At 50.1% G+C, this 135865-nt stretch overlaps 8 protein-coding genes and 22 non-coding genes across 30 annotated transcripts; 17 read left to right on the plus strand and 13 right to left on the minus strand.

The window, feature by feature from the left end:
- Nucleotides 1-14960: 14960 nt before the first annotated feature.
- On the minus strand, nt 14961-24300 carry POFUT2 (protein O-fucosyltransferase 2). Its single transcript, XM_033065260.2, has 9 exons — nt 24128-24300; nt 23285-23535; nt 22155-22299; nt 21762-21872; nt 19566-19632; nt 17437-17562; nt 16737-16917; nt 16375-16498; nt 14961-15642 (listed from the first exon to the last, which is right to left on the minus strand). Exons 1-9 carry the CDS (start codon nt 24298-24300, stop codon nt 15489-15491), a joined length of 1332 nt encoding a protein of 443 aa, XP_032921151.1. The 3' UTR covers nt 14961-15488.
- Nucleotides 24301-24353: 53 nt separating this feature from the next.
- On the minus strand, nt 24354-25051 carry YBEY (ybeY metalloendoribonuclease). Its single transcript, XM_033065261.2, has 3 exons — nt 24706-25051; nt 24555-24623; nt 24354-24440 (listed from the first exon to the last, which is right to left on the minus strand). The coding sequence occupies exons 1-3, from the start codon at nt 25042-25044 to the stop codon at nt 24354-24356; spliced, it is 495 nt and encodes a 164-aa protein (XP_032921152.1). The 5' UTR covers nt 25045-25051.
- A 267-nt stretch (nt 25052-25318) lies between these two features.
- Nucleotides 25319-45634, plus strand: LOC116998703 (minichromosome maintenance complex component 3 associated protein). Its single transcript, XM_033064716.2, has 28 exons — nt 25319-26174; nt 26256-26479; nt 27095-27173; nt 28332-28479; nt 29459-29655; nt 30600-30739; nt 31175-31372; nt 31585-31853; nt 32031-32193; nt 32726-32886; nt 33356-33600; nt 34399-34571; nt 35205-35305; nt 36118-36249; nt 36908-37021; nt 37168-37320; nt 37715-37912; nt 38208-38276; nt 38985-39119; nt 39514-39667; nt 40084-40342; nt 40674-40771; nt 42302-42692; nt 42811-43068; nt 43544-43673; nt 44310-44501; nt 45131-45281; nt 45397-45634. Exons 1-28 carry the CDS (start codon nt 25334-25336, stop codon nt 45553-45555), a joined length of 5532 nt encoding a protein of 1843 aa, XP_032920607.2. The 5' UTR covers nt 25319-25333; the 3' UTR covers nt 45556-45634.
- A 1403-nt stretch (nt 45635-47037) lies between these two features.
- TRNAS-GCU lies at nt 47038-47119 on the minus strand. The gene has a single exon. It is a non-coding gene; the product is annotated as a tRNA-Ser (tRNA).
- Nucleotides 47120-47321: 202 nt separating this feature from the next.
- On the minus strand, nt 47322-47394 carry TRNAM-CAU. The gene has a single exon. It is a non-coding gene; the product is annotated as a tRNA-Met (tRNA).
- Nucleotides 47395-47546: 152 nt separating this feature from the next.
- Nucleotides 47547-47628, plus strand: TRNAS-GCU. Its single transcript has one exon. It is a non-coding gene; the product is annotated as a tRNA-Ser (tRNA).
- A 1521-nt stretch (nt 47629-49149) lies between these two features.
- TRNAP-AGG lies at nt 49150-49221 on the minus strand. The gene has a single exon. It is a non-coding gene; the product is annotated as a tRNA-Pro (tRNA).
- A 239-nt stretch (nt 49222-49460) lies between these two features.
- Nucleotides 49461-49542, plus strand: TRNAS-CGA. Its single transcript has one exon. It is a non-coding gene; the product is annotated as a tRNA-Ser (tRNA).
- Nucleotides 49543-50919: 1377 nt separating this feature from the next.
- Nucleotides 50920-50991, plus strand: TRNAP-AGG. The gene has a single exon. It is a non-coding gene; the product is annotated as a tRNA-Pro (tRNA).
- A 295-nt stretch (nt 50992-51286) lies between these two features.
- TRNAA-UGC lies at nt 51287-51358 on the minus strand. The gene has a single exon. It is a non-coding gene; the product is annotated as a tRNA-Ala (tRNA).
- A 237-nt stretch (nt 51359-51595) lies between these two features.
- Nucleotides 51596-51667, minus strand: TRNAP-CGG. The gene has a single exon. It is a non-coding gene; the product is annotated as a tRNA-Pro (tRNA).
- Nucleotides 51668-52762: 1095 nt separating this feature from the next.
- Nucleotides 52763-52834, plus strand: TRNAA-CGC. The gene has a single exon. It is a non-coding gene; the product is annotated as a tRNA-Ala (tRNA).
- A 528-nt stretch (nt 52835-53362) lies between these two features.
- Nucleotides 53363-53444, minus strand: TRNAS-UGA. The gene has a single exon. It is a non-coding gene; the product is annotated as a tRNA-Ser (tRNA).
- An 814-nt stretch (nt 53445-54258) lies between these two features.
- TRNAA-UGC lies at nt 54259-54330 on the plus strand. The gene has a single exon. It is a non-coding gene; the product is annotated as a tRNA-Ala (tRNA).
- A 419-nt stretch (nt 54331-54749) lies between these two features.
- LOC116999047 (feather beta keratin-like) lies at nt 54750-62005 on the plus strand. Its single transcript, XM_033065365.1, has 2 exons — nt 54750-54759; nt 61716-62005. Exon 2 carries the CDS (start codon nt 61718-61720, stop codon nt 62003-62005), a length of 288 nt encoding a protein of 95 aa, XP_032921256.1. The 5' UTR covers nt 54750-54759; nt 61716-61717.
- TRNAS-CGA lies at nt 54954-55035 on the minus strand. Its single transcript has one exon. It is a non-coding gene; the product is annotated as a tRNA-Ser (tRNA).
- On the plus strand, nt 55275-55346 carry TRNAP-AGG. The gene has a single exon. It is a non-coding gene; the product is annotated as a tRNA-Pro (tRNA).
- TRNAA-UGC lies at nt 55570-55641 on the plus strand. The gene has a single exon. It is a non-coding gene; the product is annotated as a tRNA-Ala (tRNA).
- On the plus strand, nt 56239-56312 carry TRNAT-AGU. Its single transcript has one exon. It is a non-coding gene; the product is annotated as a tRNA-Thr (tRNA).
- On the plus strand, nt 56903-56984 carry TRNAS-GCU. The gene has a single exon. It is a non-coding gene; the product is annotated as a tRNA-Ser (tRNA).
- A 7493-nt stretch (nt 62006-69498) lies between the features above and the next one.
- Nucleotides 69499-69570, plus strand: TRNAA-UGC. Its single transcript has one exon. It is a non-coding gene; the product is annotated as a tRNA-Ala (tRNA).
- A 548-nt stretch (nt 69571-70118) lies between these two features.
- Nucleotides 70119-70190, plus strand: TRNAA-CGC. Its single transcript has one exon. It is a non-coding gene; the product is annotated as a tRNA-Ala (tRNA).
- Nucleotides 70191-70484: 294 nt separating this feature from the next.
- Nucleotides 70485-70556, minus strand: TRNAP-AGG. Its single transcript has one exon. It is a non-coding gene; the product is annotated as a tRNA-Pro (tRNA).
- Nucleotides 70557-72389: 1833 nt separating this feature from the next.
- TRNAP-AGG lies at nt 72390-72461 on the plus strand. Its single transcript has one exon. It is a non-coding gene; the product is annotated as a tRNA-Pro (tRNA).
- A 295-nt stretch (nt 72462-72756) lies between these two features.
- TRNAA-UGC lies at nt 72757-72828 on the minus strand. The gene has a single exon. It is a non-coding gene; the product is annotated as a tRNA-Ala (tRNA).
- Nucleotides 72829-73051: 223 nt separating this feature from the next.
- TRNAP-AGG lies at nt 73052-73123 on the minus strand. The gene has a single exon. It is a non-coding gene; the product is annotated as a tRNA-Pro (tRNA).
- Nucleotides 73124-73753: 630 nt separating this feature from the next.
- On the plus strand, nt 73754-79402 carry FTCD (formimidoyltransferase cyclodeaminase). Its single transcript, XM_033065231.1, has 14 exons — nt 73754-73807; nt 74517-74700; nt 75037-75165; nt 75278-75366; nt 75573-75752; nt 75841-75978; nt 76268-76399; nt 77046-77107; nt 77779-77908; nt 78019-78180; nt 78564-78607; nt 78688-78826; nt 79083-79178; nt 79316-79402. Exons 1-14 carry the CDS (start codon nt 73754-73756, stop codon nt 79400-79402), a joined length of 1626 nt encoding a protein of 541 aa, XP_032921122.1.
- Nucleotides 79403-80429: 1027 nt separating this feature from the next.
- Nucleotides 80430-82648, plus strand: LOC116998943 (histidine-rich glycoprotein-like). The gene is made up of 4 exons (XM_033065162.1): nt 80430-80506; nt 80928-80963; nt 81255-81493; nt 82353-82648. Exons 2-4 carry the CDS (start codon nt 80945-80947, stop codon nt 82398-82400), a joined length of 306 nt encoding a protein of 101 aa, XP_032921053.1. The 5' UTR covers nt 80430-80506; nt 80928-80944; the 3' UTR covers nt 82401-82648.
- Nucleotides 82649-89588: 6940 nt separating this feature from the next.
- LOC116998973 (uncharacterized histidine-rich protein DDB_G0274557-like) lies at nt 89589-91891 on the plus strand. The gene is made up of 4 exons (XM_033065232.1): nt 89589-89665; nt 90087-90122; nt 90414-90700; nt 91584-91891. Exons 2-4 carry the CDS (start codon nt 90104-90106, stop codon nt 91641-91643), a joined length of 366 nt encoding a protein of 121 aa, XP_032921123.1. The 5' UTR covers nt 89589-89665; nt 90087-90103; the 3' UTR covers nt 91644-91891.
- A 431-nt stretch (nt 91892-92322) lies between these two features.
- COL6A2 (collagen type VI alpha 2 chain) lies at nt 92323-117299 on the minus strand. The gene is made up of 28 exons (XM_033065262.2): nt 117088-117299; nt 112952-113089; nt 111652-112250; nt 111166-111186; nt 110473-110538; nt 110017-110070; nt 109891-109935; nt 109636-109662; nt 109307-109333; nt 109156-109200; nt 107802-107855; nt 107330-107392; nt 107008-107070; nt 106420-106509; nt 105965-106027; nt 105536-105598; nt 105351-105413; nt 104832-104894; nt 104338-104388; nt 103955-103990; nt 103517-103579; nt 103211-103273; nt 102986-103021; nt 102726-102771; nt 102449-102601; nt 101828-102280; nt 101511-101549; nt 92323-93696 (listed from the first exon to the last, which is right to left on the minus strand). Exons 2-28 carry the CDS (start codon nt 113058-113060, stop codon nt 93089-93091), a joined length of 3063 nt encoding a protein of 1020 aa, XP_032921153.1. The 5' UTR covers nt 113061-113089; nt 117088-117299; the 3' UTR covers nt 92323-93088.
- Between the last annotated feature and the right edge of the window lie 18566 nt (nt 117300-135865).

The raw sequence follows: 135865 nt of genomic DNA on the forward strand, positions 1-135865 counted from the left end.
AGCCAAGCTCAGCAGCACAGACACAGCACAAGGACTTTAATGACCTCCTCAGAGTTTGGGGCAGAGATCCTGAACATCAGTCCCTGAGAGGAAGTTGAAGGAACCTCTCAAGAATTCAAAGTCAAATTCAAAGTCCACAAAGTTTCTTACTTTCAGTGAGTCCTATTGATAAACATGAAGGAGAAGTTTCCCCAAGGGTTGAATTAGAGCAGAAAATTGATGATAATGATGTCAGGTTGGAAAAAATAGGGTAAAGGAGGAAAAGAAACCTCTCAAGAATTCAAAGTCAGATTCAAAGTCCAAAGTTTCCTGAAGTTTAAAGGGTCCCACTGAGGGACATGACTGAGAAGGTGTCCGCAGGTGTGGGTCTTTTGTTTTGAAGTTATGTATTAAAAGTGTGGGTTTATTGTTTTTATGACATATTTTTGAAGTGTAGGCTTACTGCTTTTATGTTACATTTTTTTCTTTTTCCAAATGAAGCATACGGACTTCTGAGTTGCTTTAGAAAGTGTGGTTTTGTTTTTTTATTTATTTTTTATACAGGCAGAGGGTCTAACAGAGGGTCTAACAGAGGGTCAAAGCATGGCTTAGAAGTCTCAAGACTTATGCTTAAAAGATCTTTTAAGGATTTCTTAACCAATAAAACACTGTAAACAGAGATATTTATTTATTTTTCTAATTCAATACTAAGATATTTCGTCCTATTAACTGCTCCTAGAGTGCTTAGCTGATTATATGACAATGAATAAACTTATATTGCTACACTAAAACTTCTTGTTACCTTTGTAACTATCTTTATTTTTTCTGTATCTTAAATTCTAAAGCTAAACCTATCTCTACTTAACTCTGTTTAATTCTAAGCATTGGCTTAAAGACCCAATGTTCTGAAAATTCCTTGCATTTTGATTCCAACACACAGTTTCCAGTTAGAGCAGAACACTGCAGGCACTGATGACAGGTGGGAACAAACAAGGGAAAGGTGTCTCTGATGCTCAGCAAACCTGGATGTGTTTCAGGAATGCAAAGGGCCAAGGCCTGAGCCCCAGACCCTGGCAAGGCACATCCTGTCCCTCCCTCATTGCTCAGGGCTCTTCCCGGGCCACTGGACTCTGGGGATGTGCAATGCCAAGGGCAGCACCATGGGGCGGCCCCGGCCAGGCTGCTGAGCAGGGACAAGGAGGCAATGAGGCCCCAGCACAGCAAGGCTCACTTGTCCTTTCCTGCTGGCCTCAGGCCCAGGGCCAGCAGCCATGGCCAAAGTGCTGCAGGAGTTGGTTCTGGCAGGGCCTTTCAGCTGCTGCCCATCCCTGTGCCCTGTGCAGCCCAGGCTGTCCTATGGTGTCCATGCACCTCTGTCTCTGCAGGCTGTCGTCATCCCCCGGCTGCCCCACCTTGCTGGCCGCTTCATTTTCTGACAGCTCTGCATCCTGCCTGCCTCTGCCTGGGCACACAAAGCTTTGGCCTTGATGCCAAAAGGATTCATTCAAGGTTTACAGTGCCTGTAATCTTTCAGCAGAGGAATAGGGCTATGAAAGTCTTCTTTCACAGTAGGGATGATTTGAAGATCAGAAGAACTCTGGCTCAAGAGTGCATTGATAGAAAAAGTGAGGATAGAATCTGGCAACTTGCAGTGGGTTTTATGTTAATGCATAAGTTGTAATTCACAGATAGCATATGAGAAACACGCTTTTAGAATCACATGACTATGTTAGGTTAGGTGTTATCCCCTGTTAGATCTCACGCCTGAATAAATGGTGCCCTATTTAACACCACACTCGTATTATGGAGTCTTTTTGCGATTATTTGGAGATTTGGTAACATTATGGCCTCATGGACCCAAGGAGTCAATGGTGACAGTGGTACCTCATAGAACAAAGGGTCCATTGTGAGACAGCAGAGCCACTGTCCAGCCCCTCTGTCACACCCCTGTAGCACTGCAGGGGTTGTTTTGGTAAAAGTGCAGTACGTGGCACTTGGACTGGTTAAACCTCACATTGATGGATTTAGTGTCTGGATCCAGCCTCTCCAGGTCCTTCTGCAGAGATCTCCTACAGTACTGCTGATCAACACTCCCAGACAGCTCTGTGTGTCCAAGATGTCATGAGGCCCTAGAGTGTCACAATGGTCTCCATGATTCCATGAGCCACCCAGTGTCACAATGTCCCTACAGTTCTATGGGATCCTTTGGTGTCACCAAGTCCCTTGGATCCTTGGGCCCTGCAGTGTCACAGTGGCACCTTGGTCCCCCAAGGCCCTGCAGTGTCACAATGGTCCCATCATTACACGAGGTCCTGCTCTGTCACAGTGCTCTGCATTGTCCGACAAGACCCCGCAGTGTCACAATGGCATCTTGGTTCCATTGGGCCCTGCAGTGTCACAATGGCCCCATCATTGCATGAGATCCTGCTCTGTCACAATGCTCTGCATGGTCCCACAAGGCCCTGCAGTGTCACAGTAGCCTCTGTGGTTCCACGAAGGCCCATGTGGGAACCCAGGACATTCCCCTGGCTTCCCTGGAATCTGGACAGGGGGCTCAGATGTCTTGGCAAGATGCCCAAAACTCCTTTGAGTTCGATGTAAGTCCCTGAGAAAAATTACCATCCTTATATGAAGAATTACAAAGTTGCAAAAAATAAAGTAGAGTATAAATTAGAGGGTCAAAAGGTAGAAAAGTGAAGTTTTAAAATTGTTTATATTAGGGGTCTGAACACAAGTTGGAGGAATTAGGGCATGGTATGTCTTCTTCTTCATGTCATCCATCTTTTGGATTAGGGTGTCAATTCTGGATTGGTTTAGGGGAAAACTGGACAAAGCAATGTAGGTGCCATATATTGGAGATTAATTGTAAACAATGTGTACGTAATTTATAGTATAAAAACAGAAGGGCAGGCAGAGCACCTCAACTGACCTGAAGGATGAACGGCTGCAAGTCAGAGAGAAAATTCCTTAGATAAGAAAGAATAAAAAATCTTGGAAACCTCAAAAAACAGCTTCTGACACTTTCTTCGGTGCTTGAGCTGGAAAATAAGAACTCTAAAACCACCACTACTGTGCAGTGAGTGATCTCAGACCATAAGAAGAGATTGCCGCCATTCACAGGCCCAGAGTGTCACAATGGACTCCTTGCTTCCATGCAGCCCCACAGTGTCACAATGGCCCCTTGGCTCTGTGGTGCCATGTCATACACAGTGTCACTATGGTCCTCTCAGCTCCACAAGGCCCTGCAGTGTCACAATGGCCCCTTGCTTCCCCAGGGCCCTGCAGTGTCACAATCATCACAGAATCACCCAGGCTGGAAAAGACCTTGGAGAGCTTTAAGTCCAATCTGTGACCCACCACCACCTTGTCACCCAGACCATGGCACTCAGTGCCACATCCAGTCTTTCCTGAAACACTTTCAGGGACAGTGACTCACTCACCTCCTTGGGCAGCCCATTCCAGCACCAAACTACTCTTTTTGTGAAGAGTATTTCCTAATGTCCTAATGACTAAAACTCCCCCTAGTTCAGCTTAAGGCTGCATCGTTTAGTCCTGACAATGTTCCCAGGCAGAACTACCTGACCCCCACCTGTCTGCACCCTCCTGTCAGGGAGATGTAGAGAATGATGAGGTCTCCCTAAGACACCTCTTCACGAGCACCAACAACCCTATCTCCCTCAGCCACTCCTCACTGGACTTGTGTTCCAGACCCCTCACCAGACTTGTTGCCCTTCTCTGGACACGCTCCAGCCCCTCCATGTCCTTCCTAAATTTGGGGGCCCAGAACTGGACACAGAACTCAAGGTGCTGCCCAAACAGTGCTGACCACAGGGGAAGAATCACTGCAGTGGTCCTGCTGGCCACACCATTCCTGATCCATAGCAGTCCCAGTGCTGGATGAGAGAAATGCTGGGTGGAGGTGGGGACAAAGTGCTATTGATTGTCAGCATTGAAGGGTCTTGATATTCATATCTATTCAGTCTGCATTAAAAAATGTTGTGGTTCAATATCAACTGGACATTGCTGATTTAAATCTATAAATAGGAACAAAAAACAAGAGATATCAGTTCTCTCTATGTTGTTTTCAATATAGTATATTCACTTTGAATACACTTCTGAAATAAATTTAATTAACCACAGAAGAATTGAAAACTTAAATCATTCTTAGGGGCTTTTCCTGTTTGGCTGTTTTGAAAAAAAATGTTTATGAAGCAATGTCATTGAATTCCTGCACTTAAAAAACTCAAGAAAGAAGAGGCCTCCGGAGAAGTAAAATTTATCAGCATTTTCCAAGTGGCTGAGGATCCATCCTCATCAGAACAGGAATGATCAGAATTGGGCACAGCTTTGTGGCTGCCCCAGCTCTGGGATGGGCCCTGGGCCTGGAGCAGGAGCAGCTCTGGAGGGCCCCAAGGTCGAGGCTGTTGTGCTGGCCTGGGCAGATGGGATGGCAGCAAGGGCTGCAGAGCTCTCAGGAGCTCAGGGACAGGGCAGCAGGGCACCCAGGGAGCCTCCTTTTGCCTTGGCCAAGCACCTTGCCCATGGCTGGGGCTGAGTCCTCTCTGAGCTGCAGCTGCTGCTGTGCCCTTGCCAGGGACTGAGGCCGTGGGGCCACTGCCCAGAGCCCCTGGGCTGAGCAGAGCTGTGGGGCCAGAGCTGGCTGGGCTGTGCTGGGGAGAGGCCCTTGGTGCTGCACAGAGCTCAGGGCAGCTGGCACAGCTTGCAACGAGCTGGGCTGTCCTGAGAGAGCCTGCCAGAGAAAGCAGCAGTGTCCATCTCAGCCTGGCTGAGTGTTCAGGGACAGGACTCAGCCCAGGCCTTGTGGGGCAGGGCCAGCGCCTGTGGAAGGCATTGGAAACAGGCAAGTGACCGAGAGAGGAGGCTGCTCTGTGCCCTTGGTGGCATGCACAGAGCAGGGAAGGGGCCCAAGACATTTGCCACTGCCAGCCTCTGTCCCCAGCCATGTCCAGCCCTGGCTGCTCAGCCCAGGTTTGCCCTTTAGTTTGTTTGCTTATACAGGTGACCTGCATCCATATGTAGAGGAGATGTTTTGTGTCAGATAACACTGCTAGAGTGATGAGAGAAATTTATTTAGTTGAAATTAATATTTCATGTGTACTAAACCAAGAGAAGAAAAAAGACACATATGATCAGGAGAGCTTCTGAGATTTTTAGAGGATAGATTCATTGATGTTCCAGTAGTCAAACCTGTTCAAATACTTTCTTCAAGGCTTCCTTGTGATGAGAGGTGACCACCAGAGGACAAGGCCAGACAGAGCTCTCTGTTTTGGCAGTCTGGGAGAACCCTTGCATACAGGAAATGTTTCTGGAGGAGAATCAGTTTTGGCCATGGGCACCTGGAAAGATGAATGGTACTATTCCATAGGAAGGAAAGCACAGGGCCCCAGTTCTTCAGGGGCTGATGAGAAGCCACCCTCAACATTCCATTATCAGCTGGGCCTGTCAGGTGGCTCCTGGGAAGCAAAACCATCCAAAGCCATTCCATGTCCCCTTGGTTTCATGAGACCCCACAGTGTCACAATGTTCTCCTTCCTTCTGCAGTGTCACAGTGGCCCCTTGCTTCCATGAGGCCCTGCAGGGTCACCATGGCCCTTTGCTTCTGTGGGGGCCCACAGTGTCACAATGGTCTCCATGATTCCATGTGGCCTTGCAATGCCACAATGGTCTCCATGGATTCACGGTACCCTGCAGGATCACAACAGCCCTTTGGCTGCACAAGGCCCTGGAATGCAGCAATGGCCTCTTGGTTCCACAAAGTCCTGATGCTTCATACTGGGCCCTTGGGACCATGGGGCCCAGCAGTGCCACAGTGATGTCCTTGGTTCCACAAGGTCCCCACAGTGTCACCATCGTCTCCACAGGAAGGAAACCATAGAGCACCAGTGTGTCAGGGGCAGCAAGTGGCAGCCACCACAGGCCAAGGCCAGACAGACCTGTTTGTCCTGGCAGGTTTGTCTTAGAGCAACTCTTGGATATTTGAAATTTTTGATGGGAATCCCAGTTTCACCTCTATTTCCCTGGCGGAGAGGCCAGTTCTTTTCCAAAAAAAGGAAAGCACACAGCCCCAGTGTTTGGAAGGCAGATAGGAGTCAGTCCTCAGGAAGACAAGGGCAGCCAGACTTGTTTGTAATAGCAGTTTTTTGTAATAGCAGCAATTCCTACATATCGGGAATTTTGGAGGGGGAATCCCATTTTGACCATGAAAGCCTGGAAGAAGATAGACAGTTCTTTTCCATTTGAAGCACAGTCCAGAGCCCCAGGGTTTCAGGGTTACATAAGAAGAGACCCTCGACATGCCAAGGGCAGTGGGACCAGTCATGCCAAGCCAACCAGACCTGTTACCTTTTCCCTTGTTTCCATGGGGCCCTGCAGTGTCACAATGGTAGTATCATACTGGATCCTTGGTTCCATGGGGCCCAGCTGTGTCACACTGGCTTCCTGTTTCCATGGGGCTCCACAGTGTCACACTGGTCCCTTGTTTCCATGATCCCTTGCAGTGCCACAGGGGTCTCTTGCCGCAGTATCACAATGGACCCTTTGTTCCGTGGGGACTCACAATGGCAGAAGGGTCTCCTTGGTTCCACAAGGTCCTGCAGAGCCCCTTGATTCAACGAGGCCTCTAAGTGTCAGCAAGGCCTCCAGCATTCAATGAGGCCCCACAAGGTCACAATGGACCTTTGGTTCCATGGGGTCCCACACCTTTACATGAATCCTACCAACCAGGATACACTCAGCTGGGGAAAGGGATGTCCAGGGAGAAGAGCAAGGGAGTGTTTCTGTGCCTGCAGGGAGGAATGCAGAGGAAGCTGCTGCTGCAGGCACCAGCTCTGGCCAGGTCCCTCTGTCCCCTGCCCAGGGCTGCTGTGCTGGCCTGGGGACAGAGAGGGGTTGGCACTGAGCGAGCAGAGGTAACCTGTGCTGGGCATCTCCTGGAGCCAGGACCAGCAGTTCTGCACTGTCACTAAGCTCCATTTCCCCTGCCATGCTGAGCTCCAGCCCTGGGGGTGATGTGGAGGCTGACCTCCCTCTCTGTCCCTCAGCAGCTGCTGAACCCTTGAAGGGAGCCAGGGTTGTGAGGTGAGTGCTCCAGTGCTGGAACACCCCAGAGTGGGCACTGCCATGGGGCACACCCAGAATGGGCTGCTGGGCTGGGGTGAGGGCAGGGGAGATGGGCAGAGCTGGGCAGGAGCTGGGCAGGAGGAGGAAGTGCCCAGGAAATGAAATCCACTCCTGTCAGCTGAGTTGTGTGACTCTTCAGGACTGAGCAGGGACAAGGAGGCAATGAGGTCCCAGCACAGCAAGGCTCACTTGTCCTTTCCTGCTGGCCTCAGGCCCAGGGCCAGCAGCCATGGCCAAAGTGCTGCAGGAGTTGGCTCTGGCAGGGCCTTTCAGCTGCTGCCCATCCCTGTGCCCTGTGCAGCCCAGGCTGTCCTACAGTGTCCCTGCCCTGTGCCTCTGTCCCTGCAGGCTGTCATCATCTCCCAGCTGCCCCACCTTGCTGGCCGCTTCGTTTTCTGACAGCTCTGCATCCTGCCTGCCTCTGCCTGGCCACACAAAGCCTTGGCCTTGATACCCAAAGGATTCATTAAAGTTTTATTGTGTCTGTGCACTTTTTTAGCACAGGAACGAGACATGCAGTGGCTGTTTTCCCAGCAAAGATGGTTTGAGGAGAAGAAGAACACATCTGGCTCAAGGGGGCAGTGACAGAAAAACAAGGACCGGACCTAGGATCTTGAGGTAGGTTTTATGAAAATGAGTGAAGTGTAAAACACAGTTAGTGACTGAATATAAGTGCATGTCCATGTAAGGTTAGAAGTTATCTCACACTGGACCTCAGGCCTGCATGAATGATGTCCTCTTTAACACCACATTAGTGTTAAGGAGTCCTATTCTGATATTTTGGAGATTTGTCAACAGTGGGGCCTCGCAGAACCAAGGAATCTACTATAATACCTTGGAACCTCATGGAACCCAAAGGCCAGTGTGATGCAGGGGAACCTCATGGAACCAGGGACACCACTGTGACACTGTGGAACCTCATGGAAACAAGGGGCTATTTTGATACTTCCTTGCCTCATGCCAACAAGAGCCATTGTGACACTGTGGGGCCACATGGAGCCAAGGGGGCTTTTGACACTGGATCCAAGGACACAACTCTGGCACTGAGGAACCCCATGGGACAAAGGGTCCATTGTTACGCTGGGGGCCTTGTGGAACCAAGGGGACCATTCTGATTCTGTGGTGCTCCATGAAACAAAGGGGCCATTCTGAAAGTGCTGGGACTATTGTGACACTGTGGGGCCTCATGGAACAATGGAGACTATTATGACACAGAATGACAGAATTAACAAGGTTGCAAAAGACCTTTGAGATCATCAAGTCCCATCTATGACATAACATCACCTCACCAACTTAACCATGGTTCTGAGTCCATGTCCAGTCTTTTTAGAATGCCTCCAGGGACTGTGACTCCACCACCTGCTTGGGCAGGAAACTTCAGTGCCCAATCACTCAGTGAAGAATTTTTTTCCTGGTGTCAAACCTATACTACCTCTGACTCATCTTAAGACTGTGTCCTCTTGTTCTGTCAGTGGTTGCCTGGGAGAAGAGCCCGATCCCCACCTGACTACAACCTCTGTTCAGGTAGTTGTAGAGAGTCTCACTGGAGACCATTGTAGTCATTGGGGCCATTGTAGCACAGCAGGGTCTCATGGAATCAAGGGGACCACAGTGACAGTATGGAGCTCCATGGGACAAAGGGGCCATTCTGACACTGTGGAACCAAGGAGACCTTTGGGACACTGCAAGGCAGCATAGAACCAAGGAGAGCATTGTGACACTGCAGGGCCTCATGGAATCAAGGGCACAAGAGTGATACTGTGAGGCTCCAAGGGACCAAGGGGGCATTCTCATACTGCAGAACCAAAGGTCCACTGTGACACAGCCGGGCCTCATGGAACCAAGGATCCAATATGATACAACCAATGTGATACTGCAGGGCCTCATGGATACAAGGGGTTACTATGACACTTCGGGGCTCTATGGACCCAAGGGAACAGGTAACAGGTCTGGTTGGCTTGAGCTGACTGATCCAATTGCTCTTGGCATGTCAAGAGTCTCTTCCCATGTGCTCTTGAAACACTGGGGCTCTGGGCTTTCCTTCATATGCAAAAGAACTGTCCTTCTTCTCTAGGTGCCCATGGCCAAAGTGGGATTCTGCCTCCCAAATTCCCTATATTCAGAGATTAATCCTAGAAAAAGGTTGCCATTACAAACAGGTCTGGTTGCCCTTGGCTTCCTTAGAGCCAGCTCTCACATGTCTTCAAACACTGGGGTCCTGGGCTGTCCTTGCTATGGAAAAGAACCGTCCTTCCTGCCCAGGCATCCATGGTCAAAACTGGTACTTCTCCTCCAAAATTCCCTATATGCAAGGGTTTCTCCCAGGTGGAAAAGGCTGCCAGGACACACAGGTCTGGCTGGTCTTGGTGTCTGGTGGCCACCTCTAATTTGCCCTGAACTACTGGGGTTCTGTGCTTTCCTTCCTATGGGAAAGAACTGGCTTTCTCATACAGGCACTCATGGCTGAAATTGGGATTCTGCCCCCAAAATTCTGTATATCCAAGGGTTTCTCCCAGATGAAAGCTTGCCAGGACAGATGGGTCTGGTTGGCCTTTGCCAGCAGTGGCTACTGCTCATCTGCCCCTGAAGCACTGGGGCTCCATGCCTGCCTTCCTATGGAAAAGAACCATCCTTCTCTCCACATGTCCATGGTCAAAATTAGGGTTCAACATTCCAAATTCCATATATCCAAGGATTGCTTCCAGAGAAACCTGTCAGGACAGAAAGGCCAGACTTGCCTTGGCCTCTCATGGCTGCCATTTATCAGCCCCTGAATCACAGAAGCACAGAATCACATAATGATTTGGTTGGAAGAGACCCCCAAGATCATCAAGTCCAACACATGCCTTAACACCTCAACCAGACCGTGGCACCATGACTCCACCACCTCCCCAGGGGCAAAGCATTCCAATACTTTATTACTTTTTCAGTGAGAAATTTCTTCCTAACCTATATCTCCCTTGTGTCCTCTGGTTCTATCAGTTGCTGCCTGGTGAAAGAGACCAATCCCACTTGACTACAACGACCTTTCAGTGAACTGTTGAGAGTGATAAGATCACCACTGAGTCTTCTCCAGGCTAAACAACTCCAGCTCCCTCAGCTGTTCCTCATAGGGCTTGTGTTCCAGACCCTTCACCAGCCTTGCTGCTCTCCTCTGGACATGCTCCAGAGTCACAATGTCCTCCCTGAACTGAGGGGCAAGAACTGACACAGGACTCAAGGTGTGGCCTCACCAGTGCCAAGCACAGAGGAAGAATGACCTCCCTGCTCCTGCTGGCCACACCATTCCTGATCCAGGCCATGTGCCATTGGCCTTCTTGGCCACCAGGACACACTGCTGGCTCATGTTCAGTCAGCTATTGACGAGTACCCCCAGGTCCCTTCCTGCCTGGGCTGTGTCCAGCCACACCATCCCCAGCCTCTAACATTGCAGGGGGTTATTGTGGCCAAAATGCAGGACTCAACACTTGGACTTATTAAACCTCATCCTACTGGACTCTTCCCATCCATCCAAACATTCCAGGTCCCTCTGCAGAGCCCTCCTACCTCCCAACAGATCGACACATGCTCTCAGCTTAGTGTCATCTGCAAATTTACTAATGAAGGACTCACTACCCTCATCCATGTTGTCAATAAAATATTGAACAGAACCAGCCCCAGCACAGACCCCTGAGGGACACCACTGAGGACTGATCCCCAGCTGGGTGCAGTACCATTCACCACTCCTCTCTGAGCCCAGCCATCCAGCCAGTTCTTAACCCAGCAAAGAGTGCTCCTGTCCAAGCCACTGGTTGCAGCTTTTCCAGGAGTTTGCTGTGGGAGACAGTGTCAAAGGCCTTGCTGAAGTCTAGGTACACAACATCCACAGCCTTTCCTGCATCCACCATGGTCATAAAAGGAGATCAGGTTGGTCAAACACGACCTATCCCTCCTAAACCCGTGCTGACTGGGTCTCATCCCCTGGCCAACCTCTAAGTGCTGCATGACGGCACTCAGTATAAACTGTTCCAATCCCTTACCTAGTACTGAGGTCAGGCTAACTGGCCTATAGTTACCAGGATCCTCCTTCCCACCCTTTTTATGAATGGGTGTCACATTGGCCACCTTCCAGTCATCTGGAACCTCACCAGTGTCCCAGGACTGCTGGTAAATGATGGAGAGAGGCTTTGCAAGCTCATCTGCCAGCATAGTACGCATGAGGTGCATTCTATCGAAGAGCTCTTTCCCATGTCTTTCCAGGTATCCACTAAAAATCCACCTGTTCATTCCCCAGCTGCTTCCTCCCTTTCTTCATTTATGCAACAGAATTTTAACAGGTGAATATTCCACTCTGGAACAGAACACCTTTCATTCCAAACCTAATAACAAATTAATAGTTTCCTTTGACCTTCGTTACTAGGATTCCACTGAGAGTTGTTAGATGGAAAATGTTCCTCTCCTGGCTCCTGCTGGATTCCTGGAGCAGGGATTCTTTCCCTCTTTCCCTTGTGGTGCCCATCCCCCCTGCCCCCCCCCCGCCCCACCCCATTTTGAGGTTCTGTTCCACAACTTTTACTTCCTATGCTTGGATCCTTTCCCTCACTCCCAGGAGCTCCCAGCAGTCCCACACATTATTTTCTCCCATTCTGAACATTTCTCCAAGAACAGCTGTGCATTTCCATTCCCCTTTCTTTTCTCTGACAATTCCCACCAATCCAGACCTGAAGCTGACACAAGGAACGCTTGGTGCCCACAAATCCACATCCACACCTGCCCATCCCTCAACCAGCAACTCTGAACACACAATCCTGGACAACTGGCTTTCATTCAAACCTGACATTTAGGACACATCAAATACTTCAAAATTCCCAAGAAACATCCTGTTGCCTTCAGCTCCCAAGGGTTTTTGCTCTGGACTCACACAGATTTGGGGCTCAAGGGATTTCCCTGAAAAAACTTTTCTGGTGCATGCTGGAATCCCCGATCCCATGAATTCAGAGAGTGTTAAAAGCTTAGGCAAATCTGGGCCACCAGAACTTTTTGTCAAATATCCCCTAAATCCCTGGGATAAAAGAACCCTCTGGTACTGCACTTTTAGTGTTGTAAAGCCAGGAATTGCTTTACGCCCAGTGCTGGGCTCTGGAGATGGCTGAGAAAATCCCAGCTTCCATACAGACCCTGATTCCAGACATTTTGATACGTTTTAGTAAAGCAAGAAATTAATGTTCCCTACTTCTTTTAGGGACATCATTGTCTTTCATTAGTTAACATTTTCTCTCTTACTGGGGGTGGATTTTTCCCTTCCCACGTTAATCCAGATGCCCAACTTGAACAAGACATCCTTTTTACCTAAAGACACTCATTGTGAACTCAGATCTTTTCAAGTTTTACCCTTCAAAATTCCCCTACTTTTTCAACACCAATTCCCTCAGTTTTACTTCCAAGCAATTCTTTAGTAACATGGAGTTTTTCTCAAGATTTGTCCCTCCACACTTTCCCTATGTGCCCGTAACTCATCACCTCATTTTTCCCCCAACGTTTTCATTCTCTACCCCAGAGATTTTGTGAAGTGTTGAATCCAAAGTTTTCCCTACTGGACCACTACCAAGTTCCTTTTTTCCTCCAAAACAGTCAGTCTGTTGCCCCCCAAATTACTTACCCCCAATGTTTTCCTTGCTGTACAGTATTGATTAAATCTTTCCTACCCCAAAAATGTGCATTCTGTCTCCCCTAAATATCACCTCAGGTTTTTCCTCAAAAATGCTACACTGATAAACTCAGATTTAATCCCCAAATTCCCATTTTCCTACACAAACCATTCTTGTGGCCCCTTTCAATCACCTCAGGCTTTCAGTTAAAAATGTTATCTCTATCCAAGCTATCCCAGGTTTTTCCAGCTAGGAGCTACAGGGAATTTGGGCAGGGGAATGACATCAGGGAACATCTGTAAATTCCAAAGCAGAAAGGGATAAATACATCAGAAAACATTTCTCCAGTCAATCAGATAACTAATTAATGAAGGAATGGCTCATGGCAGGGTGGAGATGAAGTTATCCCAAAAGGAATGATAGAATAAACATTACTGTAGAACTTTTCAGGATTTGCTGGGTTGAAGTGGGAAACTTCATTGTCGTTCTTCTTTCCAGTGACTTTTCCAACAAACCCCAAAGCTGACAAGCCCAAAAGCTCTGGAACCAAATGATCTTCCCAGGGATGCTGCATTCCAAGCATATTCCCAGCAAACATTCTCAACCCAGCACAGAGCCACCACTGGAGTTCTTGCTTGGGGCTGGGACAACTGCGGGAATAACCAGAATCCACTGGCATAGCCAAACACCACAACTCTGTCATCCCCAAGGAACTCTGGCATTCACCTCTTCACCTCCATCTTCTACCAGCAGACGCAGGTAGGACTGGGCTGTCAGAAATATCATTCTCTAGGCAGTTATCCCAGCAGAGCGTTCCCAGGAACATGATCACAACACTTCACCTCCAGCTGGCTCAGCCCAGACTCCATGAAGTACTCAGTGACAGTTGAAAGTGGAGAGCTAAAATTCTCCTTGGGAACCCCCTCCCCACCCCACCACCTCTCACATTTCCAGCAGGGAGCAGCAGCCTCCACCTGCTGGCTGCTCCCAGCTGCGGGCAGGGGGATGGCTTAGGTAGCTCCATCGACTGGTCTTTCTTCCTCGATGCATTTGCGTTTTCGTCCATTTCTTCAGGCTGGAGGGCAACTGGAGGAGGTAGCAGAGGGGTGAAGAGCCTGGACTGATTGGCTTCTTGTGTGCATGTCAGTGAGCCAGGGGTACGACAATGACTCATGCTGGAGCTGTTGCCCTTCGGAGCCATTTTAGAGGTGTGATCCTAGAACATTTTGGAGGCTATTTCCCAAATTCTGTTTGTAGCTGGAAATCCCAGTCCATCAGCCCAATACCCCACCTGAATTAACTCTTGATAGTGATGCTGAAGGGGCACTGCAAGACACCAGCCAGCAGCAAGCAGACACTTTAAACACTCGCCTGAAACTTTGCTGTGATTGGGAACCCTGGCATCAGGGGTTGCACATTACTCCCTGATGCGCTGAGCGGCACAGCTGACTTATGGGAAAAATCCTGGGTACTGTGTGAGTAACTCCATCAGTAGTACTTAGCTAAAAATAGAGGACAAAGATGCAAATGTAATTAAAGTTCCCATAAGAAGGGAAGGAGGAAAGAAAAAAACCACCTGCGGAACCCAAAAGCAGAAACACTGTATCAGTGTGCACCAACACCTTAATTTTTTACATTTATATTTTCTCTTTGCATTTGATTTCATCCCCATCAGTTATCTAAGAAATAAATTATTAAATGTTTGTTTCTATTGGTAGACTTGGTGAGAATTATTACTTTTGGTACAAATTGGTGACAATTTGTTATTGCTCTGTATGCGTGGCTTTAGCCAAAATAAAATAAGCACTTGGATTCCTCCAGACACATAATGGGCAATGTGTTTTCAGAAGCCCACTGTGGATATACTGCTGTTCTCCTGTAGATCTGCAGTGGTGCTGAGTTTTGCAGTGGTTGAAGGGTTTAACCACTTTCACTGTGGGGAAGGCTGATGGACTCATGAGTACAGGGCTGTGGTGATGGCACTGCCTTCAGAATGCCTTTGCTTTGTGGACATAAACCAGTGAAAAAGCAAGGCCCCAAAGCAGCCAGGACCCTTCTGAGGGGCTACCAGCACTGTCCCTCTTCCAGTAGCAGTGCTGAACATACCCACCCTCCTCTCCCAGCTCTAGCCAGTGCTGCAGCAGGCAGAGGAGGGACCAAGCTCCTTCTCTGCTAGGCAATGTACCTTCACATGAAAGATGAGTCCCCAATAAATGGACCTTGCAGGCTCTTCCCTTGGAGTGGGAGCAGGCCCCCTGCTTTTATTCTGATGGCAGCTTGGTTCCTCCCTGGGCAAAGACTGGTGCTCCCAGGGTGAGCACTCCTGTTGGCATGGTCAGCTCTGCAGTTAAAAAATGACCACAGACCCAAGAGAGAACCATGGACAGGTAAGAAATGCTCCAATAGGCAAGGTTGGTTTAAACACGCATATCCTGGGCATTGCTTTGCCACCTCCCATAACCCAGTTCTGCAGCCAGGAGGCCCCTGCAGTCTGTAGCAACCACTCAATGCACATGGGACCACTCAGGGAAGGCAACCACAGCAGAACATACTGGGGACCCACGAAGAAATGCTGTGAGGTCCAAAGACACTGAGTAGTACAGCCACTCCATGTCATACCCACACTGGAAGGGCAATGAGAGCTAAGTGTACAGGACTGGGTCATACTTTGTTCCAAGGCAGGTAATTCCCCATCATTTTTCCTTATTATTTTGAACTCTAATGGTATCAAAACTTCTGTGTTTAATATACAATCTTCCAGTGAGTGGGCTGCTCACAGTTTTTCTCTGTTTCACCACAAAATCGGTTGTAAGTTGTTTTTGGATCAAATCCCAAGATCTCCCTTTCCTCTAGGATTCGGAAGGAAAATGTTGAAACTGAGGTGCCTATAAAATACCTGTGAAAAGAAATCAAAAAGGGTTTGTGATGGAGGGGCGAGGTTTTTAAAACGCAAGTACAGTAATTTCACACGTATAAGGTGCACCCTTTTGACTAAAATTTTGGTCCCAACCCAGAAGTATGCCTTATACTCTGGAGCACCTTATATATCTGGACAAAGTTCAGAAATTTGCCAACCTGGAAGCGCGAGCCATGGGCCAAGCCGAGCTCGCAAATTGAACACCTGCCAGTAAAACCTGCCATCGTGCGATTGTTACAAATTGGTTACTCTGTTGTGCGGCAGGGGAAGTAGGGGCTCCTGCCGGCACCGCGGGGGAAAGCAGAGCTCATGAATTGAGCACCTGCCAGTAAAACCCACAATCGCTCAACTGTTACAAATTGTTTACTTTTTTGTGCAAGCATCCTCACTGCAAACGAAAGTGCGCCTTATATATGGACAAAGTTCGGAAATTTGCCGACACCCGGAAGTGTGCCTTATACCCCGGTGTGCCTTATACTCGTGAAATTACTGTAATTGGCTTTCAGTCCAATGAACTTCACTGTTCAGTGAAATGATATGATAATTAAATCATATATATACACACACAGTATAACCATTATACATCCACTATACATGTCTCAATTATATCATAATATCTTACACAATTTGTAAACAACCATGGGCCAAAAATCATATGCAGTTTTGTGACAGTGATATTAAGCTTTGGCTGAAATAAGTCAGGTTTGCTACCTTGCATGTGCGCAAATCCACTGGTCAATCACAGCCAAGCCCCCATCCTTATAGAGTGCCAGCTCTTCCAGAGAGGGTTCAAACCTCACCATCTCAGGCAGCAGTTTCTTGAGCAGTTCAATCTCTTAAAGGAAGGATACAAAGTTATCTCTACATTATGAAGAGTAACTTGCTGTTGTCACACAATGTGTTTGTTTAAGGGAACCCTGGATGAACAGTTACAGAGCAAGTGACACCAAAATCTACAAATTTTATAATACGTTTGCCAAATTCACAGCATTGCAGGCACGGAGGGGAGCCAGTGGTAATTGTTGCACTCATTGTCAAAAGTTACCAATCCTGAAATGCCTGTGATCTCCTACCTTCCTCAACAGCATCAGTGGCTACAAAAACTTTTTCAAGTTTAAGCGTCTCCAAGAGGCTGTGGATTTTCTTTACTGCTCCTTGCAGAGAAGGCACATCTTCTCTGTGACCCCAAATGAAGTCTCTCCTTCTGAGATGAACCCCAAGGTATGGGCCACCTAGAGCTGTGGCCATCTTAACCTACAAGAGAAAGATCGAAATTTTAAAACTTGAGAGCATCACCATTGACACAGAAGAGCCAGAATCACCACTGCATAAGGCACAGAATCGTTCTATTTTTAAGTATGGACTGGAACTAGCTTGGGACACCTATTGCAACATTTAGATCTTGGGTGGTCTCCATCATGCAAGAGAAACTGGAGTGCAAAGTTTTTGTAAACAAAAATTCCTCTCCTTGACCAAATAAAACCTCAACTGGCAGGCGGCAGCTGAACTTTACGCCCACATGTAGTGGTGAAACCAACAAGAAATTCAAGTTTCCTTTACTGAAATGAGGGCAACAAAGATCTGGCCTGATGCACCTCGACAGACTCTGTTAGCACATGTCACACAGCGAGAAGGTTCAAAAGGAACATGTATATCCACCATGATGTTAGCAGAAGAGTGTCCTCATGTAGTCTCCAACATGCCCTGCAGCACACAGCCAGGAGTACACAAATGAAACGTCTGTTATGGGGAACAGACTGTTAAGCATTTTACCTTCATCTGTGTCCAGTCTTCCTTGTACTGAGTCCTGTCTGCCTCATCAGTGGATTGAAGATATTTCTTCCTAAACTCATCTCCCACCACGCGGAGGTGTTTAGCAAACACCATGCTCCGACGGGTCTGTCAGAATAAGAGCAGACACTGAGTCAGAAAAAGCAGAGCTAAAAACGAGTAGGTGGAGACAGTTTCACACACACAGCACTTCCAAGATGCAGTTACAGTAATTTCACGATTATAAGCCGCACCATTTTGACTACAATTTTGGTCTGAACCCGGAAGTGTGGCTTGTACTCTGGAGCGGCTTATATATGAACAAAGTTCAGAAATTTCCTAACACGGAAGTGTGAGCCGCGAGTTGAGCCAAGCTTGCGAATTGAGCACCTGCCAGTAAAACCTGCAATTGCGCGATTGTTACAAATTGGTTACTCTGTTGTGCGGCAGAGGGAGGCGGGCTCCCGCCAGTAGCACGGCCCGGGGGAAAGGCATGCTTGGCTCCGTCCCGCTGGCACTCCAGCCCGGGGGAAAGGCGGGTTTGGCTCCGTCCTGCCGGCACCCCGTCCCGGGGGAAGGCGGGCTTGGCTACCACCGGCACCGCAGGGGGAGCAGCGGTCGCGAATTGAGCACCTGCCAGTAAAACCTGCAATCGTATGATTGTTACAAATTGGTTACTTTGTTGTGCGAAAGTGCGGCTTATACATTGCCAAAGAACGAAAAGTTGCTGACACCCGGTAGTGCAGCTTATAATCAGGTGCAGCCTATAATCGTGAAATTACTTCTGGTACATCTATGCAATATTCCAAGTTACGATTTCTAATCTTTTATCCAGACTTTCATACTTTATTCCTAATTATCACCACATTTATAACCAGCATACTCACCTGCCCCTGCAATACACAGGTATAAGGAGGACACAGCAGTGATTTACACAACAGAACACATAATATACCAAATTAAACACCCTATCAATATACCTCACTTTTGGAAACAAAAGCTGGGCAAACACTTCCATATGCAAAACGCCTGTAAGAATAAAACCTGCTTTAAAAATATTAGGCATCTAGTCACAGACACAGCTATGAAATTCAGTGGAAAAGTGATGAAAAAGGAGTTATTTTCTTAACCTGTGAATAATAATCTAAGATTCTGTGATGCAGTTACCACTGCACACAGCCACAAGTAGCCTTTTTATTAACAGGCAAAAGAATGAAGGATATCCCCCTTTCTCCCTTTTTGTCTGCAAAGAAACAGAGAAGACAGATGTTTCTCAGAGGAGCATGGGAAAAAAAAGAAGAGACTCTGGGCCCAACCTGTAGTGAATAAATTTCTGTTTGGACACCAGGTAAAACCATTGGGGCAATGTTTAAAGTGCCACTGCTAAGAAATGTTATGGAGCCATGTGGATTTCATATCCACTTTTACAGGTCAAGTCATACTCAAATATGGCACCTGGGTTGCATTTTTTTCTTTGAGAGGTCACTCTCAATGAAAAATTCATGGCTAGCAAACTACTGTTTGGTCCACTTCTGAAAACAGGCCATATCCCAAGTGAATAGTCAGATGCTTACAAGACTGAGTCCATGTAATTTGTTTTGTAGTATCATGAGAGTCAGTTTCTCTTAGGAATTTTAACTGTATCAAGCACTCCATATCATGTTCCATTTTCCTGTGTCTGAACCTTAATATTTTCTTACAACCTTTATGACAGGAATTATTTTACCATAGACCTTGCCATAGACCCATGGGAATTTTGCCTTTGAAGCCAATGGGAAGGGATTTGGGACACTTACAAGCACTTTACAGAATTCTTTTGAAAAAACTAATCTTGAGGGTGACTAGATAGGAAACTGCTCCCTTTTGATTGTAGATGTGCTGTATAAGGGAGTTTTTTTTAACCACCATGCCCTGCAGCACTGGGCCTTTAGGCACAAGACAGCAGGATGAATTCCTGTATCACATTAATCCACAGTAGCCTGAAAACCATGTTAGCACAAATTGCTGAAACAGAAGACACAAGTTACTGTCAAGACAAGAAATCCAAGGAAAAACTGAAGCGCACACTGGTTATTGAATTTTTTAGCAGAGCCAAGTAAAAAGTCTAGAGAAGCTATCTGTAAAATACTCACATTCCAATAATCTTTCCCTCCGTAGTGGTCATGAAGAAGGTTTTCAGCTCTGTCTAACATCACTGACCTATTGAAAATTATAAAACTGAGTGCAGTTCCCTTAGGAATAGAATTTACATTATGACGTTTCTTTACACATTTGCTAGAATAAAGCACAGACTATGATCTGTTTGCAAAGGGGGCATGGGGAATGAGGAACAGGCTGCTACGAGGCAAATTCTACTTCTCGTCAAGGTAAGTTGTGACCCACAGTCTGCTGGGAAGAGAAGGGAACCACACCACTCCCTGTACCTGCTCTCTTCCTTAATAAATGATACTCTGACTCTGAAAGTAAAACACTAACAAGCATTAACCACCCCTCCAGTTCTTGCAGTAGTTGCTACAAGAGAGACAAGATTTGTGACAGTAGGAGTGATCCAAAGGGGAGAAGTGACCTGTGTGATAATGCTCAGCCTCAGAGCACATGACAGCCTCTGGGATGAAGCAGAAGATCATGAAAACAGAGAAGGCGTTTTCCACATGTAGAATAAAATGTCCTACAGTAAAACAACACAGAATACAGAGACACTACCAAAATGTGAGGTGTAGACTGCAGCTTGTGCTTCTCATAAACACAGCTCAGGATTTCATACTGGAAATGTAACTGCACTATTCAAGTTCTAAGAAGCAGAAGAGATTTTGAAAGTTTCAAGTATCCCAGAGCACAAGAGATGTAGATTCAGTTTGTGAGCACACTGGTGATAAGCAAACACACAGAGAAATGCTTCTGCTAAAAGGGATCAAGGTCATTATCTGCATCTCCTACTAAAAACAGAGGAAGCAAATAACCAATCAACTTTGGATTATCACTGCTGATAATCTGGACACCTGCCCAGAAGGCTCTAAATCAACTGGAAAACAGACTAGACTGTGCTGGTGAGGAAGCAGCACTGCAGCTAACGGTTAAGATTGGAGGTGAATGAGGTTACTAATCCAAGCACATTGAGAAGTTTCCTTGTAGTGACCACACTTGAAGGGTAAAAACCCAGCCCTGGGACCACACAACAGAAGGGCAATATGGGAGATCAGAGCTCTGAACAGAGTAGAAGACACGGGCACACATGAAGATAAGGGACATCTCACTGACATCGCCTAACAAGATTTCCTGACAGCCTTCATTAAAGGCTTTTAAGAAAACTTGGTACAGAAAGGTTCTTGCCTGGATTTAAAAAAAAAAAAAAAGAAAAAGAAAAAAAGTTTAGAGACAGGGATTAATGTATGGTTCTCATGGTTCTCGGAGGGAGGTTGCAAGTGGAAGGTCTCTTCACCATATTCCTAAACAACTTACAGAAGGGCATGAAATCAGATGACACAGCTTAACAATTATTTTAAATTCCTCAGAGCAGCTAGGCCAACTATGAAGAATTAGAGAAGTCTGATCACTGGCCAATAAAGTGGCAGATGTAATCTAACATAGGATTGAGTGTAGTAAAAAAAACCAAAAAACCAAAAAGACAAACTAATAACTCAAGGTCTTGGTGGTCAGGAATGAGGACAGTTTGATGCAAACATCAAGGCAACACTCAGAGGTCAAAATAAGGAACCTGTGTGTGTCAAGAATTAGCAGAAAAAGAAGAGAGCATTCAACAGAGCAGGTCCTTTGTACTGCAATGTAACAGGTTTACCCATACTCAGTGTGCATGGTCCTGCTGAACTGCAAACTTTTGGAGATTGGCAGTGGTGACAACCAAAGGCATGGAACGGCTTTCACATGGAGAACAACTAATGGAGCCACGACTCTTCCCACTTCAGAGGAGACTACTGAGAGTGAAAATGCCACAGATGCAAAATTCACATGTGGTATGGAGGAGAATATGGAAGAGCTGATGGCTCAGCATCTCTTCCACTGCATGATCTAGGGAATATTTGATGCTACCTTGGAGGTAGAAGTCACAAAAGCTGCCTGAGAGGGAATATAGAGCAGCTCAAAGGTATTTGCTCTTAGGTTTTAACACTGCAATCTTTTAAGTTAACTTACAATTAAATGTCTCTTCCAGTGTAAATCCCTTTAGTAAAGATTTTAACAGAGTACAATAATTCAGTGACAAAATATCTCAACAGTGGGATACAGCCTTTAAATTCCCCCTGCCCTTCCCACCCAGCAATGGGGTTGTACAACATTAATACAACAATAAATAGTTAGACAAGGCAACTTACTGTGCTGAAGTGTTCTTCAGAAGGATGGGAGCCACAATAGAGGCAGATCCTTGGACAGACAAGCAAGAGGCGTTTAGGCCTCGTGTTTCCTCATAACCCCAGAACCAACCCCTAAAATGGAACACAAAGCATTGGTTCACAGACTTGTATTTTAAATTAATGCCATATATAGAACAAAATATCCTAAAAAACCCATGTAAACCAGCCACCTCCTTTATGCTGCTTTTATGTGGAGCAACAACTTATAGAATTAGATCTCCTCATACCAATACAATGTTTTATTATTGATGGGCTTTTAAAAAACAAAGTGAACTCCAAGCACCCAGATATTCACAGCAGGCAATTATCTCTCTGAATACAACTGAAAAGACCAGAAGGACTGCTCGATGTTACCTGTAGTAGCCATGTTTGTCTTTGGAGTACATCAGCTGATCAATGCACGGCCTTTCATCTATTTTTTCTTCCCACGTTCCTTCCTTCCATCCTTCTGCGTAGCCTTGCAGCACATAAATCTGTTCAATAAAGGGCCCACCTGACTCTGAGCAGAAAGCAAAGCAAAGGATTTGTAAGCACAAAAGCTCACACCATAAACATATGAGTGAGCATCAGTTGCAGTTAAAAATCTGCTAAAAATGTTAATATTACACTACTCTCTCTTCTCTGTTTTCCCTCTGAAACAAGGAAAGGAAGTTGAATGTGAGCCAGAAAAGCTCAAAGGGTCAGGCCATGTGACCACCTGCTATCCCACCCAGGTCTGTGTGATTTAGTGTGCCAAACACAACGGAATCACTGTCAACTGGGTAAAACACACCACAAAGCACACAGGTTCTACGTAAGCAGCTGCCACAGGGAGGACTGCCTCCAAGAAAAATGCCAAATACAAGCATTTTCCTGGAAGGCAGAGAATGGCTTTCCCTTCGGAGCTCTTTGCAGAGGTGTGATGTTTGGTGGCCTTTATTTCCTTTGCTGAACAAGCCTGTGACACCACTGCAGATTTGAACACTTGGTGATTAACATGGCATTAAATCCTAAAGGAACCAACTTCACTTTCCTATAGAAAGCTTTTCTCTTAGACACAAAAAGCAAGGGATATTTCAAGTAAGATGAAAAAGTAAGTTCAGGGAAGAACCCGCTTTACAACTTTTACTGTCCAACCACCACACCCAGAAAAAGATGGCTTGTCTGAATTTCAACAAGTTGCCTTACTCCTTATGGTCTTGTCAGTATAGTCAAAACCACACAGAAATACCACAGGTGAATTTAACCACAGGCATTCACTGCCTGTCTTTGGGGGACCCAGAAGTTGAGGGGACAGCAGTACTATATCAAACAAGCTGCCAAGTAATTGGGTTACTCCATCCTAGTAGTTGTGTAGCTCAGCAAAACTCCTTCCCATCCCTCCTCTTGCCACCTCTAAGATCTTTTTTCCACATAAAAGGATAAAAACCCCTATAAGGACAAACTTGTTAAGAAACCATACCAAATATTTAGTTAATCGTAGATTGCATGATCCTATACCCCACCTGCAAGGAACTGCTCATATTCGATGACAGGGATGTTCCTGTTGAGGCTTGGGATATCAAAAAACTCAGACCAAGGGATCCGGACCTGGAGGATGTCAGGGCTCTGCCAGTGATAAAGATGTCCCCAGGGAGGCAGAACCAACACCCAATTTTCACTTTTCCGCAGGGTCTTTAGAAGGGAAGCAATGCGAATGTAGACATCTCTGCGAAGGTTGAACCCTTCAGGGGGGTTCACATCATATAAAAGGTATCTGAGGAGAGCAAAGCAATACCATTATTTTGGGGAGCACATTAAGGCTATTACATGTTTTTCTTTTTTACCCTATAATCCTATGATGAAACTGTTGGGAAGAAAGCTGCTCCTCTTTCTGAGTTTGCAGTAATTGGAGGGGGAAGAAGTATGGGAAGTTAGAGCAGAGTCTCCTGCAAGAACCACTAGGGTCTCCTGGAAAGGTAGCACATGCCAGAATCCTATTGTGCAGCGGGTCAAGGAGTGAAGAGTCTCATGAAAATGGTGAAACCACTAGCATGTCACCCAGGCTAACTCTTGTAAGCTGGACACAAAGGCAGGAGGACACGCTCTGGAGAAGCAGGGGGAAAAAATGCAGCTGGGAGCTGGATGATCCCTGTGGGGTGCCTTCCAATTCAGGATATTCTACCGACGAAAGCCCTGGGACAGCTGCGATGACAACCTAAAAGGCACCAGCAGGTAAAGGAGGTCCTTTACCAGAGGTGGCCGAAACACGGCGGAGCGCCTGTGCAAGGGGACACCGTACGGCGGAGGGAGAGCCCGGCGGGCAAGATCAGCCCGGGACCGGACGAGACGGGGCCGCCACTGCTCACCTGGTGCGCGGGGCGGCGGCGGCGGCGGGCAGCGAGGAGGCGGCGTGGCCGGCTCGGAGGGCGGCAGGAGGCGGCTCGGAGGCGGCGGCGGGCAGCGGCGGGCGGGCGAGCACGGCCAAGCCGAGCAGCAGCAGCGCCGGGGGAAAGCGGCTGCCGGGCCCCTGCGCCGCCATCCCCACGCCACGTCCGGGGCGGCGCCGGCGGAGCCCCAGCCCCTCTCGGTTTCTCAGAAGAGGTTGGCGGTGAGGGGCCGCAGGCGGGAGCCTGTAAGGCGGTTCAGCTCTTCCAGGATTTGTGCTTCCTTCTGGTACATCTGCGGGAGCAGCGGCGGTCAGCACCGGGCAAGCCGCGGTTCCCGTCGCCGGGGCCTCCGGTCCACCCTATCCCGGACCTCGCACACCCTCCCCAGCCCCACCGCATCCCGCACCTGCTTCCACTCGGATTTCGTGTCGTGTCGGTACCCGAGCAAGTGGCACAATCCGTGGGCTACGGTCACCTGCGCGGGGTCGAGAACAAAACACACGTATTACCGACGGAGCCCCGTGACCGCCCCGCCGCCCACCAGGCCCGGGGCTCACCATCAGAACATCGTCAAAATCCTCCCCGGTTTCGCGGCACTGCTGGTGGATGTACTCCACCCCCAGGAAGATGTCCCCCAGGTTGTACTCGTCAAGGCAGCGCGGCCGCGGCAGCTCCCCCGCCGCCACCTGGTGCAATGGGAAAGAGAGGACGTCGGTGGGCTCCGGGCAGTGTCGGTAGTCACCGTTCAGACGCTGCATTAACGCGTTGCCAGCGCAGACCAGCCCCACGTCGAAGCGGGAGGCACCCAGGGCGGCGCGCAGGGCACAGACGGCGCGGCGGAGCGGAGCCCGGCGTACAGGCACGGCGCGCTGCGCGTTCCGCAGCGCCACACTCATGGCAGCGCCGCCGCCACCCGGCCGCTCACAAGGAGACTCCGTCCCGAAGCCCCGCCCACGACAGCGACAGCTAATCCAGGCCCCCACCCACCCGAGGAGACCACGCCCCTGAATTGGGACCCCCCGCCCACCCTTCTATCATCCGTTAATGTCCCCGCCCACCAGCTGAAACCACGCCCACACCTGTGCGCTCACAGACACGCCCACAACGCTGCTCCCATCCGTCTCCTCTCCCCTACTGTCCTGCTGCCGCCGTAGCTCCGCCCACTTCCCCGCAGGACTCCGCCCCATGGGCAGGGCTTCTCCCCACCGCGCATGCGGGTCTTGCTTCGCCCGGCGGTCTCAGGCAGGCGCCGCAGCGATGTCGGCGCGAGGCCCGTTCCGCGGCCCGCCCTCCTTCCCGCCGCCGCTGCGCTTCGGGCAGCCCGCCGTGTTCGGCCAGGGCGGCGGTCCCGCCAGCCTCCCCTTCGCGCCCGCCGCCACCTTTGCGCCGCCCTATACGCTGGGCCAGGCGCCGGCGCCGGCGGGGAACGCGGGATTCAGCTTCAGGCCGCCCACCAGCCTGGGTGGATTCCCGACTTCCAGCGAAGCGACGGGTGGCAGCGGTAGTGCCTTCGCGGCGCCCGAGTTCCGCTTCAAGGCGCCCGAGAGCGGCGCCGCCTTCAAGCCGGTGTCAGATGGTGAGGCGGACAAGGGCCCGGCTGCCCCCGCCGGCTTTGCTTTTTCATCCCCCTTCGGCTTCGCGTCTGAGACAGGCCCCGAGGCGGCGGTGGCGCGGGAGCCTTTCTCCTTCTCGCGTCCCGCCGCCGCTTTGGGGCGGCCGGAAGAGAGAGGCCCCAGGGCGCTGCCGGAGGATCCAGGGGAGCCGCCGTCCAAGGGGCTGAAAAGGAAGGAGGAGCGGGAGCGCTCGCCGCGGCGGGCGGCGGCGGGCGGGCGGGCAGCGGCGCCGCCGGAGAAGCGGGCGGTGATGCTGAGCCGACCCCGCGGCGGTATCCTGTTCGGCCGCACCTTGGAGGATATGCTGCGCAGCCAGGCCCGCGAGCAGCGGGAGCGCGGGGACGGCCCTGAGGCCGAGCGGGGACCCGCTGAGGAGCCGCCGGCGGCCGAAGCCCGGGAACCTGGTCGAGAAGGTGGGCGGGAGTCTGGTGGGGCAGCCCCGCCGCTCGGGTGTCTCCCCGCTGGCTGACTGCTCGTATTCCTTCTCGTCACAGATGCGGCCCCCGTCCCTCCTGCTCGCCGGAGCCGCGGGAGCGAGAGCTCGGAGGCACTGGGGGGCCTGCCAGCCGCCGAGCTGACGGCTGTCCAGTGCAAGAACATCCCTGACTACCTCAACGACAGGACTGTGCTGGAAAAACACTTTGGCCAGTTCGTAAAAGTTCGTCGCATCATGACCAGGCGTAATAAAAAAATGGCTGTTCTCCACTTTTTTGATCATGTGAGTATCAGAAGTGGCATAACTCTTGGGAGTGTTCAGCCTTGAGAAGTCTCCAGGGATACCTTAGAGCCCCTTCCAGTGTCTAAAGTGGACTTACAATAAAGAGGGAAAGCAACTTGTTACAGGGACAGACTGGGAGAGGGGAAAGAGTGTAAAGTAAAAGTGAAGTTAGATGTTAGGGAGAAATTATTTGAAGGTGATGAGGCACTGGCACAGGTTGCCCAGAGAAGCTGTGGCTGCCCCATCTCTCTGAGTGTTCGGGGCCAGGTTGATTGGGGGGCTTGGAGTAGCCTGGTCTAGTGGAAGGTGTCCCTGGCTCAAGGCAGGGGGATGTAGCTGGATGGTCTTTTAGGTCTCTTCCAACCCAATTCAGTCTCTCATTTTATGAAGAAAGACTTAAATCTGACTGCTTGGGGTGAGCCTAGCATTGATGAAAACTACACTCTTGTTTGTAGAAAAGCATAATTTTTCTGTTGACCAGTTCAGCTGATTGCATGTAGATCTTAGGTTAAAATACAGCAACCAGAACTTTTTGGGAATGGGTAAATGTTTCTGTGGCAAAAACTCTCTGTGCATGCCAGTATGTTTCCGTGCTCTGCTTCTGTTTTCTTTCAGGCCTCTGCAGTTCTTGCCAGGAAAAAAGCGAAAGAGTTGCACAAAGACATAGTTACATTTTGGCAAAAGAAGAAAACAAGTAAGTCTGCCTTTCCAGATTGCTGGATGATGTATAAATAGTGTACCAGTTGGTCTTTTTTCCCTGATGTGCTGAGTATGATACCTGGATTATCTCCTAGTAGGAGACATCAGGGTTGAATCCTTAATGCAGTCATACAGCAGCAATATGGTGATCAACACTGTGCTTCTGTCCAGAACCAGGATGGTCCTTTGTAAGAAAACCCAGTCTGAAATGCCTTGGTGCCTGCATCAGATCATGGACAGGGATGTGGACTTTAGCTTTCAGAAGAGGTTCTGAAAATCTCTGCAGTGTCTGCTGAGGTTGCTGTTCTGTGCATCAATAGTTAGACAGCGTTTGAACCAAAAAAGATCAACCTACAAAGTTTAGAAGTGGGAAACCTGGATTCCAGACCTTGCTTGGGACTAGGGCAAGAGAAAATTGTTCAGGGGAAGTACTTATAATGTCAAGTGCTTCCCTTTCTTTAGCTCCATGAATGCAGTGTGTGTGCCTGTGAGATCTTAGCCTGGGGGTGCACTTCAGCTGCCAGCAGATGGATGGTTCACCTCGACTTTGACCAACCACAGCTTTGCCTTCCAGAAAACAAACACCTGCCCAGTTGTCTCCCTGAGAATTAACATCTTGAAGCAGCAGCTCTAGCTACCTCTTCGCTAGCTGTCATTTTATCATGGTGTTATGTCTGTGGCAGCACATATGGCAGCATTCTGTAATAACTGTTCTAGAGGGGTTTAAGAAATCCTGGTAGAAAAATTGTCTCTGGAAGAAGAAATGCTCCCTTCCTGCAAGTGTTAACTCATGCCAACCTGAGTGTAAGCTTATATGAAATAAATACTTTCAGTAGGAGTACTTGGAATTGTGATTTATGCAGGTGAAATGGATTTATTATGACTTGTGGATTATATTGTGAGCCTGGGAGAACTGTGATTCAGTTGAGGATTAGATTTTGTTTACTGATAATTACAGTTATTGCTAAGTTATTCTTTATAGAGCAATGACCATGATAGCAGTTGGTGGAAACTTCATACACTCCTAGTGGAAGTTTTGCATGCATGTACAAACTGGGAATTTAGTTTTCATCACCATCTCTATGGGTCAAGAAAGAGCTGTTGCTTAAACTGCTTGGCAGGTACCTGGTTTCATATTTATGTTTCATTTCAGGTCCAGCAAAAAGAGAATTTTCATCCAAGGAGAAGAAAGCAGGTGAAGATGAAGGAAGGCAAAGCAGTGAAGAGCAAAGCTATCAGCATTCCCCTCTTAGAAAACCTTTAATAAGATCTTCTGCCAGCAGTGTCATGCCTGGGAGAAGGTATGTCCTCTCCTTTGGGAATCCACCTGGCAGGAAAGAGGGTGCTTGGAGAAAAATGGTAATCACTGGGTGCCAAATAGTCGTCTTCTCTTCAGGGAGGCTGCTTCCCTTTTCTGGTTTCTGAATTAGAAGCGCTCAGCTCTCACACTTTGTCTGAAGGATACTCTTAATGGTTTATTAGGGTCTTTTACTTTGGTCTCTGGATTTTGTTCATGAAAGCACCTGCAGTATGAGGCATGAGGGAAGTGAACGAACAGTGCAAAGCCCACCTAGGACCAAGCAGTCATGACACTGTGGTCATGATTCAATGAGCTTTTCAAGCAAGCAGTTTCCTTTGGAGGCAATTAGAGTTCTGTGGAATGAGAGTCTCGTTTTTGGAGTAGTTTGAATCGTCATCTCACTTCAAGTGAACAATCTTCCTGATTTGTGGCAGTCACAGAACCACAAGGTTGTCTTTGTCATACCTCAATAGTGTGTCTAGTCTTAAAAAAAACATTTGATATATGGAGTCATGTAAGTATAAAGTTAGTAATATGTTGTGAATGAATCAGTATCCCTTGATTTAAAAAGCATGTTTGTAGTTGGCCCTGTAAAATCTTTAAATAATCTCTGTTGCTATAGAAAGAACATTAGGTTTGTTTCCACACCAGCAAACCAGTTCCTAGCTTAAAATACAAACTGCTATGCCAGAGTGATGCAAAATGCTACAAGAGTCATCCATTTCTGTCCCCTTAATGACACTTTTAATAATATCTTTTCTGTTAGGACTTTCTCCACAATATCAGAACTCTTGGCAGTGTTGTCAGGGCAGTGCTGAGAGTTTAACCAGATAACTCCTGATGTTGGCATTTGCTCAGCACATCCATACACTGTTCACATTTTCCTGTGAACAAAATAATCTTCTAAATAGATGCTGGCATCCTAAAGAACAGTGTACTGATTAAGACCAGGGATTGATAAAAAAGTTTTCTCTTTTTAGTTCTCCAGCAAAGAAGCCTGGTCTTCGAAAGGCACTGCAGTTTGAAGCAGAGCTGTTTGATTTCAGTTCTGAAGGGCAAAGCTCAGAGGGCTTGGGAGCTTCGCTGTCGTCTCTCAGTAACCTGGTGGGATTGGTGGCTGAGACATCTGAAGAGAGATACAGGCTCTTGGATCAGAGGGACAAAATCATGCGACAAGGTAATTAACATAAGTTAATAAGTGTGACATCTGCTTCTCTGCTGGAAAGAAGTAAGTGTTCAGGTTTTGTGGCAAAGCTGTTGTGATGTTATAGAAATGCCTTAGAGAGTTTAATGTGGAACAGTCTATAAAATACTCTCCTAGTGTATTATTTTCTGTATTTTTTTCCTGTAAAACACACAAATCTGTTTTACTTATTGCACATGCAATGTCTCGTGTAAAGGGAGGGGCAGAATATCCATCTTCTGTGAAGGAGGGCACGTAGGGAGATCTGCATCTCTACAGACTCTCTTTAAAGAAAGCTACCCAAAGCCTTAACTGCATTTCGTAGAACCACAGAATTGTTTGAGTTGGAAGAGGCCCTAAAGGTCATCCAGTCCCACCCCTCTGCTATGGGCAGGGACACCTTCTGGTAATCCTAGGTTGCTCCAAGCCTCATCCTGTCTGCATTTGAACACTTCCAGGAGTGGGGCTACTACAGCTTCTCTGAGCAGCTTGTACGAGTGCCTCTAGTATTTCTCCAAATTCAAACTATTACACAGCTGAGAATTATTTCAATAAATGTCTTTTCATTTCACAGTGGTGGTTGTAAAACCTTCCATGCTGTTCTTGCAGTTTCAAAACTGATCCTATTTCTAATGTAAGATCTTGTTTTTAATATTGACAAACTTCTTGTCCACTCAATACAAAATTTTGAAACTGCTGTTCCTTGGGTGTCTTTTAAAAACTCACAATATGTGCAATACTTGGACAGGCCCCGGAGTGGGGAGAACCGCATCCTTATGGATTTCTGACTATATCGAGGTTTGGGTACAGCCTTGCCTGCTCAGGGTTGTTCTGGCACATAAGGATAGTAGCTTATTGTGAAGAAAAAAACCCAAAAGCCAAGAGATTCTTAGCGTTTGTTCAATTATTTCTGTTTGTTGGGGTTTTTTTTGTTTTAGCTCGAATAAAAAGGACTGATCTTGGCAAAGCAAAAACTGTTGTTGGCACTTGCCCAGATATGTGTCCTGAAAAGGAGCGTTACATGAGGGAGACAAGAAACCAGCTCAGCATCTTTGAATTGCTTCTAGGAACTGACAAGGTATGAGATTACCGGGATATCAGTATGCCTGATGCTCATTGGAGCTGTCAGTATTGTTTAGCTGATTACAGGGGTAATTCTGGTGCAAAAATTCTGTAGGCTGTTTAATTATTACCTTTCAATGCCCCATCAGAAAACAGGATTTGCTTTTTCATTCTGACATGTCTTTTGTTCAGTTATTTAGAATTATAGTTCTAAAGCTGTTGTCAGGGCAGTGCTGAGGGTTTAACCAGATAACTTGTGGTGTAATTACATATTATATATAATTATCTATAGCTATATATTGTCGTAAAGGTTATGAGTTTAAGACTAAGTCAACACTTTAACAGTCTACTCCTTTCTGAAGTTAAAGGCATGGGTGGGATTAAATCCTCTTTACTGCTGAGAAGTTGTACATACTTCTTGGGCTTTCATTCTTTTCCTCACCTCTTGCAGGTGGATCATGCAGCAGCAATCAAGGAATATAGCAGGTCTTCAGCAGATCAGGAGGAGCCTCTGCCCCATGAACTGAGACCCTCTGAGGTGCTGAGCATGACCATGGACTACTTAGTGACAAATATTATGGACCAAGGAGAAGGAAACTACCGAGAATGGTATGACTTTGTCTGGAACAGAACTCGTGGAATAAGAAAGGTAAGCACTGTGGAAGGAGATGTTTGGTGATAAAAAGCAAAAGATCCCATCATGCTGTAAAAAAAGGAAACCAAAAGTAATCGTTGTTGAAAGTGTTGAATTGCAGAGTGACTCCAAGCACAGTGAAATGTGTTTTCCAGAGGCAGTGCCAGCTGACTGTGCTGTTCAACTAGTTAAAAATACATATAATGCATTCTTTCTCATTCCGTTAGGATATAACCCAGCAACACCTCTGCAACCCGCTGATGGTGTCTCTGATTGAGAAGTGCACTCGCTTTCATATCCACTGTGCTCACCACTTGTGTGAAGAGCCCATGTCCTCCTTCGATGCCAAAATCAACAATGAGAACATGACTAAATGCCTGCAGAGCTTGAAGGAGATGTATCAGGACTTGGCTAACAAGGGGATTTACTGCAAGAGTGAAGCTGAGTTCCGGGGTTATAATGTTTTGCTGAATCTCAACAAGGGTGATATTCTCAGGTGAGAACAAGAATCACTTGTTTTCTCTTTTTACTTCTGGGAAGAATTGAGTTTAGGATTAAATCCAGACAAATTGTAATGCTTCTGATTTTAATTCTGTGCTGTTACAGGTTGCTGTTGAATTGTGATTTTTCAGTATTGAAGCAAAAATTTTATCTCTGTCTTTTGTCTCTACAGAGAAGTTCAGCAATTTCATCCAGAGGTTAGAAACTCACCTGAAGTTAGATTTGCAGTTCAAGCTTTTGCTGCATTAAACAGCAACAATTTTGTGAGGTTTTTCAAGCTTGTGCAAGCAGCTTCCTATCTGAATGCCTGCCTATTACACTGTTATTTCAACCAGGTGAGAAAAAAACAAATGGATATTTTTAAAAGTATTAATGAGTAAGACAGTGTGGGATTGGGGGGTGAAATCAGAAAACTTAGTAGATATTGAGCCTTAAAAATAATATTGTTACTGATTCTTCAGTAATGTTAAAAATTTATAAGGGCCTTTCTGCTGTGATATGAAAGGCAAATACTGGCATGCTTTTTTTTTCTTGCAATTGTTTACAAATATATTTCCCTGAAACATCATTGGGAAGCAGAGAAGCAAGTCTGAGAGTCTTGCTAAGCAAATACGAACTTGCACTTTCAGAAGAACTTGAAAGGTGTCTTTTCTGCAAGAATCACACAGGGATATGCTCAAAACAAATATCATGAAAGAGGAACAGAAACTAGAAAGCAAGTGCATAGAATTTAAAAACAAAATTGCAACTCTAAGTAATTGTTTGTATGGATGATGATAAAGTATTGGTGTGTTTAAACATGATTCTCATGTTTATTGTATTTTGGGTTCTTTCCTAATAGTTATGTGGCTTTTTCTTTTCCCCGAGATTCGTAAGGATGGTCTCAAATCCCTCAATATTGCCTACACTGTGAGCACCCAGAGAAGTACAGTGTTCCCCTTGGACCACCTGGTCCGCATGCTGCTGTTCAAAGACTGCGAGGAGGCAACTGATTTTATAAGTTACTATGGCCTGAGTGTAGCAGATGGGTAAGTGTGAGGAAAATTGTGCTTGGGCATGTTAGCCTGATGCCGAGCAAAGGGGTAATGTTGGGGAGCCGCTGCTGCAGGTTGGAACCAGAGAAAGAACGGGCCAAGAAAAGGGGATGGTTCGCCATAGGAAATAAGGAGACAGTTCTGCGTCATGGCTAACTGGCATCACAGTGATGCCTGTAGGGTGGGAGAAAGATGAGCAGTGCAAACCAGCTCTTAGAGGATGTTGGAGGACAGCAGTTCACAGATATGTGTCTGCCATGAAATCCGTGCCTTGTAAGGTGTGTTTATCCAAACTTGGAATTTTCAGAGACTAGAAAATGAAAAAAAAAACCCCTTGAGGATGCCAGTTAGCCATCTATTCCTGTCAGCGTTCTGTTTTGAAACAGTAAGTTTCAGAATTGAAAGCGTGTAGGTTATTGGAGCTTTGAGGATGTACTTGGTTATTACTTTTGTTTTTCCTGAGGGGTTACGTGGAGCTGAATCGCTCAGCTTTCCTGGAGCCAGACGGATTACCCAAACCACGGAAATCCCTGTTTGTCAGCCAGAAACTCACTGTCTCTGTCGGGGAGGTTGTGAATGGGGGGCCCTTGCCACGAGTGCCCCACCATGTGCCTGTGTCCAGCTTCAATGGGCAGAACAAGTATATTGGTGGAAGCACCTCCGTGGATCAGGCCAGCAGTAGCCAAAAACCCAGTGTGGAAGCAACAGGTGAGAGCAAACCTGCATTTTAGATACCACTCAGTACATAGTGTTGAGGCAGTTCTGAGGAGGTTTATTGTGCAAAGCAGAAACAGTTTGTGGTTCAGAGATTGAAACTGCATGGAAATTTAGAGGTAATGAAAGGATTACAATTTAAATCATAAGAGAATCACAGAGTGGTTTGAGTTGGAAGGAACTTTGAAGCTTAAAAAGTTCCAATGCCCTTGACATGGCAGAGGCACCGTCCACTAGACTAGGTTGCTGAAGTGTATTTATGTATCTATAAAAGCCAAGAACAATGTGAGTAATAAAATGTATTTCACAATTCAGAAAATTTTCTAATGAGCCAAATTTTGCCAACCTAAATGAAATAAGTGTTTGACTACTTCAGAAAACCAACTTCCCTTTGCAATTTGCATGTTTATCTGCAGCTGTTTGTTGCCACTGTGTGTATAAACATGTCAGTTTTTTCAGGTTAGCAGAATGTGTGCTTTTCTGTCCTTGCTGGAAGTACAGATAGTGTGTGTAGGTACCAGGTGTGTCTAACTTGAAACAATTGCTTTGTTGGAAATGCACTTGGTAGAGGGGGTAATGTGCAATTAAATGTTTAAATGTTTTGTGTAAAACATTCATAGATCTAAATTAGTTTCTGTGTTATATTTTTAACTTTAAGGCAACAAGCTGCTGTTACAGATTTATTTTACGACCTGCTGAGTTTTATGAGACAAGCCTGTTTTTTGAAGATAAAATTTGCTTCTTTTCATGACTGGTCTGGTTTCCTTAATTTTTCTCCTCTTCCCTTCCAAGAAGGAAGAGTGGAAAGCAGAGATTTAGAAGCCACAGCAGTGAGAGTCCATCTTGTGCCTTCACTGTTGCCTCGTCAGCTGGTGCCAGTCCTGCCCTCTGCACAGCCCATCTCCCAGCCTGCTGCACAGCCTGAGCCTCCCCCTTCAAAGCCTCAGCCTGGCTACTCAGACGCGGTAGGGAAATCTAAACCCATCAGGAGATATTTGGGGAAGGTCTGTGAAATATAAGGAAAGATAACCAAGTTCTTAGGGTATTTCATTTTTCTGGAACATGCATGTATGTCAAATGAGACATTACAGTTTCTTCCTGTGAGTACATGGCCATTAATGCTGGGTCTTGAATGTGTACCCCATCTACCTGTGCTGCTTTTCTGCCTCCCACAAAAGTTTTTGTGTGCTGATGCTGAACCAGTCGGAGTGTCTCATTGCTTTGTACAGTACAGTTGCCATATTCTACCTAGATAATGGCAAATTTCAGTGAAGGGTGGACCTGATAGTTTGGAATTCAATCAGCTAGAAAGGAAGTCTAAAGTAAGAAAATAGAAGTCTCTCCTCAGTTATTTGACTTGCCCATATTAAGTACAAAAATCTGCTTTTGTTTCTGGGCTGTTACAAACATTTTAGGTAGCCTAAATAGTCTGGAATTTGCATGCTGTTGTGTTTGATTAAGTTGGCTCAGTTTGTAAGCAGAAACACAGATACTGCTGTGAATTACAGTCAGTTAAGCAAGGCTGGAGAGCCTTACTCCCTGTCTACTCCTGAGGAAGACTGCACCTTGGTTCACCTGCTTCCTCTGTTGTGTTGCAGGACATTGCCGAAGTGGTGGATGGGCTGGTGCATGATGTCCTCAAAGGAGAGTGCAGAGAATTGGGCAGAGCAGGAACAGCTTACGTGGCTGCTGCCATCTGGTAAAGAGCATTTCTTGCAGGTTCTCCTCAAGTCTCTCACCCCAGCTGCCCCTTTGCCATAGCAGCACCGTGTGTTAAGACGGTAAAACTAAGCACTGCCATGTCTGTGATGGAGGCTGTGTTACTGGTGCAGTGGAAGGGAAAGCAGACCTTTCTTCAGATGTCTGTCTCATCCCAGCTCTAGCCTGAGGGAAGGCTGACCCAAGCCTCTGGAAGCTTTGCCTGTCAAGAAACCTCTGTCATGGAAGGGAAGGTGCACAAAGGGGCCAAGAGGAGCAAGTCCAGATCTGTCTGCTTCTGTTTCTGATAAATTTTGTCTCCAGGGCAGTCGGTAGAGTTGTAGATGTGGGATGTGACCCAAACAGTTGTTACTCCTCCACTCTTTGGTAATTGCTGAAGGGAGACAGCTGACCCAGACTGGTTAAAGTCCATTCCCTGTGATGTCATGGTCAGACATAAGACTGGGTTAGAGGAAGAAGTTGGAGATTTGTGGCTTTCAGGGTGGACATTGATAGGATATTGTCTAGGTATTGCTCTTCCCATGGGAAGTGATGACTGGCTGCATACTTGATGGGGGGTTTTGCCTTTCTGTACAGTGTATTTATTTCTATCCATGAGTTTTCCTTTTTTCTTCCTACTTTCTTCCCTGTCCCAATGTGAGGAGGGGAGTGACCCAATATCAGTGTGGGTGCTTGGCTAATGACTGGAGTCAGCTCACCTCAGAGAGAGCAAGGTGTGGCTGAGAAAAGCGTAGGCCTAGGGCTTTGAATGAAAACATTCTAGCTTTGAGAAGAGACTTGCTGTTTCTGCAGTGCCTCAGAGGCTACCATGGAGGAGCTTGTGATTGAGGTGATGGGGGAGATCCTCAGAGAAGTGGCTGGAAACATGCTCAGTGTGGAAAGGCAGCGTGTCCAGGAGGAACAGCGCAGAGTGGAGGAGGAGAGGTGAGGCACTGCTTTGGCTGTGGGGCAGGGTGGGCTGGGTACACCCTGAACAATGCAAGGGCAGCTGGAGCCAGCCCAAGTCCTTGTGTCTCTGTTTAAGCTACGTGTATTTCTGCCACAGTGGCACAACAGTCTCACCTTGAACTCCCCTGGAACTGTGCAGGCAGGGTTCCTCTTTGCATTCTCAGGTGACCTGCTGGTTAGCATTTTGGTTGCCTCAGAGCTGTGGTGAAAATGGTGGGTGAGAATATTAGGAACTTCTGTTTACCCAGAGCCTCCAGAAAGGGATATGCATCTGCTGTATGCAGTGACTTTTCCTTCTGAGTGAGCTACTTGTTTGTTGCTTATTGAGATAAGAAGAAATAGAATCCTAGAATGGTTTGGTTTGGAAAGAACCATAAGGATCATCTGGTTCCAAGCCCCAGCCATGGGCAGGGATGCCACTCACTAGATCAAGTAGCTTAGGGAGCTCCATTGTCATCTGTGTTCTTGAGGGAAACCTGGCTCCTTGCTAAGCTGTTTATTTAGAAACCAGATAGTGGGAAATAATTTTAGGCTAATTAGCTGTTTGGCACTGCATGTCATGCTTGTGTAACTAAGCAGCAGGTTTGTCAGTGTAAATTTTTAACTTGTGTAAATCTTTTCTCTGTCCTTCCAGGCAAAAGCAGGAAAGAGAAGAATTAATAAAGCAGTTGAGCCAGTTGCTGGGTATAGAATTAATGGAAGAAGTAATAAAGGAGGGTGTTAAAGAAGCTTCAGCCAATGAGTTAAGGTATGCACGATGTGCTGCATGCTGTAGTTTGCTTTCCCAAGGGTTTCCTAAGTGTCATGGCCTTCCCTGTTTGCATCTCAGCCCTGGATTAGCATTTGCTGGAGGTTTTCACCTCAGCAGTCTTGGTTTCTTTTATTTGAAACCAGGTGTGCCTTAGAAAGAGACCAGCATGCCCGGATTGCCCGGTGTTCAGAAGAAGTGTGTGGCCACTTCATGGAACTCTGTCTGGAGGATGAGATTTTCCAGGTTGCCAAGGAAACCCTTCAGGAGCTCCAGTGTTTCTGCAAATACTTACAGCGGTGAGTTTATCACCCTGGGACATGGCTGCTTCTCTTGGGAGCGTTGGCATGAATAGAGATGGAACTACTGCTGTCTGATTGTGTACTTTTTGAGACAGTTTTTTTCTTTCTTGTCTTCATGATAAGAGTAGACCTTACAGTCTTAGTACCAGCCTCCGCTAAATTACTGTACGTGGGAGGGGACTGCCACCTTGTAGTCAGATAATGAGCTTAGTAGGAGATTCCAGCTTCATTCCATCTAGAAACTTGTAATAGCTTATCCTTGTATTCTTTCTGCTGGTCTCTGGTTTTCCTGCACGTATGTTCAGTGTGTTGTGGTTGTTGTAGTGTTTGTTATACAAATACCTGATGATAGAGGTCTGAATGTGACCTATTTATATCTTCTCTGCCAAAGGTGGAGGGAAGCAGTGGCAGCTCGGACCAAGTTGAAACGTCAAATGAGGGCATTTCCAGCTGCTCCCTGTGGTTTGGATTCCAAACATCAGCTGAAAGCACTGTCCCCCAGTGCAGAGTGGCCTATAGCCATGGAGAACTTGTGCAAGAGATTTGTAAACCTGGGGAATGGAGGAAAGCTGGGAATCTCTTGCACGAGGTAAGAATACTTCCAGTGGCATCAGCTGGCAATCTGGTTGATTTTTGAAAGATAAGTTACCGAAAATTCTTCCATTGTGAATGTTAGTGGGTTTGCAGAACTGTTTATTCTTTAATAGATTCCAAAAGACTTTCTCCACAAAAGCCATGACCAATACTGAAAATCTAAATAAATTATTCTGTTAACAGCAACATTTTGAGGCCTCTATAATATTTCTCAGACCTCAGTGTTCTTAGATTTCTTTAAAGGACATGTTTTGTACCAAAAAATGCAACCAACAATATTTAATTTCCAGATTAAACTTGCTGAGAAACAAGACAGTGCATGAAATGAAAGTTCAGCACTTCTGCCAGCAGTTGGTAAGGTAGGCTGGGGTTTGGTTCTTGTTTTCTTTAGAAGCAAGCTGCAGCAGACATACCAGAGGTACCAGCAATGGCCAAAAGGTATGGCTAACCATGCCTGAATGTCCACTTGCAACCTTGCTTCTGGGAGTATTTTGGAATAAGGGGAACAGGAAGGTCACAAGACCATAGGACGGTTTGGGTTGGAAAGGACCTTAAAGATCATTTTGTCCATTCCATCACCCTGCCATGGGACAGGGACACCTTCCACTAAATTAATGAAGGTGTTGGGCCAGATAATCCTGGGTGTAATTTTAAGGATCTAATAGGTATTATGGGGTGTGGCTTTGTACCGGGACGGGATGGGGCCTGGGATAGGCTGTGTGGGGAGGGGAGTAAATGAGCTATTTGTGGTTGGAAAATATTGATTGACCTGTTTGAAGTGCAGCAGGAGGTCTGGCTTCCCATGGCTCCTCATGCTCTCCAGTGGCCTGAGTGTGTGTTGGATCAGTGTGGAAGGGAAGCAGTACGCATGTGCTCCTGCAATCCCCAGAGTAAGGCTCATGTGTCAGGTTTGGCAGCTACAGTTCCTGAAGGATGAGCAACAGATCCAAAGAATTAACTGGTCACTACTTACAGTACTGTAACTCGTTCAGTTTGAGACAGACATTCCTCAGCTGAGAAGGAGTCCTGGGGTGGATCTTTTCACCAGTTTTTTGTCTCTCTTTCAGTGATTTAGCTTGGACTCCCCTGGATATCGTCTCGTTAATCACAGAACATATTCCAGTTCAACAAGAACAGATTTTTTGGAAGATGCTCTTGGTTTTGCCCAGTGATGATGAACATTCCAAGGATGATCCCAATAGGTACGTTGAAGAGTTGGTTGCTGGATCCCTTTCTCAAACAGGGCAGACTTCTTTTATCTGGGTAGACGATTAAATCAAGGACTGTGTATTAATAATTTTGCCTGTACCACGTCAAATTTCCAGCTTGTTTTTTTTCCCTCCAGAGCACTCTAAACAATATAGCTTTAATTTATTACAGTGATCTTTATTTTTTAACATTATATAATTTCTTTTTCTCATACTGGAAACAAAACCTTGATAGATGACAATTTCATTAAAACTTAGGCCTATTTATCATAATCTAAATATATAGGATTATGATAGATTTTGGTGTCTTAGAGGTGCTGATACTAAAATCCTAAAATACCAGTTTCAACAACAAAACCCCCCAAAGCCCTCTGTTTCTGTTTGCTAGGATACTGATGGATTGGTTGAAAGCCAAGTTTATGGGACACAAAAGCTGTGAGAAAAGTGCTTCACATACAGAAGGCAAAATTCAAACGCTGACGTTATTTAGTTCTCCTGGCATGCAGGGGGGCAGAGGCATTGAAGTCAGTGTGTGTATAAAGGTAGGTGAGAACAATTTCTTGATATCTAAGAGGCCATAAAAGCAGGGTGGGCTCTTTTCCGGTGGATATTGTGTCCTGTCAAATGGAGGGAGATGATACTGGGACGGATAGGGTTGTTGAAAAGGTCTGAAAAAAGGTGAATCTTTTTCTTTGTTTTCAATCAGCTGAGAAATATCTGCAGTAGTAGAATCAGAATCATCAATTCCTGGTCCCAGAGCAAGTGCTGAAGGGCACTTCTGTGCTCAGCTTATCTATCAGACACATCCATGGCCTGACAACAGCTTGTTGTCTTAGGTTGTGTAGAGCTTCTGGAAAGGATGTCAAAGCTGAATGGCAGTGAGGATAAACTGCAGATTTCAGTGTGGAAGTAGCTTTATTTAGCTGCATTACTGTTGTCATCTTTGTTGCCTGTCTAGGTGGCACATGGTGCACTCTCTGACTCAGAGCTTGATATGGCTGAGACACAAAAGGACTTGCTTGGGACCAGTGGCCTCATTCTTCTCCTGCCCCCTAGAGTTAGGAGTGAAGATGTTGCAGAAGAAGATGTTTACTGGCTTTCAGCTTTGCTGCAGCTGAAACAGCTGCTTCAGGCCAAACCTTTCCACCCCATAGTTCCCTTGGTGGTTTTAGTCCCCGGTCAGGAAGAGGTGGCTGTGGAGAAAGAAGTAGAAGATGGTATGTAATTGTTTTTGTGTCTTGAAACAATGAATATTTAGGGCTGCCCCAAGCAGAAGTGTTGTGGCTAGTGCAGCCTCTCAGTTACAGCATCCAGTAAAGGGAGAGCCTGTGGTGTACAGCACATCCCAAAGCTTTCCTAAAAATCCTGAGGCCTTAAGAGCTCACCAGTTCTGGCTTCCAGTGTTCTTTCACACACAGTATTTGATCCTGAGAGTCTGTGGGCAGAGATGGAGGGGGGAGCAGCAATGCAGTGAATGTAATGCAGAGCATGTGGCCCAAGGACATGTGTTCTTTCTGTGCATGTGATGAGTTTTTTTTATATTTTGAGGTTTGATGCTCCAGGACTTGATTTCAGCCCATCTTATTTCTGACTACACTGTCGTGGAGCTCCCAAGCTCTGTCAATGACTTAGAAAGCACCAGAAGGGTAAGAACAGCAAGATGAAGGAATTACGTTCCATTATTTGTGACTGTTCTATTTTTACTGACCAGAGATCAGTGGCATTTGCTCAAAAAAAAAAAAAAAAAAAAGGTACAGTAATTTCACGACCATAAGGCGCACCCCCCGGGGAGTCGGCAAAATTCGCAACTTTGTAGATCAGATAAGGCGCACCGGACTATAAGGCGCACTTTTTTTGCAGCGAGGCTCCGCCCCCAGCTCCCTCCACGCGGTTGCTGGCCGAAGCCCCGCCTCAACCCGGCAGCCATTGGCCCCCGGGCCCGCCTGTACCCGGCAGGGGCGGTGCTGCAGGCACCCAGGCCCGCCTGTATCTGGCGGGGCTGGGGCATGCCCGCCGCCCATCCGTGCTGCCTCCATGGGGTCGGGGGGTGCCTGTGTACGGGCCGTGCCGCCTCCACAGGGCCAGGGCATGTCTCTGGAGGGGCGGCTCCACCTCCACGGGGCCAGGGCGTGCCTCTGGAGGGGCGGCTTCGCCTCCACGGGGCCAGGGCATGCCTCTGGAGGGGCGGCTTCGCCTCCACGGGCCGGGGGGTGCCTGTGTAGGGGCCGTGTTGCCTCCATAGGGCCGGGGCGTGCCTCTGGAGGGGCGGCTCTGCCTCCACGGGGCCGGGACATGTCCGCCGCTGCTCCGCCCCGCCTCCACATGGCAGCCATGGCCCTGCCGGCTTCCCCCGTGGTTCGCAGCTCTCACTTCCGGGTAGGCAAATTTTTTGAACTTTGTCCATCAGATAAGGCGCACCGGACTATAAGGCGCACTTCCAGGTTCCGGGGAAAATTTTAGTCAAAAGGGTGCGCCTTATAGTCGTGAAATTACTGTAATACTGAAAACTGCACTGAGACCAAAATTCAAGGATTGCCTAAACCTACTCTTGTCTGCCCTGCCTGTGTTGCTGCCCAACAGAGGAGTGCTGGTGGTGGGTAAACCTTTCTATCCTTAAGCTCTTAGTATTAAAAATGCTGAAGGCCCTTTGTAGCTGTTCTGGCTACTGTGAGGTGAGATCATCCAGAGTTATCCCATCTTGGTGGATGGAACTGAGATGCTTCTACCTCTCATATTCTGTACACAAATACGATCATACAGATCTCTCCTGACAAGCCCAGAGTGATGCTCCGCCTCACAACTTAGGTCTGCACTTGAAGGACTGCCATGATCAGACATGATATAGTCATTCTTGGCTAATTTCTGTGAATTTGTCCAATTTTTCCTGGATAAGTTTTCAACAACCCCAGCATCCTGCAGCAGAGAATTCCACTGCATACTTGTACCTCTTGTGAACAACCTCTTCTTTGTCTGTTCCTGAGTCTGCTCTGGGGAAATTCAGTTTGTGGTCACCTAGCTGGAGAATTATTGTTGCAAATATTAGTATGATGATACCTGATTTATTTGCCTTTTGCTGCATATTCTCTTGGAGAGTGTTATTCAGACTTAGGGTTGAATCCTTTGTGTCCCAGTCACTGCAGAGCGATTTTTAGCCCTCCCTCTTTTGTGTGTCATAGGTCTCTGAAGCTGTGTGCTGGCTGGTGTCCCGGTGTCCTGCCTCCCTTGAACTCTGCAGCCAGATCCTTCAAGAGTACATTGAGGATGGGATTGATGGAGAATTTGCCAAGCGTTTCTACCATGACTGGAAGGAGAGGCGTTTAGGTGGGCTGCCATCCCAGGAGCCTGGGGTCATCATAGAGCTCTACAACAGTGTACTGCAGTTCCTGTCAGATGTGGCATCGTCAGAGCACCTTTGTGACTTGTCTTGGCCTGTCACTGAGTTTTCAGAAGCAGGGGGTAACAAGGTGTTGCCCCACCTGCAGTGGAACACGCCAGATCACCTGGCCTGGCTAAAGAAGGCTGTGCTGTCCTTCCAGATCCCGTACCTAGATCTGCCTCCTTTAGGTGGTAGGTACTTCACACTCTTAATATTTTCTTGGCAGCATGTTGTACTTCAAGACATGCATGTGCAGTATTGATTCTATCACAAATTCTTGCAATTTACTTTGGGTTTTTTGTTCCACAGCTCCTTGGCGTCCTGTTTGCCACATGATTTTTCAGTATGTCTCTCAGATTGCAAGTTCTTCCCACACTCTACCACTGATTCAGTCTCAGGTGGAGAATCTGCTGAGCAAGACTTACCAAAACTGGAAAACCAGAACAACTGGGAACTCTGATGAAGATGGACCTTCTGTTGATGAAATCCCTTGGGATTGTATCTTGGCAGTCTGTATTGATCATAAACTGAGAGACTGGAAGCCATCCAAACTGCCTGTTACTCCAGGTATTGTATTCTCCTGCAGCACGGATAGTGCTTCTTTTGTGATGGTATTTAATACATTGCTAGTGGTACCTTTCCATATGGCACCAAGTGATGTGTAGCAGGAAGGCAGCTGTGGTCTTACTGTGTTCTGCATATGTCTTCCCCTTGGAGTGTATTTAGTCTTGGTTATGGCTTGACTTGATCCTGTGACTACAAATGTCACTCTGGTCCTTCAGCCCTGCCCTCCCAGTGGCAGAGGGCTTGCATTAAGCAAAGACCAAGAGTTACCCCTTAGAAGCCGTGTCAGCAGGAGGGCAGGCTGCCACAGTTAATTATCATTTCCATTGATTAATGAAGCTTGTCCCAGACTCTGTTTGAAACCTATTTGAAAGTGAACAATTGTTCTTGCCCCAAATTGCCTTTTTAATTCTGAGCTTTTTTTCTGAAGGAGAGAACCTGTGCAAATGATAAACATTAGGCTTGGGTTTATTCACAGAAGCTGTAAGTAAAGATGGTCAGATTCGTGTGTACTTCTTCAAGGAGCATTTAAAGAACTACACTGTGCCTTTCTCGTGGGATCAAGCCAGGCTGCGGACACAGGAGGAGATTCGGCAAGGCCACAACAGGTGAGGTGGCCTGCACAATGCTGAAAACCAGGATTTGGCATTCTCCCAGAATCTGCTTTTGTACATATCCCTAAAATGATGTACAATGCTGTGCTGAAACAGAGTAGAAAGTAGATTTTGTTTGTACAAGGTTACTCAGCTGTCAGAGAACTGGATTGGTTGAGGAGAGTTGAAAGTGTAGAAATTAATTTCTGCCAAAAAAACCCTGCTGCTGAGGCTTTGGAGTTGTGCAAAGCACAGACGGAAAACAACGAGGGAGAAAATGCTAGATAGGTTGAGGGGGAAGGATGCCTTAGAGCTGTATGGCATTAAAGTATTTGAGATGTCAAGTCTAGCTCACTTCCCTAGCCACATTGAGAGGGAAGCCACTGTCTTCTCTCTTGGAAGCTTAGCTGCAGCTCTGTTGTGTAGTGGGTGATGTTTGGGGTGAATCCTATGCTCCTGTCAGATTAGTTCCTCTCTAATACCATGGATAGGTGGTGCTGTGTTGGACCCTGGCACAACGGCATTGTTTCTCAAAACGATCACTTCTCACTCCCTTATATTTTCAAGCTTCAAGCTAATAGTGAAAAAATCAACACACTCATTCCAATACATATGGTTTTGTTTGTTGTTTTTTTCCTCCCCCACCTTCAGATCAAAGATAAAATCTCCCAAGTCCAAGAAACCCTACAGCATCTCCATGGTGCCGGGTCAGTATGGCTCTGGCATGAGCATGCCGCCAGGTCAGGAAGTGACCATTCCCAACACAGATGAATTCAGAGACACGTCCTTGGCCCAGGAGCGTCTGTTGGCACAGTTACAACTGGAAAAATTAGAAAACAAGAGGTAAATTCCCAGAGCAGCATCTTTTCCTTGCACTTCGGCCCAGGGTTGTAAACAATTTGTAACTTGTATAGAATAGGAAGTAAGACTGTGCTAGAAAAGAACACATGCTGTCTCAAGTTCCATCTGCTTTCATCAAGCACATCAGGGCAGTTCTCTACTATTTCCTTCTTGCATCATGAGAACAGTCCAGGATGGTGGAAATTATTGGAGTTCTTGGGCATGGTTGGAAACTGTGGTCGGTCACGCCAGCAGAACTGAAGCAGTACAGTGTGTACAGTGGTCTGTGTGTCCCCCAGTGTCACAAATGTCTGTAAAGTCCTCTGGGATGTCAGTTCATAGCAATGCAGATCACAAAGGTAAAGAACTAAAGCTTTTGAGTTGGTCTAAGAGGTTTTTGTCTCTTCTGCCTTCCCATAAGTTGAGTCTCTTCAGTTTGTGTGGCTCCTTTCTTTACCACAGTCCTCTGTGATTGGATTTTGATAGCTGCAGTGGGGCACATCAGACTGTTCTGAATATGGCTGTGGAGATCAGATGCTTCTGAATCCAGAAAAACCTCTTAGTGTAATGCACTGGTTACAGACACAAAGCCAGGCTGCCCTCTGACTGGTGCTCTTGCCCTTCCCATCCAGGTTTGAAGAGCAGCTGCACCGATATCTAGCTGAGAGCATGGACCCCCTTGGGGATCTCCTGGGTCTTCCCCTCTACCTCCCCCAGTCTCTGCTCTCCACCCCAGCCACCACCTGCCCTTTGGTGAATAGTCCCATGCCAGCTGCTCAGGAGGTAAGAGAAGGTGGTTCTGAGCTAAACAAAAGCTCTGAGGAGTACAGTAGCTGCAAAACCTGTAGTGGGAATTATTTGGGAGAAAGTCTGTCTCATCTCCTTTCCTTCTGCCCAGGCTGGAAGTCAGGAGGCACACAAGGTTCCAGAGCTGGAGCAAAGCTCTGCACTGTCGGACAGACTCAAACACCTGCAGCAGCTCCTCAGAGCCACCAAGGAGGCTGAGACTGTCTCCAAGCTCCACCTCTCTGCTCTGGTGGACATGGTGGACATTTGAGCTAAGGTGAGACGCGGAGACTCAAGAAGGAAATCCAGGTCTAGATGACTGGGCAGATGCACTCCTCGGGCACGTTCCAGAACAAGCAGGTGTTCTTCTGGGAGGAGAACATGCAGCAGCTGTGGGGCCTGGGCCCTTCTTACATGGCTGCATTGCACAGGGCCAGCGTGCATGGATGGTCTGGGATTCCCTCTTTTTCTGCCCCACAGGCACGGAGACAAGTCAAATGCTTTTTCTTGGAAGGCCTTAAATGACAGTGGTGTTTTTTTCTTTCTCCCAGCTCTCATTGTAGGTAAACACAGCTTCATCAGGTTCAGCTGTAGGGTAGCATGGGCCCCTGGGAACATTGGAGCAATTGCTCTCCATAGACACAGTCCCTGAAACCATTGTCTGTGTTTCCTTCATGCAGCAACTGCCTTGCAGCAGCACTGTGGTTTGAAGTTCCTGTTGTGTTTCCAGAAATGTCAAAACTGTCATTCTCAAGTTGGAACAGCACTTGGCCATGATTTTTGTACTTCTTGTTGCTCAGTGCAAATCCAGAAGGACTTTTGTTATTCTGGGCTCAAGTTCTATTTTATTCAATGTTTTCAGCATTAAAAATGGGTGAGGTGCTTATTCCACAGATTCCATGTCATGCTGGAAAACGGGATGCTTTTTTCAGTCTTCAGTAAACAGCTATGGAGGAACAATTTTCCTTTTTTTGGGGAAGAGCAGATAGCCTGCATTCTCCAGCATTTAAAAGCCTTTGGAAGGTGAAGGCCCTTGGTTTTAGTTTAATTCCCAGTAAATAATTTGAAGATGTACTTCATGTCTGCAGTACTCCTATACAGTTCATCTTTCTCTTTTTCTTACAAAACCAGCAACTTTTTCTCAAACAGAGCCTTCTGCTGATGGAATATAAATCACTGCACTAAACTGATTATCTTGCCTGCCCAACCTGAAACTGTCAATTGCCTTCCAAGGAAGTAATTTTACATTCTTTTAAATTTCAGCATTTCATTTGTATTATTTCTCTTAAACCCAGAATAGCAAGAGTAGCTTACTGCTAAGTTGGAATAAGTTTAAATTAGAAAGGGTGTGCTTTGAGGCTGTTCCTGCTCCATGTGCTTTTGTTGGGCTCAGTTTTGTTCAGTTTAACTGGTTCTGTGTGAAGGGAAGCCTGTGCCCTGCTTTTGATGTTTTCAGTTTACCTGGAATTGAGCTGTCAAAACCCAACAGAGCTTTGGGAGCATGGCTCATACTATTTGCTGTAAATTGTGGTTTTGTACCTAATAAAATTTTTAGTGGCTAGAAAAGTGCCTCATTCCTCTGTAAAAGCTCATGGTATGGGATGCTCTCGAGGGGGAAGAGGGGGTTGGTGGCCTGCTGTCTGTTACCCAGGAGGTTTCTGAGGTACCAGTGCGGGGTGGGGATTGGTCTCTCACCCGGCCTCCCCCATATGCTTTATCTGTGGACCGACGGCCTGTGGCAGCAGCAAAACCTCGACGAGGGTGGGATTCGAACCCACGCGTGCAGAGCACAATGGATTAGCAGTCCATCGCCTTAACCACTCGGCCACCTCGTCTCGCTTAGCTACTGCCCGCCCCTCCGACCGCGCGGCGCCCGTGGGCACGGCCCACCCCGCGCCCGTGGGCACGGCTCCGTGGAAACCGCCTGCCGCGGGGGCCGGGCGAAGGCCCCGGTAAGCGTCCGGCCGGGCGCGTTGCGGAGCCGCCTCGCGTGGCTGCGGGGAGGCGAAAAAAAAAAAAAAAAACCACCGAAAACGTTGCCCTCTCTGAGGCTCGAACTCAGGACCTTCAGATTATGAGACTGACGCGCTGCCTACTGCGCTAAGAGGGCGTTGTAATACATATTTCCTGTCGGGCACCCAGCGCGCGAGCAAGCGACGGGACTGGGACTGGGACCGGAACTGGGACGGGCTCCGGGGGAGGGCGGGAAGGGCCTGCGGCAGTTGCTGCAGGCCGGCAGGGGGCGATAATCTGCCGGAGGGCGACGAGGTGGCCGAGTGGTTAAGGCGATGGACTGCTAATCCATTGTGCTCTGCACGCGTGGGTTCGAATCCCACCCTCGTCGAGATTTTGCTGCCACGTAGAGGGGACTAGGGACCCTCGGGGTGAACTCCGATTCTTGCGGCACACGGGGACTCAGCGGGGGCGGGAGGGGAAATGACATCTCGCAGTGCGTGGTCTACCCTGGCATCTGCATCCACTCCAGGAGCAAAAGCCTCCCGTGCCCTGGAGATTTTTGTGAAGGGGATGGCAGGAGAAATTGCCGTAGTGTCTAAGGGGCCACATACGGTCCTTATGTGGAAGGGTCCCCCTTGGCACCAGGATGCTGGGTGTGGGTCTGGGTGACCTGGAAAGGGATCCAAACAGCTCCCTTCTCCCCACGGGAAGTTCTCCAGCTGGGATTAACCCTCTCCTGTGGGTCATTCTGGCCATTGGACAGGTTTGGGCACCCCGAGAAGGTACTGAGATACTGCCAGGTCCCTCCAGCCAGCCCTGCCTGGAGGAGCCTGGAAGGTGGGCTGTGGGCCGGGGCCGACGGAACAGATTCTGCTGCTGCCTGTGGGTTTTGCAGGCGCTACGGGGCAGGGACAGGAACAGGTCTTGGGTGGGAAGTGTAATGGAATGTACTTTGTTATCAAATCCTGCTCAGTAAGTGCTTACAGACGCTGAGTGCAAAGGGTTACTCGTTAGCACCTCTTCCTGTTGAGTAAGCAGAGGAGCCCCCACAAGGCTACAGAGACAGAACAATACCAGAGGACGTGCTGAGAAAGACCACACCAGACCCTTATCAATTCCCATCAGGAGGTGGAAGCGACCCCCGAGCAACTCCTCGCCCCGCTTGCTAAAATCGCAGAGCACACCCGCAAATCAGAACGAGCAACAGCAAGAACCGGAAAATAGACTGTATAAAAACGACCTAAAACTGCTCTTTGGTGTGAGCCGTTGGCGGAGCAGTGACTCCTTGGCCGCCCAGTGCTGTTTTGCTTAGTTGTCGCTTGCTAAATTCGCTTACTAATAAAATTTCTATGATTAATCTAAACTGGCTCCTCCGATTTGTCACGAGTATCTATAAAGGAAGTATGCCTTGGTCATTCATACGTCCAGCGGGGGACCCTGGGGACCCTGAAATAAGCTTTCAGTAAAAGCGTGCACCCAAACTGCTCTGAGTCGGCGTCATCATTGTGAGGGGCAAACCGGCGTAGTGGGGAAACCCCAGCACTGCCCCCAGCTGGGGCCAGGGAGGAAAAGCAAAGCAACCTCCCAGGCAGCACCACTGGAAGTCGAATCCAGGATTCCTGTTTACTACGCAGGTGCTTTGACGAGCTGAGCCACGGGTGTCCCATAGCTAGAGACACAACCCGTCCCAGCCCATCCCTATCTCGCTGCCCACTCAGAAGTAAGGTCACGCCGCAAGACCAGTGACTTGGGACTCCAGGGGCAGGGCACAGCTCCGTGTGACGCTCTGTGTGCCACGCTAAGCGCAAAGCCCCCGCACCTGCGGGCCCCTAAAGGCAAAAGCCGATAGCTGGGTCCCCTCGGGCTCTGCGGCAGCCAGGCGGGAGGAGGGTGATGGTGGTCAAAAGAAGGGCTCGTCCGGGATTTGAACCCGGGACCTCTCGCACCCTAAGCGAGAATCATACCCCTAGACCAACGAGCCGACCTACAGAGCCCCTCCCGCGCCCTGCCCTCCCCGGCCCCACCAAAGCGCAGCGCCCACAGCGCTGCCCGGGACCATCGCTCGGGGCCACTTCCTGCGCACCGCCGGCACACTGCGCCGTCAGCGCTGCGCATATGCCACCCCCGGACACCCACATCCCGCACTCCCGCGCACTGCCCCGCACCCCGCCTCGCTGCCGGCACCGTGAGCATGGCCATTCCCCCGACGCAGGGCTTGGGGCTGTGATGGCCGAGGGGTGAAGGCGTTGGACTCGAAATCCAATAGGGGTTCCCTGCGCAGGTTCGAATCCTGCTCACAGCGACAGGTTTTACCGAACGCCCTGATACCCCGGTGAGGGTCCCGGGAGGACCTCATGCAGGAGTGTCATGAACAGCCAGAGCATCCCCAGCCCTACCCTCTCTTCTCCCTCAGGAGCACCTCAATGCCCCAGGCAGGAACTTTAGTAGTCCCAAGATTTCCCAGAGGTGGAACATCCCCAGGACGCTGAGTGGATGCCCCCTCATCACCCTGTCCCACATCTCTGGGGGTGCAGTGTACTCTGCCTCATCAGACTGGGTGTGCGATTTTGTTTTAGAGTGCAAGCAGTCCTGGATTCAGCTCTTGGATGAATCTGCCTATTTGGCATCCTCCTCCTTCTGAGCTTCTCACCCCAGCACTGATGTTCACTCCAAGAGACACACTGAACCCCGTAGAGAAGTTAAAAAAAAGACCTCCTATGCCCTGGAGCCTCCAGGCCGGATAGGGAAAGAGCCATGATATTTCTACACAGCCTTGGGACGCCAGGACACAGCACCAGGCCTTTCCTGGGGAACTCTGTCAGCCCCACAACCAGGAGGGAGGGGGTAGAGAAGGCAAAAGGTCATGGAGGTGCAAGGGGTTACAAGAGCTACATCTCTCTCCTCCAGTCCCACAGGAATGTACCCAGCCAGTAAAAGTCACCTTCAGCACTGGACATGGTAGGTGGCCGAAAGTGAGGGCTTGCCTAAGACTTGAACCCAGGACATCTTGCACCCATAGCAAGAATCATACCCCTAGACCACAAGCCAGGGTGCAACCCCTGCGTTCCTCACTCTGCATCACCCTTTTGGGAGCTTGGGAGCAGGTGGGCTTCTGTGTGGACTCTCACACTCTGGGAGCAGGGAGGTGCCTCTTGCTGTGGCTGTGAGATGCCAGGTGCAGCACCTCTCACCCCCAGCAGCTCTTTTCTCCCCCAAAGCCCCTCGCAAGCCATTTGCAGCAGTTGGAATGGCCGGTGCTTTTTGTGCCACCTTTCTCCATGGAGCATCCTGCAAAGGAGATCCTCTGAGAGTGGTGTTTGTCCTCAGTAGCAGCAAATGGCTGTGTCTGTGTGCCAGGGGCTGTCCATGCATGGGGGCCCTTTGTTGTCTGTGCCTGGGGTGCCTTTGCTGTCCGTTTGTGGGGGGCTCTTTGCTGTCCGTGCTTGGGGTCGTGCAGTGGTGGGGCAGTAGGAGTAAGGGGCGAGTGCAGTGAGCAGTGTGGGAAGTGTGAGTTGGTGGGAGGGTTGTAGGGGTTTGTAGGGGTAGGTGTGCATTGTGTCCCTGTAGAGGCAGGGCGCCGTGTGGCAGCGTGTGCATAGAGTGGTGTTTTGGCAAGGAGTGGGGAAATGTGCGGGGTGTCCCCGAGCAGATGGGGAGAGCGGGAGAAGCTCTGTAGCGTGGCTCGTTGGTCTAGGGGTATGATTCTCGCTTAGGGTGCGAGAGGTCCCGGGTTCAAATCCCGGACGAGCCCTCTTTTGGGCACCAAAACCCCCCTGCCACCCGGCTGGTACCCCCAGCACCGGTGGTCACCGCAAGAGACACCAGGAGCCCCGTGGGGAAGGGACACTGTGTGCCTCGCCACTCCACAGTACCTGGGTAGGGAGGGAAATCTCCGTGGGCCTTTCCTTGCTGCCGGCCTTGGGCTACCCGGAGGCAATTCCAGGTCAGCTGTGCCCACAGACAGCCCCAGGGATATTTTGGGGGGATCTGGGGGTGTCTGTCTGCCCCGCGTGCATCAGGGGGGGGTGTGGAGAGGCAAAAGGACATGGAGATGCTGGGGGTTGATCCCAGGGCCTCTTGCATGCAAAGCAAGCACTCTCGCGCTGAGCTACATCCCCCTATGCAAGAACAAGTGGGGTTGGCCCAGCCCCTCATGCCACTCTGCCCCCACGGCTCCAAACCCTCATGTAACAGGCTATCTTCCCCACTGTTGCTTCTAAGGTGCTCCTCCTGCTTTAGGGAGCTGCCCACCCAAAACACTGTGCCCATCCCTGCCCTACTGACACTGATTCCTGCCCTCCACCCCCGCATCCCGGCCCTGCCACATCTCCAGGCACTTGGGTGCCCGAAAAGAAGGGCTCGTCCGGGAGTTGAACCCGGGACCTCTCGCACCCGAAGCGAGAATCATACCCCTAGACCAACGAGCCACATGATGCTCAGAAGTAGAAAACCCTGTTTTCACTTTGAGTACTCACAGAACTGCCTGGTTTGAGATGGGACATGTGGGACCCTCTCTTTGCCTCTGATGGATAAGAGGCCACCCTTTTCCATCCCCAGCTGTGGGAATGTCACTTGGGCATATGTAGCATGTTGCTCTGCCTGGAATGGAGGAAACAATTCAAACAATGCTCTATTTCCCAAATTATCAGTGTTAAATGAAGAAAAAGGTGTCACATTGCTTTTGGTATTGAATAAAGCTGAAACCAGCCTGACTCATCAATCCCAAATTTAAACATCCTGATAGTGAGATGAAGATACAGTAGAACTGGTAAAATACCTGGATAAAGAAACAAACAAGAATTTCTGATAACTTTGCTAAAGCTGTTGAGCAGGCACAGCTGGTCATATCTGGCTCACAATCCATCCTTTTATACTATGAAATTATAAAAGTCCCAAATTTGAATGGCAAGGTTTTCTGACAGATCCTTTCTTGAAGTGTATGTGTGAAGATTCCCCCATGGACCCCAAGGCCACTCCTTAAGGCTGAGCTGAAGAGATTTGCCCCTAGTCATTGGTTTGGGTGAGAAGCATCAACCTCTACTTAATAATTGGTTTTGGTAGCTTTAATACATTTTCTTTAATATAATTGTTTCAATATTCCTTCACAGTGAACTGTATTGTAACAGCTGTTATAGCGCCTATATTGTGTAGTAAATAATTCTGATTAAGATCTTTTTTGTCTAATCATCATAATCATCTATATTTGTATATCTGCTTTATTTTTAATCCTGTAGGATAAAGCTGTATAAAACTTTTACTACACCTATACAATATTTTAGAGATGAACCACTGACGAAATCTGCGGCTAAGGTTGGGTGCAGCCACACTCAGGCTCCTCTTAGAAAAGTTTAGAAAGCCAGGGATTCCTCTCTGCACCTCATGATTCAGTGGGAGTTTCTAAACTTCGTCTGAAGCTCCCACTCAGCCCCAGCATGGCTATGGGCTGCACCTACCTGGTTTTAAAATGGGACCATAAGGAGCAGGAGGGTCAGCAGAACCCCCAGGTGGGGGCAGTCCAGACAGGGGATGTAGCTCAGTGGGAGAGCGCTTGCTTCGCATGTAAGAGGCCCTGGGTTCAATCCCCAGCATCTCCAGCTTTTTTTTTTTTTCCCCTCTTCAAACCCACCTCCTCCACGGGCCAGTGATGATAAACTCGCATCTACCTCTGGAAGGGCTCCCCAAAGGTGGAGGATGCAGCTTCCCCCGAAGCTGCAGCATGGCCCCCACTCAGCCATCCCCCGCTGCCCTGGCAGCTCCTTCCCAACCCAAGAGTGGACGAGCACTGGGAGCTGTGCCTGTGCCCACGGGCATCTGACAACACTGTGCTCCTGTGATGGGACCACCTCAACCCAGAGGCTGCGCAGCTAGGGAGACTGCCTCTGCCCTCTGTGCCAGGCAGTGCTTCCCCATTCTTGCCCTGACATCGCAGAGGCCATGCCTGGCCACAGGTGCCCAAAAGCAGAAGTCATGCAGGAGCTGAGCCTGAAGTCGACAAGCCCACCGCTGCCTACTGCAAGAGCATTGCCCCTTCCCTGTCTACTGCTCTCCAGGGACCAAAATCCTAAGGGAAGGGCAGCAGGGAACACCCTGGCTCACCACCTATGGCTGTGAGTAAAACCTATCGCTGTGAGCAGGATTCGAACCTGCGCAGGGAATCCCTATTGGATTTCAAGTCCAACGCCTTCACCCCTCGGCCATCACAGCCAGTGGTGTCTGCCCTCCCGATGAGAACACCTGGGGAGACTCCACTTTGCCTCAGGGTATGCCATCTCTCAGACTGGTGTGGGGCTCTGCTCAGCCTCAGTATGCACATCTGGAGGGTTGGGATGAGGGAACATGCAGGGATATTTACTGATGGCTGGAAAAAATTCAGGTGCCCTGGCCATGAGACAGGCATCACAGGGAAGCATCCTCCAAGGATGCCCAGGAATACAGCAGCTCTTGGAGGGAAAAAGACATGGAGATGCTGGGCGTGGATCCCAGGGTCTCTTGCATGCAAAACAAGCATGCTCCCCTTGTGCAAGGCAGGGAGAGGCCCTGGCTGAGTCCCCTCATCCCTGGGACACACACTGCCAGCCTGGGAGTCCATCCTACCCACCCAGCTAGAAAGGGGTACGCAGTCCTCTGTGCCAGGGTCCTTGTTATGCCACAGTCCCATGTGCTAACCAAAGAAGGTAAATGCCCAAAAGGTGGGCTGATCCGGAGCTGAATCCAGGACCCCTCACATCTTAAGTAAGAATCATGCCCCAAATCTGTGCCCCAAAATTCTGAGAATTGAGGAGAGTGGCTGATGCTACCTTTTTCCCCTTGGCAGAGTCTGGAACAAGGAAATCCACCTTACAGTGCCCAGGAGTTGGGGCCAGCATTTGTAGGTGTCCACAATGCATAAATTCCCTAGATCCAGTGGCCACAGGGGCACGTGCATTATGAAGACAGCGGGGACTCTTTGGCACAACCCTGCCCTTGCACACAGCCATTGTCCCGGACCAAAGAGAACGCTACGCCCAATGCTGTGGCAGGGGATGTAGCTCAGCGGGAGAGCACTTGCTTTGCATGCAAGAGGCCCTGGGATCAACCCCCAGCATCTCCATGTCCTTTTGCCCCTCCGGACCCCTCCCTGTTGGAGGGGTCCCCCAGATACCCCCAAAATGTGCTGGTGCAACTTGAGGACATGGCAGGCCCAGGAGTGGGGGGGACAGCAGTGGTGCACAGTGGGTGCTCACACCCCAAGCCAGCCCCCTGAGCTGCCCCATTCATCTTGCCCAACTCCAAGCTGTAGTGACTGGAGGGGAACAAGGGGAAGACCCCAGAGGGCTCTATACATCCAGAGAAAAACAAGACAGGCTCTGACCAAAAAAAAGACTCCTCTGGGAGTGAAACCCATGTGTCCTCATACCTGAAGGTGGAAACACACCCCAAACCTGCATTATTGGGCACCTTGGCCTCACTGCCCTGGGCTTGTATGGGTTCCAGCTGGCCCGTGGATAAAAGGAGATAACCCCATCCCCAAGACACAGGGGTGTCCTGTCCCCAGCCTCTCCTGGTGCTCCGGGTCCTCTGAGTTGGAAGGGTTTCGCCAGGACCCAGAGTCAAGTGGACCACGGCTCCCCAGCCCTGCGATGCTGCATATTCTTTAGCACCAGGAGAGGAGGGATAAAACGCCCTGAATCTACATCATAGGAGTCAACTCCCATTCAGGTAGGTAAAACCTGTCGCTGTGAGCAGGATTCGAACCTGCGCAGGGAACCCCTATTGGATTTCGAGTCCAACGCCTTCACCCCTCGGCCATCACAGCCCCAAGCCCTGTGTCGGGGGAATGGCCATGCTCACGGTGCCGGCAGCGAGGCGGGGTGCGGGGCAGTGCGCGGGAGTGCGGGATGTGGGTGTCCGGGGGTGGCATATGCGCAGCGCTGACGGCGCAGTGTGCCGGCGGTGCGCAGGAAGTGGCCCCGAGCGATGGTCCCGGGCAGCGCTGTGGGCGCTGCGCTTTGGTGGGGCCGGGGAGGGCAGGGCGCGGGAGGGGCTCTGTAGGTCGGCTCGTTGGTCTAGGGGTATGATTCTCGCTTAGGGTGCGAGAGGTCCCGGGTTCAAATCCCGGACGAGCCCTTCTTTTGCTGCACCCACAGCTCGCCACACTCCAAACATGCCCTCACATTCCCGCTCGCCATCTCCTCCCCTTCCAACCCCCTCACCAGCCCACTCACACCTCAAGGTCCCCCAGTGCCTGCAAAGCCCTCAACCACCCTTCCTCTGCTTCGGCGCCAGGCCAAGGCAGCACACACAGCCATTGTCCCGGACCAAGGAGAACGCTACGCCCAAGGCTGTGGCAGGGGATGTAGCTCAGCGGGAGAGCGCTTGCTTTGCATGCAAGAGGCCCTGGGATCGACCCCCAGCATCTCCATGTCCTTTTGCCTCTCCACACCCCTCCCTGATGCACGCGGGGCAGACAGACATCCTCAGATCCCCCCCAAATATCTCTGGAGCTGTCTGTGGGCACAGCTGACCTGGAATTGCCTCCGGGTAGCCCAAGGCCGGCAGCAAGGAAAGGCCCACGGAGATTTCCCTCCCTACCCAGGTACTGTGGGGTGGGAAGGCACCCTTCTCCAGGGGGCTCACAGTGTCTCTTGGTGTGATGATTGTCTTTGGGTGACCATTAGTGCTGGGGGTGAAGCAGCCAGAGAGGGAGATGAGACTGAGGCTGTCACCACAGGTCAGTGTACGGTGGCAGCTGGCACAGCTCTGCCAGGGCAAGGGGAGGGGACAATATGCCCCTGTATGACCTGGGGACCCCCAAACCCAAATAGGATGCTTACAGGATGTGTTTTGGCTCCCTGTGCCAGGGCTTTGGGTCAGCACCAGGAATGTTCCAAGCAGCAAAAAGAGATGGGGTTTGCAGCTGGGGCATCCCAAATCTGGGACAACAAAGTGGGACATATGGGCAGAGAGGTGGGGAGAGGGTCAGGTATTTTAAGAAGCACCCGGGGAGGGAAAAGTTGTAGGCGCCATGGCTCAGCTGGTCAAAGCGCCTGTCTAGTAAACAGGAGATCCTGGGTTCGACTCCCAGTGGTGCCTCAGCCGGGAGGTCATTTTTCCTCCCTGTCCCGAACTGAGGGCACTGCTGGGGGTCTTTTTCCTGCTCTGAGTACTGTTAGTCCCCAGTGTTCTGTGACCTGTGACTCTACTCTGGGGGTAAAATTTTTCTGCTTCCTCTCCCTTCTCTCCTCACATTGGATAGATTGCCTAAACTGTTTCCAGAACCAGGGAATTTGGGAAAGAAGAGATTCATTAGATGCTGTCTGGACCCCCACCATCTTCCCAATTACTTTGCACAACTGGTGTCCAATCATGTAGGAAAAACCTCTGGACACAGGTTGGGTGTGGGTGAGTAGTGGAGATGCCTGGTGCATGCGTTTTCATGGCAACAGTAAATGTCACGTTAGCCTTTGCCATCCCATGAACACAGAGGGGAACAGGGAGAGGGGCAAATAAATCACAAATGCTTGCTTGTCTCCCTGTCCCGCTGTGACAGGGACTGCCAGGGCTCTGCCTGCCCAGCCTTGCTCACCAAATGACACCGTGAACCAACTCCAGTGTTGCTGTGTGCAAAAAAGGCAAAAAAAAATCTGCTAAAAATTCTGCTAAAAAAATGCTATTAGTAAGGGGACGAGGTGGCCGAGTGGTTAAGGCGATGGACTGCTAATCCATTGTGCTCTGCACGCGTGGGTTCGAATCCCACCCTCGTCGGGTCCCCTGGTCTTACTCCCTAAAATCAGACTTTTTGGTGCAGCCTGCCCAGTATCCCACTCTCCGTGTTTTGCTCTGCTGTGTCAAACACACATCACATCTGCCCCTGAACTGCTACTCCCACAGGCTGAACCTGCTCCTGGCGGCTCAGGGACTGTCGTGGTCCTTCTGTGCAATGCCCTGCGGTAGCAGGGTGCCTGAGTCCACCTGCCAGCGTGTGTCCTGCCATCTCATCGCCTCTTCTGCAGGGGCACCGAACTGCACGCAGGGAAGGTCAGCACTGGGCATCCCCAGGGATGCCGGTGGGAGCCAAAAGCCACCCTGGACGTCTCTGCCGTGTCACAGAGGTGCTTGTTCTGAGGATGGCAGAGCTGCTGTGAACTGAAGCTCCCTCCTGTGCCTGCAGCAGTGCTCACAGTGGAGATTCCTGGAGATAGGAGAGTGTGACCTATGGCAAAATGGAGAGGAAAGAAGCAAAACTGCCCCTGGAATCTCAGTGGTCTTGCAGAGAGGAAAGTCCTGCATTTGTCAGTGACTGTGCTTTGAGGCACCTGGAAAAAGGCATAGTGCCAGTCTTGCCAGTGCCTTCCCTTCTCCCCTCTACTCCTCTCCACTGATGAGGATGTGGCCAAGCAATGCCATGGCTTCAAGGCAAGGATAAGGATGCTCACGCTTAACTGCCCACACCTTTTTGACCTTCCCTGTGGCTACATTTTCATCCCATGGCTTGGGGAGATGTCCCTGGGGACCAGTGAGGAGCTGCTTCCCTCCATCAGTGGCCAGAGACATGACCAGGCTCCAGGGAAAACACTGGCCCCATCCCATTCCACTGCCATGAGATTCTGTAGTGCTTGGCCAGCTCTGCCCCCCCAGGAAAGGGGGATGTCCCTCCCTGTACAGCCAGGTGCCCTGCAAGGGATCTGTGGATTTCCTGGGAAAAATGCATGGGTCTGGGACCAGCCCTGAAGAGAGACCAGCTTGCAGCTAGAGATGGTGAAATGGGCTGGGGTGGAAGATGCAGGGGTATGGCAGCGCATGGCAGGGAGATTGCATGGGACCTGGGACTTGCAGGGCACAGGCAGCCAGGAGAGGATCCCCACTGATTCCCTTGGGACACCCTTCAACCCTGCTCTAGCACACACATCGCTCTCCTGGTGAGTGGTGACGAGTCCTCCTGAAGGGAATGCACGACTGTGGGTGATGCTGTGGGGCATCAGCTCACCCAGGGACCTGGCAATTACAGAGATCCTGTGGCAGCATGGAACTGGATCATCTGCAGCCTCGGGACAGCGCCTGGCAGCTGGAGGCAGGTTCTCTCCAGTGGCACCAGTTGGGCTCTGCTCCCTGGGCTGCACACAGTGGCCCTGGAGCATCCCGAGTCTGCCCTGGCAAGGACACAGGCAGCCAGGATACTTCGTGCCTGGATCTGGCTGCATCAGGATTCTGCCTTCTGGCATTGGGGTGTCCCACTCATCCATCAGCCATCTGGGAGTGGCCCCTGACTGTCCAGCTGCTGGGAAGCAAGCCCTGGATGAGCACCCTGCATGCAGACATTCCTTGGAGATGGGATGCTCTAGGTCTGTTGCTGCTCCTGGTCTGTTGCTACTCCAAGATGTGCCCTTGCCTTTGGCTTTCAGGAGAAATTTTAGGACAGGGGGAAGCTTCCGCCCTCCAGCCAATCTCGGACACATCCAGCCCTTGGGTTGTTGGAAATCAGAATGTAAAGTGGGGAAATTGGAGTTGCAAAGTGCTGCTTGGGCTGGTGACAGGAAGGGAAACACATGGATTATCCATCCTGGACCATGTTTTTCATTCCTTGCCTGCAGGAAGAGGGAGGACTGAGATGGCCACACATCCTGGATCCAGGCAGAAATTAAGAAAATGGATCTGACATGTTTGGTTTGGTGAAATTTTCTCAGGTTTGAGGTTCCTCCAGAGAAAGTCACATCTCAAGTGCTCATTCCTGAAATGAATAAGGATTGGAAAATTCAATCTTTGTTTATCTCCCAAATATCTGTCCTTTCCCCTATTGTTTCCTTTTTGAAAATTCAATCATTACACAAATCTGATTATTTTAACTTCCTAACATGTGCCTTTTGTTTCCCCTGCTGTCTTGTCTAGGAAAAGGACTTGTTTCAGTTCACAGATCTGCTCACATTCGACAGCATTCCCCCTCTGAGTGCCCCATTGCATTTATCCCAAGTATCACTACCTCCACAGATATTATGGGACATGATGGTCCAATGTTAGCAGAACCTCAAGTGTTAAACTGGATTTCAAAACTGAAACACACAGTGAAGCTTTCCACCCTATGCCTGGAAGCCTAGAAGGGAGTCATCCAGGAAGGGCCACACAGGCACAAAAAAAGCACAAAAACCAACCAACCAAACAAACGACCAACCAACCAACCAAACAAACAAGGGAAACTGATTAATGAAGGGAAAGAAAACCAGACTGGTAGAAGAAGGGTTTAATTCTCAGGCTGTGGGTCCAAGGTGCACTTGTGGTATCAATTCATTATTCAAGAGTGGTGCAAAAAGCAGCACAGTAAAGCTTAAACTAAAACCTCATCTTTTCCTGCTTTCCAAGTCATCATTTAGGAGATTATGATGATGAACCCACAGCGTCCTGCCTTACTCCAGGAGCTGCCAGGTTGGTTCTCCCTGAAGCCCATGTCCTCTGCTGAACCTTGGAAAACCTGATTTCGTTTTTCCCCTTCCAGAATGATGTTAAAAAAATAGTTGAGTTTTACCCCAGACCCTTGGGAAGGCTTTGTTGCCCTGACAGGCAGGGCAGAGAGGAGTCACTAGGGACCATTCTGTGCAATTAATCGTGGCCAAGTCATCTCAAGAACTCAAATGACCCCCTAAACCCCACGAGGCATGTCTTTTACAGGATGCTGACAGCTGCACACATGCATAGTACATGTGTCCTGGTTCTGTCAGGGTTTATTCCAGGGCAGGAGATGTTTGTGCCATCAACTGGGCTCTGCTGGTGTGAAATGAAAAGCCTTTTTCAAACTTTCCTTGCCCCTAGAGCTCGTGATGGCTCATCATGGTCCTGCTTGGGACCACATCAGCAATTCCCTCTCCCTACTGTGAGGGTGATTCATGTTTTAAGTGCAGGTTGGGATGTCTGGATGTTTAGTAGCTAACAGGCTTCCAGCAGAGCAATCCGGTGTCATACCACAGCCTGTAATTACTGTAATTAACCCTGTCTTGATGATGTCACTCAATCACGAGGAAGGACACCTGTGACCTTCTGGCTCACTGCTACTACCCTGTTCGAAGAGTGGGATAGAAGGGCTCTTGGAAGTCAACTCCCTGCACAAAATCAGCCAGTGTAGGTGTCACCTGTTGGGGTGGACTTCAGAGCCCATGATCACTTTCCTTTTAAAATCTGATGTGCCTTCCAAGCAGGGCACATATCCCAGGTGTGAGGAATAATAGCAAAAAACAAAAAACAACAAACAACAACAACAAAAAACCAAAAAAAACCACACCAAAAACAAACAAACAAAAAAAACCACAAAAAAAACCCCAAAGTCCTCTAAGTGCATCCAAACCCATAACAAATTGCTCATGCTGGGCAAGGTCAGGTCCCTGTGTCCATGAGACTCCTGGCACAGGATTTCAGTCCAAATGGATGTTCCTTACATTCAGTCTACATCCCTGGTCTCACCTCAGGTGCACCAGGCAGCTGAATTGATTGTGCTGAGAGGAAGGTGGGGATGTGTCTGCCCTAAATTCTGCTGAAACACTCTCCTGCCGATGGCATAAAGACCTAAAACGTCCCTTGGCCTTAGGAAGGAAGGTAATTAATGCCTGTATCCCAAATCATTTCAATCTTATTCAGTATTACATGGAAGCAAAACATGAGAGATGAAAGAGGGAACTGTTTAATCAGTCAGGTGAGCTTTCCAGGAGAAAACTGCTGGTTGTTGGGGACTTTCAGGCGGAAGGCACGCACCCACTCCCCTGGGGGGCTGGGCCACCCTATAAAACTGTGGAGACAGTGCTCGGCCTCACCATCTGCTCCAGCTGACGCCACTGCCACCTCCATCTGGGTAAGTCGAGATGGGCTCCATCCCCTTCCCCACCCCTCCCTCCTCCATTTCAGCTCCACAGGACATGGGAGAAGGGTGTATTTCTGCCCTAAAATGAAGAATGCAAGGGGGTTGCAGGATGCAGGGCTTACAGGGTCTGCAACCACATAATCAGTTGCATCCTGCAATGATTTTCCTTGCTGAAGGAGAAAAATAAATTAGAACAGGACATGCCTGGGTTGCAGGGAATGATGTGTCCCTGTTTATGGATGGGCATCAAAGGTCCCTTATATTTTGGGATGGGATGGCTCAGCTTATGTTGTGTTGATTGAAGTAGATTTTGCTTCATCCACATGCATCTTGTGAGGGCCTTGCTCCAAAAAACGCTCCCCGTCAGCTCAGAGCAGGAGTGAGTCTGCTCTCTGGTTCTAGCAACTGATGCCTCCAACTTTCCCAGATCAACCTGTAGCTCAAACCAAACTGCCATCATTCTCCTGAGCAGTTTATGGAGTGAGGTGGGGGAAAGCCTTCTCTTGGTGTTTCTAAACCATCCAAACCACCCTTTAGCTGGCTCTCCCATGCCTCGTATTATGGGAGGTATTGCATGAGGTCTCAGCAGGGACAGACCAGTCTCTGCCTTGCCTTTACACTCCGGCTCTGGCTTTCAGGTGTGCATCCTTGCTGAGCCATGTCCTGCTACGACCTGTGCCTGCCCTCCTCCTGTGGTCCTCGGCCTCTGGCCACCAGCTGCAACCAGCCCTGCTTCCGCCACTGCAGGGACTCCACTACCTTCATCCAGCCGCCCACGGTTGTGGTCACGCTGCCCGGGCCCATCCTCAGCTCCTTCCCACAGAACACCACGGTGGGCTCCACGGCGTCGGCAGCGGTTGGGAGCTACCTGCGCTGCTGTGGCATCCCCGTGGGCTCCCGGGGGCTGGGCAAGGCGGGGCTGCTGTGCCTGGGCACCGGGCTCTAGGGTGTCCCCGGCGGGCTCCTCCTGACTGTGCCAGCGGTGTGGTCAGGAAAGGCAAGCGAAGCACACGACCAAGATTGGTGAAGAGGACTAAGGAAATGCCCCTAGGTTTCCCAGCAGTTGCCCCAGGAGCATGGGAGCTGTGCAAGCTTGTCACTCCAGACATGCCTCTGTACACCTTTATCTCACTAAGTCTTTATATTTCCATGTTCTACACGGCATTTGCTGCTGGCTGGGCAACAAATGCTTCTAGCAGGCTGTAGATGGCAGATGATAGTCTTGGGGTGGTGGGGCAAGGGGGCACCTTCTAGGGATCAGCTTGTCCCAAAGTGGGGTTTGTCCATTTCTTTATTGAGCGCTGGAAATGCACTTGTACTTGAACTCGTTCACCCTCCTCCTCATTAAAGACTTGCTACATCGTAGCCTGAGTCTTCTGTTGTTCCTTGCTGCCGGGAAGGTTTGGTTTTTACATCTTCCCTGTGCTGACAGAAGTGTGTGGTTTGCCGGACCAGTCTCAAGGCAACTTTCTCACCCTGGAAACCTCTCCTCCTGCCCCACAGCAAGTACCTGCTCAGGGAGGAATTCCTGCAAGAGCAGACTTTATTGTCCGTTCCCTCAGGGAGCTGGGAATGTGAAGGTTTGACATTTCAAATGGTGTTTACACTACATTTTGCAGCGATTTTTTGGGGAGCTGAGCTAAGGAGGGAGGACATGGAGTCAGGAAAGAAAGGTAGAAGTGGGATTCTTGGCAGATGGGGTCCTTTGAATGGGCTTCCTATGCCAAGCTCACCCAGTGTTTAATGGGTGACAGTGAGGAGTGAAAAAAGAAGAGACAATGGTTGCTTTATGTATAGGGGGCACTGGAGTCTCTGAAGATGTCATGAATTGAGTGAAGCCTCTTTTTAAGATGGCATGTATCATCAGGCAGAACCTTTTCATCTGTTGGAAGGAGGAATAGGAGTATTTGCATAAGGCTTGTGAGTATTTATAATAAGAGATTATGCTGAGCTTGAAAGCCTATTGGTCATCAAAAGCCTTTGACCAAGCTCAACTGGTTTTATTGCCCAGGAGACCTTTGCAGAGGTGCTCCTAATTTTGAGAAAATTTACATGGCAATTGCTCAGCAGCCCAGGCACCAGGAGAAGGGAGGTGTCCTTCTTCCAAGGACTGCTCAGATATTTTTATCCCAGCTCTAGAAATTGTCTGTAGAGATAGGATGCAAAATTTTGAATAAAAAATTACAAAAAGCTTTGGAATTCCAGCAAAAGTTTTGTTGGGAAGCTCTAGGTCTCTGGGCCTTGTGCAGCTGCCTTCCTCAAGCCTGCTGCACAGAACAGTCCAGGATGCAGCAGATGGACAGAATAATGACTTTTTTAATGTAGCTTTGCACTGAATTACTCCCCTGGTGAGGTTATACAGATTGTATTTTTTTCTGAAAATCCAGTGTGTCAAAAAATCTACATAGGTCCTTGATTTGACTTGAAAATTGTGGTGTCTTAGTGCAGACAGCAGGGGAAATGAGGACCTTGGTGCCTTCCAGGGCTCCCTATCCTGAGGGTCTGGAGACTCTGTCTTCCATGGGAGCCTTGACTCCAGCTGGGAGCCATGCCTCCTTGGATCCCAGTTCAAGAGCAGTCCTGAATTCACCACATTTCCCCCCAAGCCAACCCTTCCCCCAGGCAGGATCCTCCAGACCTGCTGATCAGGCCCTAAATACAGGTTTCTGTAGAGACAACGCAGCCAAAGGCTCCAGTGAGAAACTACATAACAAGATGGGGGTGAAAAATAATGCTCAGCAGCTAGAAGCACATGGAGAGAAATAGCTGGGTCCTGGGATTTGGTCCCAGTATTGCCTACCTATAGCATTCAAAAGCAGACAGAAGCATTTTTGAGAAGAGCCTGGAGTATGGCCCAGGTGCCACCCGCTGGCCCATGCCTGTTGAGGTTCATGTCTCCTGCTCACTTCCATGTTCCCTCAGCTGCTTCATGACCTTGGAGGAAACCTTCTCCCTGTGGTCACTCAATATCCTCAGGCTCCTGAAGGATGGGTGCCTTCCCACCCTAGGGGTGGATGAGGTGGGAAGGAGAGGGCAAGTCATGATTTGAGGAAGAACAAGCACAGGGAGCTGGGGTGGAAAAGGGGATGGCTGTGAACAGCAAGAGAGTGGGACCATTCATAATGGAGACTTTGTCTGGGGAGAGTTAGGCTGGATTAGGAAAAGGTTCTTCCCCCAGAGGGTGCTGGGGCACTGCCCAGGCTCCTCAGGGAATGGTCACAGTCCCAAGGCTGCCAGAGCTCCAGGAGCACTTGGACAACACTCTCAGCACTCTTAAGTGGGATTGTTGGGGTGTCCTGTTCAGAGCGAGGAGTTGGACTTTGATGATCCTTGCGGATGCCTTCCAATTCAGGATTATTCTATGATAATACGTAAACCCCAGGCAGCATGGTGCTGTGATAGGGCTGGAAGGATTGGTGGTGGCTGGATTATTGATGGGTCAACACAGTGCATCAATCTGCAGCTTCTCTGCATATCCAGGTAAGAAGACAAAAACTGTGGTGTGTCACAGCAGTGGGAGAGGATGAAGAGACTCAATTACCTGTGCCTTTACTGTGTTGCAAAAGGTGTATTCCAGACTGGCACTGGGGCACCCAGCTGAGGACAATGCTGAGAGAGTGAGCTGCATCAACAGGCAGCATCCCTCACTGGCACATCAAACAGGGACATCTATTCCTTGAAAGCATCTGCACCACCCTGAGAGTGTTTTTTGACCACACTGTGGTGAGTTTGAAACTTTGGGACACTTTTTGCCTTTCTCTTCTTTTACTCTCGGGTGTTGGGAAGAGACTTGGGGTGAAATGCAAGCAGGAATCATCTACTCACAGAAGGAAATCTATCTCCAATTTAAAAAGATTCTTCATCACGACAATTCTGAGTTTTCAAAGGGAGATTTGGATATTTTAGTACACTGGTTGTGTGAACATCATCCTGATGCTTCACAGGACTCATTTCTAAACGATGATTTTTTGAACGAGGCTGGGAGAAAGTTGCAGAATGAAGACTTTACAGTGATGAAATTTTATCGTTTATTTTGATTGCTGTAGGTGTTCAGCGTTCTGAACATGTTCAGGAAATGCTGAACCCCAGCCAAAAAACTCTCCTCCGTGTTTCCCTCTTCATGTCCCTACATCCCCTCCCCTGTGGCATGAAAAGTTTTCTTCTCCAAGTTTTCTCACGCACAAGATGGTGGAGACTGCATGGCTGCAGACATGGAGTCTCCCTTTCTGCCCCTTTCCGAATCGGGTCCCTCCCCTCCTGTTTGGGACCCTGCCCCGAGGGACACCCCGCCCCCCGGTTCCCACGCCACCTCCCTCAGTTTCCACGGGACCAGCCCCAGAAGTAAGGGTGGGGGAGCTGGAGGCGCAGCCCCCAACTCGCGAATTACAGCTGCACCAGTTACTTAAAACCAAAGGGAAGAAAGCCTCATTTGTAAACCCACTATAATCACACAGCTTGGGAACCTCAGCGAAGAAGCAGAAGACTGCATCTGACAGAGCTAACGCGTTGGCCTCGGTTGCCACGGCACCGCCAGACGCGGCACGGACGGCGAGTGCCGCCCCTCTCTGTAGGCACAGCTGTGCCCAACAGCTGCCGCCACGGAAACCGCGCGGCCGCCCCGCTGCTGCCGCCACCCGGGCCGGGGCCGCCGCAGGGCAACCCCCCTGGCTCCAAGCCAAATGGCGAAACGGGAGCCCGGAGCAGCGGTCTGGCCTCGGAAGTTCCGCGCCGCAAGCCGCGCCGCCAGCGCGCCGCATCGCCTGCACACCAGCTGCGCTGCCCCCTCGCCTGTGCCGCCGGAGCGGGGAGCGGGGAGCGGGGAGCGGGGAGCGAGGAGAGCCGCCCGCCCGCCCGCCGCTGAGCCCCGCGCACCCAGCCCCGCCGGCCTGCACCGCACTGCGGGCACGGCGCCGCCCGCCCCTCTCGGGCTCCGCTGCTTCCTGCCAGCAACAGCGACACGTCCTAAATTAAGACACTGTCCCTCACACAACAACCAAAGAAATAAAGCCCAAAGCCAACAGCCATCAAGTTGCAGCAGCAACCCAAAAATAGGGACAGCACAAAACACCAATCAGCCGTCCTGCAAACAGAAGTCCATTCCTCTATTTACAGAACCTGCCAAAGGGATGTCACACTCCTTTAAGAGTCTTCCCCCAATTCCTATTGCCTCCCTACCTCCCTCCCACTTTCCCCTTTTTTCATCCACAAAATAAGTCCAACTCCTTTCAAAATTTTCCCAAATCCTATTACCTTTCTATATGTTCCCTCAAATTCCTACCCACCCCATTCCCCTCCATGGTCTCCCTCCCACAGCCATGCTTCTTCCTACCTTTGCTACCCAACTGCCAATCCCTTTGCCCAAAGTTCCTTCTTAATACAAAGGGGAGGATGATAGAAGGGGGGGAAAGAAAGGAAGGTCTCCTAAGGCAACAACCTTTTTTCTTCAAAATTAACGATTTCTATTTGGAGTTCCAACAGGTACACCACCCCCATTCTACCTCTTACAGGCTCAGTCACAGCTAACCACATTGCTAACAGCCACCAGAGTACCAGTCCATGCTGAAGAATCCCTTTCCTGACCCAGTTTCCTGACAAGCCATGCCAAGAAAACCTCACCTCCCTTCCTACCAGCTCCAAGATGCTTCAAAAAATCTGTTCAGACACTGGGGACTCAGGAGATGGCATGCATTTTGAAAATTGTTTTATGAATGCTTTTGAATGTTTTTGTCATTTTGTGTTCATTCAGTTGCCTCAAACATTCAATTTTAAAATCCTTAAAAGAAGCCTTCTTTAGTAAGAAGCCTTCATTAATAAAGAAATTAGGAGTTGTGGAGACCCAGAAAGGCATCCTTAGTTAGGAAACATGAGAGGCCTCTCTCAGCTGCCTCCTCTTGATAACAAATCATGTTCTATCCTGTTCTATCCAAGACAACTCCTGTTCTGTTCCCTGGGTCAGCTCCTTGCCCCTGTCCCTCGGTCATTGGTCACTCCCACCCTGTTTCTCCCACCTCGTTTCCCTGTTGGCCCTTTGCCCTAGTCCCACCCTTGTGACACTCCCATGTCCCCTGGTAATTGGTCTCTGATGCTTCTTCCCTACCCTGCTTATCCCATATACTTAACCTGGACCCTCTCAAGGGCTTTTGCCTTTGTTCTTTGAACCACGGACTGTGCATGCGGTGGCTGAAATAAACCCCTGCAAAGTCCCTTTCTGCTTCTTTACCTGCTATCTATCACCCTAAGCAACAACCAGATTGCAATACCTCATCCTCCTCACTGGGGCAAGGACTGCTGGCCAGAGCACTTCGGGACACACCTGGAGTCAGCCAGGTGAGAGACAGAGCCCCTGGAGCTGGGAGGCTGCAGGCATGGCAGGCAGAGAGACGGGACTTGTGTGGCCAGTCCCTGGATGTGTCCAAGGCCAAGCTGGATGGAGCTTGGAACAACCTTCCAGATTGAGAAAGGGGAGAGAAAGTTGCTGCATGGCCAGGATAAGGAGGGAGGAGAGGGCACCACTGAGGATATCCCACCCCAGAAACCCATGGATCAAGCGCAGAGGAGGGGCTCAGGGTGCCCTCCTTGCCACACCTGGGGAGCCAGACAGGCAGTGGCTTTGCCAAAGGCTCTGCTTCTTCCCCAGAGCTGGAGATCCCGTAAAACAGGAAAATAACAGGCTGCCCACATGTGTGAGTCACAGGGGAAGAAGCAGGCAAATTAAAAGGCTCTGGCATGCTGGTCTGGCCCTCCTGGTGCTCCCTGTGGGAATGGGGCTCACAAGACTTACATCCCACATCCCTGTTGGCTCTACCACCCTGTGTCACCCTGAGCCCACATCACCAGCAGACGTTGCTCCTGGCTCTCCTAAACTCTCCTCTGCTCTGAGCTCTTCCTGTGGAGGGTAGCCCTCAGGGAGAGACTGGGATGAGCGCAATAAAAGCAGAGCCCAGACCCCTATGGTTTGTAGGGTCCTGTGAAGGAATTGTTGGAGGTTGGTTCCTTTTCCACTTTTCTCTCTGTGGAATTTTTCCCATTGTGATGCTAAGGACTTGGCGGCTACACCCCAGCACAGATGGAGGGGCAGTCAGGTAAAGGAAGTGGTGGGTAGCTGCGCTCCTTGGGCTCTCGCTAGTTTGGCTCGGGGGAGAACAGTCGCTGGAAAAACCCCGCTCTGCCACACCGACACCGGGAACTGCCTTCCTCAGCTGGGGGACCCCGCAACCCCCTGCCCGGACGCCCTCCCACTTCCACCTCCACGCATCCTGTTGGAGCACCAGGACCGACACTCCCCTGAGATCCGTGAGCAGCCTGTCTTCTCCACCCTTCCCATCCGGGACACAGCCGCCATCACCCCAGCGTCTCTCCAGCCGCGTGGGATCATTGCATCTCCCCTTGCTCACCGGGAGCCGGCTGACACTGGCTGCCAGCTGTGATGGCAATTGCATCACAGGGGAAAGGTGTCCACAACCGAAAGAACTGTCACTGGGTTCCTGTTCTGTTTGTTGGTAATTTCCTAGCTGTTGTTGTTTTGTTTGCCTTGTTTATATATATATATGTATTTACACACACCAGTAAAGAACTGTTATTCCTACCCCAGATTCCAAAATGATAATTTGGGGGAGGGCGGGGTTGTCTGCTCACTCCAACTCCGGGAGGAGCTCCTGCCTTTCTTGGCAAACACCTTTCAAACCGGGACAGCAATCTAAGTTTTAAACTCAATAATTGATTAAACATTCCAGGGCTGTTAATTCATGTTTGCTGAGAGGTGTCTGCATACCTCCCAAAGAGGAGAAGGGTGATGTAGCTGCTATGTGATGTGATGCTATGTGGGGAAGCTCCTGTCAGTACTGGTTACATGGGGTTGAAGGAGCTGGGTGCCTGTGGGGGGCGGTTACGAGATCTGGAAATCATGGGGTGCAGTATTTCCCTTGCCTGCTCCGCTCCACCTCTCTGTGATATGAAAGGCTGTGGCTGAACCATCCTCTCAGTTCCTCTTGGTCAATTCAGGGAGTTTGGATGGGGGGGAATCTCTGCTCTCATGCAGCCATGTGTCTGCATTGGAGGCTTGCTACTGTCTGCTAATCATCTCTTTGCGCTGTTCTCCTTGTGTGAAGGGGTCCCCAGCAGCTGGGGCTCTTGTTCATCTTCCCACCCTAGCACAGCTGCAGGCAGCCTAACCCTCAAGAACTGTGTCCTGAAAAATTCCTCATGTCCTGCCCTGGAGCTGTGCCCCTATGGCACCCATAGGAACATCAGCATCCTGCTGACCCCCATGGGAACTGGGAAAAAAGAGCAGACGGGGAAATTTGCTGGTTACCCCAAAGGTACTGGGATATGTGGGGCTGTGACGTCAATTGGAACAGGACTGGTCCCACATCCTGTTTTGGCAAATTCCTGGAGGTAGTGTGAAGGCTCAAGGATCAGCAGCAAAGTGCTGTTGGAGCAGGGGATGTAGCTCAGCGGGAGAGCGCTTGCTTTGCATGCAAGAGGCCCTGGGATCAACCCCCAGCATCTCCATGTCCTTTTGTCTCCCCGGACCCCTCTCTGCTGGATGCCAGAGTACCCTCAAAAGGCCCTGGGGGTTGCCTTCTAGCATGGCTGGCTTGGAAATGTCTCCTCAAGGCTGTGGGTGTGCTGGGGAAAAGCACAGCCTCCACTGTACCCTGAAATCCAAACTGTAGGGCTGGGGAGGCGAAAGGGGTGCAAAAGATTGGTGTAGGGATAGGCGTCTTGCACTTTTGGGTGCAAGAGATCCTGAGTTCAGCTCCTGGGTAAACCGTCCTTTGGATACAAGCCCTCCTTTTTGGGGGCAACCACTCCTTTGGGTAAAGCCCTGGCTATGGAGATGACCCTTTGTTAGAACACCTCCTCCTTTGAGGACGGCATCCCTGCTGCTCTCTGCTGACCAGGTGCGGGATGATCAGCCCTTGCATCCCTGAGCTCCCTGCAAATAGCATCCCGTGAGGTGGTTGCAGCGCCTCTAATTCAGCTAATACGAATTTTGACACAGAAACAGGCCCCCTGCATGGCCAGGAGAATCTGCCCTCCCAAACGCTTTTAGGGCAGGGGATGTAGCTCAGTGGGAGAGCGCTTGCTTCGCATGTAAGAGGTCCTGGGTTCAATCCCCAGCATCTCCATTCATTTTGTGATTTTTTTTCCCCACTTCGTCCAGGAGGTGGCGATGAAAAACTCCTTTTACATGAGCCTTTCCTAAAGGAGATTCCCTGCACCATGGCTGTGTGGCCCACCCCAGCCGAAAAGGTAGCACGGACCCCACGCTCTGTCGTCTCCCACTGCCCCGACAGCCCCTTACCCGCTCAGGAGGGTACCAACCGGACCATAGCCGGGCCGTGCCGGGCTCCTCGTGTCCCCTGTGCAAGACAGCGTCGCCCCACGCGTACCCAGAATCCAGGACGAGAGCCCAAAAACAAGGGCTCGTCCGGGATTTGAACCCGGGACCTCTCGCACCCTAAGCGAGAATCATACCCCTAGACCAACGAGCCACAGGACCGAACGGATTCTGCGTCCCCCGTCTGACCTGGGATATCCCGGACACTTCGCCGCCTCTTGCCAGAGTGTGGCGCTACCCAACCGGCCCTGGGGCTGTGATGGCTGAGGGCTGAAGGCGTTGTACTCGAGATCCGATTAGGTTTTCTTGCACAGGTTCGAATCCTGCTCTCAGCCATGGATTTTACCCATCACCCAGATGCCCACGGTAGGAGTGTTGGGGTGCGGTGCCCTCCCTGGGGTTCCGGGAGAAGCTGATATGAGAAGGTCATTGGAAGCTAGGGCAGTCCCGCTCCTCCCTCGGGAGCAGCTCAATACCCCACGTAGGGACTGTGATGGCCCCGGGCCTGTGACACATCCAGAATTCTCCAGGTTTTGCAGACCCGAGAGAGGTGAGGAAGAAGATACTGAGGGGAGTGGCGTGGGGAGATGGAACAGTTTCCTTTCTTGCTGAGTAAATGCCCCCTAATCACCCTGTCCCACATCCCCTGGGAGAGCAGTACACCCCACCTTGTTGGTCCAGCTCACAGAAGAGGTTTTGCACACCACCAGCCCTCCTTCCCAATTGCTCCTCCCAGCACTGATGTTCACCCCTAGAGGCACCCCGAGACTCATGGGGAAGAAAAACAAAGTGCTCCAGTGCCCTGCAGCCTCGGGCCAGGGGAGGGAAAGGGCCTTGAGCGTTTCTACACAAGCTTAAGGTGCCAGGAGACAGCACCAGGACTTTCCTACGGAGCTCTGTCAACCCTGCATGCAGCAGAGAGGGGTCTGGGGATACGAAAGGACATGGACATGCTGGGGGTGGATTCCAGAGCCTCCTGCATGCAAAGCTCTTCCATTGAGCTACATCCCCTGTGCAAGGGCAGGGAGATGGCCCTGGGATGCCCAGGCTGGGGTGGGGATAACGTGGTTTAGGGCCCCTTCGCGAACTCACAATCTGGAGTTGCTCCTGTGTTCCTGTGCTGTGATTAAATTGCCTTAAGGGTCCAGACGTCAGAGACTTTGGCAGGGTAAACCTGCGGCTGAGCCAGTGAGGAAATCATATGGTGACTGGATGGGAGCAGAGTGTGCAAGGAGCCGTGTGGGGCCCTTGTTGGATCACCTGGAGCTGCCCAATGAGGCAGCTGAGGGTCGGTGCAGGCTCTGACACTCTGGTGACAGAACTTGTGAGAACCTCCACACCCTGTGAAGAGAAATTACTAACACATAATATGAAGTTTCAGAGTTACACATTAAGCAGCAGGGAATCTGAAAAATATAAAAGCTAAAACCCAAGGCATCATTGGGAGCAGGGAGGTGCCTCTTGCTGTGGCTGTGAGATGCCAGGTGCAGCACCTCTCACCCCCAGCAGCTCTCTTCTCCCCCTAAGCCCCTCGCCGACCATTCGCAGCAGTTGGAATGGCTGGTGCTTTTTGTGCCACTTTCTCCATGGAGCATCCTGCAAAGGCGATCCCCTGTGAGCGGTGTTTGTCCTCAGTAGCAGCAAATGGCTGTGTCTGTGTGCCAGGGGCTGTCCATGCATGGGGGCCCTTTGTTGTCTGTGCCTGGGGTGCCTTTGCTGTCCGTCTGTGGGGGGCTCTTTGCTGTCCGTGCTTGGGGTCGTGCAGTGGTGGGGCAGTAGGAGTAAGGGGCGAGTGCAGTGAGCAGTGTGGGAAGTGTGAGTTGGTGGGAGGGTTGTAGAGGTTTGTAGGGGTAGGTGTGCATTGTGTCCCTGTAGAGGCAGGGCGCCGTGTGGCAGCGTGTGCAAAGAGTGGTGTTTTGGCAAGGAGTGGGGAAATGTGCGGGGTGCCCCCGGGCAGATGGGGCGTGCGGGAAAAGCTCTGTAGGTTGGCTCGTTGGTCTAGGGGTATGATTCTCGCTTAGGGTGCGAGAGGTCCCGGGTTCAAATCCCGGACGAGCCCTCTTTTGGGCACCAAAACCCCCCTGCCACCCGGCTGGTACCCCCAGCACCGGTGGTCACCGCAAGAGACACCAGGAGCCCCGTGGGGAAGGGACACTGAGTGCCTCGCTACTCCACAGTACCTGGGTAGGGAGGGAAATCTCCGTGGGCCTTTCCTTGCTGCCGGCCTTGGGCTACCCGGAGGCAATTCCAGGTCAGCTGTGCCCACAGACAGCCCCAGGGATATTTTGGAGGGATCTGGGGGTGTCTGTCTGCCCCGCGTGCATCAGGGAGGGGTGTGGAGAGGCAAAAGGACATGGAGATGCTGGGGGTCGATCCCAGGGCCTCTTGCATGCAAAGCAAGCGCTCTCCCGCTGAGCTACATCCCCTGCCACAGCATTGGGCGTAGCGTTCTCCTTGGTCCGGGACAATGGCTGTGTGTGCTGCCTTGGCCTGGCGCCGAAGCAGAGGAAGGGTGGTTGAGGGCTTTGCAGGCACTGGGGGACCTTGAGGTGTGAGTGGGCTGGTGAGGGGGTTGAAATGGGTGGAGGTGGCGAGCGGGAATATGAGGGCATGTTTGGAGTGTGGCGAGCTGTGGGTGCAGCAAAAGAAGGGCTCGTCCGGGATTTGAACCCGGGACCTCTCGCACCCTAAGCGAGAATCATACCCCTAGACCAACGAGCCAGGACGGACCACTACGTCCAGCAATCTCTCTGTGACTGGGGAAATCCCGGACACTTCCTCCCTTCTCGCCAAAACCGGCGCGGTCCAGCCTGGGGCCAGGGTGTTCCCCATCCGCCCCCCTTCCGCGGGACACGGGGCTGTGATGGCCGAGGGGTGAAGGCGTTGGACTCAAAATCCAATAGGGGTTCCCTGCACAGGCTTGCAATCCTGCTCTCAGCCATGGATTTTACCCGGTATCCATGGCGGAGGTTCTGCAACACTAGCAATAGTGGTCATGTCGGAGTGACTTGGTTGTCCCGTGTGGTAACCACAGCACCTTGCTGATTACAGCAGATTTTTTCCTTCATCCATTTCTTGGTGCTGGTGAGTGCTGCCATCTGACTCCACAGAGCCCTTGTGCCCCGAGCTGTTCCAAGCACAGCAGGGTCAGTACCATGGTGTTTATCCAAGTCCCTTTCTGTCCCCTGGCCACAGATCAATTCAGTTAATGAGAAACTCCGGCTTGGGAAAGAGGCGACAGGTCAGCTGCTGAGAGGTTTTTGCTCCGCAGTGGGACAGGAAAGAGCAGGAAACTCCCACAGTGTGAAGAGCTGAGCTGGGGGCTGAGGGGTGCAGCAGAACCTGGGACCAATGGCCAAGCTGGTGGAATGTGTCCCCAACTTCTCAGAGGGGAATAACAAAGAGGTGAGGAAGGGTTGAGGGACGGGTGGGTGACACTTGGGGGCTGACAGCCAGGTTTCCCCCTGCAGGGCAGTACCCACTACTAGACTCTGCTGTGCCTCCTTTGCAGCCACTACCTGGCTAATGCCAAAAATGCCTAAAGGTAGCCTTGGCTCCCTTATGGCACCTCAATGAGTAGTGGGGGCTCAGACCTCCTCCACCATTGCCTGCAGGTTGCTGTAGCACCAGGTCTGAGGTTGTCTGGGATATCTCTGCAGAGGTATTGCTTGCAGTTGCTGTGCCAAAAGATGCAGTCTAGGTTAATGGAGTCTGTCCTGGGCAAAAGTCTTCAAATAAACTTTGGCTCTGCCAGTGACAAGAGCATTTAGCAAACCCAGCATGGCTGTAAAAACACAGTCTCTTTCAGGGAACATGCTTGGCAGAACCAAATGTGTTTGGAAGCTGGGAGGTAGATGTATCCTCAGGAAGAGCAATTTGTGGTGGCACTCTGTGACATGCAGCAGCAGCCAGTTGTCTCTCCCTCACCATGGCCAGGGTTGGCCCAAACCCCCTGGGAGTGGGATGCTTGTGCAGGCCTGCATCCCCACTGATTATGGGGTCATCCTCAACCCCATCAAGGCAGAAAGCTGAGATGTCCCCTGTCTTGAAAAGTCATGGCTGTTGTGCAGTCCCAGCCATCTCAGCCCCCTTGCTCCCATCCACTGTCTGGCAGGTGATCGATGCAGTGGCACAGGCCATCTCCCAGACACCGGGATGTGTGCTGCTGGATGTGGATGCTGGTGCCTCCACCAACCGCACCGTCTACACCTTTGTGGGATCCCCTGAGGCTGTAGTGGAAGGGGCACTGAGCGCGGCCCGTGTGGCTGGGCAGCTCATTGACATGAGCCGACACTCAGGTGAGCTTGGCTCAGGGGGCTGGGCTGGCACAAAGGGCGATGTCATGCTGCTGGCACTGGAACAGGGACTGTGGTCTTAACTCTAGGCCTGACAGAGTTTAAGAATTGTTTGCAATGTTCTCAGGCCTGTGGTGGGATTACTGGGGCTGCCCTGTGCAGGGCCAGGGGTTGGAATCCATCATCCTGGGTGGGTCCCTTCCAACTTTGGTTATTCTGTGATTCTATAATTTTCTCACAGCAACATGTCCAGTCTGTGAGAGGGTGGGAAAGGGTTGTTCTCCCTTCTTGTCTGCTTACTCTTCCCACCTCCCATTCCTACATCTGCCCCGTCACCAGGTGAGCACCCTCGGATGGGGGCCTTGGATGTCTGCCCCTTTGTACCAGTGAGGAACGTCAGCATGGAGGAGTGTGTCACCTGCGCCCACATCTTCGGGCAGCGCTTGGCAGCAGAGCTGGGTGTGCCTGGTGAGTGCGGTCAGGAACCTCTCCACATTCCATCCCACCCTGCATGATTCCAACTGCTGGAGAAAGTGCTGGACCCTGCCTGGCAGTGCTCACCCCCAGCTGTGTCTTGCAGTTTACCTGTATGGAGCGGCGGCACGGGATGAGAGTAGGAAAGCCCTGCCCTCCATCCGTGCTGGGGAGTACGAGGCGCTCCCTGAGAAGGTGAGCCTGGTGGTGACACAGGCTGGGCAGACCTGACCTGTACTTCCCTGGCTTCAGGGAGCATGCCAGGGGCTGGTGCACCAAGAGGAGCTGGTGACACAGGTGGTCATGGCAGATTCCAGCTGGGGAGGGAGATGCCCTCCTTGGGAGGGTGGCATGTGCTCCTGGGTACTGCCAGCCCACACATTCTCCTCCCTCCTCCCCAGCTTAAAAAACCAGAGTGGGCTCCTGATTTTGGGGCCCCAACTTTTGTCCCCCGGTGGGGGGCCACAGTGACGGGTGCTCGGACCTTCCTTATTGCGTACAACATCAACCTACTGTGCACCAAGGAGCTGGCTCACCGCATCGCCCTCAACATCCGTGAGCAGGGACGTGGCCCTGACCAGGTACCCTTGGAGCACAGGCATGCCAGGAGCATGCCTGCCTGTCTCCACACCTCCTGGGCTGTGCCCTGAATGTGGCAGTTGTTGGCAGCCCGGGCGCTTGAAGAAGGTGCAGGGCATTGGCTGGTATTTGGAGGAGGAGAACATGGCCCAAGTTTCAACGAACCTGCTGGACTTTGAGACCACGCCGCTCCACACCGTCTACGAGGAGATCTGCCGAGATGCGCAGGTGGGTGGCCTGGGGTGCTTGTTTCCAAGGAGGCTTCCCAGAGAATGTTTCCCACCAAGTTTTCTTCTCCACCATCAGGTCAGGTCTGATTTCTTTCATGCTTAGCTCAGACAAAGTGCTGAATGGCACAAAAACCCCAGAAACTCGGCAACTTGCTGCAAGCTCCAGCTCCTCTGTTGAAAGCTTTTCTGTGAGCTTCTCATGTGCTGGGAAGGGATGAGGACCACAGCCTGGGGCAGTAGTGGCAGCGTGGCTCTGGGGAAAATCACATCTCTGATGTCCTTTGCAGGAATTGAATCTCCCTGTGGTGGGGTCTCAGCTGGTGGGGCTCGTTCCCAAGAAGGCTATTTTGGACGCAGCCGAGTTTTACATCAAGAAGGAAAAACTTTTCATCCTGGAGGAGGAACAGAAGATCAGGCTGGTAATGTGTTTTTTCCTGCTAACTACCCTGCTGAGGGTGGGATCATGACGGAGACACATCCCACCCCCCACCAGCCTCCCAAAGCAGCACTGAACAGAGATTTGGGACTCCTCAGGCCCCAGGAATGACACTTGTCTTTGTGGTGGATTTGTGGGGGACAGCAAGTGGAACAAGTTGCTTTATTGTGCTTTGAATGCCAAGATGCACAGGGAGCAGGAGCCACAACCCATGAGGACTGAGTGTGGGTAGCAGCTGCTTGTCATGCCTGCATGGAGGCCAGGAGGGGAAGGAAGTCCCCAGAGCTCAAGGACAGTGTGTGGCATTATGGGAGGCTGTCTCAGGGAGTAAACTGGAAAGGAGGAGAGAGGCTCTGCTGTTCAACTGCAGGAGGGAGGGACTTTTCCAGCCTGTGGGGAACGTGCTAGATAAGAGTAAGCTAATGATTTATCGGTACATTCCCAGTCATTTGGAGGTGATCGCACACCGCCCCCAGTCTAGGATGGGATGGCTGGTGGTGACAGCTGTCCTCTCCCTGGGTGGCGACCAAGTTCTACTACTGACTCACCCATGGTTAATTAGCAGTGGGGAATGCAGATGCAGCAGGACTTAGGTGACAAGGCTGATGCAGCAGTGCTGCTCCTTGCAGGTGGTGAACCGACTGGGCCTGGACTCCCTATCTCCATTTCACCCCCGGGAACGCATCATTGAGTAAGGACCTACATCCTACTTCTTGTCATAGTGCCCATTCCTGCCTGGATGGGAGGTCTTGCTGCCTGCATCCTGCGCTCAGCTTGTTTTGGTGGCTGCTCCCAGCTCATCTTCACAGCCTTGGATATCACTGCTGAGTGTTGTCCAGGAGCAGAGTGGTCCCTGCTCCCAAATGCTGATGGTTGTGAATGTGGAGTGGGGGAATTCCAGGTTGTTTCAGCAGGCAGTGGAAGCAGGTGTTGTGGCCAGATTTCAATTTTAAATTCCTGACCCTATCACCATGCAAAATTTCACTGCCTCTGGTTCACATGCCACAGCACCTGGTGTGAAACATGAGTCTGTGGGGGGAAAGGAAGGGAAATCCACCCATGAGGTGAAGTCCTTGTCACCCCTCCTGGGCCATGGCTGCAGGGAGGGATTTTTGTGTCCCACCAAATGCTGTTTGCATCAGCCCAACCTGCCTAATGCAGAGCAACCCCCACACCACCTGTGTTCCCCAGCTGTCTCTATGGGGTTCCCGGTCCTAACCCTGACCCTTAGGCTGGGTTTTTTGGGGTTAGTTCCCTACTCATTCACATGGTCGATGCTGGAGAGGGCAGTGCTGGGTGAGAAGGGTCTGGCTGGTGGTGCTGTCCCTGCCCCTGGAGGGCTCTATATCACCTGTGCTGCAGGTACTTGGTGGAGGCAGGAGAGGTGGATGGAGGGCTGGTGGCCAAGCCACTGGGTGCCTTTGTGCGAGCAGTTGGAGCGAGATCGGCAGCGCCGGGAGGAGGCTCCGTATCTGCAGCTGCGGGAGCCCTGGTACGTGCCCCACACCAAGATGGAGGCCTGGGGGTCCTGGCTGTGCCAAGTGGTGCTGGCGTGGTGGCAGCAGTGAGCACTTTGTCCTACTGGAGGATTTCCCCTGGCAGGGAGCAGCGCTGGGCAGCATGGTGGGGCTGATGAGCTACGGGAAGCGGCAGTTTGAGGACCTGGACCCCATCATGAGGAAGCTGATCCCCCCTTTCCACCAGGCCATGGAGGAGCTGGTGGCAATGGTGGATGCCGACTCCCGTGCCTTCAGCAGCTACATGGTGAGGTCCCACCAGAGGCATCCTGCAGGGAAACAGGGGGGGCTTTCCAGCTGGGAGGAGGGCTGGGATTGCTGTGCTCTGGATTCCTTAGGAGCAGGGCTCTGACCTCAGAATCATAGAATCACTAAGGATGGAAAAGACCCCCAAGATTATAAAGCCCAGCCTTTTACTGAGAACATCCATGCCCACTAAGCCATATGGCAAAGTGCCACGTCTGTTTGCTTTTCAAACTCTTCCAGAGATGCTAAACCCACCCCCAGGGGAAGGGACATCCTCACATAAGGGAGGTTTGCAAGAGTGCGGGAGCTATGGGGTCTGCCCCAACCCCCGATGCAAGGCATGGTCTGGGTGACAGCAGCAAACCTGCTGTTCTTTGCCTGCAGGAAGCCATGAAGCTGCCCAAGAACACCCCTGAGGAGCGGGAGAGGTGAGCTGGGCTGGTGGGGACTGGCTCACTGTGGCGGCACAGCCACACAGCACTCATGCCAGGGCTGTCCTCGCTCCCAGGCGCACGGCTGCCATGCAGCAGGGGCTGAAGACAGCCGTGGGGGTCCCCTGTGGCCTGGCAGAGAAGGTGAGCAGGCTCTGGCCTGCTCTGAAGGAGCTGGCACGACACTGCAACCTGGCCTGCAAATCTGACATTCAGGTATGGCTCCAGCTCACACACTTGCCCTGACTTCCAGGATGCATCTGTCCAGCTGCGCTTCCCAAACTGGCCAGGAGTTTCCACCCAGTAATTCTCTGGCAGCCACTTCTTGAGAACGCCAACAGATTGGAAAGCACTGCATGCTGCTGGGTGGTGCAGGGTGGGAGTCCTGCAGCGTAAGGGTGTGACCTGCTTCAGCTCCGTACGGTGGAGCTGGTTCAGCAGAAGAGCTTCTAGCAAGCCTGACTTTTCCCAGGTGGCAGCTAAAATGCTGGAAGCGGCGGTGTTCGGAGCCTACTTCAATGTCATGATCAACCTCAGGGACATCGCGGATGACGAGTTCAAGCGTGTGGTGAGCCAGGCCGGAGATTGCGGCGGCAGCCCGGGGAGCCCTCGTGTCCCTTTGCGGCCGGCGGGACGCGGGCGGTGTGCGGTGCCCGGCTCTTCTGGCCTGCCAAGCGGCAAGTGATACGTCTTGTCCCCACACAGATGTCACAGAAGGTCTCCGGGCTGCTGGAAGAGGCGAAGCAAGGCTCGGCAGTTGTGCTGGCACTGCTGGACAAGCGAGCGGCCTGAGAAGGAGTCGGGAGTGCTCAGGGGTGGGTCTGTGGTGGCAAATACAGCTGGGAAATACTCTTGTCCCTGCCTAGGCTCTGTTGATGTCTGCCTCTTGAGAACTGCTCTGCTCAGGCACATCCAGCATCCTTCCCCTGACGTTTCCCTGGACAAGAGGGATTTTTGCTGCTTGGGGCTTGGGCCCCAGGCTCCATCCTCCCATCTCTGGGGCAGAAGTCGATGTCTGGGTTGGCAGTGCCTGGGACCACAGTGATTCCAAGGGAAGAAGGGATGGCAGGATCCCTGTGGCACTGCCTGCAAGAAGATCCCTGTGCATGAGCACGTCCTGACCCTGCATAGTCCCTGTGTCCAAGAAACCCCCATGAAACACCCTCCTACCTGAGATCTGGGCAAGACTTGGCACCGTCCCTTTCTGCCAGGTGTCTTTCAGGCTGTGTGTGACAATTCCAGCCTGTTGAATTGCCTGGGAAGGGAGCACTGCCAAACACGAGGCACCATCAGGGGTGTTAGCAGGGAGATGGGGTGGGTTGAGATGGGAGAAATCCTGCACCCTCCTCATAGATCCTCCAAAAGGAAAACCTGAAAAATCAGGGCGTCTGGCCCTGCCTTGTGTCCCTGTGGATCAGGTGTGACAGCAGTTCCTGTGTCCTCCAGGACTTGCTGCACACTGCGGCAGCACCCTGAACAGTACCTGGGCCCCACACCCCGCTGTCCCAGAGCCCCGTCTGTGGCAAGGTCACCGCCCTGTTCCTGGGCACTGTGCCTGAGCGGGGAGCACCGAGCCGGGGTTCACGGTGGGGCCAGCTGACTCACTCCATCCCTCCCTTGGCGCCGGGAGCTGGAGTCACCGCCCTCCATCGCCTGTGTTTATTATCTCTGTGGGACCTTTGTGCCCCCTGGGTGCGGCGTGTTGACGTTTACCGTGTGCCCGTGGTGACGGCACGGTGACAGCCCTCTGGTGTCGCCCCTGCCCGTGGCATCCCTGCTCACCGGGGCAGGGCCCCGCTATTTAATGGGAGCCCGACAGCCGGGAGAGCTGTGCCGAGGACGGGGATCCCGAGTGCTTCCGGCCTTGCCTCTTCTGGGAACTTTTCTGCAGGTTTGGTGAGTGTAATGCAGCAGGAGAGCACGGGGGCAGCGGCAGCATGGGCACCCGTGGGTCAGGGTGCACTGTTCCCATGGCTGGCACTGCACCCAGGCACGTGTTCCTGGTCCCTTGTGTTCCATGAGGACCTGAGCTCAGCACCCAGGCTGGGCCAGTGTGGGTTTATTTCTATTAACAGTGGAAACCACATGCCTGGGCTTTGGGGGTGCATGGAGAGGGGGCAGTCGCTCTGGGGGTTGGCACTGTCACCAAAGGGACAGGATGACGATTGGGCTGTGTGGGGGATGGCACTCCTGGGGAAGCGAGCATGGTCCCTGTGCTGGGGGCAGACATGTGGGACAGGGAAGACATGTCCCAGCTGCTGGCTGGGTGATGCCCCATGGTAGGAGGTGACTGATGGTGCCTGTCCTTCCCTTTCAGCTTGGCGACCACTGAGGATGTGTGATCCCAACCAAGGTGAGGGGCCGTGGTACAGGCAGGGCTGTGGGTACCACAGAGCCATCAGGGCGTAGAGGGGAGCACTATGCCATGGCCACAGACACCTGGGGGTTTACCTCCATCCCAAAGGGTTGTGGGGTGTCCTTTGGGAGGAAAAGGTAGGCCAGGGTAGACCCTTTGTGTGGAAGGATACACCAGCTCCCTGCACTGTCAGTCTGGGGAGAGCCTGTCTCGGATACACCAGCTCCCTGCACTGTCAGTCTGGGGAGAGCCTGTCTCTACCCACTAACAGCCCCCTCTTCTTCCTAGGCCCGCCACGACCACACCTTGCTGTATGCCCTCCCGCCCCTCCGGGATACCCCGGTCCTGGCACAGGTCCCTACCCCGGCGGTGTGGCAATCTGCCCCCCATGCCCAGCTCCACCTGGCCAGCAACCCCATGTGCACCCCCCGTCAGGGCATCCTCCCCATGGGCACCAGGGGCACCATAAGGAGCACCATAAGAAGGATCACCATAAGAAGAAGCACTGCAAGCACCATGAAGGCAAGGTAAGACTGGGACAGCAGTGAGCCCTTCTCAAATTTGCTGCAGTCTTTTGGACCCCCTCCCCATACTGCAGCATCCGGCCTGAGCAGCTGGGACTCTTCTCTCCTACCCCGTAGTGGCTGGAGAATACTGCCCAAACTTCAGTGGCTTTTTTTAGATGTGGAAACTCGTTAGATTAATAAATAGGCAAGAATAAGTCATATTAAGTGAGGAATTTGAAAAGCCGTCCATGAAATTCCTTGCAGCCATTTAAAGTGGTGACATGTACAGGGTGTGCCCTGCAGTGTATTAAATCCCAGTTCTGCTCACCTGAGTGCAAGTCGTGCTTCCATAATGGACATTCACTCAGTGTCTTGCAGCAAAGGAACTGTTTGGTTCCCCTTTAAAAACAAAAAAAGTCTGAGCAAAAAAAAACCAACACAAAAATCCCAAAACCAAAAAGAAAGAAAAAACCCAAAAAATGACAGGCAATTTCCTGTGCTTGGAGTAGATTCTGCAGAAAATACATTCCAGGGATGGGCACCATCCTGAGCAGCTCTGAATGAGGAACTGCTAAACAAGGCCCCTTATTAAACACTGGAGGTAGAAGCATTTCCCAAACAAATCATACCAGCATTTTCTCTCACTGGGAAACAGCTCTGTGAAGTGATCTGCTGTGATGTTGGTCCTTGCTGGCAGAGGGTGAGAATTGTTTTTCCTGGAATTTCCTTTATTGACCTTAAGAGCCTTGTAAAAAAGTCATAAAAAGCCTCCAGCCCTCCACAATACGGGGCAGCCAGCACAGGATCACTAACCCCTCTCAGGAATGCTGTGTCAGAGGCTTGTTTCCCTGCCGTCCTGAAGTTGTTTCCTCTTCCACAGCCCTCTGGCGGCTCGTGCAGCTCAAGCAGCGGCTCTGACTCTGACTGAACGTCTGGCATGTCCCACCTGCTCTGCGGTGATCAGCAAAACATGAAGCCAAACTCCTCGTGGGAACCCTCTGCATGTCACTGCCCTCCCTCCCCCTTTCCCTTGGAGCACTGTTTTGCCTGCTGAGTGATTTTTCTTGTGTGTAGCTTGTAAATCATTTGACCTGGAATCTCCAAGTCAATGGACAACATTTCCACTCTGTCTTTTGGGAGGGCATGCTGAAAGTCATTACATGCTCTTTTCCAATCTGCTGCTGTCTGCGTGTTTTTTACTGGGCAATGATGCTGGCTACTAACATGGAGCCCATCAAACTCCTTACATATTGTGTGAGCTTTCCCAGAGGGAGTGGCTGGGGGATGCTGTAATTTTGTGGGCTGCCATCCTCCACACCAGGGTAATAATTTATAGGAAAGAGCTTACCATGGCGGAGGGATTCTTCCACGAACACACAAGGTGCATGAACAGCTGGCAGTGTTCAAGAGCAGTGCTTGGAGCAATCTGTGTCCCTGCCCACGGTAGGAGGAGTGGAACGAGATGGTCTTTCAGTTCCCTCCCCACCCAAACCATTCTGCAATTCCACGATTATCTGGATTTATTATCTGGAAACCAGGAGAATCAGCTGCTCACTGACAATAATTTTTAAAATCCCCACAACTACAGAAAAAAAGCATTTTCAGGACAGGGTGAAAAAGATTTGTTTACTTTTGCAGACAGCACAAATGAAGTTCAAATCTGGGCATTGCTCAGCAGAGGCCAGTGGGAGGAAAGTACCAGTGATGCTTTGAGCCCACTGGGATGACTGGGAGGCAGCTCTGGTGGTAGGTCAGTATTTTGTTGATGCTGGGAGTCATACTGCCCCTCTCAGCTGAAATTTTGAGTGGAGTAACAGATGAGCAGGTTCTGATGAAGGGCAGAATGACAGCAGGAATGAAGGCAGGTATGGCCCACAGGAAAATAAAGATCTTAGAGATGACTTGATGATTTGCAAAATTCAAGATAGGTAAACCCCCCAAAGGAGCATCTGTGGAAGGCAGAGAAACCTCTCACACCGGAAAGGTGGAGCAAGATGCACTGAGAGATACTGAGGGTTTTTGAAAACTAGAGTTACTCATTGGTCTTGCTACACTGGAAAGGTTTCTTGCATCTCTGATAAGCCCTCCAAGGACTACAGTACATACACAAGTCATGCCTTGTTGTGTGCAGAGCTTTACAGAAGTACTTCATATGGCTCTGTATCCTGCTTTGATCTGGGTTTTAATCAGCACCATAAATGTAAGATACGTGACTCTTCATCATGAAAATCAATAAAGAGCTCTGGATTTTGGTTAGGAAGGAGGACCCAGAGGGCAGCTCTTCTGGGCTAGCAACCATAGAGGAGGAAGAAAATACAACAGGTAATACCAGGGGTGTGTATATCAGTGACAGAAGGATTGCGTGCCCTTCTTTTAACAAATCCACCGAATGAACCTGTCAAAGAAGCTGGGCTGGGAGAGGCTGTCATAGTCCTTCTCCCGGAAGATGGCTGCCCGGTCCCCCAGGCCAAGCTTCAGCAGGACATCCATGTCCACATCACTCCCCAGAGCCACCACCGTGGGCATGACATCTTGCTTCTTCATGGAGTTGATGGCCTCCTCCAGGTTCTTGCTTCCTGTGATACCGTCGGTGATGAAGACAAAGGAGAGCTCGGCATTGCGCCGGGCAAGCCGCTGCCCGTTGCCTGGGCTGAGCACAATATTGTTGATGGCATGGATGATGGCTGACCCGATGTTGGAGGACGAGTCCAGGTACTTGATCTGCGCCAGGGCGTCAGAGATCTCGGTGAGGTTGTGGGTCAGTGGGAAGACCAAGTCCTGGTCCTGCTCACTGCCGTACTGCAGCAGCGCGATCCGGGCATTCATGTGGTCACTGTTGCTCCGGGCCAGCGTCAGCTGCCGGGCCACGTCCTCCACGAAGCGGTGGGCGCTCTGGAAGTTCTGCTCCCCGATCCTTTCTGAGCCGTCCAGCAAGAAGACGACGTCAACAGGGCGCTGGCTGCACTGGGCTACGGCAAGCTCTGCAGCAGAAAGAAGAAGACAGGAGCTGGGAGGATGAGAAGACTGTGGGATCATTGGGGTGGAGTTGCTTCTGAACATCCTTGTACAAAGAAGGACCAGCCCAACCCCATGCCAAAGTGTGTCTACATCTCGAAATATAGGATCTTTGCTTTTGAAGCCCTCAGCTACTGGGCTTTTAATGAATGTTAATTCTGGAACTGATGGCAGACCCTTGTGAAATTAGGCTGGTCTGTGCATTCCAGCCCCAGAATTACACCCACTGCCCTACATCAATTTCCAGCTCTTATTTGTGAGAGGAATATCCAGAGATTAATGACAAGCAGCACCTTCAAACCTCTCAGTTACTTCAGGAGAGTGGTTTACTGTCAGAGTTACTCTTATAATAAAATCCCAGAATCAGAGAATATCAGACTAGTTTCGGTTGGAGGGGAACCTCGACACTCGTTTTGTTCCAACCCCCTGCCATGGGCAGAGACACCTTCCACTAGACCAGGTTGCTCCATGCCCAGTCCAGCCATACAGAAGATTCGAATATATGCAGTGAATAAACCCAGGAAAAAACAAAAAAGGAGAAGGCAGTAGCTCTCTTTGGTGTCAGCTGATAGTCAGAGACCATTACTTGCTTCCTTTTCTGTAGTTATGTGCATTGCATTCGGCCTTCCTCTGAGCTGCCCCAGAGCTAGCGGCAGGGCAATGCGCATAGAACTTTCTAGCAGTTCAGTGGCTCTGAGACTGAATCTCAAAAGGGTGAAGTCCCAAAGACACTGCCACGTTTTGTTGCAAGGAACAGGAGCTTCTGGAGCAGCCCCACCTTGGGCATCCATTTCTGGCAACAGGGGTAACTTTGGGAGCAAGAGTGTAACTTTAGATTGAATTTCCACACTGTGAGCAAATCCAGCCTGAAAAAGACTTCCCTGGTGCTGAACAGTGCTATGCCTGGCTTCAGCACAGAATCAGGGAATTACAGATTCTATGCCATTACAAAAGCCCTCTGAGATCCTCAAGTCCCCCTCAGCACTATCATGTTAACCTCTAAACCATACCCCTAAGCACCACGTCCCATTTTTTGAACCCTTTCATGGATGATGACTCCACTGTTTCCCTGGGCAGCCTGTTTCAGTGCCTGACTGCCCTTTCAGTGAAGAAATTTCCCCTAATATCCAATCTAAATCTCCCCTGGTGCAACCTGAGGCCATTTTTTGTTGTCCTCTCACTTGTTACTTCTTTTAAAGCAATAAAGGCACATACTCACCTCTGCCCAATCTTGTGTGAGAAATGTTGTGTAAAGGCATGTTGATGCTGCAGTTCCTGTTATGCAGGCACTGCTGCCACATGGATACCTCGCCTTGGCAGCTCCTGCACTCCTGGTCCTCACCTGCTGTGAGCAGCCGTGGAGGGGGAAAGGCAGGAAGGAATCCCCCTTGCAACCACACAGCACCAGAGCTATGTGAGGGTCTGTGAAAGCAGCTGGAAGCGGGGCCTGCACATCGTGTTGGGGCAGTGTTAACAGCCTCCCCCAAGGCCTACCCACATGTTTTATGAGATGACAAGCAAGCCTGAAGAGCTCCTGACTAGGCAGAGGGCAGCATCACTCCACGGATTTTCAGTGAGAGGGAAGTGCACATCTGACAGAAGCATTCCCCAGAGACACATTTTGCTCTCTGCTGATCCCTCATAGCTGGAGAAGGCTGCCTTCCAGCTGTTTGATAAGGTGCTTTCACATATGAGTTATCCCGTGGGAATGTGAGGCAGCAAAGCCTTGGCTTTGTCCTGTTCAGTGTTAGGCTCTGGCTGCAGCTTGTTCCCATTTCTGAGAGGTTGAGGGCCTCATCACCCTTTCCTGCAGCAAGATTCTGATCTGAATCTGAACTAGGAGAGAAGCTCTCAAAGGTACCACCACAAATTAGGCCAACTGAATCTTCCTATCAACGCTTTTCACTGGTGCATTGGACCTTTATTGTGGATCATGATTGCCTGTGGCTGACAGCTGAGCAAGTCTAATGAAAGGCAGCACAAATAAGCAGAAATATTGCTTTTTCTGCCATTAGCTGTCTGCAGAGAAACCCCACTCATTCACATCAACTTCCTGCTTCTTCTAAAACCTGAGGAACTGGTATTTCCTCTAAACCTTCACAATGTTGACAGTGAGTCTGTGGGGGGAAAGGAAGGGAAATCCACCCATGAGGTGAAGTCCTTGTCACCCTTCCTGGGCCATGGCTGCAGGGAGGGATTTTTGTGTCCCACCAAATGCTGTTTGCATCAGCCCAACCTGCCTAATGCAGAGCAACCCCCACACCACCTGTGTTCCCCAGCTGTCTCTATGGGGTTCCCGGTCCTAACCCTGACCCTTAGGCTGGGTTTTTTGGGGTTAGTTCCCTACTCATTCACATGGTCGATGCTGGAGAGGGCAGTGCTGGGTGAGAAGGGTCTGGCTGGTGGTGCTGTCCCTGCCCCTGGAGGGCTCTATATCACCTGTGCTGCAGGTACTTGGTGGAGGCAGGAGAGGTGGATGGAGGGCTGGTGGCCAAGCCACTGGGTGCCTTTGTGCGAGCAGTTGGAGCGAGATCGGCAGCGCCGGGAGGAGGCTCCGTATCTGCAGCTGCGGGAGCCCTGGTACGTGCCCCACACCAAGATGGAGGCCTGGGGGTCCTGGCTGTGCCAAGTGGTGCTGGCGTGGTGGCAGCAGTGAGCACTTTGTCCTACTGGAGGATTTCCCCTGGCAGGGAGCAGCGCTGGGCAGCATGGTGGGGCTGATGAGCTACGGGAAGCGGCAGTTTGAGGACCTGGACCCCATCATGAGGAAGCTGATCCCCCCTTTCCACCAGGCCATGGAGGAGCTGGTGGCAATGGTGGATGCCGACTCCCGTGCCTTCAGCAGCTACATGGTGAGGTCCCACCAGAGGCATCCTGCAGGGAAACAGGGGGGGCTTTCCAGCTGGGAGGAGGGCTGGGATTGCTGTGCTCTGGATTCCTTAGGAGCAGGGCTCTGACCTCAGAATCATAGAATCACTAAGGATGGAAAAGACCCCCAAGATTATAAAGCCCAGCCTTTTACTGAGAACATCCATGCCCACTAAGCCATATGGCAAAGTGCCACGTCTGTTTGCTTTTCAAACTCTTCCAGAGATGCTAAACCCACCCCCAGGGGAAGGGACATCCTCACATAAGGGAGGTTTGCAAGAGTGCGGGAGCTATGGGGTCTGCCCCAACCCCCGATGCAAGGCATGGTCTGGGTGACAGCAGCAAACCTGCTGTTCTTTGCCTGCAGGAAGCCATGAAGCTGCCCAAGAACACCCCTGAGGAGCGGGAGAGGTGAGCTGGGCTGGTGGGGACTGGCTCACTGTGGCGGCACAGCCACACAGCACTCATGCCAGGGCTGTCCTCGCTCCCAGGCGCACGGCTGCCATGCAGCAGGGGCTGAAGACAGCCGTGGGGGTCCCCTGTGGCCTGGCAGAGAAGGTGAGCAGGCTCTGGCCTGCTCTGAAGGAGCTGGCACGACACTGCAACCTGGCCTGCAAATCTGACATTCAGGTATGGCTCCAGCTCACACACTTGCCCTGACTTCCAGGATGCATCTGTCCAGCTGCGCTTCCCAAACTGGCCAGGAGTTTCCACCCAGTAATTCTCTGGCAGCCACTTCTTGAGAACGCCAACAGATTGGAAAGCACTGCATGCTGCTGGGTGGTGCAGGGTGGGAGTCCTGCAGCGTAAGGGTGTGACCTGCTTCAGCTCCGTACGGTGGAGCTGGTTCAGCAGAAGAGCTTCTAGCAAGCCTGACTTTTCCCAGGTGGCAGCTAAAATGCTGGAAGCGGCGGTGTTCGGAGCCTACTTCAATGTCATGATCAACCTCAGGGACATCGCGGATGACGAGTTCAAGCGTGTGGTGAGCCAGGCCGGAGATTGCGGCGGCAGCCCGGGGAGCCCTCGTGTCCCTTTGCGGCCGGCGGGACGCGGGCGGTGTGCGGTGCCCGGCTCTTCTGGCCTGCCAAGCGGCAAGTGATACGTCTTGTCCCCACACAGATGTCACAGAAGGTCTCCGGGCTGCTGGAAGAGGCGAAGCAAGGCTCGGCAGTTGTGCTGGCACTGCTGGACAAGCGAGCGGCCTGAGAAGGAGTCGGGAGTGCTCAGGGGTGGGTCTGTGGTGGCAAATACAGCTGGGAAATACTCTTGTCCCTGCCTAGGCTCTGTTGATGTCTGCCTCTTGAGAACTGCTCTGCTCAGGCACATCCAGCATCCTTCCCCTGACGTTTCCCTGGACAAGAGGGATTTTTGCTGCTTGGGGCTTGGGCCCCAGGCTCCATCCTCCCATCTCTGGGGCAGAAGTCGATGTCTGGGTTGGCAGTGCCTGGGACCACAGTGATTCCAAGGGAAGAAGGGATGGCAGGATCCCTGTGGCACTGCCTGCAAGAAGATCCCTGTGCATGAGCACGTCCTGACCCTGCATAGTCCCTGTGTCCAAGAAACCCCCATGAAACACCCTCCTACCTGAGATCTGGGCAAGACTTGGCACCGTCCCTTTCTGCCAGGTGTCTTTCAGGCTGTGTGTGACAATTCCAGCCTGTTGAATTGCCTGGGAAGGGAGCACTGCCAAACACGAGGCACCATCAGGGGTGTTAGCAGGGAGGTGGGGTGGGTTGAGATGGGAGAAATCCTGCACCCTCCTCATAGATCCTCCAAAAGGAAAACCTGAAAAATCAGGGCGTCTGGCCCTGCCTTGTGTCCCTGTGGATCAGGTGTGACAGCAGTTCCTGTGTCCTCCAGGACTTGCTGCACACTGCGGCAGCACCCTGAACAGTACCTGGGCCCCACACCCCGCTGTCCCAGAGCCCCGTCTGTGGCAAGGTCACCGCCCTGTTCCTGGGCACTGTGCCTGAGCGGGGAGCACCGAGCCGGGGTTCACGGTGGGGCCAGCTGACTCACTCCATCCCTCCCTTGGCGCCGGGAGCTGGAGTCACCGCCCTCCATCGCCTGTGTTTATTATCTCTGTGGGACCTTTGTGCCCCCTGGGTGCGGCGTGTTGACGTTTACCGTGTGCCCGTGGTGACGGCACGGTGACAGCCCTCTGGTGTCGCCCCTGCCCGTGGCATCCCTGCTCACCGGGGCAGGGCCCCGCTATTTAATGGGAGCCCGACAGCCGGGAGAGCTGTGCCGAGGACGGGGATCCCGAGTGCTTCCGGCCTTGCCTCTTCTGGGAACTTTTCTGCAGGTTTGGTGAGTGTAATGCAGCAGGAGAGCACGGGGGCAGCGGCAGCATGGGCACCCGTGGGTCAGGGTGCACTGTTCCCATGGCTGGCACTGCACCCAGGCACGTGTTCCTGGTCCCTTGTGTTCCATGAGGACCTGAGCTCAGCACCCAGGCTGGGCCAGTGTGGGTTTATTTCTATTAACAGTGGAAACCACATGCCTGGGCTTTGGGGGTGCATGGAGAGGGGGCAGTCGCTCTGGGGGTTGGCACTGTCACCAAAGGGACAGGATGACGATTGGGCTGTGTGGGGGATGGCACTCCTGGGGAAGCGAGCATGGTCCCTGTGCTGGGGGCAGACATGTGGGACAGGGAAGACATGTCCCAGCTGCTGGCTGGGTGATGCCCCATGGTAGGAGGTGACTGATGGTGCCTGTCCTTCCCTTTCAGCTTGGCGACCACTGAGGATGTGTGATCCCAACCAAGGTGAGGGGCCGTGGTACAGGCAGGGCTGTGGGTACCACAGAGCCATCAGGGCGTAGAGGGGAGCACTATGCCATGGCCACAGACACCTGGGGGTTTACCTCCATCCCAAAGGGTTGTGGGGTGTCCTTTGGGAGGAAAAGGTAGGCCAGGGTAGACCCTTTGTGTGGAAGGATACACCAGCTCCCTGCACTGTCAGTCTGGGGAGAGCCTGTCTCGGATACACCAGCTCCCTGCACTGTCAGTCTGGGGAGAGCCTGTCTCTACCCACTAACAGCCCCCTCTTCTTCCTAGGCCCGCCACGACCACACCTTGCTGTATGCCCTCCCGCCCCTCCGGGATACCCCGGTCCTGGCACAGGTCCCTACCCCGGCGGTGTGGCAATCTGCCCCCCATGCCCAGCTCCACCTGGCCAGCAACCCCATGTGCACCCCCCGTCAGGGCATCCTCCCCATGGGCACCAGGGGCACCATAAGGAGCACCATAAGAAGCACCATAAGAAGCACCATAAGGAGCACCATAAGGAGCACCATAAGAAGGAGCACCATAAGAAGAAGCACTGCAAGCACCATGAAGGCAAGGTAAGACTGGGACAGCAGTGAGCCCTTCTCTAATCTGCTGCAGTCTTTTGGACCCCCTCCCCATACTGCAGCATCCGGCCTGAGCAGCTGGGACTCTTCTCTCCTACCCCGTAGTGGCTGGAGAATACTGCCCAAACTTCAGTGGCTTTTTTTAGATGTGGAAACTCGTTAGATTAATAAATAGGCAAGAATAAGTCATATTAAGTGAGGAATTTGAAAAGCAGTCCATGAAATTCCTTGAAGCCATTTAAAGTGGTGCCATGTACAGGGTGTGCCCTGCAGTGTATTAAATCCCAGTTCTGCTCACCTGAGTGCAAGTCGTGCTTCCATAATGGACATTCACTCAGTGTCTTGCAGCAAAGGAACTGTTTGGTTTACTTTTAAAAACAAAAAAAGTCTGAGTAGAATAAAACAAAACAAAAAAAACAAATACAAACCAACACAAAAAAACCACCCAAAAAACTAAAAAAAAAACCAGAAAAGGAGAAGCAATTTCCTGTGCTTGGAGTAGATTCTGCAGAAAATACCATTCCAAGGATGGGCACCATCCTGAGCAGCTCTGAATGAGGAACTGCTAAACAAGGCCCCTTATTAAACACTGGAGGTAGAAGCATTTCCCAAACAAATCATACCAGCATTTTCTCTCACTGGGAAACAGCTCTGTGAAGTGATCTGCTGTGATGTTGGTCCTTGCTGGCAGAGGGTGAGAATTGTTTTTCCTGGAATTTCCTTTATTGACCTTAAGAGCCTTGTAAAAAAGTCATAAAAAGCCTCCAGCCCTCCACAATACGGGGCAGCCAGCACAGGATCACTAACCCCTCTCAGGAATGCTGTGTCAGAGGCTTGTTTCCCTGCCGTCCCGAAGTTGTTTCCTCTTCCACAGCCCTCTGGCGGCTCGTGCAGCTCAAGCAGCAGCTCAAGCAGCAGCTCTGACTCTGACTGAACGTCTGGCATGTCCCATCTGCTCTGCGGTGATCAGCAAAACATGAAGCCAAACTCCTCGTGGGAACCCTCTCCATGTCACTGCCCTCCCTCCCCCTTTCCCTTGGAGCACTGTTTTGCCTGCTGAGTGATTTTTCTTGTGTGTAGCTTGTAAATCATTTGACCTGGAATCTCCAAGTCAATGGACAACATTTCCACTCTGTCTTTTGGGAGGGCATGCTGAAAGTCATTACATGCTCTTTTCCAATCTGCTGCTGTCTGCGTGTTTTTTACTGGGCAATGATGCTGGCTACTAACATGGAGCCCATCAAACTCCTTACATATTGTGTGAGCTTTCCCAGAGGGAGTGGCTAGGGGATGCTGTAATTTTGTGGGCTGCCATCCTCCACACCAGGGTAATAATTTATAGGAAAGAGCTTACCATGGCGGAGGGATTCTTCCACGAACACACAAGGTGCATGAACAGCTGGCAGTGTTCAAGAGCAGTGCTTGGAGCAATCTGTGTCCCTGCCCACGGTAGGAGGAGTGGAACGAGATGGTCTTTCAGTTCCCTCCCCACCCAAACCATTCTGCAATTCCACGATTATCTGGATTTATTATCTGGAAACCAGGAGAATCAGCTGCTCACTGACAATAATTTTTAAAATCCCCACAACTACAGAAAAAAAGCATTTTCAGGACAGGGTGAAAAAGATTTGTTTACTTTTGCAGACAGCACAAATGAAGTTCAAATCTGGGCATTGCTCAGCAGAGGCCAGTGGGAGGAAAGTACCAGTGATGCTTTGAGCCCACTGGGATGACTGGGAGGCAGCTCTGGTGGTAGGTCAGTATTTTGTTGATGCTGGGAGTCATACTGCCCCTCTCAGCTGAAATTTTGAGTGGAGTAACAGATGAGCAGGTTCTGATGAAGGGCAGAATGACAGCAGGAATGAAGGCAGGTATGGCCCACAGGAAAATAAAGATCTTAGAGATGACTTGATGATTTGCAAAATTCAAGATAGGTAAACCCCCCAAAGGAGCATCTGTGGAAGGCAGAGAAACCTCTCACACCGGAAAGGTGGAGCAAGATGCACTGAGAGATACTGAGGGTTTTTGAAAACTAGAGTTACTCATTGGTCTTGCTACACTGGAAAGGTTTCTTGCATCTCTGATAAGCCCTCCAAGGACTACAGTACATACACAAGTCATGCCTTGTTGTGTGCAGAGCTTTACAGAAGTACTTCATATGGCTCTGTATCCTGCTTTGATCTGGGTTTTAATCAGCACCATAAATGTAAGATACGTGACTCTTCATCATGAAAATCAATAAAGAGCTCTGGATTTTGGTTAGGAAGGAGGACCCAGAGGGCAGCTCTTCTGGGCTAGCAACCATAGAGGAGGAAGAAAATACAACAGGTAATACCAGGGGTGTGTATATCAGTGACAGAAGGATTGCGTGCCCTTCTTTTAACAAATCCACCGAATGAACCTGTCAAAGAAGCTGGGCTGGGAGAGGCTGTCATAGTCCTTCTCCCGGAAGATGGCTGCCCGGTCCCCCAGGCCAAGCTTCAGCAGGACATCCATGTCCACATCACTCCCCAGAGCCACCACCGTGGGCATGACATCTTGCTTCTTCATGGAGTTGATGGCCTCCTCCAGGTTCTTGCTTCCTGTGATACCGTCGGTGATGAAGACAAAGGAGAGCTCGGCATTGCGCCGGGCAAGCCGCTGCCCGTTGCCTGGGCTGAGCACAATATTGTTGATGGCATGGATGATGGCTGACCCGATGTTGGAGGACGAGTCCAGGTACTTGATCTGCGCCAGGGCGTCAGAGATCTCGGTGAGGTTGTGGGTCAGTGGGAAGACCAAGTCCTGGTCCTGCTCACTGCCGTACTGCAGCAGCGCGATCCGGGCATTCATGTGGTCACTGTTGCTCCGGGCCAGCGTCAGCTGCCGGGCCACGTCCTCCACGAAGCGGTGGGCGCTCTGGAAGTTCTGCTCCCCGATCCTTTCTGAGCCGTCCAGCAAGAAGACGACGTCAACAGGGCGCTGGCTGCACTGGGCTACGGCAAGCTCTGCAGCAGAAAGAAGAAGACAGGAGCTGGGAGGATGAGAAGACTGTGGGATCATTGGGGTGGAGTTGCTTCTGAACATCCTTGTACAAAGAAGGACCAGCCCAACCCCATGCCAAAGTGTGTCTACATCTCGAAATATAGGATCTTTGCTTTTGAAGCCCTCAGCTACTGGGCTTTTAATGAATGTTAATTCTGGAACTGATGGCAGACCCTTGTGAAATTAGGCTGGTCTGTGCATTCCAGCCCCAGAATTACACCCACTGCCCTACATCAATTTCCAGCTCTTATTTGTGAGAGGAATATCCAGAGATTAATGACAAGCAGCACCTTCAAACCTCTCAGTTACTTCAGGAGAGTGGTTTACTGTCAGAATTACTCTTATAATAAAATCCCAGAATCAGAGAATATCAGACTAGTTTCGGTTGGAGGGGAACCTCGACACTCGTTTTGTTCCAACCCCCTGCCATGGGCAGAGACACCTTCCACTAGACCAGGTTGCTCCATGCCCAGTCCAGCCATACAGAAGATTCGAATATATGCAGTGAATAAACCCAGGAAAAAACAAAAAAGGAGAAGGCAGTAGCTCTCTTTGGTGTCAGCTGATAGTCAGAGACCATTACTTGCTTCCTTTTCTGTAGTTATGTGCATTGCATTCGGCCTTCCTCTGAGCTGCCCCAGAGCTAGCGGCAGGGCAATGCGCATAGAACTTTCTAGCAGTTCAGTGGCTCTGAGACTGAATCTCAAAAGGGTGAAGTCCCAAAGACACTGCCACGTTTTGTTGCAAGGAACAGGGGCTTCTGGAGCAGCCCCACCTTGGGCATCCATTTCTGGCAACAGGGGTAACTTTGGGAGCAAGAGTGTAACTTTAGATTGAATTTCCACACTGTGAGCAAATCCAGCCTGAAAAAGACTTCCCTGGTGCTGAACAGTGCTATGCCTGGCTTCAGCACAGAATCAGGGAATCACAGATTCTATGCCATTACAAAAGCCCTCTGAGATCCTCAAGTCCCCCTCAGCACTATCATGTTAACCTCTAAACCATACCCCTAAGCACCACGTCCCATTTTTTGAACCCTTTCATGGATGATGACTCCACTGTTTCCCTGGGCAGCCTGTTTCAGTGCCTGACTGCCCTTTCAGTGAAGAAATTTCCCCTAATATCCAATCTAAATCTCCCCTGGTGCAACCTGAGGCCATTTTTTGTTGTCCTCTCACTTGTTACTTCTTTTAAAGCAATAAAGGCACATACTCACCTCTGCCCAATCTTGTGTGAGAAATGTTGTGTAAAGGCATGTTGATGCTGCAGTTCCTGTTATGCAGGCACTGCTGCCACATGGATACCTTGCCTTGGCAGCTCCTGCACTCCTGGTCCTCACCTGCTGTGAGCAGCCGTGGAGGGGGAAAGGCAGGAAGGAATCCCCCTTGCAACCACACAGCACCAGAGCTATGTGAGGGTCTGTGAAAGCAGCTGGAAGCGGGGCCTGCACATCGTGTTGGGGCAGTGTTAACAGCCTCCCCCAAGGCCTACCCACATGTTTTATGAGATGACAAGCAAGCCTGAAGAGCTCCTGACTAGGCAGAGGGCAGCATCACTCTACCAATTCACATCAACTTCCTGCTTCTTCTAAAACCCGAGGAACTGGTATTTCCTCTAGTCGTTTGGATGTTTACAGTAGAGATGAAAGTAAGTTGGGGACTGATATCCCAGATCTTTTGGGGTTTCCGTTTCTTCGCCCCTCCTGTATCTTTGGGGAGGTGTGGTCCATCCTTTACCCAGCTCCTTAACTGTCCTTCATTTGCCCAAGAGCTTCACTGAAGGAATTGCTCTTGTGATGAAATCTGGTTTTGTCAGAGAGATTAGCTGGGATTATGCTAAAAAAACATCTCTTCACCTATTTGTCTCTAACAAGGACAAGCACAAATGCTTCTCATGCAAAAAGACATTTTTCCCCTCTCCTCACCTCTAAAGAGCTGAAGGTTTTTGAGAGGTAAAAACTTTGTTTCCAATGCTTTGCTAGGAATGGTCACTGAGTGATGAAATCAAATAAAATCAACACTCTGTTTTCTGAAATCTTCCCCAATCCTCTCTTTGTTCAGCAAAACATCCCATCCCTGCGATCTTTTCAAATCAATGGTGTTTGGCAGCTTTTCCTCCAGCATCATGGCTGGAGCAGCTTAACTACTTTGAGTTCAGTCCTGAATCCCAGCAGGCTTAGTCATACTAATTTTGCAGTTTAAAAATCAAAACAGAATAGGGAGTTTGGCTTTCCACAGACTATCTGGAATATGTGAATCATGACCTGACTCAGGCACAGGCTGATCTTTTTGCCTTCACTTAAAACACAGAGCCCATCATGGAAAGCCCTCAGAACTCTTTTCCCTTTATTCTATACCCATAGCAGCAGAGTTCTCTGTGCAACTTGTCCCTGGGAGGAAAAAGTGCTGAAACCTCAGGGGAACACTGCAATAAGTTCAAAGCAGGCAACTGGCAACTGGCTCCACTTTTTACACCTGGAAATATTACAGCCACCTTCCTGAAGATGGCACATCTCCCTTCTACCCATTAAATATGACATTTGCTCAGTATACTTTATTGCAATAATACCATATCAGTCAGAGTAAGCACTTCTACTCCTGTGTCTGCACATGAGATCCCACTACCTCTAAACAGAGCTTGAGAGCAGTTAAACTGGAGGTGAGAATGGCATTCGCCTGCCTGACTTTGTGCAACCAGGGGCAGTTGAGTGGATGGAGATACCAGGCTTTGTCTAAACACAGACCTGCAGTGCAGGCGGTGGCTCTGTGGCGTCTGAGCCAAAGCAGCACTTGGTGTGGATTGAGTAGGCTCTACTACGTCAAGCTTGCTTTTAAACAACTCACATCAGGCAGGGAATTTTGCTTTGGACCACTCGGCCCTGTATGATAGAATATCTGCCTTTTGTACATGGACAGGTACATGTTATGGATTATGACAAAGGAAACACAAATGCACAAGCAGAGAAAAAGGCCAGGGGAGCCTACACAATTTCTGAGAGAAGCACTGCCCAGGTGTCAGCGCTCCCAATGGAGAGGGAGGGTTGCTCCCTCTCCCATCCTGCTTGCTCCTTCCCTCTGCACCCCCAGCTGCCCATGAGGGTTCCACAGAGACACTGTGGTGAGCAGGGATGCACCTTGCTTAGTCAGCCTTGCAGGACTGAGACAGAGCCTGTGGTAATCGAGAGAGAGGATGCAGAAGATGCTTTGTAGGGCGTCAGCAAGGACATATGCAAGAAGGCGTGAAGAAAATGCATCATTAGGCTCTCGGCAAAAAAAGCAGCAGGCAGAGCAAGAGTATCCCTTGCTGGGGAAAGCCACCATGCTGGCTAAGGTGGAGGGGACTGCTCCTTGTGTCCTGTCCCCAGCTGAGCATAACCAAGCATTCTACTGCTTCTGTCTCTCCTGAACTAAAAGCATCTCTCCCTGTGCTGTCTCCTCTGCCAGACAGGAGCCATGAGTTCCACCTCCACCCAGCCTCTGCCTCCATGTGATCCCCAAGAGAGGTCTCAGCACAGCCCTAGCACAGTCTCTGGGTCTCCCACAATCTCGCTGTGCACCATTTTGAAGGTGTCAATGAACAAGTCCATCCACTCTTGCCGCTCATTTCCAGTGGCAAACTTGGCTTTTTCGGCAGTAAAGGCCAGAGTGGCCACCAGCTGGGTGTACGTGCTGGGGTCCTGGGATTCCCGCGTGGAGTTTAGGAACTGGGCGATCGAGTGTATGGTGCTGGGGAAATCTATGTTGACTCCCTCTTCCATGGGGCGGAAAATAACTGGGTTTACGCTCCCAGGGTTCCTGTCATCTGCAAGTGAGCGTCAAAAGAATATTTTCAGGGCTTGCTAGCAATGGCTGTGTCTCTGAAAGCTACCTGGCTTTCCTACCTGCACTGCACCAGAGAAGAACAGAGCTATCAAGGACAGAGAAGTAAACACCAAAGACAGATTTTAAATCTTTCTGCCATTTATGTCTGAGGAATTGTGATATTTGCCCTGAAATCTTGCACACATCAACTGAGTGACTCCAGAAAATTACACAGAACCTGAACTCCCCAGTTCCTGATGATCTGGCACAGGCACAATGGAGAAGGAGCAGTGCTCAGGAAAAAGGCCACTTCCTTCTGCAGATGGGATTCACCCATCATGTAGCTTAGGACTGTGCTATGTGCAAACTGCACACATGGTGCTGTAAGGCAGAAAGACATCTAAGGGACAGCATTATGTGACCTCCTTGCCTGCACTCAGCCTCGGGGCAGTGACTCCAGTCAAAGCTGTGTGGTATCTGGGCTTGCTGGACCCTGAGAGCCTCCGTCTGCACCTGGTTGCGCTGAATTTAACTTTGAATAAAACCCCAAAGCTCAAAGCAAAGCCTTTTGCATTTGTTAGCAAGAGCCCCTCAGGATGTCATGCAGTTTCTATGAAGCAAGTGGTTAGTTCAGATTTGCTCAGCATTTTTTGCAAATCAGCAGATTTGCTCCAGCATCCTGTTAGCACAGCAGTGCTAACTAACTGATGAGAGACAAAGGGCTGGTTCTGAAAATGGGGAAATCTCAAGTAAAACCCTGAGGCAGCAAGGCGGGGAAGACAGGGTTTGTGGGGTACCTGTCCCTGCCTATGCTCTGCTGGCAATACTCAGGCTGAAGCTGGGGAAGTTGGTTTGCCCCTCCAAGTGCCAGAACCACCACGTTGAGCCATGGGGCCAAGAACGGGGCTGGTTTAGCTGCCTCCCTGACCTGTGTCTGGCACACGCATTGCATGTGCACTGGAACTCACATTCCCTCCAAAGGGCACTGTCTCCACCCAGAGGACCTGTATGGGAATTGGCACCAGCTCATGGGATGTTCTGTGAGAACCAGAGAAGCTCCAGGCTCAGTCACGTGCCTTATGTCCCATCCCAGCCAACACACTGCCTTGCCACTAGGGAAGTGTGACCACTGCAAATCCTTCTAAAAAATGACAGCAGTGCAGCATGGACCATCCAGTGCGATGGGCGGGAGGCTCCTTGCCCAAAGAGTCCTGAACCTATTACTTAAAATTTTGTCTACCAGACCTAGAACAACTTTTCCCCATGCTGAAAGGACACCTGGACAGGAGGCCAACCTTACCCAGCCACGTCACTCTACCTCCCAAGTTCTCTGGGGTGTAGGTCTTGCCTGCACTTAGCTTGATTTGTGTATGGCATAGTTTAAGGGATTCACTGAAGAGGGAAGTCCCTCAGATGCCTCCTCAAGCCATTCCTGTTCTGGTCCCCAGGTCACCAGGCACCAGCGAACTGTTCTCACCTTGCATCAGGAACAGAAACATCCAACTGCACTACATGGAAAGGACTGACAACTTCCCCTTGCTTTGAAGGGCTTTGATGGCCCAAGCCCAGGAGAAACGAGTGTGCCACTGCTTGTGTTCCTCAGAAATGGGAAGGCTGCAAAGACCAAAACCCTTGAAGATACCTGATTGATCACCAGTGTGGCCTGGGGATGTCACCTCCTTATGCACAGATTTGCAGGCAAAGCTTCTCAGAGGACATGGCAGAGGAGCTCAGCATCACGGTTGGACACTGTCCCCGTCATGGTCACATGCAAATACTTAAAATATGTATTTTGAAAAGTACCAGCAAAAGATTTTACACAGGAATAATTATAGATTTTCTCTGGATATCTGTGCATCCTGGGACCAGTGTTCCTTTGCATGGAAACAAAGGGACTTATTTAAAAATGAAATTTGATATTCTCTATAAGGCTTAGTTTAAGCTGGGAACTGTCACAAAAACATTCATGGCAAGAGAAGAGATAAAAATTGCAGAACGGGCAAAACTGTGGTCCTCTATAAACTTTGTGTGTCAGCACAGAAGTGCATCTGTAGTATTTAAACAGACAGGGACTTAGATAGACAGGCTCTTTAGGAATTTGGAATGCACATCTGCCCCTTATCAAGCAAAATGTGAGCCAGTAAAGCTACCTTCAGCACACAGAGCACCAGAGGATCCTTACAGACGTTTCCTTTAACTGAGTTAATTGTTAATTAAATACAGCCAGCATTAGAGAAGCCAAAACTTTGGGTCCACTACATAGTCATTTTCCAACTACAGTAGTTTCACGAATACAAGCCGCACGGATTATAAGCCGCACCCCCGGTGCCTCGACAATGTTGCTGTCTTTGTCAATAGATAAGCCGCACCCCGAATATTAGCCGCACTTTCGTTCGTCGCGAGAATCCGTGCGCAGCTTTCACAAATTGGCCAATTAGTAACAGGATCGCGGCATAGCGGGCTTTACTGGCTCGGGGCGGGGCCAGGAAGGCTCGGCCCGCTCATGGTTGCCGACGGGGCCGGGTGGCCCAGCTCAGCGCCACGGCTCGGCGGGGCTGGCCGGGTGGTGCTGCCGCCGCCGCCGCCGGGCTCGCTGGCCCCCCTCTCCCGTCAGCACCGCCCCGCTGCCGCGTTCGCTAGCCCCGCCGGCGGGCTCGCCGGCCGCGCCGCGTTCCCTAGCCCCGCCGCCGGGCTCGCCGGCCGCGCCGCGCCGCGTTCCCTAGCCCCGCCGCTGGGCTCGCCGGCCGCGCCGCGCCGCGTTCCCTAGCCCCGCCGCCGGGCTCGCCGGCCGCGCCGCGCCGCGTTCCCTAGCCCCGCCGCCGGGCTCGCCGGCCATGCCGCGTTCCCTAGCCCCGCCGCCGGGCTCGCCGGCCGCGCCGCGCCGCGTTCCCTAGCCCCGCCGCCGGGCTCGCCGGCCGCGCCGCGTTCCCTAGCCCCGCCACCGGGCTCGCCGGCCGCGCCGCGTTCCCTAGCCCCGCCGCCGGGCTCGCCGGCCGCGCCGCGCCGCGTTCGCTAGCCCCGCCGCCGGGCTCGCCGGCCGCGCCGCGCCGCGTTCGCTAGCCCCGCCGCCGGGCTGCCGCCGCCGCCGCCGGGTTCGCCGGCCGCCCCCTCCCGTCTGCACCACCGCCGCGTTTCCTCGCCCTGGCCGGCACTGCAGGCCCCCGCACCGCCGGGCTCCCCCACGCTGCTGGCCCCGATTCTGCTGGGCTTCCCCCGCTGCCAGGTAGCCCCACCCGCTGGCCTTCCTGCTTCTGCCATGCTCCCCTGCACTGCTAGCCCCAGTTCTCCCGGGCTCCCCCGCCCTGCTGGCCCGGGCTCTGCCACCCCCCTGCCCCACCCTGCTGGCTCAGGCTCTGCCGCCCACCCCCCACACTGCTGGCCCCGCCTCTGCCAGGCTTTCCCACCTCTGCCGGGGCCGGCCGGGCTCTAGCTTGGCTTGGGGCTGCCGCGGGCTCTCACTTCCGTGTTGGCAGCTTTTAGAATTTTGTTAATGTATTAGCCGCCCCGGAATATTGGCCGCACTTCCGGGTTTCCACCAAAATTTTGGTCAAATTGGTGCGGCTTGTATTCGTGAAATTACTGTAATCCCTAATATCTGCTCTGCCCCATCACTTCCAAGGAGCATCCTGCTACAAAGGTCATGTGAGTGGGTGTTTAGCAAGGGGATTTTGACTTGAGTTTGGAGGTCAAAACCTGGTGGCTCCCAGGAATTTGGGTGGGGAGAAATATCAGGGATGAGCCATGCTGGTGCACTCACACAGTGCACTCATACCTACCTGTGCAGAGAACTCAGAGAGACAGAAAAGAGCAGGAGATAAAACCCTGGAGCCTCTCCTCATGTAAAGTAACACTATTTCCCAAACTCCTGCCTTCCAAAAGGATTGAACAGGGTTGCACACTCCTCTCCTACTCCTGAGCCTTCTGCAGTTCCCTCCCAGAGTCTGTGCAGATGGCATGAAGCTACTTGTAATGTTTACCTGTCTGACAGGGCAGCTCAGGGCAGACAACCTGTGGATCTGGAAGGAAAACAAACAAGGAAAACTGAGTCATGTGTTGCCATTCCCCTTCACAGCTTGCACAGTCAGAGTGGCAGGACAAGGTCTCTTACAAAGAACACCAAAGGACTGCCCCAGAAGGTTGGTTTGTATCTGAGGAAGGACTCTTAGTCCAGGGCTAAAGTCAGACCCCACCATGAATAACCCAGCTACTGGCCAACCTGCTGGGACATATTTCTGCCCACTACCCCAAACCCTGGGGCTCAAAACTCCAGCTCCATACAAGGACAAGGACAGACCTGGGCAGAGCACATCCTCCATCTTGTCAATGAACTCCTCTGCCACCAGGTCTGAGAAGAGCCTCATCTTCTGGACTCGTTGGGGTTCATTGCAGGCGATGGAGACCAGGGTCTCACTCTGCTCCGGCTGGTCGAACATGTCTCCTATGCCGATGGTGTTGACCACCACATCTCTACCACAAAGAGCCCCAAGGTTCTTGTCATCATCCCGGGGGTCGTAGCGCCCGTCTGTGATCACCACAGCGAACACTTGGGCTTTCTCTCTCCTGCTTTCCTTGATGAGCTTGTTGTAGGCAAACTGAAGGGCAGAGGGTGTCCAGGTGCCTCCAGCAATCCACTCCAGGCGCTTCACCGCTTCCTTGAAACTCGACAGGGAATCAATGCGCTCATCATCAAGCTTGATAGCTTCAAAAGTCCCTTCATGACTGTACTGCACCACCCCAACACGGGCACCTGCCAAGAAAGTGTCACATTACTTGGCTTTGCATCCTTGGGGAAAAGTGCAGAAAGTCAAGGAGCTGCCCAATTGGTCTGAAAAGCCATGGAAAATAACCATGGTTGAAAGGATCCAAGACCTTTTTCTTTTCCCCATGCCCCACTGTGTCCCCACAGAGTCCAGACCTGTTTGTGATTTGGGGTCCTTGGCAATAGAGCCCAGCCTGCTGACCACATTGACAACAAAATTCTTCTCCAGGGTGAAGTTGGTGTAGCCAATACTCTCGGAGCTGTCTATGACAAACATGATGTCCAAGGCACCACAGCGCTTCTCACAATCTGGGGAGGGGGGAAGGGAGAGGGAAACACAGGGGTCAGTAGTCCTGGGAACCTTCTGGGAACCCCTGTCCTAATCCCTTAAGGGGCTTTTCCCCTTCCCAGGAGAGAGGTGATGTCAGCTCACCACAGCATCCGCATGTCTCTCGCACATAGGTCATCACATCACAGTCCTGCCAGGAAAGGGGTGCAGGGTAAATGCTTCCCTTTAAGGCTCTCCTTTCCCTTCCCACCCAGCCAGCCCTCTCCCCTCTTTCTCTGGATCCCATGGGAAGCCACAGGCCACCTCCTTCAGGCAGCAGCAGGACCAGATGTCCTGTTTCATTCTTGGGCTGTGCACAGAAAAGCATGACTGCCCCAAGAGGAAGAGTATCAGGGGTTACTTACAGTCAAACCAGGGTCTCCTGGTGGGCCGGGGGTCCCCTGTAAGAAAAGCACAGGGATTTCAGGTACAGTTTTCCCAAGAGTTCTTTTTCTGGGAACTAGATGTCAGAGCCATCAAAAATGTGGCTTTTTGCAGAAGGGGAAGGCCCACTGTGAGCCAGTGGACACATGTGGCAGGCATGCCCCCTCCAACAGTGTCTGCTCAGACACAATGCCATGGGACTGTACCTCAGGGCCTGCTTCACCAGGTGGACCACGCTGTCCAGGCTCTCCTCCTGGGCCAGGATCACCCTGGGGAAGAAGTAAAGAAGGGTCAGATATTTTCTGGGCGATGTTGGTAATGCAGCCCCCAGGGTTCAGGGACCCTCCTGACCTCCTGGTCAGCCCTGGCCCTGTTAAGCACAGTCACCAGCCTGCCACAGCTGAGCCTGGGGACAGGCACCAGGCAGACAGTGGCAGTGTCATCCCCAGCACAGATGGCAGGGGTGTGGGAGGGAGACACTGACCCTAGGTCAGTACAGGGAGTCTGCTTACCGGCTCCCCCTTCTCTCCTTTGGTCCCTTGTACTCCTTTTGGTCCAAGCTCACCTCGTCCTCCCTGCTCAATGGAAGGAGAAAAAGATCCAGCATGGAGCACATCTGGATGTGCTCAGGCAGAGGCTCTGTCGCATCACAAACACATGCCTGCCTGGCCTGGGAGAGCATCCTCTAAACCAGTGTTTATACAGGCATTAACAACAACAAAAAAAATGTTCTGCAACACATTTTTTATATGATTTCAAAAGGAGATGGGCTTGGGAGATACAACCAGGCTCCAGCTGCAGGGAACATTCAGGGCAGCTGCTGGCAGGGAACATCCAGAGCAGCTGCTGGCAGGGCTGGCTCCTCAGCCATTAACCCAGAGGGCTGGGAGAAAATTCCCTGGCATTCCAGTCAGTGCAAAAAAACAGGTGATGGAGACAAATACACTCACCTTGGGTCCTGGCTGCCCCTTCTCACCCTTGTCACCCTGCAAAAGGAGAGGAGGGAGAGGTCAGCAGCTGTCCAGGACTGCCCTCATACTGTGCACCGATACACTCAAAGATTGCAGTGAGGGGCAAGAAGCTGAAGAGCAGCTGTAGTTTCAGGCTGATGCTTGAGGGACTACCACCATGATTGGAACTGGGGTCCCCAGCACCTGATGGACTGTGGCCAGGTTCAGTCTTGGTGTTCAACCCCCTTTCTCCTTCACAGGCTCCATAAATCTGTGACCCTGAGCATTTTAATTCCTCTTTCCCTGTTTTCTCAGTCTACTCAGATCCAACAGTAACATTCACTCAAACAGATTTCCTCATATGCTGGATGAGGAATACGTACCTGAGGTCCTCTGGGTCCAGGGTAGCTAAAGCCAGGCCTGCCTCTGTCACCCTTTGGTAGAAGAAAAAGACCTGTGAGATACCAAACCTGGCCCTTCTGACCTGCTCATCTGTGACAGTTACAAACATTTTCATCTTCTCTGGGGGTGAGACACTGCCAGAAGCCAAGGTTTCTGCAGCTGGCCCTGAAGCACTAGGAACAGCTTTGCAGAGCAAGGGCTTGCAGGGTCTTGGGAATGTCATGTGCCAGGGATGCCCCTGAGTTTGCTCAGGGTGAGGAGTTGCCCTATCAGAGCTCACCTAATCAGAGCTGCCTTAGCCAGAGCAAGACCTAAATCTCTGCTCCAAAGGGAGGCTCAGGTCTGATTCTGTTTCTGAGGCACATAGGTTTCTGCTATGAAAACTGCCTATTTTCAATTTTTAAAAATAAACAAATAAGTAAATAGGAACACAAACCTCCCTTTTCAAATGTAGAGGCTTATACATAAACTTTACCTTTGGTCCTGGTGGTCCAGCATCACCTCTTGGACCCAAGTCACCAGGATCCCCACGTGATCCCTACAGGACAGATTTGGGGAGAAGGCAGGGAGTGAGTGAGTATGTTCCCTGCTGCCCCCCAGCACACAGGGGACTGGAGAAACCAGCTCTCAACATGGTGCTACAGGACCATCTCCCTTCCTGATGAGTTTACTGTGGCAGTGACTGTCTCAGCAGTGGGGTTCCCATGTCCATAGAGCCACCTGGATGTCACAGCACTACTACCACAGTGGTGTGATGGACTAACCACAAACACAGAACAAATGGGTACTTGTCTCATTTTCCCTCTCCCCAGTTGACCCACCCGCTCAAGACATCCCTTCCACATTGTCATGGGAAAACCTGATTTTTAGCCTCCCTGAAAGAAGGTCATTCATGTTCTCCTTGGGAGGGACAGTGCAGGTAACTTGTGTCAGCAGGGCAAGCTCTCACCACAGAAGGAGGGCATGGTAACACACATGCCCCAGTGTGACTTACTATCCTGCCTGGCTCTCCCACAGCACCCGAAGGGCCTCGGGGTCCTGGCAGTCCTTTTTCACCCTGCACAGCAAAGAAAGACACAGGAACACAGTGCATGAGGAGAAAAGCCAGGCAAGCTACGCTGGATGGCACCAGTGCTCCCCCTTTCTCTTGGCTGTCACTAAGCCTTGCTCCATGCTTACCCTGGCTCCTTTGTTTCCAACCTCACCAGGCAGACCGCGAGTACCCTCTGGACCAGGATCTCCCTGTGAGAAGAGAAAGATGTTCCTGGCTAGGATGTCTCCAAAGCCATCTGTGTGCATGGCAGTGCTCCATGATGTCCTTCTCAAACCTGGTGTTTCTTGGTTTGAAACAATGTCAGGGCAATGTGCTCTCTGAATGTCTCTCAACCTTGAGCTTTGCTGCCCTTTGCCCCCTCTCTGGATCAAACCCTGGAGAAGGAGGCTGTACCTGGTGCCAGTGGCACAGTGGGAGCACAGCACAGTGGGATCTGCATTCCCAGCTCTGATGCTGAATGGACACTGCATGGGTGGGCCATAGCACATGACAAACACCCTAATCCTGTCCATTTGGGGCTCATTTGCAATAGTCTGGGTAGTTTCTTTACTCACCCTTTCTCCTATGCCTCCAGGAGAGCCTTTGCTGCCTTTTGTCCCTGGATCTCCACGTCGGCCCTTGACAGACACAGAAGTCACATAAATGGGGTGAGAGGATGAATGTCACCTGGGCGGTGACCCCTGGCTGCCCTCCCTCCTCCCTCTGAGCCCAAGGGATGTACACCTGTCCCCTAAGCAAGTGTGCTCCCAGCAGCAGGGGAGCAGGGATGCCCATGCTTCCTCTGCAGTTATGTGGGAAGACAGGATGCTTCTCTAAGGTGAATAGTTAACATCAGGCTTAGGAATATGGGAGTTCTGCTCTGTGAGGGTGGGAGAGATCAGCATCTGCACATCTTTTGGGCGCACAAAGCAGAACAGAGGAGTTTCTCAGCACTCATCCATAAAAATGCCTCAGGTTCCTGCAGTGTGCCCAATGTCCAAGGATCTATTGGATCTATTCCTCCACTTACAGCCTCTCCTTTGGGTCCAGGAGGTCCCACTTCACCTTTCCTTCCTTTGGTTCCAGCAGGTCCTTGAGCTCCAGGGTTCCCTGGAAGTCCCTTGAAGGAGAAAAAGAAATACAGTTTGCTGGAAGAGAGGTCAAGGTGTGAACATCCCCTCCCCCGCCACCCTCCCATTTTTATCCTGTGTCAAGTGGTCCCCCTCGACCAGAAGTGTGTATGAGCACCCAGGTTTTGCTTCCACACACTCAGCATGCCCACATGGCACTGTCATGAGCAGGGGTTCCAGCCTTGGTGCAGAGTGATCCTATGTCACCTTCCCTCCATCACCTGACAACAGGTTTGTCAACTGTTCTTTGCAGTATCCATCCAGTCCTGCCCAAAGCCAGAGAAGCTGTGGCTGCCCCATCCCTGAAAGTGATCCAGGCCAGGCTGCACACGGCTTGAAGCAACCTGGGTTAGTGGAAGGTGTCCTTGTCCATGCCAGGGGGTAGGACTGGATGAGCTTTAAGGTCCCTTGCAGCACAAACCATTCTGGGATTTTATGAACAGACCACAGGAAAACACTGGAGACATTTGAACGCTGCATGAACCTACCGGGTTTCCTTTTTCTCCTGGGGGCCCCGGGGGTCCACTGCGACCAGGATGGCCAGGATCCCCCTGAAACAGAGAGCCAATGGTCATTGCCTGCCTCACCAGCACATTGCAGCATGAGTAGCCCAAGGAGCAAGGTAGCAGGGCCCTTCCCTCAGCTCCTCTGCCTAGTGATGGGATTCAGACCCCAAAGCCTATGGGCTCCATAAGTAGTGAAGGATTAAGATATATATATATATATATATATAAATACAGGGAATGGTGTTTAGCTATCCCCACTGCCTACCTCTGCCCACACCCTGCTGTCTCACCAGAGCACTTGTACCTTTATGCCTGCATCTCCTCTTTCTCCTTGGTCTCCTGCATCTCCTGGGTAGCCATCAGGGCCCTGGGGAGGGAAATGACAAAGAACCACACACTTCACACTGGGAATACTTTCCATGCAGAATAAATCAAATAAAACTTTCTAATCAAATAACATTTCCAAGTCAGTGCTTATAAAGTTGCTCTAGAGGTGAAAGCAGTTTTTTGTATGGTGCTAATGTTGATGAAAGGCACAATTCCTCCTCTCTTTGTGGAGGGGAGGGACACTAGAGACTACCAACTTGCTTATCCATGGAAAGAAGGCACAGAAAAAACAAACTATGGCCCCCATTCAGGGATCCCAGGTCTGGGATTGGATTACATGTCTAGTAGGAAAATGGGGCAGTAACCTCTCCTCGGCCATCTTTCTACATATGTACCTTACTCAGAAGCTACGCAGTTGATGTGCTGGTAAAAGAGTAAAGCATTCCTACCTTGTCACCAGGGTCACCCTTGCATCCTGGTGGTCCAATTCTCCCCAGCCTGCCCTGGAGAGATTACATTCAAAAGGAAAAGACTGAGTAGTTATTGGTGGCTGATGGGAAAACACAGCTTTTCTTGCTAGCAGTTAATAACGTTAGCATCACCTGCTGACTTTATCTGTCACCAGCTAGAGAATAAATAGCAAGTGTATTCCTTAATCAGGGAGAAAAGTGGAGAAGAAGAAAGCAGACTAAAGGAAATCAGGCAGTCTCATCCCATGAGTGTACCCTGAGAGATGGGAATGTCATTGAGGCTGGATTTAGTGGTCACTCACATCCAGGGTTGTGCTGGTCCTCTCTCATGCCTCTCCTGTCAGAGCAGCTCAGGTGTGCAGCAACCACTCTGCCTGACAGACACCATGAGAGAAGGGACTGCCTTGCTCTATGTCCCAAAACAACTCTGTCACCAGTGCTGAGCCAGTTCTGGGATAGAGGCTGGGTAGAACCCAAAGGGCTTTAGTGTTTTGAGAGTGGGGGGGACAGAAGGATGTTTTAGACCTTTAGCAGCACTTGAGGAGTGGGAAGAATTGTTATTACCCACAGATACACTAGGCTGGGTATAGGAAACTGTGCAAAACCAGGGTGTGCTGGCCAATGGACAAAGCCAGGTAATTTGCTGTGAGGCCTTTGAACTTGGCTTTAGGACTTTAATACTAAGTACAAGCTGTGGTTTAGAGATTAAGTGACCAACTGCACTGAAACCCAAATTTCTGTGAAGCTTTCTGTGTCCATGTTCTGTAGGGCTCACTTACACTCAGGATAAGGTGTCTACACTCAAATTATCTGGCCTTATCACCTTCTCAGCAGGAGCACAGACCAGGTCACACATCCAGGTCGTGCAGAGAGCTTGTTGACAAGAGGGATGCCACTTAATGGCATGGAGCTGTGTGGGGAATTTAGGCTGGATATTAGGAAAAGGTTCTTCCCCCAGGGGCTGGTGGGGCACTGGACAGGCTCCCCTGGGAAGTGATCACAGGCCCAGTCCTGCCACAACTCAAGGAGAGTTTGGACAATGCTGTCAGGCACAGGGTGGGACTGTTGAGGCATCCTGTGTGAGTTGGATTTGATCTTTGTGGGTCCCTTCCAACTCAGCATATTCTAAGATTCACTCCTGTGACCTGAATTACTTCACACATTTCTACAGGACATGCAGAATAATGTACAGATAAGTTCACAGGAACCTCAACTGGAACAGAAAGACAGCATGTGGGATAGCAGAAACTAAACAACCTATGGGGATGACAGAGGGTGAAGAAACGGAGCAGCAGCAGTGGCATCATGGCGTGCTCCCAGTGCTCCCAGTTACCTTCTGTCCATCTGTGCCGTTCCTTCCTGCCAAGCCAGGGGCACCCTTGGATCATGGGTAAAAAAAAAAAAAAGAAGAGGGATCTATTAGCACACAGTCCAAGGGTTTGGGAGCTGGATCAAGGTGCAAGTTAGAAAATGTTCTTTCTTACCCTCCGTCCGTCAGATCCAATTTCTCCCTGGGAGAAGAGGACAGGAAGTCAGACACTGGTTGAATCCCACCCCCACCTCCCCCAACCCCATCTTCGATCCCCGTCTCCCTGACCACCTCCCTCTCACCTTCCATTTGCATCCTAAACCCATTCCAGCTTTACCAGACCATGATCAAAGCCTGAAGGAGGAGACAGACCCTGCGATTCCCTTGGAAACGCCTCCCCAGGTTTACAATTACACGTTAATAGCTAATCTCTCCTCTGTGCATCAGAAAGGAGCGTGGCCCCTGCCAAGTGCCCAGCCAGCCATTCTGTCTCTTCTTTCTCACCTTCTCTCCTTTGAGCCCTGGGACACCCTGGACAAAGGAGAAAAAAAAATGTAAAAAAAAAGGAAAAAAGAAGAAGAAAGAAAACTGCTCTGTTACTGTGTTAGTGCCTGGGCAATCAGCGGGACCTGAGCGCAGGGAGGGGTCTGAGGTAGGAAATGGGGAAATGGGCAGGTGGAAGGGAGAAGGAAAACTCCCCTTGCTTTACCAAAAATCAGCAAATGCAATGAGCTCAGCCACTGGCTATGGGATTCTCACCTTGGGACCAGGGTATCCGATCGGACCTTCAATACCTGGGTCGCCCTTCAGGGAGGAAGATGCAGAGAGTTAGCTTGAGGTCATCAGAGATGTAGCAAATCGAGGGGAGGATTTTCCACAACTCACCTGTCGTCCCTTCAGCCCAGGCGAACCTGGCTCACCCATGTTCCCTTTTGCACCCTAAGGAAAGGAAAAACCCAGCATAAGTCCAGGTTTGGTGCTGACTGAGAAAATGGCAGTTTCTGGAAGATCAGAGCACACAGAGCTGGAGAGTGGGACACCCCCTGCATGTAAGAGCTTTGCTATGAGAGTGGGGAACGCAGTGACAACTGCTGCCTCAGTCCTGGTGTCCTCAGGTGCTTGGCTGTCCCTTTCCACTGCTGGCAGTGCATCAGCCTTGGCACAGACATGGGCATACCAGTGCTAGCTGTGTCTCCCAGGGTCAAGAAAAATGCTGGGGGTTATTTCTCACCTGGATGCTACCTGAGAAGGCAGTTGAAGTGAGGTGAGGTCTAGGGCATCCTGCAATGGTTGCAGCAGGCAGAGGCATTATTGCCTTTCCCACAGCCTAGAGCAACTTACCTTCTGCCCTCGGTATCCCTTGGGACCTGGTGGACCTGCAATCTCCAGGCAGCTCATCTTGTAGCACTGAAATATAGGAAATTAAACTGAGATATTGACAGTGTGCATCCCAAACTCAGGTCAACTCTGCACCCACGGCTCTCCACGCACATCATCAACTCAGGGTTAAAATCTGTTGGGTCAGGGCTGAGGCAGCACACAAAGAAGTGCTGCCTGTAAATTAAGAGTGGAAAGTTGCCATGAGCATGTTCATTATAGCTTGACTCTGGGAACAAGAACAAGACTGACAAGTGTCAGAGGTGGTTGGGGGCTTGCTCATCCAGGGACATCATGGGACTGGCATGTTCTTTGGAGCACCCGCTGCATACTCGCCTGTCTGTGTGCCAAACCCTGCCTCAGTGGTACCAGCAGGGTAGGAACTTCAGCAGGGGCAGCATTTATGGAATGTGTCTCCAAAGTGATGAAACGAGTCTATTCCATAGATTAGAACCCACTGCAGGTGAGGGGGAGGCAAGGAGTGAGTCCAGTTTGGGACTGGATAAGGCGATGCATCCCCACACTCTGCCCTGATCTACAGGTGGGCAGAGACCCATACCACACAGGTTCCCATCCATGCTGTTCTGGGGTGTGAGCTGGTCAGCTCTAATCGGGGCAACTTAAACCCCTGTCATGTGGCAAAGGTTGCTCACTCACCTCGCCGTAGGCTTCGTGTTTCTGCAAAGGAGAGAACAGGAGAAAGATCAGTTAAGGTGCTCAATCCCATGGGGGAGACAGCAGCTCACCCTTGGAGGGGTGTGTGGTGGTAAGGGAGAGGAGGTGGTAAAGGGACCCTGGCTATAAAGATGCTCTCTGGAGAGCCCTTGATTAACAGCATCTCACAGCTAGGGTCTCAAAGACCATGCTTATGAGCATGTCTCAGTGTGGCACACGTTCCCACATGCTCCTGGTTGGGGAGCAGGCTGGAGTACGGCCTCGTCTTCAGCAAGAGCCAGGATTGGAGTGGCAGCCTGCCCAGACATGCTGGGAAATGGAAGCATAAGCCAAGGGGTCCTGGCTAAGTACCAGAAAAAGACTCCACTTTCCCTACTAGAGGTTATCTCCACAACCCAATAGAAGGGAAAGCATCCCCCATCTGTGAGCTGCTCCTCTTGTGCTCCCTGTTCCCCTCCCTGCACCTACCATGGCCTGGATGATCCTGTCGATGGTGTTGACATCAATCTCCAGGGTGTCCCTCTGGGTGATGGCATAGTTGTTACGGTACAGCTCGTGTGGCAGGTTGGCGATCTCTCGCAGGCCTTGCTCATACACCTTCTCGCTGGGGGCCACTGCAAACAGCTTGATGCCCATGTCTCGTGCCCTCTCGGCCTGCATCTTCATCCCCCCACAGGGGCTGCCCGTCACGTGGCCATCGGTGATGACCACCGCGAAGTTCACACCGTTGGCCATCTGGGTCTGGATCTGTTGGGTCATGTTGGAGATTGCACAGTCTGTGAAGGTGCCCCGGCCCAGATACTTGATGGCAGACAGCCTGGGCAGGTAAATGTCTTTGCTGCTTGTCAAAGGGCTGTAAATTTCTACCACGTCTGAGTAATGGAGCCCACCAAACTGCCAGGTGATGTAGACTTGGTTCTGGTAGAGTTCGCTCTCCAGTTTATCAATGAACATGGGGATGAACCGCTTTATTTGGTCCACGAGGCTCTGGATGGGCACAGTCTGCAGAGCCACGCTCTCTGAGGTGTCAATGATGAAGTAGACATTGATGGGGCAGTTCCTCTTTTCTGCATGGGGACATTTATTCAGACCATGTCAGAGCATTTCATGCACTCCCTTCACTGTCCCCCAGACACCCAGACCAAGAATGATGCTGGAAAAAACACAAGTGCCACCTAGCTCTAGAAGCAGCACTAGTGTGTTTGGGTCAGATGGTTCCCCAGACCAGGACTTCTAACTCCTAAGATCTGCCCTGGAATCACAGAATAATTAAGGTTGGAAAAGACCTCTAAGATCATCTAGTCCAACCATTAATCCAGCACTGCTCAGTACTAAATCAGTCTTGAAAATCTTGCTCTTTTTGGGCTTTTTTTGGTAAGAGTCAACCTGGACCCCTAAATCACCTCTGCATTGTAACTGAAAAGTGAGGAAATCAACAGATTTAAAGTGAACAATTTTCTGGAGACTGACTGGTGTTTGTCACTGCATTTGCTGGGAGAGACCACCACTGGCAGACCTCAGCTCTTCCATCTCTACCTCTCTGCACACCAAAGCAAGCCTGGAAAGGTGGGTTTGGGTGGAGGACGGTGTTCCCCACAGATAGACTATTACCACAGGAGTGCAAAGGGCCAGGGGAGGTGGAATGTCCCACTGTCAGTTCCTGGCAAGCAGATTCTACAACTGAGCATTGTTATTATGAAAATTGCTGGCCACAAAGGTGGTTATTATTATTATAATGGTATTATTATTATTATTACTTAGTTAATACCTGCACAGGAGGTAGGACTGACATCTCCAACATCAACATCAAGCTGAGCAGCATGGAGAGGAACTAGAACCACACAAAGGAGTGTGGGAAACAAGGCTTGTGGGAACATCTCAGTGGCCCCTCAGGATATTCAGATGCCTGTGGGAAAACACAAGTTACACCTTAAACATGATACACAATCTCCTGACTCTGCTGGTATGACACAAAGCCAGCCAATGCTCCTTGTAAACCCATGGAGTGAAAGGACATATAAAAACCTCCAAAAGAAATGCACATCTTCAGTGCTCAACCCATCACCAGGCCTCCAAGGCCCAGCTGCATGTGGGAGTTTATTTCATGTAGAGTTATGACAACTTAAAGAAGCAGAAGAGTTAGAGATCTAGTCTGAAGAGTTCTAAGGAATGTATGGAAGTGTTCAGAGGAACATGGGATTTGAAAGGATATTCTCAGGCGACACTCAAGCAACACTTATCAACGGCACAGAATATGGAGGAAGGGGAGATGCTCACCTTTGTATCTAGAGGACCCCAGAACCAACCAACATGGCCCTGTGGTGGTCCAGAGATGCTTCTCTGCATGGTGGCCATCTCAACACTAACCAAAAAGGGGCATGTGGGATGGTTGTTATGAAAAAAATACCTGAATCCAGTCCAAAAAGAGAGTTTCTTTCTTGAATTTTTTTTTTTTTTTGTAACTTTTGGAAGAGTCCAAGGCTTGAAGGGACCCTGAGCATGCATTTGGTGGCACTGGCAATGCAAGGGAAGGGCAGGTGAGCAATGCATCTGCCTGAGGAACAGCACTACTGAAGAATACAGGCAACTCAGCCCTCCCTGGCAACCCTTGAGACCTCTCTCACGTGGTGCCCCAGCTATTGCCTGGTGGGATATGCCCCGTTCCAGTTTACAGTGCCAGCTGCAGTGCACCACAGGCTTCTGCAAACAGGTTTATGCTGGAAAGGTTGGTGGCAGTGCTGCTGAGACCCTACTACAGTGACAGCCTTCCTCCTCACTAGGGCTTGTGCTTATAAAAGAATTGGAATTGTTCAGTCTAGGAAGGAAAAGGCTCTGGGGTGACCTTACAGCACCTGCTGGTACCAAAAGGGGCAACAAGAGAGATGAAGAGGGACTTTGGACAGGGGTCTGGAGTGATAGGACAAAGGGGAATGGCTTCCCATTGCCAGAGGGCAGGATTATGTGGTATATTGGAAAGAAATTCTTCTCTGTGAGGGTGGGGAGGCCCTGGCACAAGGTGCCCAGAGAAGCTGTGGCTGCCCCTGGATCTCTGGAAGTGTCCAAGGCCAGGTTGGATGGGGCTGGAAGATGCCCCTGCCCATGGCAGGGAGTGGGACGGGGTAGTCTTTCAGGTCCCTTCCAACCCAAACCTTTCTAGGATTCTATGACGTCCCTGCACAAGTCAGTGTGGTTCAACTTCCATTGTGCTACAGAGAATAAAAGTGGTATGGTAAGGATTAAACACTTTCATGCTAAAGGGGTGTTTTAGTTAAGATTAATATTTCACCCCTCTAAGCCTATTGCAGGCTTTCCTTGTTTTGTTTGCCCTTCATAAAACAGGGCTGCAGGAGATCCTGATCTTGTGTAGGACATTACAGCTTTGAGCCTTCAGACAGCACCGGCCTTATGCTGAGGAAGACGGAGACATTAACTTTTGGAGAGGTTGGGAGCACTGAGGGCTTTGGCCAAGTTTCTGACTCATCACTGCATCCTGAGTTTAACCACCTCCTCCTCTCCCTCCCTCTTTCCCTCTGTGTATGTGGGTGGGAAGGCACTGTAGAGCAGAGCAGTTGACCTGCATAGGCAACCAAGGCCAGCTCCTGCCCACAGCCCTTGGGATCTGGGACTGGGTCAGTGAAACACTACATCCTTGGACTCTCCATGGGCAGAACAACGAGGCGGGAAAGTGACTTCCAAAAACACGAGACACAACTCACTTCCCTGGGGTCGTCTTGCACCATCTCTTCTACCTCACTCTGCACCCTGAGCTATGTTAGTCTCCTACTCTCCCAGCACCCCGCCTGGTATTAACACCTCTGAATACATGGTGGGAGGCTGCTGGGAGCTCCAGTCCCCTCCTCAGGGGCCTCCACAGCTGGGGTGGCTGATGCTGCCCATTTTGTCATCCTCAGAGCACCATCAGCTGTTGTGATGCTGTTGCCAACCCCATAACATTTGATATTTGACCTAAAGTCCCACCTGCTGCTGCAAGATGCTGAGATGAAAACCTCAGATTTCACCAATATTTCAGAATAACTGTTTTCTGCATGTTGAAGGCAATTTTTGAACACAAACAGTTAAAAAAACTAACTCAAAGAGCAAATTGAGAGCTGAGTCATAATGACTGAACACTTGGGTCTATCCATCCTGTTCTTCCTTGACTTTTCTCTCTCTGCCAGAGCAGGACCTTTGTTCCTATGAGGCCTTCTCCCTATTTGTATTTTTGAGTGCATCACCTCTTTCCCCATGAGATGTACACAAAGGAAAAACAACAGGGAATCTCAAGCAGTGGTCCTCTGAACATTTTTTGAGGGCACTATTTTGCAGCATTCTCCCTGAATGAGGGACTATGCTCCTACCTCAGGTGCAGAAAAACACATGGTCTTTGCTGCTCCCACATGGAGATCCCAGGTAACTCGGCTGTTACATACATAATTGAAAAATATATGGATTTATCTAGACAGAGCCCTGCAAAAAGAGCAGTCTTGCAGGAAGACCCAAGTTCTCTGCTTGTTTCTCTTCCCAGCATGAGCAACTGAACCAGAAGTGATATTATGCCAAACAAATTACTTGCAGTGGCTCAAATGTGCAAATTATATCTGGTTATTTGCACTCTCGCATCTGATTATCCCTTAGAGAAGATCCCAATGCAGTCGAAATGTCATCTCATTCACCTGGCTAGGCAGAGCCATGGTCTGCCTTATCCCACACATTGATATTCCTGAAGTTCCCCCTGGTGCACTGTGCATGTCTCCTCCAACACCAGAATACTCAGTGTAACTGAGCAAACTGTTCCCAAATTCGCAAAAATCAAGACGCTCTGCTCTTTAAGCTAACACTGCCTTTAAGGAACTTATCGAAAGCCACATGAATTTAAAGCCACACAAATTGTATTACTCTCAAGAAAGGAAAGTTATGCTGGCTGTGCTAAAATATGGAGAATAAAGTTTGAAGCATCCCTGTTGCTCAGTCCCAGCATTTTCCATAACCATGCCCAGCAGGCAGTGCCTGTATTGCCACTCACTTGTGCATGCAGCATTTTCTCTACTCAAATGTTTGAGAAATGAAACTAGAAAAGAAAAATATGTCCCATTTGAAACAAAACTCTTATAAATGCACCTCCTCTTGCTTCCCCATTATGTGCCTGTGGTTTGCACTCTGCATGAGCAGGGAGTTTTGGTGCTGGTTGCAGCTACTACCCAAACGTGCCTTGTAATTTTAATCCCTGGGCAGAGTACTCAAGGGAGAGGTTTCAGCTACAGGGGCTCCAGATCTTCTCCAGATCTCCCAGTGTAATTATCCTGGGATTTCAGCCAGGGAAAGCCTAGGCTGCAGGGAGGCTGGGGGAAGCAAACCCCTGACACTAAGTGCAATTAATTCACAGGCATTCCTAAATGTGCTGCCACCTCCCAATATAAGTGAACTTGTGCCCATGTAATACAGCATTAATAGGAGACAAGAGCCACAGGTGAGTCTAAATTGTATCTTCTGAAATCCTAAAAATCAAGGGGGAATCATGCAGCAGAGCAGTCTCTACCCTGCTGCCATCACTTCACTGTGGCTGCTGAACTCAGCTCAGTTACCCCAGGGAATACTTTGGTTCAACAAATGCACCCCCTTCACCAAGGGATTTGCTAGACCTGCGGCCCTGGCAGTTTCTGGCTCACATTAATTACACCTGGAAAAAACCCCCAAACCTTGGACAAACGCCCAAACTAGCCAAGAGCTGACAGTAAAGGAAAAAAAAATTATATTCTCTTATAGCAGGTACTGTCTAAACGTGAAATAGGCACCTTGCTGAAAAGCCACTAAGCAGCAGCTGAATTTCAGAGAGATTTCTGTTATTGCCGGCTGGATCTCCGTCAGTAAGTAACCACAGTACTCGGAGAGAAAAAGTCTGCCTACCTGGAAAATGAGGTCATCAAAACTTCTCCCCCAGATCCCTTCGCAGCGTAAGGAATAAGGACTCTGTCGAGTGGCCAGTGTCAGGAAGGCTCCCGCATTCCCGGCCTGAGGGTGGCTCCGGGTGCTGGGATGTGCGGGATAAGGGAGCGGGAGGAGCAGCGGAGGCGTCTCCAGCCCAGTCCCGCTATTCCCCGGCCGTCTGGAACTGCCCTCTGAGTTCCTCCTCCTCCAAAACCGGACTGAGTCTCGTTTGCAGTAGCTCCGAACATCCACGCAGAGTCACTGTGGGTCTACCGAGACCTGGCAGGATCCCCTTTCCTCCACTCCCACGCGGCTTGCGCTGGGCTGGGGCGAGGTTGCCTCCTTTGGAGCTGAAGGCATTTTTGTTTGACGGGAACTGGAAGAAATCTCATTTTTCCATTATGAGAGGCCTCTTTTTGGGGTTGGCATTTGTTACCCCAGATCTTTATACCAACAAATAGTCTTTCTCTTTCTTCCCCCCTGCTGTCCTACTCCTCTTTTCATCCTAGTAACACGACCTGAGCTGAGCAAATGAAAACAAGAACATTTCAAAAAAAGCAGCTTGCACAGAATCGTGGTATCATTGCCCTTGCAAATATCCAAGTCTTGCTCAGAGTCAGACAAGTCTGAGTATTACCAATTTCAATTAATTAACTTTGGGGTTTGGGCTCATAGAATCGTGCAATCATGGAGTATTCTGAGTTGGAAAGGGCTCACAAGGATCATCGAGTCCAACTCCTGGCCCTGCACAGAATGGCACCAAAAATGTGCTTCCATGTGCCTGGCAGCGTTGTCCAAACACTCCTTGAGCTCAAGGGCTTTGTTGTTGTAGTATTTTTAAAATAACTTTTAAATTAATGAGCTATTTTCAGCTCTGTTAAATGAAAAATAGGGGCAAATGTCCCAACAAAATATATGGAGAACAGCAGTGACTTTCAGGAACATAGTCTGTTGTTCCTTGAGCTATAACTTTGTTTTGAAGAGCAAAAGAAGGATTTTTGTAAGGCGATTGCTTTCCAGGGACTCTCCTGCAGCTCTGAATGGATTGGTCCCTTTTCCTCTGTAGCAGTTGTAGTAGAGAAGAGAGTTCCAGCTTTTGCTGACAGTGATTTACCAGACAGCACCTGAGATGTCTGAGCAAACCCTCTACCTGCCAGTGATCCAGTGAACATGTTACATTCCAGGCCATGTGTTTTGCCTACTTTGCTGCTGTGTCCAAGCTCTTTTATGTCCATGGATATCCATCCATGATGCTTCTAATCCATTCAATGCAGCTGTTTCTAGGTGAACCTGCTCCTGCAGAAGCTGTTTCTCAGCAAGAAACAAACAACTGCACAGCACATTTGTCCCTTGCAGTGCTGGTGAGTGCCCAGTTTGAAAAGGAAAACAGACCCACGCCTCCACATCTCCCTCTTGTCCTCCCAGACTGGCGAGTCTTGTCTTTTCTCTGCAGTTGCTTGAGCAAAGGACCTACATTTAGCTTTCTCAGTGTGCTTCTTGAACTTTCTCATGTCAAATCAAAATCTTTTCTTGCAGCTTGACATGACAAAATGCCTTATCCCTGAGAGGATTCCTGTCTATTTTATAGAGCAACTCCCTGCTGTACACTTTCCCTTCATCTGCCTAGATATCCCATGACATTTGTAGGAATATTGTGATCTTCGCACCTGTCATAGGATTGGCACACCTGGCAAGTTCCTGCCTTATGCTGGGACAGTCTGACACACAGGCACACTGAAGTTATAGAAAATGGGACAAAATAACTCAAAGCACCCTGCTGCTTTTGTTTGTTTGGGTTTTTTCCTAGTTTTTGTTTGGTTGTTTGTTTGTTTGTTTGTTTACACATTCTTTTAGAACTGATGTTAAAGGCCTGAGCTAGTTTTCTGTAATTGAGGGTTTTTTCTCAAGAATGAGGACATAGGAAGCTCTGAAGAAAAATGGGCGTGCTCTCTTTAGCTCCTTTTCCTAATCCTCAAATAAATTTCCTTTCTTTCTTCCTCCTTTCAGTGGAACTGGGGATTTCATGGAAAGATGTTTTGCAGAGAATATGCATGGATATGGATTAGTTATTCACCCTCCATGTTGGATTTGGTGATCTTGGAGTTATTTTCCAATCTTAATGATTCTATGATTCTATCTGACCTGCAAATTATTATTGCAGCTCACAGAACACACTGTATTGAACAGATACTGAGCATTTAACTATATTTAAAATGGAGAGAGAGGAAATGGAGGAAGATGAAGGGTAGAAAGAAAGACAAAAGCTTGATTATCTGCTCTCCTTTACAACTCTATAGAATTGGAAGTAAGGCACAGATGGCTACTCTTTCATTTACATTCCCTTGTAAAACTGAAATGTGTTTTATGGTTTGTTTAGTTGTTCCTTTATAAACTGTGTATCTGCTCCTCTTTTTTTCATTTGACTTGTAGCCCCCAGTAAAATGTGAACTCCCTGTGTTAAACCACATGTGTACATGTGAAACAGCTTTATGGAAAGCAGCTACTGTAGTGCCTGTGTGTCTGCAATTGCAACCACCCATCATACCATTATGATGTTTTGTAGTGGTGTCTTGTTTTCTAACTGTAAGCAGAGAAACAAAAATGAGGCCAAGATTGTTAAATGCTTTTTGAGAACAATGGATGCTGGTTTTCAACTCTTTGTAAGTATGCAGTTGATATTCTCAGCATTTTCACTAATGACAAACAGGAGGATGGATTTTATGCTCTTTTGTAGTTGCCATTTTCAGAAATTCTTGCTTCCTATTCACAGAACCAAGCAATGCCTTGGGTTGGAAGGGACCTTAAAGCTCATTCAGTTCCACCCCTGGCCTTGTCCGTTAGATCAGGTCACTCCAAGGCTGTCCAGCCTGGCTCTGGTCACTTCCAGGGCTGTGACTTTTGAGCTCAATTCATACGTGTTTGTATTCCTTCACCCCAACAGGCAAATCTCTGCCCCTCTGAGACTCAGGGTTGTGAATTCTGCTTTTTGTCTTGCTGACCTCTCTCACCCCCTGAAGTTGCCCATTCCCTCCAGGCAAGGCTGCCTCCAACCCTCTCATTTTCAGCCAGTTCTTCCCTGTGTTTGTGTAGTGTGTCCAAAAGATCGTCTCTCCTGGCTGGTTCATTCATCTGCTCCATCAGGAACATGCCTTCAAACCACCCCAGAAACCTCTTGTGGTGCTCATACCCAACCTGTGGCTCTAATGATTTCTCCAAGAACCTGAAGTACACTTCATCCACCTCCTCTTCTTCATCAGGTGGTCTCCAGCAGAATCCTACTACAACATCCCCTGTGCTGGACCATCTTCAAACAGAGTTGGCTGATTCCAAGGCATCTGTGGCAGATCTTGCCCAGGAGAAGGCATTTATTAAAGGAACTTATATATTAAAGAAAAGAAAGTAAACTTATCTTTCTGGATTAGTCTAGTTCATGCATGTGAGCAACAGCCCCCACTGAGCCTGACATTCTCAGATTGTGGTAAGATGAGGCACAAAGGGCAATCCTTCTGAAGAAAAAACCGAATATTAATTTGATACCATTTTAGCAGCATTTCCTGGGATTTAGGCCATTTAGGCCATCAAAGCCAACTGCTCCAGGATGTTTAGAGAGTGCTCATGAACACACAAGTACAATCTGAGGCTTTGCATACGTTTTTTAATATCCCAGTGTTAATTTTTCAGTACCCTGTGCTCTTGCAGCTCTTATTTACTTAGCACCCAGTTTTTACACACAGTTTTTGTGTGCTTGCAAGTGGTTGCTTGCTAATACATAAGGAAGGACTGTTTAGAGTTTCTAGAATTTTATTTTAAACAACCCCAAGGTTTTCCCAATTCTACAGCAGTTTTGAAGCTCTGCCAGGCACAGACCTGTATCTGTTGCCTTGTGTTTTTTTGCTAGAGCTCAAGATTCCTAAAGGATGAAGATATCCTAGGGACTCTGAGCTGTGGTGAGAGAGCCTGATTCTCCATGAGTTCTAATAATCTTCCTGAAATGGTTGTTTAGACCTCACTCCTTGCTTCAATGTTTATCTCCTGTCTGCTCAAGATTTCCCTTTTAAAAATGGGTTTGAGGACATCAGCTTGAAGAAACAGAAGGGATGCTCCTGTGCCAAGGGTCTTTTGAGTAATTAAGGTCATAATTATAACTTATTTTATAAGTACCTTCAGTTCCACAGTCCAAGCTTATTGTCTAGAATAAGCTTTTCTGGAGCTGATCCCTTCTGGAAGGGCAAAATCTCAGAGCATTTCTGGGTCTGCTCACTATCATGGAGGGGGTCTGCTCACTATCAGGTATTTTGATGCCAGGGAAAGGGTGGGTGCCCAGGGCTCTCCCAGAGGTGCCAGGCAGCACCAACACAAGATCATTATGTGAACACAACAAGCAAATTATTTAGGTTTAGGTTGGATATGAGGAAAAGGTTCTTCCCCCAGAGGATGGTGGGGCACTGACCAGGCTCCCCAGGGAAGTGGCCCCAAGGCTGCCAGAGCTTCAGGAGCATTTGGACAATGCTCTCAGGGATGCGCAGAGTGGGATTGTTGGGGTGTCTGTTCAGGGCCAGGAGCTGAACTGGATGATTCATGTGGATCCCTTCCTGCTCAGGGGATTCTTTAACTCTATGAAAAATAGGTAGACAGAGAAAAGAGACAGAGTGGGGAAAGGACGAATTGAAACCCTTTGTCCCAAAATACTTCCCCTTTTACCAGTTTCCCAATCTGTGCTTTTTGATGCTTTCCCTTCTTGCAGCACATTTTTTTCCAGGCAGCCAGTCAGGATGGTTGAGTTCCAAAACTTGTTGACTCATGGAGTACCTTTGCATAATGAAGCAACTGCATTCCAGCTCCCTGGCAGGGCAGGACCTCAGAGTTATAGCTGATGCCTCCGTGGTCTGGAGCACATGCTGGATATCCGAGATATCCAAGATATCTCTGTGGCCATCTGTAGTTTTGCAGCTCTGGGTAGGGAGGGAAAAGAGTTAAAACACGCAGTGTGTGTCTTTGGGGTTTCGTGGTACAATACAGAGAGAGCAGAACAACCCAGCTGCATGTGTTTTGTTTTCTTGTCGCCAGAGAAACGAGAAGGAAAAACTTGCAGTGGTGTTTCCATGAAATTAAGGGGAAAAAAACTGACATAGTTTATAGAGGAAATCTCATCCCCCTCCCTAGCCTTTTACTGGTGATGGTTAAAGAAAAAAAATAGTACATTTTTTAAACTTAGTCACATCCCATCCCCACCCCACCCACGGTCCTTAACGCCATGTACAAACCTAGGAAAGAAATTTCATTTTTGTTCCTATTTAAACATTTGGTGGAGCCTGGAGGTGCAGTCTACAGCACCACCCCCCCAATCCTTCCCCTCCCCCAATGACTACTCTGGCTAAGGTTACAAATAAAACAGATATTTTCTCTTTTAGTCTTCAGCTAACTGCATGAATAATATTCCCTCAAGACATACTATTTATATTGAACCGTAAATCTATGGGGAAGATTTTTGCAATGACTAATGGGTATAAATAGAAAGGAAAGGAATCAATTATTGCCTTATCCTGGGAAAAGAGGGGGCTGAAATGGAGCAGGTAGGGAAAAAAGGCTTTTTTCCCGCTAAATCTGAGGGTATATCAGTGTGGGCTGCTGCGCTGAAAGGGGGCTGGCCCTGGTTTCAGTGACTTTCCTCAGGATGTGGCTTGGCGCCTCCCCAGAGGCCAGTAATTGAGCTGATTTATTCGAAATGCTAATCATGTCTTTAATCCCAGCTTTGTCTCTGCAACCACAATATTCTGCCCTCTGGTCTTAAACGAGTGTTTCCAACATTAGCTCTGGTATGGAGCTGAATCCTTGTGGCAGGTTATGTCTAATTCCCATTTCAATGGGATTTGTAATGAGGAATTAGAAAGGAGATGTGAAAAAAACCTAACACTGAAACCAATGAGAGGTTTTGCTGGATTTAGGGAACTGTTATTCAGGTCCTAAAAGAAAATCTTCAAGTGACTTCAAGGCTGCAACTTGCTACTAAAGATATTCATCAAGAGAAAGCATTAGACTGAGGTGAGGTAATCCTCACCTCCCTTCAGGAGGTGGGGGGAGGCTCAGGAATGAGCTCCTGCATTGGTAGGGAGATGTGTCTGCTCACTCACTTCCATTCCCCCAAATTCTTTGCAAGACCAGTGCAGTCCTGGAGCAATGGATTCCATTGTTACCCTTTTCATGACCTCAGTATGAGGCCAAAGTTTTCAAGGTTAAATTTGCAATCATAGTAATTTTCAAAATAACTTGAAACCCCAAATTTTTGCAGCTGATTCAAGTCTTCCTAACAGTGTATGTCACAGGCACACACAAAGAGGTGCCTCAGAACTGGAGTGAGAACCCTGAAATCTGTGTCCACCTCAACCATCCACTCAGGAAGCAAAATTGCAACTTGCCTCCAGCCCTCCTTGTCCTGGCTTCATGTGCTGAGCCCTTCAGGACTTGCTTCCCTCAAATGAGATGGAGGCTGCTGGAAGCTGCCCCACTCTCCAGACATCCGTGTTTGGAGAGGGCTGTGGGCAGCCTCCCAGCTGCTGTTCCTGGGGTTGCTGAGCTTTTCCACTGCTCCATGGCTGTTGCTCCTCACGTATTTGATGCGGATCCAGGGAACCCTGTGCAGCCCTTCGGCTCAGCTCCCGGGTCATGTACAGCAGGGTGTTGCTTGTGCTTTTGGCACAACTCTTAAAACCTCCCCTTACACACATGCTGGAATTCTTGCTTTAACACAAAACAAGGCCCTCGTCCCATTTGTGGCTCTCTTTATGCTAAAGAATTCCGTAATGAATTGTCCTCCTGGCCAAATACAACATAGGAATAAAAAATTCCCCTCTCCCATCATGTGAACTGGGAAGGAAAACAGTATTTGCACCAAATGTCATAAAAGTTTAAACAGGAGTTTCAGGCATGTAAGAAATGTAATATAATTAGATATGTAATCAGTGTTAAGACAAAGATTCTTATCTGAGTTGGTTTCAATGGTGTTACTACAAAGCAACACCAAAAAACCCCACAAAAACTAAAACTCCAACAAAAACCATCAAAGCAAAGTAAAACAAAACAAAACAGATAATACCTATTAAATAGGTATTCCTCTGAAACAAAGCAAGTACTCTGCAGAGTGAGTTAGGAGAGCTATATTCTATCCTTCCTTGGGTTCCTTCCTGATGTTACCTTAAATCAAGCCAAGAGATCAGGGTCACAACGACATTAAAATGTTTTTGCCAGAGATGCAACATCCCTTTTTACCAGGGTAACTGAAAGGCTGTGCACTTAATTGAAGCATTAACATGAGCTCAATCTCCAACACTAAAAGAAATGATTTTGATCATGCACACAATAAACAGTATCTTATGTTTATGCTCGTTTTCCTTAAGGCTGCCAGCTGAACTGGAATGCTTATCTGCAGTCCAAAGAGGCTTGAGATTTTCCAGCTTCAGTGTGCGATAAACAAAATGAAGAGCAAGGATGGGAAAGTGCAGGCATGTACTCACTGGCTTCCACATACACCTCCTTTACATGCATTTTTTTTATAAACAGTCCTTCTTTTACCTACTTTTCTTCTTTTACCTGCAGCTCTTCTTTTTACCTACAGTTCTTCTACCTACACTTCTTCACCCTCCCCTCTGTTCTTTCTCCATTCAGGCTCTAGCAGACTCTATCTGCAAAGATAAAAATGCAAAGAGAGACACAGAAATGAGCAAGAAGTAATGCATTACTCATTTTTAAAATAATTGTCTTCTTGGGCATAGAAGCCAGAGTTTTGTTTTACATTGAGATTTCCCCTGCATCACTCTAAAGAGTCCCAAAAGTGTTGGCGTTACCCACCTGAGTGCCTCTTCAGACAGCAGTAAAACTGCTGTTAATGAATTAAAAATGTACTCTGTCATGAAGTCACGAAGTAAATAATTTTTGTGTCTCCTAAATCTGTGGTAGTGGTTGTGGCAGGTTCACCTGCTCACAGGAGAAGCTTCAAGGTTTAACAGGTGAATTCGTGTGAGCTCAGGCCAATGTGAGGATCCCCAAGAGTAGCCTAGGTTCGCCATTGCACACCTCACTGCCTTCAAGGCAGAGCCCATGGCCAGTCTGCTCAGCACATCTGTCAGACACAAAGAGTGAAAAGGTGAGTTTGTGACTGAGATACCATCCAGCAGCCCCCACCCTTGGGGAGACATGAAGACAAGCACAGTGAGAAAGGATGCAGGAGCAGTGATGGGGGAAGGAAGGACATGCAGGAGCCGCTGGATGCTCTGAGGGGAAATCAGTCTCCCACATCCCTTCTGGGGAATCCAGATAATTGAAGGTTGTAGGAGTGCTTGATAGAAAACCCCAGACCAGGAATGATTAAACTCTCCAAGCCTCTCATCAAGAACACATGGATCCCATTGAGAGACCACAGTGGACAGACACCTCCTTGGAGGAGGACTGAGGGCTCACAGCAGGACATAGCAGCTGGGTTTGGCACAGCCTCTGGCCTGATTTGCCTCTGGGAGCAAACAGCAAGCATATCTTCAGTCCAGAGTTTTGCTCCTAAAATCTTTGGGAAGAGGTGTGGGAGCACAGGAGGTGCTAGGTCTATCTTTGCCCCTCAGCAGCTTTGGGAGAGGATGCTGCTGCCAACAAGAAAATCAATGGCTGGAGCACACCAGCAAAGATCAAATGGGTTTGCTGCCTCGGAGCTGCTGACACCTATGAGCAGCCCCAGCCCCAGTTTCAACAGCTCTGTGTCAGTTAAGGGTCCTTTGCCAGAACTGAGAGTTGCTTTCATGCAGCCCTAAGTCCACATTTCAGGAGAATATGTATCTAAGAGCCGCCATTCAGATATGCGTTTTTATCTTTCCTTCATAACAAAGTCATTTATCATCATCATCATACCCTGAACAGATACGCTCCACAGGTGCTATCTTTCCTCATGGACAGTTTGAGTGGGACATGATAACTCCCTCACTCTACAAAACACCAAAAATTAAGAAGGTGTTACAAGTTTAAACACACATAGGTGACAATCTCTACTCCTATAATAATCTCCATTCTTTCCCTGTGCCAAACAGACACATCCCAAAATACATCCACCACTTGAATATTCACCTATTGCAGTTTCCATGCCCTGTTACTCCATGGGGCTGTCCCTCAGAACAGCAGGATTGACCCACTGCTCCACATAGCCCTTCACTTGTCCCTCCAAAAGATTTTCTGCCCTGCATAGGGCATTCTGTGTCCCAGCAGCCTGTTCTCATGAGCAGTCAGCCACATCCCACCCATTCCTGTGTCCCAGTTCCATTGTAGCTCTCAGTTTCTCTGTGCTAAGTGCTGGGGTTTCCTTCAGGTGGTGGTTGGCTCACTCTCCTCTTTCTGGGGGCAGTTTCAGTGTTGTCTCCCAACCAGGATTCCCCACTAGTGCCCCATCAGCAGCTCCTTGGACCCCCTAAATCTCCAGTTGGACTTTCCATCTCTGTGAGATGGGCCCAGATCCAAGCCATCAGGAAAGCACTTGGCATAGGACCCATCCCAGTGTGGCTTCTGGTCTAGGGGGAGTGCTTTGGGTTCTCACTCCTTTATGAGTTCCTGTTCTTCTCCCTGTTTGGGTGGTGGAGAAAGGACTGGGTAGGACTCACGATTTTGGAAAGGGATAACTTGGAGATTAGGGATGAAGGTGAGGGATTCTACACTGTGATGGGATGGTTTTAAGTGGCTCTGATCCTCTTTTCTTGAATCCTTGTCATAACAAGAGCTGTAGACAGACCTTCCCTCAGCAGGTCCCGGCTGTAACACCGTGTTTGTTCCTCCTATGATGACTCCCTGTTCAGAAGAGCTGAGTGCTTTGATTGTGGAGGAATCAGCTCTGGCAGAGATTAAGCCTTTTTGGCTGGAAAAATGGATGCTCTGTTCACAGAAGGTTTGTCCAGGATTCCCATGTTACTACAGAATATCCAGAACCCAGCCAAGGGTTTGAAAGGAAACAATTCAGACATGGTGAGGTTTTCTGTAACCTGAGGAGGCTGTCAGTTCAGTGCTCCCATCTTAGCATCCTATCTGTAAAAAAAGGTGGGCAGGGAGGGGAGTCCCACCCCACCTGCAGCCACACTAAATTTCCACAAAAATACATGGAACAAGGATCTTCAGTGCCTTACTGAAATCTGGCCTTAAATGAAAGATAAGCTATTTTTATCATCTAGTTCCCTGGGTGAGGAAAATTATTTGGGGTTTTTCCTCAGTTGTTATCAGGCCACTGATCCATGTTCTCCATGTGTGCAGGACATGGAGAAATGGCACAAGACAAGTCACAAGATGGGGAGCAGCATCCCAGTGCCATTCCCCCAGAGGCTACAGCTCTAGGGACGGCAATAAGCTCGCAGCAGGCACATCCCTTTTCCAGCTTGGGTCATGACTCTGTTTTATCTGCCCTAAAGCTCTTCATAAGCCAGGAATGCTTTTTTCCATTGGCTTGCTGGAGCAGAGTGCAACGTAAACCTGCACATCTGTAACGCCTGGAGAGAATCTGGATCCCACATGTTGAGTCCCTGTGACCAGATCCTCTCTTCCCAGAGGCCAGCAAGGAGCACTCAGGAGCTACTCAGGATGGGCATAGACCTGAGGGTCTCCAGCATCTGCTCTCATGGCCACCCCTTCTCCTGGGTCTCTGGCAGGACCAGGCATGACACCCAGCTGCTCACAGGGACAACCAGGTCACATGGCTACAGCTTTCTCCTTCCCAGCTTATCTGAGCCCTGGGCAAGGAAAATATTGACAACCTCAATGACATCTTGTGCTCCTGCCACCAGACAGGCACAGCACCCACTTCTGGCCAAAATGATCCCTTAAGGAATCCCTGGAGCATCCTGGGTGGTGTGTTCCTATCAGAGAGGCTTCAAATGTAAGGTATGAATATACACAGCTGGTTTCTCCTGAAGTAAACCCTTCTCCCTTTTGGAGGCTTTCCATCTGTGTGGCCGTTGGAGGCAAAGGGAAATAAAAAATCCCAGCCATAAATGGAAACATTTGTAAGGGACAGGGTCAGACCAGCTGCCAAGTCACAGTTACTGCAGGATGACTAAGCAGCAGAGTCGGTGCAAGATCCTGCACTTTCTGTAATTGCTGCTCTTTCACACAGACAAAAACCAAGCAGATGCTCTCTGCCACTCCTCTGCTATTCCCAGATACAGTTTGGTGACCAGAAACACAAAGACACTGGGAAACAGTAAGCAAGGGGGTGCCTAGCTTCTGAAGCCTGGCTCTGGGTGCTCTGAAGCAGGGGTGATCCCAAATCCAGCAGGATTACCTTGAGATAAAAAGTCAGGGACCATTTCTAAGTTTATAAAGATTAACCCACACTTTCCAAGTCCCTTCTGAGTCAAGGTAAGGTACTCAAGAGGGGAGAAGATCCCTCTATAATTTTCCCTTGCCTTGTGTAGTGCCTCGGGACTGCAGAGTGAAACCCTGAAGCCCTCTGAAACTTTGACTAAGCCAGGACTCTGCAGGGAGGACTTTCTGTTGCCTTTGGTGACAGGGTCACAGCTAAATGGTCGAGGTTGGCAGGTACCATCCAGGTCCAAAACCATGGCTCGAGCACAGTCAGCCAGAGCAGGATGTCCAGAACAGTGTCCAGGGTTTTGAGCATCTCCACAGATGGAGAGCACACAACATCTCTGGGCAACCAGATCTAGTGTCTGACCACCCTTACTGTAGAAAAAACAGTGTTTTCTTGTGTTCAGGTGGAATTTCCTGTGTTTCAGTTCATGCCCTGTTACCTCTGGTCCTGTTAAAATTGCTTGATTATTACATTTCTTTTAAGGTATCAGTAAAAGCTATCAGGTTCTGATTCATTGAGTTATTAACATTTAATACTACATTTTAAACATTTTAATAGACCTCAAGGTTCTTTTTGGAGGATCTTTGATGCAAATTTCCTGGAAAAAATGTGCACTGCAATAAATGTATTTTTAGTGATGCAGCACATGTGTCCTATCTGGTGTTGAACAAGAAGTCATTAACTTTAACGCAGAAAAAAACGTGTTTGAGAAGTCAACTGAGCCCTTTAGCTTCAGTTTCAAAACTGCACAGTGAACACATGCTGGCTATCAAAGTCATGGAACTGAAAACAAACTGGAGACAAAATGGTCACAGGCTTGATTCAACTATGCAAGCTTATGAAAAATAGCATAAAAATCATAGTATCAGAGAATCTCAAAATGGTTTGGGTTGGGAGGGACTTTAAAGCTCATCTCATTCCCACCCCATGCCATGGGCAGGAGCACCTTCCACTATCCCAGGATACTCCAAGTCCAGTCCAACCCAGCCCTGCACACTTCCAGGGATCCAGGGGCAGTCACAGTTTCTCTGGGCACCCCGTTCCAGGGCCTCCCCACCCTCTGAGTAAAGAATTCCAAATATTTCTTCTTAATACATAGCACTCTGCAAGAGCTGAAGTGTGGTGTGAACTCTTGGGATCCTAAGGAATCATTCGCTTCTGAAACAGCCACCAGGGCCCCCTTTTCAACTAGTGACTTGTATGGACAAGTTTGTCACCCTCTGACCTGTCTGATACAGCTCAGGACAATTTTACTCCAGACATGTTCACTTCTTGGCCCTGCTTTTATAGAATCTGTTGCATACAAGAAAATCAGTTGCATAAAGGAAATAGGTCCTGATCCATGTCTCCCACAGCCTTGGTCTTGGGCAAACTGCTAATTTCTTTGTTTTGCAGCAGCCTACCAACAAAATATGTCCCAAAGTATTTTTCCTGCTCTTGTCTTTGCCTAACAACCTACCAGACATCACAAACAAAAAGTATTACAGTAATTTCACGAATACAAGCCGCACCATTTTGACGAAGATTTTCCTCCCAAACCGGAAATGCGGCTAATACTCAGGAGCGGCTAATATGTGAATAATTTTCTGACATTTACCACCTCAGAAGTGCCAGCCAGAGTGCCGCGCCGAGCAGCTGCAAAGCCGGCATTTCGCGATTGTTACAAATTGTTACTCTGTTGCACCGCGGGTGGAGCCTGGCTCCCTGCAGGCAGCAACGGGGGCAGGGAGAGAGGAGGGAGAGGTTCTCTCCTTCCCTCCTCTGCCGCAGCCCGGGGGAGAGACGGCGGTGGATCCTGTGCTGCCATGGCCGCGGCTCGGGGAGGCGGCGGGGGCCCCGTGCCGCCATGGCCGCGGCTCGGGGAGGGGGGGGGGACCCGGGCCACTACTGCCGCGGCTCGGGGAGGAGGTGGGGTGCCCCGTCCCCGCCCGCTGCTGCCGCCACCGCAGGAGCGAGGGGGGCTCCGTCCCTGCCTGCCACCACGGGGCAGCGCCGGGGCCTGGTGACCGAGCCCAGTGGCAGCGGCGGCTGGCCCCCAGCGGCCCCGCCTACCGGCAGCGCCCGGCTGGGCCACCTGGCCCCGTCAGCAGCCCCGAGCGGGCTGAGCCTGCACAGCCTTAGCTGAACCAGTAAACCCCGCCCTGTTGCAGTTCTGTTACTATTTGGCAACTTGTTGCACGCGGGTCCTCGCTGCGAACAACAAAGCGGCTTATACTCAGGTGCGGCTTATTTATGGACTAAAAATGAAATATTTGCCAACACCCAGAGATGCAGCTTATACTCAGTGCAGCTTGTATCCGTGAATTTACTGTACTCAAATATCTTTGTCAACTACCTCATTTAAAGTACATGAGACAGGTCCTGGGATGTGGCAATGCCTGGATTATGCCATGGTTGACTCACCATTCAGTCACGGAGTATCTACCATCAGAGTGGTTTATGGCCATGTCTTACCACATCAATAAGAGATTTCCCAGACCCTGCAAAAAAACCCATACAATGTGAAACCAAGGAACTCTTAATTCACAAGAGATCCCAAATGCCCTTGTGATGATGAGGAGTGGAGCCACTCAATTTGTGTTTCTTAGAATCACAGAGCCACAGAAGCACAGAATATCCTGAGCTGGAAGAGACCCACAAGGATCATTGAGTTCAACCCCTGGTCCTGCACAGGCACCCCAACAATCCCAGCCTCTGCCTGAGCAGTGTCCAAACACTCCTTGGGCTCTGGCAGCCTTGGGGCTGTGCCCATTCCCTGAGGAGCCTGGTCAGTGCTCCAGCACCCTTCGTGAGAAGAACCTTTTCCTGATCTCCAACCTAAACCTTGCAGACACAGCTCTAGCTGTTCCCTCAGTCCTGTCACTGATCACAGAGATGGGTGCTGTCCCTCCACTGCCCCTCATGAGGAAGCTGCAGATGCCAGCAAGGTCTCCCCTCAGTCTCCTCTTCTCCAGCTGAACAAACCAAGTGACCTCAGGTGCTCCTCAATCAGCTTCCCGTTCCCGTTTCCCATGTTGGAGTCCCTCTTTGAACGTTCCCCAGCAGCTGTGAGGCCCAGGGCTGCTGCAGAGGGAAACCTGTGCAAGGCCAGCCTGTATCTGCCTAGCAGTAAATGGCACTTCCAGCAGAACCCTGCAGCCCCTTGAGGTAATCCCAAACTGCTGTGGGGATGGCTGGTTTCAGGCACAGTAATCTGCCACATGTTCTCATTTCCCCTGCATGCCAGACCCCTTTTGACACACTTTTTAAAGGAGCTGTGGAGCTCCAGATGGGGCTCATCCAGTCGCCCTCGGCTGTGTCCTGTTCAATACGTGCGCAGTGCTTCTGGCTCTCGGAGCCAGGAAAAACTCCAGTGTGCAGTACATGGCCTGGGATTTATCCTGGACAGGCTTGCTTCAGAAAAGCAACATGCTGGGTTTACAAGCTGCCCTGAAAATTCTCAAGGACTTCAATCCCTGTGGAAAATACTGTGTGTAACTATGTTCAGCTCCCACATTAACCAAAATGTAGGGATAATTTTACCATCAGTGGTGCTATCAGAAATCCAGGGAAATAATCCAGGCCAAACTTCCCATTTATGCAGAAGTAAGAATGACTCAGATGAAAGAGCAAACAACATTGTGGCTCCTGAGCGTCTGGATTATTTGGGGTCAAGAGAGGGATTTGCAGAGATTTCCGAAGTTACAGACAAGCACTTCCACGTCTGTGAAGGTTTGAACTGCTTCCTAAAGCCGAACTAAGAATTAAACAGCAACCGGGGTCTGACACACCTTCCCCCCTGCTTTTGGAGCACTGAAAACAGTGGGGCCTAGGTTATTCCTGCTGATTCCTGCCCTGTTCGCTTTCACTTAAACCACAAAAAATGCTAGTTGAGGGGATTTGGTTGTGAGGACAGAAGAAAAGAAAGACAGAGAAAAACTTTAGGGGGCAACCTTAGACTCACATTTAAGGATCTTTAGGGCCTTGTTACACCAGGCCAGTGCAGTGAGTAGAAGCCTGCTTCCAAAATGGTCTCCTCAGGCCCAGACTATGTGTGGCCTGTCATGCCCCTGCTTCAGGCCTGGACTGGGGCAGCAGCAGCGGAGGCGAAGGGAGCTTCTACAGAATGCAAATAGAATATAGAATTGCAAATATAGAATGCAAAATTTTTACCTGCAGGACATATCTTGAAACTTTGGCTGCCCTCTGTGGCAAAGGCTTTGGCTGCCAGGCCTTGAGATGCCTGGATTGCAGCATGAATCAATGCAGGTGGGCTGGTTTGGGTCAGTCTGACTGTGGGAGAGGCATTTCTGACATGGCAGATGTACACCAGCATCTGAAGTTTAATGTGCCAGTAGGAGTTAATCCCCCCACTCCTAACACTGGAAAAGCTTGTTTCTGGAAAGCAGAAAGGACATCAAAGAGCATCACCCCTTATGCAAAGGGCAAGGAGAGATTAGCAGTGAAACTACCAACTTCTAGTGATTTTTGGCCTGGCAAACATCAGGGTGCATCGTCAATGAAAAGAAAAAATGAAGCAGATGCAGGGATTATCCCGAGAAAGGACTAGCTCAAGTATTTGGATTAGAAGGGACCTTAAAGCTCATCTTGTTCCAACCTCTTGTGACATAAGCAGGGACACCTTCCACTAGACCAGGTTGCTCCAAGCCCCATCCAGCCTCTTCCAGGAAGGCTACATCTGAGGGATGTGGGCACCATGAGATCTGTGTCTCCCCCTCAGCTTGATTCTGCAGAACAATGCTATTTATTTCACCTTGTCAAGCCTCTCCTGGGCTTGCCTCTGACTGGGAGTTCTGAGACTCATATTTTCCAGGATAATGGGTCAGATTTTGGCTTCAAAAATGATTTGCTGCTCTCTGGCAGAGGCTTGAGGATAATTCCAGCTGTGTTCTACTAATCCACATGTAAAACAGAGGTTGCCTTCCTCAAAGGTTGTTTCAAAGCTGCCTGCACACAGACAATTTGTGACTTAATCCTTTTCCAGTCTCCAGGACAACTGTGCAAAACAAATCGTCCCAGGGTTTTTCTTGCCAGAAGTCTAGTTTAGGATTTTAATCTGCTCCATGGAATGGCTTTGCTATGTCCCAACACCACCTTTATGATGGGTAGAGGTCTCAATATTAGGGAACAAGCCTTTGGACTTTCGGCCTTAGCCTGACCTTGTTGTGCTCCTGCAGGCTTCTGACACCTAAAACAAGAACTGAGTGTCAGGTCATGAAAGAAAAAAGAAAGCACAAGTAAGAAAACTCAGCTGATAAATAACTCTACAAGTGAAGGAGGAACATGACCTCTGTGTGGGGTAAAACATACCATAAAGGTAGAAAATGGGCTTAATGACCTCCTCATGCCTTATTCTTGGTGACTAAAGAAACTGGAGTTTGATGAGGCAGCATCTTTTATGTGGCCACTAGACTACAGAAAAAAAGTTCTTAGGCAGAGGCTGAAATCTGTGGCTCTACCAAGACTGCTACAGCTTTGTGCAGTCAAATCAGATGATATTATAGCAATAGATGGCCCATGAAGTTTCTTGCATGACTTTTCCCCTCTAGAAACATTTCAAGAAACAGTTTATCTCCTAAGACCTTTACAGGCATCCAGAACAAGGAAAAAGAATTATTTACATCCCATCCCTGGAAGTGTTAAAGGGTTGTCCAAGGGCTTGGAGCAATCTAGTCTAGTAGGAGGTGTCCCTGCCCACAGCAGAAGTTTGGAACAAAATAATTTCTAGGGTCCCTTCCAACCCAAACTCTCCTATTATTCTATGGTTCTGTAAAGTGCCATAACCAAAAGTGAAGACAAAAGAAAAAAAATTCTCCAGATGTACATGGTAAAGGGTAGAAAGGGTTTGCTTTGCCTCCAGTTTCTGCTATTTCTTTCCATTTTCTCTTTTTAATATATTACTGTCAAGAAGACACACCCCAGCTGCATTCTTGTCTGGTTCAGCAGCTTGGATGTTAAACGCCAGCATTTTCACCAGGACGACAAAGCTGAGAAGTGTTTTCTGCTGGTGTCTGCAGAGATGGATGGGACCAGGAGTGCTGCTCTGCTCCTTTCACCTTCCACCTGCGGGCAGGTGGAAGGGTTGCAACAATACTTCAGGGGAATAAGTCATTCCATGCATTCCTGATCCTCAGTGGAAGGGCCGTGTCATTGCCACAGCATGCTCCTGGGAGCACCTCTGTAGTTTCTGTGTGGGACAGGGATGCCCACACCTATAAGAAACTAAAAGAAATGAGGAAAATGAGGACATAGAAATGAAACAGTGCTCCTTACTGTGTTCAGAAGTACATCTCACCTTCCTGGTGAGGCCCATCTGGTTGTAGTCCCCCTTCTGCCATACATTCTCCAGAATCTCTGCTGATATGATACACATTTTCTGTGGAGAAGCATAGAAAACAGACACTGTGGATCCAGCCTGAACTCCCTACAATGAGGACAATTAAGAGAAATTTTGAGGAACAAGACCCTGGTAGAATATTTGTGTTTGCCTGTGGGCTTAGCTATGGACAACCAGGGAAAGCATTGTTAAGTGTAGATACAAAAAAGAAATTGCTTTTCTAATTAAAGTCTTCTCAGCCTAGTCAGACCATAGCAACTTATTTAGTCCCATTATTACATAGGTCCCTAAAATCTAAGTGACCTAATTATGGATGGGAATTAGCAAAAACTAAAATTGTTACATGCAAGTCTCCCAGAGCTGCACTTTGCTTTGGTGATACTCCTCCATCCCATGCAACATTATGGGAGGCCATCACTCCTAAATCCTTTACCTGGAGACAGAGGATGATGATGATGATGATGATGATGATGATGATGATGATGATGATGATGATGATGATAGTGTGTGCTGGGGACAGGAGGGAATGGTCTTCCTACATGGCATTGAGTTTGCTGAGAATTAATTCTGTATCAACCCCATATTTCCTTGTTTCTTAATAGGCTACAGTCTTTCCTGTACTGTTTGTCCCACAATTCTTTGTCCTTATGAAATGTTACTTTTTTGAAAAGTCATGCAATTGGATTAAATAATGCATACCCTAAACTAAAGCATGCTTGGGAATATGAGCTAAAGCAAGCCCCAAACCACAGAGGAGCAAGAGGCATTTGAACACTAAGCGTTTTGGCTGTCACAGCTTGGAGAGGCAAGGCAATGGATCGCTTCTTGGGAAAGTCGTAGGCACGGGAAAGGCTCTTAAATATGCAGTTCAAAATCATCCCAGAGCAGCTGGGTATGTGTTTTAGGAGTCCTACTAGACTGGTAAAGCAGTTTCAGCAATCCAGTCCTTCCCCAGCCATCACCTTCCCATGAAGGGTTGTGAATCAGCATTGCCTCAAACGAGGAGCATTTAGTAAGAGGAAAACAGAGAAATGTGGCCCAAATTCTGCTGTTGTTACATAAACCCCCTCACTGAACATCTGGAGAACATCTGA

The sequence above is a fragment of the Catharus ustulatus genome, chromosome 7 (assembly GCF_009819885.2).
Source record: "Catharus ustulatus isolate bCatUst1 chromosome 7, bCatUst1.pri.v2, whole genome shotgun sequence".
Taxonomy (NCBI): domain Eukaryota; kingdom Metazoa; phylum Chordata; class Aves; order Passeriformes; family Turdidae; genus Catharus; species Catharus ustulatus.

What these genes read in the sequence shown, in the direction of transcription:
- COL6A2 (XM_033065262.2), bottom strand. Translation starts at nt 113,060, where the DNA reads ATGTTCCCACAAGCCTTGTTTCCCACACTCCTTTGTGTGGTTCTAGTT. An exon ending in TTGGATCTGACGGACGGAGG is followed by an intron (nt 109,201 to 109,306) that starts GTAAGAAAGAAC and finishes CCATGATCCAAG; the next exon opens with GGTGCCCCTGGCTTGGCAGG. An exon ending in GGACCCCAAATCACAAACAG is followed by an intron (nt 102,281 to 102,448) that starts GTCTGGACTCTG and finishes CTTTCTTGGCAG; the next exon opens with GTGCCCGTGTTGGGGTGGTG.
- LOC116999047 (XM_033065365.1), top strand. Translation starts at nt 61,718, where the DNA reads ATGTCCTGCTACGACCTGTGCCTGCCCTCCTCCTGTGGTCCTCGGCCT.
- LOC116998973 (XM_033065232.1), top strand. An exon ending in GCAAGCACCATGAAGGCAAG is followed by an intron (nt 90,701 to 91,583) that starts GTAAGACTGGGA and finishes CCTCTTCCACAG; the next exon opens with CCCTCTGGCGGCTCGTGCAG.
- LOC116998703 (XM_033064716.2), top strand. Translation starts at nt 25,334, where the DNA reads ATGGGCAGGGCTTCTCCCCACCGCGCATGCGGGTCTTGCTTCGCCCGG. An exon ending in CAAACTGCCTGTTACTCCAG is followed by an intron (nt 43,069 to 43,543) that starts GTATTGTATTCT and finishes GTTTATTCACAG; the next exon opens with AAGCTGTAAGTAAAGATGGT. An exon ending in CCATGCCAGCTGCTCAGGAG is followed by an intron (nt 45,282 to 45,396) that starts GTAAGAGAAGGT and finishes CCTTCTGCCCAG; the next exon opens with GCTGGAAGTCAGGAGGCACA.
- LOC116998943 (XM_033065162.1), top strand. An exon ending in GCAAGCACCATGAAGGCAAG is followed by an intron (nt 81,494 to 82,352) that starts GTAAGACTGGGA and finishes CCTCTTCCACAG; the next exon opens with CCCTCTGGCGGCTCGTGCAG.
- FTCD (XM_033065231.1), top strand. Translation starts at nt 73,754, where the DNA reads ATGGCCAAGCTGGTGGAATGTGTCCCCAACTTCTCAGAGGGGAATAAC. An exon ending in CAGAGGGGAATAACAAAGAG is followed by an intron (nt 73,808 to 74,516) that starts GTGAGGAAGGGT and finishes ACTGTCTGGCAG; the next exon opens with GTGATCGATGCAGTGGCACA. An exon ending in CTGCAGCTGCGGGAGCCCTG is followed by an intron (nt 77,909 to 78,018) that starts GTACGTGCCCCA and finishes TTCCCCTGGCAG; the next exon opens with GGAGCAGCGCTGGGCAGCAT.
- YBEY (XM_033065261.2), bottom strand. Translation starts at nt 25,044, where the DNA reads ATGAGTGTGGCGCTGCGGAACGCGCAGCGCGCCGTGCCTGTACGCCGG. An exon ending in ATTTTGACGATGTTCTGATG is followed by an intron (nt 24,624 to 24,705) that starts GTGAGCCCCGGG and finishes GACCCCGCGCAG; the next exon opens with GTGACCGTAGCCCACGGATT. An exon ending in CGAAATCCGAGTGGAAGCAG is followed by an intron (nt 24,441 to 24,554) that starts GTGCGGGATGCG and finishes CTGCTCCCGCAG; the next exon opens with ATGTACCAGAAGGAAGCACA.
- POFUT2 (XM_033065260.2), bottom strand. Translation starts at nt 24,300, where the DNA reads ATGGCGGCGCAGGGGCCCGGCAGCCGCTTTCCCCCGGCGCTGCTGCTG. An exon ending in CTGAAGAACACTTCAGCACA is followed by an intron (nt 19,633 to 21,761) that starts GTAAGTTGCCTT and finishes AATTTTCAATAG; the next exon opens with GTCAGTGATGTTAGACAGAG. An exon ending in TGGATTTGCGCACATGCAAG is followed by an intron (nt 15,643 to 16,374) that starts GTAGCAAACCTG and finishes TTCTTTTCACAG; the next exon opens with GTATTTTATAGGCACCTCAG.